The sequence below is a fragment of the Leopardus geoffroyi genome, chromosome B1, assembly GCF_018350155.1.
Source record: "Leopardus geoffroyi isolate Oge1 chromosome B1, O.geoffroyi_Oge1_pat1.0, whole genome shotgun sequence".
Taxonomy (NCBI): domain Eukaryota; kingdom Metazoa; phylum Chordata; class Mammalia; order Carnivora; family Felidae; genus Leopardus; species Leopardus geoffroyi.
The window spans coordinates 169,220,165-169,364,343 of NC_059327.1; positions in this window are offsets into that span (position 1 = coordinate 169,220,165).

Below are 144,179 nucleotides of genomic sequence, written 5' to 3' on the forward strand. Positions count from 1 at the left end.
CTAATTGTTTCTCCTGTATAAAATAATTATACATAACCATAGCTAATTTATTTTGTACAACTTTCAGAAGTTGCTATTGATTTTTTAAGGTAGATTATTTAGAATTTATAATACCAATACTACTTAAAGCAAAAGTCCTGCCTTTATCTCTACAGACATTTTTAAGAGGTGAAATGCATGTTCTAAGTACACACATGAATATCTGAGTATCTGAGTCCTAACACTTATGGATGGTGTTAGCAAAACTTCATTTGTCTGGAAGTCTCATTAGTCTACTATTTTGTCACTGTAAGTTTATAGCTATTGGTGCTGATTTTTTGGAAACTTTCTTTTTGAAGTTTTAGTGGTTACAAACTGAGGAAAATTAATTATGCTACCATGAGATGCAGAAGAAGGAAAAGAACATCATTCAAATACTTGTGTTAATTTACTAGGGTTGCCATAAGAAAGTATCAAAACCTGGGTGACTTAAAACAATATAGTTTCACAGTCCTGGAAGCTACAAATGAGAAATCAAGGTGTCATCAGAATCATATTCTCTGACCATTGTAGGGGACAATCTTTTCTTAACTCTTCTAGCTTTCAGTGCTTGCTAGCAATCCTTGGTTCACAAATGCATACCTTTAGTCACATGGCTGCGTTCCTCCTGCGTCTTCACATATTTCCCTTCTGTGCATGTCTGTCTCTGTGTCCAAACCCTCTTTGTATAAAGACAGCCGTTACATTGTATTAAGACATCATTTTAATTGGACTATCTCTATTAGGATACTATTTCCAACTAAGATAACATTCTGAGGTACCAGGAATTAAGACTTCAACATATATTTTTTGGAAGGACACAATTCAACACATCATACACATGGGGCACAAGCAGGATGTCTATTTCTATTTGAAAAGGAAAGATAATATAAGTAAGGTAAATACGCCAGTGGGTTTTTATCAACAAGATCCCGCATTTTATTGAAATGTGCCAAATGGAAATGTTTTATCAAGTGAATTAATAGATACATTTTCAATGTCACTTGGATAGAGGGCTTCCCTCACTTCTGTGAGTGTTATTCTGAAATTATCAGTTCAAATCTTGGAAAAGGAGCCAAAAGCAACAAAGTGATTTTAACAGAATTAAGTGAAGATTATGCATTCATAAAACAAAAATTAACTACAGAAAGGTGCAAACTGAGTGACATGACTCAGTTGTAGTTCTTTTGAAAGAAAATGAGAATTTTACTAGTAACAAGTTAAAGGTAAGACAAGTTTGGTAAATATGATGCATTTGACAAGTTAATATGAAACTAATTAATTAACTTTGGGGTACAATGCTGACCTTGAGTCTTAAGATATATATAGTATATCAAAAAATAGGTATCACCTCTATGTCAAGGTCTCTGCCAGATACTACAGTACATGCAAAGTAAAGAAAGACTTATATTTCTAAGAGAGATAATAATAAACATGTAGGGAGTGCAAGAATGTTGAGTAGGCTGCCAAATATACCAGTATTAAGAATACAAAGTAGAAACTTCCAAGGAAGATGGCAGAATAAGAGGACACTAAGCTCACCTTGTTCCATGGATACAACTAGAAAACACCCAAATCAGTATAAGTAACCCAGAAAATATAGACTGCTATATACAGAAGATTTTATATACAAACCTAATGGTAACGACAAATCAAAACACAGTGATAGATATGCAAAAGAGACAGAGAGAGAGAAAGGGATCCAAGTATATCACTAAAGAGCACCAACAAACCATGAGAGAAGAGAGCAAGAGAATAAAGGAAGAAACACAAACTACAAAACAACCATAAAACAAGTAACAAAATGGTAATAAGTACATACTTATCAATAATTACTTTACAAATGTACTAAGTGCTCCAATCAAAAGACATAGGGTGTTGGAATAGACAAAAAAACGAGACCTATTTAATGCTGCTTACAAAAGACTCATTTCAGACCTAAAGACACACGCAGATTGAAAGTGAAGTGATAGGATGCCTGGGTGGCTCAGTTGGTTAAGTGTCTGACTTCAGCTCAGGTCATGATTCCAAAGCTTGTGAGTTTGAAGCCCTTTTTGGGCTTTGTGCTGACAGCTCAGAGCCTGAAGCCTGCTTTGGGTTCTGTGTCTCTCTCTATATCTGCCCTTCTTTGACTCGTACTCTCTCTCTCTTTCTTAAAAATAAATAATAAAACAATTTTAAAAATTAAAAAAAAAGTTAAGTGATGGAAACGCATTTATCATGCAAATGGAAGTGAAAAGAATCTAGGGTAGCAATACTTATATTGAACAAAATAGATTTTAAAACAAAGACTGTAAAAAAACTAAAAAAATAAAACAAAGACTATAAAAAGAGACAAAAAACACTATGTAATAATAAAGAGAACAATCCAACAAGAGGTTGCAGCAATTATAAATATTCACCCAACATGGAAGCACCCATATACGTTAAGCAGCTAATAATAAACATAAAGGACATAATCAATAGTATTGCAATAACAGTAGGGTACTTGAACACCCCACTTACATCAGTGGATAGATCATACAAACAGAAAATCAATAAACAGTGGCTTTGAATGACACATTGGGCCAGATGAATCTAATAAATATATTCAGAGAATTCCATCCTAAAACAGCAGAATACACATTCTTTTCAAGTGTAGATGGAATATTCTCCAAAATGGATCAAATATTAGGCCATAAAACAAATCGCAACAAATTAAAAAAATCTGAAACCATATCATTTGTCATTTCCAACCACAGGGCTATGATAATAGAAATCAGCCACAAAGAAAAGTCTGGAAAGAACACAAATACGTGGAGGTTAAATAACATGCTACTAAACAATGAATGGATCAACCAAGAAAGTCAGAGGAAATTAAAAAAATGCACAAAGACAAAGGAAAATGAAAACACAAAAGTCCCAAATCTTTGGAATGCAGTAAAAGCTGTTTTAAGAGAGAATTTTATTGTAACACAGCTGTGTATCCAGAGGCCAGAAAAATATCAAACAACCTAACCTTACACCTAAAGAAGCATGAAAAAGAAGAACAAATGAAACTCAAATTCAGTAGAAGGAAGGAAATAATAGATTAGAGCATAAATAAATAGAAACTAACTAACTAAATTAATTAATTAGAAAAAATACAATAGAAGAAATGAATGAAACCAGGAACTGGTTCTTTGAAAGGATCAACAAAATTAATAAACTTTAGCCAAGATCATCGATAGAGAGAGAGAGAGAGAGAAGGAGGGAACCCAAATAAACAAAATCAGAAATGTAAGAGGAGAAATAACAATGAACACTACAGAAGTACAAAAGATTATAAGAAAATATTATGAAAAAATTTATGTCAACAACCTGGAAAACCTAGAAGAAATATATCAATTCCTAGAAACATACAACCTACAAAAACTGAATCAGGATGAAATTAAAAATTTGAACACGCAGATTAGCAGCAATGAAATTGAATCAGTAATCAAAAATTCGCAACAAACAGAAGTCCAGGACCAGGCAGCTTCACAAGTGAAGTCTACCAATTGGTTAAAGAAAAGTTAATACCTATTCTTTCCAAGCTATTAAAAAAAAAAAATAGAAGGAAAGTTTCTAAATTCATTCTATGAGGCTAGCATTACCCTGATTCCAAAACAAAGATAAAGACACTACAAAAAGTGAAACAGAGAGAGAGAGAAACAAGCCAGTATCTCTGATGAATATAGGTGTGAAAATCCTCAACAAAATATTAGCAAACTGAATCTAATACATTTTAAAAAATCATCACCAGGGCAACTGGGTGGCTCAGCTGGTTGAGCATCCAACTCTTGATTTTGGCTCAGGTCATGATCCCAGGGAGTACTGAGTCCCATGTCAGGCTCTGCACTGAGTGTGGAGCCTGACTGGAATTCTCTTTCTCTCTCCCTGTGCCCCTCCCACCCCTAGCACTCCTAAAAAAAAAAAAAAGCCATTATAAAAAAAACAAAAAAACCCCACCACAATCAAATGGAATTTGTTCCTGGGATGAAAAGATTGTTCAATATTCACAAATCAGCCCACATGAGGCATCACATCAACAAGAGAAAAGATAAAAACTATACAATCATTTCCATAGATGCAGAAAAAGCATTTGACAATGTACAACATCCATTCATGATAAAATCCCTCAACAAAGTAGGTTCAGAGGGAACATAATTCAACATAATAAAGTCCATTTATGAAAAACCCACAGATAATAACATACTCAATAGTGAAAAACTGAGGGCTTTTCCCCTAAAATCAGGAACAAGACAAGGATGTTCACTCTAACCACTTTTATTAGACTTGATGTCCTAGCTACAGCAATTAGACAAGAAAAAGATTAAAAAGCATCCAAATTGGTAAGAAAGATGGAAAAATTTTACTATTTGCAAATGACATGATACTGTGTATAGAAAATAGTAAAGACTCCACCAAAAAAATACTAGAACTGATAAATGAATTCAGTAAGGTCACAGAATATAAAATTAATATACAGAAATCTGTTGCATTTCTATACGTTAATAATGCAGAAGTAGAAAGAAAAATTAAGAAAACAATCTCATTTACAGCAGTAACAAAAAGAATGAAATACCTAGAAAATAAACTTAGCCAAGGGGTGAAAGAACTGTACTCTGAAAACTATAAAACACTGATGAAAGAAATTGAAGACAACACAAACAAATTGAAAGATATTCCATGCTTATGGACTGGGAGAATAAATCATGTTAAAATGTCCTCACTACCTAAAAAATTTACAGTTTTAATCCAATTACTATCAAACAACCAACATCAGTTTTCTCATTCCTGGAACAAATAATTTTCATAAATGTATGGAACCACCTTGAATAACCAAAGCAATCTTGGAAAGGAACAAAACTGGAGGTATCACAATCCCAGATATCAGGATATACTACAAAGCCATAGTAAACAAAACTGTATGGTACTTGCACAAAAAACAGACACATAGCTCAATAGAACAGAATAGAGAGCCCAGAAATAAGCCCATGATTATATAGCCAAGTAATCTTTGACAAAGGAGGCAAGAATATACAATGGGAAAGACAATCTCTTTAACAAATTGTATTAGAAAAACTGGACAGCTACATGTAAAAGCATGAAATTGGACTTCTTTCTCATACCATACACATAAATAAATTCAAAATGGATTAAAGACCTAACTGTGAGACCTGAAACCATAAAAATCCTATAAGAGAGCACAGGCAATAATTTCTCTGGCATTATCCATAGTGACATTTTTCTAGATATGTCTTCTGAGGCAAGGGAAACAGAAGCGAAAATAAAATATCAAAATGAAATGAAAGCCTTTATATAGCAAAGGAAACAATCAACAAAACTAAAAGACAACCTACAGAATGGGAGAAGATATTTGCAAATGACATGAGATAAAAGAATTGACACAACTCACCATCCCCCCTGAAATGAATAATCTAATTTAAAAAATGGGCAGAAGACATGAACAGACCTTTCTCCAAAGAGGACTTACAGATGCCCAACAGACACATGAAGATGCTCAATGTCACTCATTATCAGGAAAATGAACATCAAAACCACAATGAGATATCACCTCACACCTATCAGAATGGCTAAAATCAAAAGCACAAGAAATAAGTGTTGGTGAAAATGTGGAAAAGAAGGAACCGTCTTGCACTATAGGTGGGAATGCAAATTGGTGCAGCCACTGTGGAAAACAACATGGAGTTTACCCAATAAATTAAAAATAGAACTATCTTATGTTACAGTAATTCCACTTCTAGATATTTACCCAAAGAATATAAAAACACTATTTTGAAAGGATATATGCACCCATATGTTTATTGCAGCATTATTTACAATAGCCAAATTATGGAAGCAACCTAATGTCCATCCATAGATAAATGGATAAAGAAGTGGTGTGTGTGTGTGTGTGTGTGTGTGTGTGTGTGCACGCATATGTATACACGTGTGTGTGTATAATGGAATATTACTCCATCGTAAGAAGAATGAAATCTTGCCATTTATACCAACTGGATAGATCTAAAGAATATAATGCTAAGCGAAATAAGTCAGTCAGAGGACAAAGACCATGTGATTTCATTCACATATGAAATTTAAGAAACAAAGCAAACAAATAAAAAAAGAGAAAACCAAAAAACTGACTCTTAACCATAGAGAGCAAACTGAACTATCCTTGAGGGGAGGTGGGTTGGAAAATGAGTGAAATAGATGAAGGGAGTTAAAAGTATACTTACCATGAAGAACACTGAGTAATGTATAGAATTGTTGAATCACTACATTATACACCCAAATGTAATATAACACTATATGTTAACTATACTGGAATTATTTTTTAATTATATGCAAACAAACAGAAAATGCAAATTAGAATTTAGATAGATGGTCTAAAAAAGCAAAACATCATGTGAATTCAAACGAATACAAGGACAAGTCAACTTGGAAGACATCAGGAAATAGGATACACAAGAAGCTTCTGCTTAGAACTCACTTCTTCCTTAAAAGACTTTTTTTACCCCAAAGTAAATTATCTCATCTTCTAATATTATTTCACCATACTATACATCCCTCATGTCACCTTTGTAAACAAATAGTCATTCAACATATTATTGGAGTGTTTCCCATCTTCCAGGTGCTATGATCAAACAGAAATTAACACAACAGAAACCTATTTTAATGAGGAACAGCAATATTAAACAAACACTTATAATTATAAGTTGCTATTGGGAAAGGGTCAGGAAAACCTCATCTATTCTGAGATAGCAACAGGTTTCACTCAGTAGGGGAATGATGGTGATGAAATGGTAGGATCAACTGCCAGGGAGTCTTCATGAAAAATTGCTAAGAAGGTGTTACTGGGGATAAGTAACCTGGAAAGATGAGTAAAAGGATCTACAGTCAATAGAGCAAGGAAGCCAACCTAAAGTGACCTTATCACTTAGGAGCCAGAGGAATAAACACCCCAGCTTCCTCTTCTTTGATCTCCTGATGATGCCTGCTGTTGGCCAAAATCAAAATGGAAGCCAAAAAGCATAGGAGCCCATGGATGCAGTTCATATATATTCATCTATAGGGTACACAGAAGGGTGGACAACAACAAAGAATGTATTTGGAGAGACAATGAGCTCACTACCTACAGACAGAAAAAATGATTTACAGTATGAAAACCAATATGCTGGGAAATATGTGTATTGGATGAAGAAGAGAAACAACAGATGTTAAGGGGCTTATCACAGTGCTTGGGATGCAATAGGTACTCAATGTCATCTATTTATCACTATTATCATCATCATCATCATCATTATTGCTGTCATCATAATCATCAGTAGTAGTGTTTTATTTATTTTTTTAAATGTTAATTGATTTTGAGAGAGCTAGAGAGAGTATGAGCTAGGGAGGGGCAGAGAGAAGGAGAGAGAAATCCCAAGCAGCCTTCATGCCTAGCATGGAACCTAACTAGGGTCTTGATCTCATAACCACAAGATCATGACCTGAGCTGAAATCAAGTTAGATGCTTAACAGACTGAGCCACCCAGGTTTCCCAGTAGTAATATTTTAAAACACTATCATCATTGTTGGAAATGAGACTTTTAAGCAACTAGAAGAGTCATCCACTTGGATTTCATTCAAGACCATGTTAGAATTTATGTAGATACAAAAACTGATTTTGCTGCTAAAGTTTTCAGTGAATAACAAGAAGTAACCAAAAATAAAGTGAGTAGATGAGGAGAATGAGGATAAGCTAAAGGTAGAGCTAAGTGGATGTGCTTTAAAGAATCAAAGATTTGTATCAACTAAATCTTGAGAACCTGGTAAGAGTTTGGTTGGTAGAGATGAAGAGACAGACAGAGAAACATAAATTAAGAGGAACAACTGATCAAAACAGGAGTATATACATTGTGAAAATGCGGAATAATTCATTTTTGATGAATCATAGAATGTGAATAAAAAACACTGGAGGAGGGGAACATTAATGTAGTTTGCTGCCATATTTTGTAGGGCTTTGAATATCAGACCAAGGGTTATTGGAATGGAGATAGTGGAGAGCTAGTGAATGATTTTGAGAAAGGGAATAATTTAATTAGAGTGAAATAAATTGTCCTAAGTATAATTTGGACTGAATAAGACTAGTGAATAATTGTACAGGAAAGGAGGCAAAGAATGAACTTTGAATAACTAGTAGAAAGTAGATAGACATTAAGGGAAGAACATTCCACTAAACAGAACAGCATGTACAAAGGCACAAAAACGATAACTATGATATTAAATTAGGGTAGTTTTCACCTATTTCACCCATCCTCCACTAACCTCCCCTCTGGTAACCACCAGTTTGTTCCCTGTATTTGTGACTGTTTCTGTTTTTGTTTGGTTCTTTTCTTTGTTTTGTTTTTAATGTTTATTTATTTATTTTGAGAGAGAGAGAGCATGTGCACATGAGCTAGTGGGGGAGGGGCAGAGAAAGGGAGAGAGAAAATCCCAAGCAGACTCTGTTCACGTGCAGAGCCTGATGTGGGACTCAGTCCCAGGAACCATGAGACCATGACCTGAGCCGAAATCAAGAGTCAGACGCTCAACTGACTGAGCCACCCAGGCACTCCTGTTTTGTTTTTTGGATTCTACATATACATGAAATCAGTTATGGCCTCTACCTAATAGACGCCAGAAGCACCTCATCCCAAACCATGACAACAAAAAAAAAAATGACTCCGACAATGCCTATGTGCGTTGGAAGTAGAAAGGGAGCAAAATAACCCATGGCTGAGAACCACTGAGTTATGGGAAATGCATATAATTTAATAGAATCACAGAGTAAAGTATAGCAATGAGTTGACTACATAATGGAGCTGGAAAAATAGAGATAGATAAATGCTTTTAGATAGTTATGTTGAGGTTTTTATTTTCTCCCAATTATTAAAAAAAAATAAGAGGCAAAGAAGTGAACAGAGAAAAATTGTAGTTTAGAAGGATCACACTGGGAGTAATGTGAGGGAGCAAGTCTGTTGTCAGGGAGGCTGTTCGGAGGAAATTCTAAAAGCCCTATTTTTATAGCGTCATTGAGAATTTAAAGGAGACAAGATATATTTTTAAAAAGGTTGAAGAAATTAGAATAATAAAATAGGGAGGATGGAGCAATAGTGTGAGGAGAAAAGATGATAGAGGATTTAAGGGTGATTCTTAGGGCTCTACTTTGAGTAACTGAATGGATGAAAGTACCACATACATACACGGGTAATAAGTTTAAGGGAAAATGTGTTCCGCTGGAGCGATAAGGGAAAATATGATAAATTCATTTTTGGTTAAGTTAAATTTGAGGTACCAATGGAAAAAACAAAGTACAAATGACCGAAAGTGGATATATCTATATATGTTCATGTTGGATTTGTACATTTAGAAATCATCAGTATAGTGTTTTTCTAATGAGTAGAGGGGGCCAAGGAACAAAACAGAGAGAGATACTACTTAACACAAATAGAGGAATAAAACCTGGCAAAAGTGTTTGGGAATGTACTCCAAAAGACTAATGGGAGGAAAGCCAAAGAATGAGAAAACTTTAAGAATGTTGATATGGATAATCAATGAAATAATCAGTGAGACCAGTATCACAAAAGTAGGATTTAGCAGCAAAGACACTGAGCACCTTAACAATGGTAATTTTATGGAGGATGGCAAGCAAAGAGACGTGGAGGAAAGTTTAGAGAAAAGGAATGTGGAATATTATTTACACATGTATATATTTGAAAGCTAAAATGAAAGAGATTGAGTAAAACTGAAAGAAATAGAAAACTCAAGAAAGAGTTGGTTTTCTCTTGAAACTATGAAAGTTGATCTACTACATTAATGGAAAAAAAGATAAAAATCATGATTATCTCAATAGATGCAGAAAAAGCATTTGACGAAATTCAACATTCTTTTATGATAAAATTCTCAACAAGTTAGGTCTAGATGGAATGTAGTACTGAAAGTCCTAGCCAGAGAAATTAGGTGAGAAAAGGAAATAAAAGGCACCCAAATCAAACAGTAAGAACTAAAATTGTCTTTGTTTTCAGATGACACTTTATTGTATATGGAAACCCTAAGATTCTACCAAAAAAACTTATTTGTATGAACTAATAAATGAATTAGTAAAGATTCAGGATATAAAATCAATATACAGAATCAATTGTGTTTTTATACACTAACAGCAAACTTTTGGAAAGAGAAATTAAGAAAACCATCCCACTTACAATAGGATCAAAAACATTAAAATAATTGAGAACAAATTTAACTAAGAAGGTGAAAAATCTGTACATTAAAAGGTATAATACATAGATGAAAAAATCAAAGACACAAATAACTGGAAAGATACCACATTTGTGGATTGGAGGAATTAATATTGTTCACATATCCATACTAGCTGGAGCACCTGAATGGCTCAGTGGGGCGTCTGACTCTTGATTTCAGCTCAGGTCATGATCTCATGGTTCATTAGTTCAACCCCCACCTCAGGCTCTGCACTGATAGTGCAGGGCTTGCTTGGGATTCTCTCTCTCACCCTCTCTCTCTTTGTCTCTTCCCTGTTTGTGCTCTCTCTCTCTCTCTCTCTCTAAATGAACAAGTAATCTTTGTTCATTTAGAGGACAAATACATATTTATATATTTTATAAATATATGATATGTATATATATATATATATACATATATATATATATCCATACTATCCAAAATGATCTATAGATTCAATGCAATGCCTATAAAAAATTTCAGTGGCATTTTTTTTACAGAAATAGAAAAAAAAATTGTACAGAATCACAAAAGATCCCAAGTAGCCAAAGCAATCTTGAGAAAGAACAAATCTGAAGGCATCACTCTTTCCGATTTCAACTTATATTACAAATCTATAGTAATCAAAACAGTATGGTACTAGCATGAAAACAGACATAGAACAGAATTGACAGTCCAGAAATAAACCCATGCTTATATAGTCAACTAATTCCTGACAAGGGTGTCAAAAGCACACAATGGGGAAAGGATAGTCTCTTCAATAAGTGATGGAAAAACTGGACATCCACATATCAAAGAATGAAACTTAACCTTATTTTACATCACTCACAAAAATTACCTTATAATGGATTAAAGATCTAAATGTGAGACTTGAAACTATTAAAGCTCTTAGAAGAAAAGAGATAGAGAAAGATCCTGAACATTTGTCTTAACGAAGATTATTTGGATATGACACTGAAAATATAAGCAACAAAATCAAATATGGACAAGCTAAAAAGCTTCTGCATAGCAAATAAATCAACAAAATGATAAGTCAACCTATGGAATATGTTGCAAAGCATATATCTGATAAAGAATTAATATCCAAAATATATTAAAAAAAATTCATGTCACTCAAAAAGCAATCTATTTAAATAATGGCCACAGACACTGAACTTTCTTTTTAAAGTTTATTTATTTATTTTTGAGAGAAAGAGAGTGGGGAAGGGGCAGAGAGAGAAGGGGAGAGAGAGAGAGAATCCCAAGCAGGCTCTGGGTTCAAACCCACAAACCGTGAGACCATGACCTGAGCCAAAATCAAGAGTCATGTGTTTAACTGACTGAATTACCAGGCACCCCAGAAACTGAACATTTTTCCAAAGCAGATATACAAATGGCCAACAGGTGTGTGAAAGAACATTTAATATCATTAATCAGGGAAATGCAAATTAAAACCACAATGAGATTTCACCTCACACCTGTCAGAATGGCCTTTATCAAAAAGTCATAGTGAGTGTTGGTGAGTTAGACTGACTAGGCTAAGCTAGCTTATCTCATACTTCCCCCATCTATAGCATGATGAGATTCATGAAAGTGGTGAGCCTAAAAATGGAAGCAAGAGGTCAAGGAAGATTGTAGCTAAAAAAAATAAATAAATAAAATCAAAAAATTTTAAGTCCTAAAATTAGAAATCATGCCAGTGTTGTTTTTTTTTTTTTTAATGGCTTCCTATTACTTACCAAAATTAGAACAAACATCCATATCGAGGTCCTTATATCTCTTAACTTCATTTGGTATTTATTTTCTTCATTGCAAAATTGTACTTTTTTAAGGTTGTCTAGGCCCAGATTAGGTTATAAGATACTTCAAATTATTGCTGAAAGTTTCATCCTTTTATTTCCTCAACATATTGTAGTTGCTGCAATTTATTGTGGCTGAAATGATGTATGTGGAGACATAAGAAGGAATTTTTTCAATTGCAAACTACTCTATAAATGGAATGGAATTACAACAGCACGAATAGTTCAATGATAAATATTTCAAGCTGAGATTTGATGACCTTTTATGAGGAGGAATGCTACCATTTACTGAACACCTAATATGTGCCAGGTAATGTACGACATGCTTTACTGATGCCATTTGATTGATGTGCACTGTAATTAATGAGTAGATACAATTTACTGCTGTGAAAGGTACATATATTGCTTGATCTCTAGTATAGGGCTGCATCTGGATTCAACTCCAGTATGGCTGACACCAAAACCTGGGTTCTCATTTCAGAGAGGGGAATTTGGGCTAAATGTCCATTGTAGTCATTAACATCAACATGATTGATATTATTTCTTTGACCAATTTCATGTTACTATAGAAGACCATTCTTGTGTTTATGGTTAGGCATCCTATATTGCATCTATACTAAAGAACCAAGACCTCAATTTTCTTACAAAAAAAAAAAAAAAAAGGTTAATTCTGTGTCATTTGTACTTTAAGAACTTTTCTTAGGGGAAAAATTGGTATTAATATCTGTGTAAGGTACAAGAGTAATTTTCTTTTATAACCTGAGTGAAAAAATGGTACCAGAAATTCTACTGCTCCCTGTGAATTTGAACGATTTGAAATTTCACCACCAGTGTTTCTAGAATGAGATTAAGTACTTGCAGATAATAATGAATGCACTGTTGAAATCATTTAAATGATTGAATGAAGTATTTGAGAGAAGTCATTGTGAGGCATATAATTTCCTTTTTCTCTCCTCTGGTGCATGGATTTCATTCCTTAAGTAAATGGAGGGGAAAAAAAAAGTATAGTACCTTGAAATTTCCCATATGAAATCTAGTATTGTTGCAACACAAAGATATTTTACCCTGCGGCAACATTTTCTTTATAAAGCATCCTTCTTGTCATGTTATTTTTGTTGGAAAATGATTTATTAGAAAGTCTTTACAGTTTGGAGTCTGAATAAATCATGTTGGCTGGATATTAAGGAGCTATAATAATCAAATGTAGAGGTAAGTTCATTAATATTCCAGAGTTCATGTGAGTCATCACCACTGCTGCCTCACCCAGTGGTACTCAAAGTGCGGTCCCTGCGCTAGCAATGTCAGGAACTGGGAATTTGTTAGAAATGCAAATTCTAGAGCCCCTACCCCAAACCTTCTGAATCAGAAACTTTTGGGGATAAAGCCCAGCAATCTGTGTTTTAGCAAGCCTTCGACTGGATGCTCATATTGCTAAAGTTTGAAGAAAACTGGTCTAATCCATGGTTAATGACTTGGGCAAATGTACATCTGATCCCCAGCCTTCATCTTTAACAGGGATTCCTAATCTGGCTGAACATTAGAATAATCTGCCTGTCCTTCTAAAAAATATTGAGGACCAGACTCACCCAGACAAACTGAATCAGCATCTCTCAGGTAGATCTGATAGGCAGCCAGCTGGACTTGAGAACCGCCAATCTATAGCAGCAGAGTTTGTGCTAGGAAGAATCTCAAGTACAGTATCCGCAAATATGGGTGAAAGTCCTGATCTAAGTTTTTATTCATGCTATAACTTTAGGCAAACCTTAAAATTTTTACATTTCTCTATCACAAAATTTTGCAAGTGTTCAATGAGTTGAATTACGTGACAATGCATCACATATTCTAAAGTCTAAAATTTGTGAATGGTCCAAGACAGGCAGCAACTGATCTTGGTTAGAACTGAAGAACATCCAGCCCCACTAGAGATGATGAAACAGAATTTGCACTTTAAAGTGATCTGTCATTCACATACACATTCATGTTTTTGAAGCACTGTTCTAAAGCGTGAGGCCAAGATAAGTCATCTTCATAACATATAAAAGAGAAAATGCAGTATTTCCCATCATTCAAATTATGCTTAGCTTTAAATGAGTGTGGGGTTAAAAAAAAAAGAGAGAGAGAGAGAGAAGAAATTTAGAATAAGCATTTCAGCTTCACATTTTCACTGTGAGTTTCCTCTTTGAGACTGAAAATGAAAAGACTCTGAGTCTGTTTGTCCAGCAAAAACATAAATGAGTACAGGTCCCCTCAAGGCTTGCTGGGTTACTAAGAATTTAAAAGCAACTCAAGTTTGATGAACAGTTCTTTTCATGCATGCTGTTCAAAGGCTGAAAAAGAGTTGCAGAATGTAAGGAAGAGCTGTTGAACAATAAGGAATAGCTAAAGTCTGCAGGCAAATACTTGTCAATAAGCACATACTGATTATTATTCTTATTTATTATTATTATTATTGTTGTTGTTGTGATTATGAACTGCCGTAAACAGACATACAAGTTTAAATCAACACATATAGGTAAATGTCATTGTAATAACATACCAAAAAGAAAAAAAAAAAACCAGAAAACCGTGCTTCATATGGATGGTTTAACATAAGAGTATGATTTCCTTCAGCAGGTACCCCTTGCTATTTATGCAAGTGTAATTATTAAGGCACAAGACATGATTTTCCTTGTAATAAACTTCTTGTATTCCTCTGCTCTTTGGAGGAAGTAATAAACTGCTAGGTGAACAGAAAGTCCAATAAATACTCCCATACACTTCAGCTCATCAGTTGTGTAAATTTTATCGACTTACCAGGATCATGCTATTTGGATTTATTGTCTGTAAGGATAAAAAGCTGTAATAAAGGTGGATAAATGGATCCCATTGGCCCATAAATAACTGTTCAACCAAAAGAGCTGCGGCAGAGTAACTTTGTTTTCCACCATCTGGTGCATCAGAGAATGTTATCAAAGCAGCAGTAGGTGGTGGTGGGAAAACATCCGTTTCATTTCCATCCTTGAGAAAACAGTAGCATTTGGAAAACACATGCATCCTCTTTCCTGGGCCAGCTACCTAAATACCATCCAATATAAAAGGATTTATTTTTTTAATATTTTTCCACGTTCGCGAGTCTCATCATGTTATAGATGGGGGAGGTGCTAGACTGATAAATCTGACATCTGAAGTATCCCCTAGTTTTCTACATAATAGAAAGAGCACCCTCGTGAATAATGCAGAACTCCAAAGCTAGGGAAAACTGGTGGTGGAAAGTTCCTGAGTGAAACACGAATAGAGGCCACCACATTCTCAGAGGATGGTGAAAGGTCCCAGTTCAAAACTTAAATTGTATTAACCTCCATATTAGTTAAAGCGTCTTATGTGAAGTCTTAAAAATTAATCCACTGATTAACCCATTCTTCTTTTTTTTTTTTTTTGTAATCCACTTATTTCAAACATTTTAATTTAGCATGTCTAAGCCTCAGGCATTTTGAAATCTCATCTTGTTTATGATAATTCTTTTTCTTGTTGAATAAACCTGTTCCCTTTACCAGACTCTACTCTTTACAAGTCTTATTCCGTGTATTTTCATAGATGTAGAATCAGGGGTACAGGGATGCCTGGGTGGCTCAGTCAGTTAAGCGTGGGACTTTGGCTCAGGTCATGATCTCAGGATTCATGGGTTAAAGCTCTGCATCAGGGTCTCTGCTGTCAGTGTAGAGCCCGCTTCAGATCCTCTGTCCACCTTTCTCTCTGCCCCTCCCCCCACTGGTTCTTTCTCCCTCTCTCTTTCTCTGTTTCTCTCAAAAATAAATAAACTTTAGGGGCGCCTGGGTGGCTCAGTTGGTTAAGCGGCCAACTTCGGCTCAGGTCATGATCTCGCGGTCTGTGAGTTCGAGCCCCGCGTCGGGCTCTGTGCTGACAGCTCAGAGCCTGGAGCCTGTTTCAGGTTCTGGGTCTCCCTCTCTCTGACCCTCCCCCGTACATGCTCTGTCTCTCTCTGTCTCAAAAATAAATAAATGTTAAAAAAAAAATTTTTAATAAGAATAAATAAATAAATAAGCTTAAAAAAAAAGAATCAGGGGTACAAAAAATTGAAATGTAATTTTTAAATAGTTCTATTTTATGTATATTGATGCCTCCCATTCTAATGAATGTAGAAAACTTCACAGAGTCATTTTTAGGCAAAATGGAGTGAAAAACAACATGATGATTCATATCTAAGATTAATATCTTGCTACACCTACCTTTAGAAAATATCCACATCTGATTCTTCCAAACAGTTTCACATTCTTCTATCAAATGGTTATGATTACCAGAAGCTTAGTAGAGAGTGCATTGAAGGAAAAATTACTGAAAAGACAGAGGTTTTGGGATAAGATCTGGTGTTGACCATGTAATGTTGGATAAAATATTTTACTTACCTGTATTTCAGTTTCCATATGTACAAAATACTTTTAGACTTGATGAAAGATATATTCCCTTAAATTCTGTGATTGTATAGTTTCTAAATCCTCTGAAAGTTATTTTAGGCGCTCATCAATTAACAGAAAAAAACACATATACTTGAAAGCCTTATTATGTGGCCATACCACTAACAATTTACATTGATTAGGCATTTATAAGAAGTAAGGCATTTTTCTGAGTATTTATATATATTATCTTGCTTTTTAATGATAAAAAACTTTATATGTGAGAAAATTAAGGCTCAAAGAAGTTAACTAACTTGTCTTTTGTCTCATAGTTAATGAGAGGTGAAGCCAGGGTTCAAACCCAGACAATCAGTTTTTAGACCCTACACTATTAACCACATCTTGCAGCTGTGATGTCCTATCTAAAAAATATTTTTACTTTGTGGTGCTGGGGTGGCTCAGTGTGTTAAGCACCCGACTTCTGCTCAGGTCATGATCTCATGGTTTGTGAGTTCGAGCCCCGCGTCAGGCTCTGTGCTGACAGCTTGGAGCCTGGAGCCTGCTTCAGATTCTCTCTCTCTCTCTCTCTCTCTCTCTCTCTCTCTCTCTCTCAAAAATAAATAAACATTAAAAATATTAAAAGATATTCTTACTTCAATACATTCAAGTCTGTGTCATAATATTTTCAATATATATTGCCATCAGTTTTATTTGTATACATGGTGAGCCAGGTAAGACTCTGAAAAAATTAGGATCGCTCCAATCTGTTGGTTTATAAAGGAGTAAGTTATCTACTCATACTAGCTTATCTAGTCTCTATAGTACCTAATATTTCCAGAGAGCAGCTTTTTCTCTTAAATAATAAACTAAATAATCAGGTAACACAGACACAATTCAAAATGCCATCTTCTGGAGTTTAGGCTCCCAATCTATTTTGTGCTCTATGCTGAGGCACATTTCAATTCTATCTAATAAGTGTATGGCTAAAAATATACACTGGTGTGTATGTATTATTCATGTATTATGTCCTTTAATGGATTTTTACTTTTGTCATTGTGTGGTGTACATCCATCATCTGAGAAGAAGATTCAACCAGTTTCCAGTGAAGCATGTAAGGCCAGTGGCAATCCTCATACACTATTTACTGACAAAATCCAAGGTGCTGGATTACCTCACATGGACATCAGAATATTGAATATCCTGAACACTCAAAAGAAGAGTAAGACTGGATTTTAGACAATATCCTCATAGGAAAATGACCCCTACAGCAAAAGTAACAGCTAGCTGAGGAGCTTAGTTCTTAAAAAGGAATTGAATCACCCATACTAGAGCAAGAATTAATTAAAGAGACAAATAAGAAATTAGAGCAAGCATAATACTAACTTCAGAGAAGTAAAAGAGGCAAGAATAAATTATTTTAAAGAGGAACTAAGCAAAATGTGACAAATATTATTTTTGAAATAAAGAATTCAATATGTGTAAGAAATGCCAAAGAGATTCAAGGACAAGTTAGTGAACTGGAATATCTTTCCAAAAGAAATCAGAAGTGAGTATATAGAGGAAAAACACAGAACGAGAGTAAAAAGGAGTGGAGATCTGAAGTAGACATGTCATCAACCATAAGTTAGGAATCCAGTGAAAGAGAATATAACAAATATAGAAAATAGATTTGGGATTTTCAGACAGAAAAGACATCTAACCTAAAAATGAATAAAATTTAACCTGACAATGAGTGAAAAAACAGTAGAATAATTTTGTCCGAATAATAAAAGAAAATAACTGTTATTTTTGGTTTTTTATATGGCCAGATTATCATTCGAAATCTATGTTGCAAGCAATATATTTTTTTTTTAATTTTTTTTTTCAACGTTTATTTATTTTTGGGACGGAGAGAGACAGAGTATGAACGGGGGAGGGGCAGAGAGAGAGGGAGACACAGAATCGGAAACAGGCTCCAGGCTCTGAGCCATCAGCCCAGAGCCCGACGCGGGGCTCGAACTCACGGACCGCGAGATCGTGACCTGGCTGAAGTGGGACGCTTAACCGACTGCACCACCCAGGCGCCCCAGCAATATATTTTTTTTAATAGCAACAAAAACTAAGAGATTTCACTACAAATAGATCTCACTAATGAGATTTCCAAATGATGTACTTCAGGAAGAAGCAGATCAGATGCTTCAATACATGTAAGCCATTAATCAAAAAAAACAAAAAAAACAAAAAAAACAAAAAAAAAAAAAACTTCTTCTATTCATTGATCCACTGAGAACTTTACAGTCTCATACCGACACAGCATGATATGATATTTCATATTTACCTTTTTTTGCAAGTTATATCTCTTCTTCCTGTTCTCATCTACCCGATGAACACCTAGTAATTATTACAGCCTCAGATCAAAGCTTTTCCCCTATTGGCTGAGTTTCCAAACAATCCTGAGCCCAGTGGAATAAACTTTGTACATACATCTCTTATAGCTTTTGTTGCATCCATTGTTTATTTAATAAATAATTACTAAGCAATTACTTTGTTCCAAGCACTCTCTTAGACACTAAGAATGTAATCACAGAAGTAAGGAGTCTCTGCTCTCATAAAATTCCCCTTAGTAAACAATCACAAATTATGTTGTTGCAATTACTACTCATAGAACCTTTTCTTTTAGTTAAGTCCCTGAGGGCAGGGGAAACCACAATTTATCTTTGGACTTGCATGTCTCAAAGTCAGTTGACACTCAGGCCCCCACAATCTGCTATATCCAGATGGACACACAAGTTTGAGGTGGCTAAATAGAGCCACTTAATGATATTTATTAGTAGAATAAATCCTAGTCATTAATGAATAAGTATCACTACTTTATATCTAAGGACAGGAGTTCATCATTTATTGATTTTATGCGTCGTCATCTCCGAGCTACAGCTCACACTTCGATTATGTGAGTAGAAGAATTATTCACAAGATACTTGCAAGTATTACATTCTATTTTTAATGTGCAAATAAAAGTGCTGCATACTAAGACTTTAAGGCAGAAAGAAAAAACTTGTATTCACAATGAGGTTTTTATTTAGAATTATTCAGGATTAGTGAGAAATTCTGTGCCTTCTCACCTGTATGACTTGGGGGGAGTCACTTAACTAAGCTGTGTTGTCTTCATTTGTAAAAAGCATTACTAACAATGCCTGTCCCAGACATTTTTATGGGGATCGTAATAGAAAAGAACAGAAGGAAAGCTCTTTAAATCTCAAAAGGACAATGCAAACAAGATATTCTACTGAAACGTAAGCTCCACAGAGGCAAGATTTTTTTGCTGGTTTGTTCACAGCTAAATCCTTTACTTCTAGACCACTGCCAAACACGTTGGCACCCAATAAACACTAGTGGAACATTTTAATCAAATATCGGTGGAGTTAATATGTATATATTACAGAAGTAATTTAAAACATTTTAAATGCAATGTTGTCTACTCAGTTGCCAATCTCTAAACTAAACCCTAGAACTAGAGAAATTTGAAGAGTTTCTTAATGTGAAATCTCAAAGGGATTTATTTTGTCAGGTTAATCAATGTGTAATTTTATTACTGCATCCATAAAGTCAACATGAAAATTTTCTTCTATAATGTTGAAAATGGGTTGCAATAGAAATTAATTAAGGAGGAAAACAGGCAGTGTTCGGAGTGGGTGTGTTGGGTGGGGGGTGGGGGAGGGGGTGGATGGGTGCCTATGCACCTGCATGTGGAAAGCTTTGGGGAACATCCCTGCATCTGTTTAATTCAGTAGCTCCAAAGTAAGCTCTCTTAAGTGTCATCTTCATGCGGTCTATTATATTTAATGTGATTTTCAGATACTCAAAGCACTACAGTGCAATCTATGTCGTTCAATTCTTTCGACGCCCGTTCTGTTTCTACAAGTACAACCCACCAAATGGATCACGTCACCCTATAAGCCTAGGCCCTCATGCTAGTGATAGAATCATCTCCCTTTCTGCTCTGCTGCAGCCAATTCATCATAAGAAAACCCTGGGCTAACTGCAGTAATGGGTCAGTTCTTACCATGAGCTTCCAGATATTTGTGCTGCTTTTACAAATCTCCAGGATATGATGTACTGAGCAAGAAATTCATCAATAAAATACTTGAAACACTTACCGTGGCAATCTATCTAAATTTGGGAGAAAAGTAATCTTTACAGAAAGGTTCAGCCTGCTTATGATGATAGGGGTGTATTAAGAATCACAATTATTAGGATTTCAGTGGATGAAGAGGTGTCTGTCTCATAGAAAACCCCTGAATAATACAACACATCCTATGAATTATTTATCATTCACAAGGTAGTATATGTTAGCATGCATTGCCAAGAATAAAGTGGTCAGATGAAAAAAATGTTACTCTAGAAATGGTGTGCTTATTCCTTCAGCAACTCTAGCCTGGAAAGCATTCTTATTACAAGTCCATGATTGGAGCAAAGGGAAAGTTGGAAGTTGGGTCTCAAAGGTTCAGTATTTTATATTCCAATTTGTCAGCTTCATTTGTCCAGAGAAAGTGGTGCGGTTACCACTAGAACAGACTCTGGTGTGGAGTTTGCAGGGACCTGACTAGGTAATATGGATGGGGGAGTAGCCTGTGTTTCTTTAGCTTAAATGACAACATCCATCCCCTTACTGCCACCTCTTGGCTGCTAGTAACTTCAACCAATAACTACCTTTCCTGGGAATTTGACTTTACTGAGACTAACTGGGGCTGTGCCACTCTCTCCTGGACCACCTTTAAATGCCTGCTCACTCTTGGGGCACCTGGGTGGCTTGGTCGGTTAAGCGTCCGACTTCGGCTCAGGTCATGATCTCACAGTCCGTGAGTTCGAGCCCCGCGTCGGGCTCTGTGCTGACCGCTCAGAGCCTGGAGCCTGTTTCGGATTCTGTGTCTCCCTCTCTCTCTGCCCCTCCCCTGTTCATTCTCTGTCTCTCTCTGTCTCAAAATAAACAAACGTTAAAAAAAATTAAAAAAAAAAATGCCTGCTCACTCTTTATGACCCTCACACTGAAACCATCCCAGCACAGCCCTCAGTGTCCTGGAGATTAGAAGAGAGAGTCTCTGCAGAAGTCCAGTAACAAAATGAGATATGTAACTAGGTTTGTGCAAGAAAAACTAGGCAGACAAAAAAGTAGAACTAGAGTTTCATCCTAGCATAGTGACCAAGGCACTTGAGGATTTTGGTAAGTCACTCCATCCCCTTGCGTTTATTTCCTACTTTATAGAATAAAAAAAGGTTGAATAAATAGGTTGGGAAAAGAAAAAAAAAAAAACTAAAAACACACCAGATTGGAGTTTATATGTAAGGTACAAACAAGTTTCTTGTTTTTTAAGTTCATTTATTTATTTTGAGAGACAGAGAGAGTGCGGGAGAGGGGCAGAGAGAGAGGAGGAATGAGGATCCCAAGTAGACTCCATGCTGTCAGCTCAGAGCCCCACACGGGGCTCAAGCCCAAGAACCATGAGGTCATGACCAGAGCCAAAATTCAACACTCAGATGCTTAACTGTCTGAGCCACACAGGTGCCCCACAATACAAACAACTTTCTATACGTAAGTTTCCTCTCAAGCCCTCAGCAGTACATCCCAACTATATACACTGGGTATGTGGGCAATGGTGACTCAAGCCAGTCGTTTATGGTTAAGTTACATTCAGGGTACATTCCTTGAGAAGGAATGCCTTTTAGAAACCAATATTCTTAAAATTATTTTCTTTTGCTTGTATTAATTTGATCCCCTACAAAATAGATTTTACTTCTCTGGGAAATGCACATTTATGAAATTCCTTATATATTTATCTTCCCGAGGCTGGGAGCTCTTCCACAGTAAGTCCTGGGACTAAGTATTGTTTTGTATTTCCTAGCACCCAGCAAGTTACTGGCAAACATAGGAGTGTTTGCATGCATGGATTAAAAACCTGGCCTTCATGGGGCACCTGGGTGGCTCAGGCGGTTGTGCGTCCAACTTCAGCCCAGGTCATGATCTTACGGTCTGTTAGTTTGAGCCCCTCATCAGGCTCTGTGCTGACAGGCTCTGTGCCTTGTTCGGATTCTGTGTCTCCCTCTCTCTGTCCATCCCCCGCTTATACTCTGTCTCTCTTTCTCTCTCTCAGAAATAAACATTAAAAAAAATTTTTTTTAAACCTGAGCTTTAAATTAATTACATCATATATAAGCATATTATTATATAATATATATAAGTAATATATAAGGATAAACATATTTATAATTATATATAATATATATAATCACATCATATAAAATGACATAATTTATTGTATTATATATAACTACAGTAGAAATAAATGTATATTATATATAAATAATATATAAATATGTATTATGTTATATTATGTTTTTAATAAATTAAAATGTAATGTTATGTTATTCTGAACCAGTCAGAGGGGTATGGGAAGTGGTGTGTGTTTTTAGATTAAACTCACAGAACTTAAATATAAGGACAAATAATTCTATATGGCCTTACATACATCATGGTAAATGGTCAGTAAGTAAATCTACTACTTGAAAATTAATGTGCTACTCATCATCAGGGAACTACAAATCAAAACTACAATGGGATATCTCCTCACACTTGTCAGAATGCCTAAAATTAACAACACGGGAAACAATTGTTGGCGAGGATGTGGAGAAAGTGGAACCCTCTTACACTATTGGTGGGAATGCAAACTGGTGTGGCCACTGTGGAAAACAATAAGATGAGTTTTCTCAGAAAGCTAAAAATAGAACTACCCTATGACCCAGAAAGTGCACTACTAGGTATTTACCCAAAGGATATAAAAATACTAATTCGAGGGGCGCCTGGGTGGCGCAGTCGGTTAAGCATCCGACTTCAGCCAGGTCACGATCTCGCGATCCGTGAGTTCGAGCCCCGTGTCGGGCTCTGGGCTGATGGCTCAGAGCCTGGAGCCTGTTTCCAATTCTGTGTCTCCCTCTCTCTCTGCCCCTCCCCGTTCATGCTCTGTCTCTCTCTGTCCCAAAAATAAATAAACGTTGAAAAAAAAAATTAAAAAAAAAAAATACTAATTCGAAGCTGTATGTACACCCCAATATTTATAGCAACATTCTCAGCAATAGCCAAATTATTGAAAGAGCCCAAATGTCCATGGACTGATGAATGGATAAAGAAGATGTGAAGATTTAAATATATAAATATATAATATCTATATAAAAATATTACTTACATATTTAATATTACATATAAAATTTTATATGTATATAAAATATTACTCAGTCATAAAAAATAATGAAATCTTGACGTTTCCAATGATGTGGAGGGAGTGAGAGAGTATCATGCTACGCAAAATAAGTCCGAGAAAGACAAATACCATATGATTTTACTCACATGGAATTTAAGAAACAAAACAGATGAACTTGGTGGAAAAAAAAAAAAAAAAAAAAAAAAAAAAAACCAGGGGCAAACCAGAAAACAGACTCTTATCTATATAGAACAAACTGAGAGTATAGAGGGAGGTGGGTGGAGGGATGGGGCCAATGGATGATGGGTATTAAAGAGGGCATTTGTTATGATGAGCATTGGGTGTTTTATGGAAGTGATGAATCACTATATTCTACACCTGAAACTATATTACACTGTGTGTTAACTAACTGGAATTGAAATACAAACTTGAAAAAGCAAAAAAAAAAAAAAAAAAAAAAAAAAGAGGAATAGGATTTAACACTGCAAACAGCAAAACAAAACAAACAAACAAAAAATTAATGTGGTAAAGGGTCTGGAAAGTAACACTTTTCTGTAAAGTATTTCACCAGGTAAAGGTAAGTATGAGTTAGCAAAATTTGTATAAAATGATTAAGCAATAATAAAAAAGTCCAAATGTCAATTTGTATTTTTTCTTCACAGGTCTTTGCAGACTTTTTAATTTGTGAGATTATTTGTATTTTCCCATGTATCCCCTGCTTCACTGTGTGGTCCATGAATGATGGACAGTTCTTTGCTCAGCTTTGAATCTCAGTGCCTAGCACAGTGAGTAGGTGGTATTTTCTTATGTTGATTTGTAACAAAAATGAGAAAATAATGATATATCTTCATAAGAAGTATTAAACTTCTAATTTCAAGTTCTAAGCAATTGTTTCCAAACTCAAAAAATATTCAGACTTTTGTTGTGAATACACACAATAAAGAAAAGATAGAATCTTTTCCTAGCTTTGCCATTAAATCACTTTATGATGTGGGCAAGACCTTTCATTTCTTTGTGTTTATTTCTTCATTTGAAAAATCAAATAAGTAAATACTGCCTGGCCACATCCATAAAGAGAAAGGAAATGGTAGAATTCAGATGGCAGAAGCTGGGAAAGATCTCTGACCTATCTAGTTGGAAGAGTAGTCTGTGTTCCTAATTATGCCCTTTTAGCTCCCTTTGATGAAGCTCCTTTTTCAATAATGTTTCCATTTACATAGGAACTAAAATTGTATCAGCCTTGTTTTTTGCTGTATATCCAGATGCCTATCACAAGGCATGGAAAAAATTCTCAAAAAATATTTGTTCACGGAATGATGTAAAAGAATTGGTGAGTTCATTGTTCCCTTCTCCAACTTCCTTACCTTCTTTGATATCCCTGTAACATCGCTGCCTCTACTGTTTCATCCTTCTTGAAGTACTCCTTAGTTGTTTTTTTTTTTAATTTTTTTTCAACGTTTATTTATTTTTGGGACAGAGAGAGACAGAGCATGAACAGGGGAGGGGCAGAGAGAGAGGGAGACACAGAATCAGAAACAGGCTCCAGGCTCTGAGCCATCAGCCCAGAGCCTGATGCGGGGCTCGAACTCACGGACCGCGAGATCGTGACCTGGCCAAAGTCGGACGCTTAACCGACTGCGCCACCCAGGCGCCCCAAAGTACTCCTTAGTTTTAACAGCATCTGTGATACTACACGGCATTTGCTTTACTCTCTTTATCCTTTCCTTCTTGGTGTCCTCTTTTTTCTATGTCCTCAAATGGAGGTGTTACCCAAGGTTAAATTCATAGCTTTCCTCTCTAAATTCTTTACAGGGTTTTTAGGCAACTCATTCTAATGGTTTCCATTGTGAGCACTATCCATATAACTTTTGGATTTATTTTTTCTGGTGCTGTTCTCTCCACCTTCCAATGTCCAATCTCACATTTCCAATTTGGGGCCTTCAATGCCTTCAAGTCAAATGGCCAAAAGTGAGCTCACCATTTTCCCTTGTCCCCAAACCAGGCTTCCTGCGGCGTCTGTATCCTTAACAATATCATTATTGTTCCCATTACCTTTCCCTAAAGCTTCATGGAAAATCCATCATAAAATCTTGCCAAATCAACTGTGTTTTTTTATCATTCTTATCTATTGCATTTCGTATCCTCACTGCCATATACTAAGTCAGCCTTAATTTTTGTTGCTTGACCTACCACGGTAGCATCTTCATTGGTGTTACATCTTGATATTCTGTTCCTGGGCCTCCATTACCATGAGGGAAGGGAGCAGGAAACTAGCAAAATACATATTAGCAATTGTAATAGTTGACAGGAATACAAGTATGAATGTCTCTGTCTTCAAGACTTTTACTCTTTGTAGGAAACAGGCACAGATACAAAAGAATACAGTAAAATATGGCCAAGTCTAAGACCACATTATGCATAATGTGTTATGAGGGAATCACCTACCTAAAAATCACATTCCCTTGTCTACTTGGAGCCAGGCTTTGTTCTTCTACTCACGCTTTCTGCTCCCTCAAAGACAGAAGAGCACTATAATGGGTCAGACCAAGGGCACTATTCAACCACAGTGTTTTTAGCCAGAATAGCCATAAAGAAGACATTGATGACCTTTGCTAGAACTGTCGTAGTGGAATGGAGATTAAGAAAGTCAAAAGGTTGTGGGGATAATTTCTGAGCTAGAATTAAAGAAGTGGAGACAACAATTGTGATAGACGCCATGATATGTTACCATATATCCCATTCAGAAATATCATCAGAAGTATCATCCCCCAGGTGCCGGGCTTACTGCCAGGAGAAGTGCCTCATCTGTTGGCTCTCTTTAAGGACTGCCTGAACTGAAGAAAATTATCTGACCCAAGGTCGAGCTTCCTTCCTGAGGCTTGCAGCATAATACCCAGAAAAACAGAGTAATATCTGGACATTTTAAGGATTTATTAGACACAGGATTGAATTAATATCAATATCCATGCATGTGGTTCTGTTCTGTGCATGATCTTAGCTCCTGAGTATCTTGTGAAATTAACGGAGGCCTTTGTTGTGACATCAGTGAGTTCTACTCTTCCTCCTGCCCAATCGTCTTTCCCTCTTGATTCCAAGAGCCTTCCAAGTATATTTCCTGTGTGTCTATGCCCATCTCAGGATCTATTTTCCAGAGCCTGACTCATTGGTAACAAAAGACATTTTCCAAACTGAGCTCCAGAATAAATATCCACAGAATGGATCTGAATTCAACCAGCAACCTGAACAAGAGTTGTTCCACTGAACCCATTCATGCTGGATCAGAAAGCACAGTCCTCAGTCCATCTACATACTGCAAACAGATGCTTACAAATGTAAGCTAGCCAGCTTGGAGAGGTTTCTTACATAGCATTATTGTGGCAAGAGATACTAACCCAAGACATTTTATTCCACATTTTACAAATGAGGAAGCCAAGGCTCAAAAACATTTATTAATTGGTCAGTATTGTGCAGCTGGTAAGCATTAGAGAAAGACTTCAAACCATTTTTTATCACATGACAGCTTATCATGTGACAACTTCTCAACATCCATCTGCAGCTTTGCATCACCTACTGAATAAGACTGAAAATTTTTACCATGGTCAAAAGTTTCTGGAATGTGATCTCACTCTATCTATCCAGAATTGTTGTGTAGGACACTTTTTCACAGTAGAAGCATTTTGGTCAGACTGTACTTCTCAAAGATCTTTAAATATGCTCTCTGCTTTCCAACACCTGTTCCTTGATTCCTGCCATTCTCTCCCATGGAACATTATTCCTCCAATCAATCAACAGTTAGGGGGAAAAAGAGGATATTTCTTTCATGAAAACTTCTCATGGTTTAAGAACAAAGAGTGATCGTTCCCATCTTTGAATTATTGTGTCACTTACACCTGTCTTATGACACATTGCCATACTTCCCTGAACAACAGTACCATATGGTAGGCTCCCAGGAACAGAAGGTCTTTATCTACCCTCTGCACATAGTATAGAGATTACCAGTAGTAAATTCTCAATAAATATGTTTCAGATAAATGACTGGTGGGTAATAAAGAATTGTGAAAAAATACAAAAGCTATATACCAATGTAAAGTATTATTACCTATGGTTTAAATTCTAAATATTTTATTAAACAAAAAATGGACAATCAATTAGGACAGATGTGGGTTTAAACCCTTGCTTTATTAGTATGTCAAGATTTTTAATCTTTCAGAATAATCATGTCATTTTTAAATTAGGAATACTATCTACCATATAGTGTTAACATGAGCACTGAATGAAATGCATATATACAATTATTGGCTCAGAAGTTGCTGAATAATGCTAAGTGCCTTTCCCTGTATGCTTCACTCTTCCGGTCTTTCAATCCTAGACTTCCCTTTTCCCTGTAATAATTCCTATGATTGGAAATATTTGTTTGTTGATTTTTTTGTGAGTTCAAAAACTCTGCACATCATAATCTGGTATTCTATCTGTCTGCTTCCATCCACAAATGATCATGATCAATCCATAACATTGAGCAAATCGTTCAACTTCTTTGATATCTTTTTTAAATTTATGGAGTGAAAGGTCTACACTAGATAATCTCTAAGTCCCCTTAAGAGTTTTTGAAGTTCAGTTACAGAACTGAGGTATGGGAATATGTGTCTGGTTTGGTCATCCTCTCCTCTGTATTTCTGTGCTAATATTTGCATATTGATTTTTGTGAATCTTACGAATATAAGGAGAAATATAAGAAGAAAAATATTATATTATCAGCCACCAACAGAGTATCACTAGGCCAGAGATGGTCAAATATCCATAATAATGTTATTGATTTATTCATTTTCCTTTAAAAAATCTATATTTAAAAGATGGAAAACCCGAATCATCATACTAGAAGCATGGTGCTATAGCATGTTATAGGGGTCTTTATAGCCAGTGTTCATATTGCTACCAAACTGGACAAGAAGTGAAAGCAATCACTCTTCCAGGAGCCAAAGAATCTATTTCTGGAATGTTTTATCTTCCACTGTTACTTTTTTCTTCCTTCTTTCCTTATAACATATTGCCTGCCTACCTGCTTTCTTTCCTTTTTCCCTTCCCTTTCTCCCTCTCCTTCCCTCCAGCCCTCTCCTCTGTCTCTGTCTTTCCTTCTTTCCTTCCTTTCTTCTTCTTTTTTTTCCTCAATCCTCATTAAGAACCAGTATGATTGATTTTCAATGCCATCATATTCATTGCTTTGGAATCAATTCCTAGAAAATACTGAGGCTATCTCTCATTAGATAGGTATCTTTCCTATAACTTCTGAATTTGAAAAATGGTTCCTCCAAGATGAGGTGGCAGAATGAGCTACCAGTCCATAGTGAAATTAATATTAATATCTAATAAGGGAAAAAGTAGTTAATATCCTCCTATCTTAATGGATTGATTAAGCCAGAGCCAGTGAAGAATAGGCATTATAAGCCTATCACCTAAAATATGAGGAACACACACTTCGTGTGGCAGTCTATTCATTTGAAATAATTCATTACCTGGAGAAAGAAAAAAAAGTCATCTTTAAAAATACAATGGGAAATTGCACTCTGAAAATTTGTCTTTACTCATTAATACTCTAGTCTGTGAAAATATGAAACAGGCAAACAGGCTTTGTGAGAAATAAGGGCTTAACAAAATCAAATACGAATTTTATTTTAAAGCTTGTCAGTTCATAAAACAAAACCAGGGAGAAAAAAATGCCAAAGAAGCACAACTTTAAAATTAATAATTCTTATTGGCAGTGAGTGACAGCCCAAAGGGGGAGGAGAAAACAGATGAAAATGCCATAGAATATTAATAATTTATGTGAAAGCTTAACTTTTTCTAAGAAAGATGAACTCTTAATTCTTGTTAGTTCTCCTTGGTATTATCTCCCAAATTGGGGTTCTAAATCGCCTGTTCGTTTTTAATAATTACTGGAATATAAAGTATATGGTGAGTAGCACCCTAAAATCTTCACTTCTACCTCATGCCCATTCCCTGTTTCCACATAAACCTTTTGACAAACTGTAAAATATTCACAATGCAGAAAGTTAACTGGTCATGTGCTCAGAAGAGATTAATGTCTCCATCTGCAGAAATGAATGAAGGCAGCAAGACTCCCAAATGCTCTGGGTGTGCAAAATGCTGAAATACAGAGAAATCACTGCATGGTGTTTCTTTCTTTTTTTTTTTTTAATTTTATTTTTTATTTTTTAAAATTTACATCCAAATTAGCATATAGTGCAACAATGATTTCAGTAATAGATTCCTTAGTGCCCCTTACCCATTTAGCCCATACCCCCCTCCCATAACCCCTCCAGTAACCCTCAGTTTGTTCTCCATGTTTGAGTCTCTTCTGTTTTGTCCCCCTCCCTGTTTTTATATTATTTTCATTGCCCTTCCCTTATGTTCATCTGTTTTGTCTCTTAAAGTCCTCATATGAGTGAAGTCATATGATTTTTGTCTTTCTCTGACTAATTTCACTTAGCATAAGACCCTCCAGTTCTATCCACGTAGTTGCAAATGGCAAGATTTCATTCTTTTTGATTGCCAAGTAATACTTCATTGTGTGTGTATGTGTGTGTGTGTGCGTATATGTGTATATATATATACATATATATATATATATATGTATATATATATGCCACATCTTCTTTATCCATTCATTCATCGATGGACATCTGGGCTCTTTCCATACTTTGGCTATTGTTGATAGTGCTGCTATAAACATGGGGGTGCATGTGTCCCTTCAAAATAGCACACCTGTATCCTGTGGATAAATGCCTAGTAGTGCAATTGCTGGGTCTTAGGGTATGCATGGTGTTTCTTTTTGGAACTTAGACTCAAGATGAAAAATGGGCCGCAGTCTGGTAGTTCAAAATTAACTTTTGGCAGATTAGATCTAATTGTTGCCCTATTCCTAAATCAAACGTCAGCATAGAGTCTTCAGTGAATTTATAATCCAGTGAGCAAAACAAGATCCAAATAATAATATACCTATATATACATTCAAAGTTCAACATTTCACGAGAAGCTACTATGGACCAGCTGCTATACTTGGTGCTGGTTGTTGCACAAAGAAAATTAAAATGCTAATTTTACATAAGGACTCACTGCCTTCAGGGTTTTGTTTATAAAATTAGGCAACTACAAAGATAAAATTACAGTTTAATTCTAAATAGCCTCAGAAGAGGGGTGCCTGGTCATGACCTCAAGGTCATTAGTTCCATCCCTTCATTGGGCTCACTGCTGTTGGGGCAGAGTTTGCTTCAGATCCTCTGCCCCCATCCCCCTCTGCCGCTCCCCAACTCACATGTGTGTGCATGCTCTCACTCTCTTTCAAAAATAAAAATAAATAGGGGCGCCTGGGTGGCTCAGTCGGTTAAAGTCCAACTTCGGCTCAGGTCATGATCTCATGGTTCATGGGTTTGAGCCCTGCGCTGGGCTCTGGGCTGGCAGCTCAGAGCTTGGAGCCTGCTTCAGATTCTGTCTCCCTCTCTCTCTGCCCCTCCTCCACTTGTGCTCTCTCCCTAAAATAAACATTAAAAAATTAACAATAAAATAAATAAAAACATATAGCTTCAGAGGAGAAAAAAAAAATCAGAAGAGCATGGGTTTGTAAATGAATACAGATGAAGTAGGTGATTTTCCTAATATTAAAATAAAGTTGTTAGGGGAAGACATCAATGAATTTGAGAGATAGGGGGACCTTTAGAAATCATTTACTGAAACTCATCAATTTTACCAGTGAAGAATTAGGTCCATGGATATAAGATGAACTGGCAAAACTTGTACAGATTTGTGAATTACTTGTTACTTGCGTAAATTTGAGTAAGTGACTTTCCTCTCTGGGTCTCAGGTTCTTAATCTACAATTTGGCAACAATGAAGTCTTCCTTGTTGAATTGGCTTGAGCATCAAATAATGAAATATACACAGTTTAAAATAGTGCCTGCAAAGAGTAAGCACTCAAAAGTATGTTCTTAAATGGATGCTGTTGGCAAGAGAGCCAGCACCCAATTTTTGTGATTCTCAGTCAAGAGCTCTGTTCAATACTCTATTGTATGCTTTTGTATGCTTAACAATTTGCTAAGAGGGTAGATCTTACAGTAAGTGTTCTTATTACGAAAGCTAATAATAATAAGGAGGACAGGAAGAAACTTTGGGAGGTAATAGATGTGTTGATGACATAGGTTGTAGCGATGGTTTCATGGATGGATACTTTTCACCAAGCCACCAAATTATACATTAAATATGTACACAATTTAGTCAATTATACCTCAGTAAAGTAGTTTCTTAAAGAAATAATTCTGTTCATTAGGCCATACCACCTCCGTGCATGAAAGTCAATTCACCAACGCTTAAACTTTAAGACTTGCATAGCACACCCAAAAAAATGAGTCTGCAATGGTATTTTATTAGTAGAAGTCCTGGTGAAGGAAAACTACATGAAAATAATAACAGAATCAGAAACAAGAATGGAAGGAGGGATTAATGTCAGTATCAAGACGATGGGCCTCAAAATTCTTCATCTAACATAGACAGACACAACTATAGAATAGAATCACTTCTTGACCGTATTGGTAACCACAAGAATCAGCTGTAGATATAAAAGGAAGAGAAAAACCAAATCTCTTCCATTCTTATTCTATTTCTCCATAAGAACGATGAAACAACATCAACAAGAAGAATCTGAAATCCAACCTCCTTGAGGTTGTGAAGGATTACTAATGTCTCCTGAGGAAAATAAACAACCTAGGGGATTTGAAAAGCCTTTGTGTTGCATCACCAGAGGATTCTGTGAGCAGCATAGCGTGGTAGTTGAGAACAGAGACTTTGGGCCGGGTAGAAATTATTTTAACACAGTCCTGTTCTAGGTAAAACTAGGTGAATAATAGTATCTCACTCAAAACAAAATTTTAAAGGATTAAACAAGTTAATATGTGGCGTATGCAGCATATAGTGAGAGACATGTGAAGTACGTGAATGTTGATAATTCCAAAATCTATGGGCCAAAATTAGTCAAAAAGATGTTTGACCTATCTGGTGATTGAGAAATGAAAATTAAAATAGGAATGAGACCTTATTTCTCAGAATTATGATAGCCAAAAATTGAGCCATGAGAGTTTTTGAGGAGTGCTTACATCAGGCCTGAGGAAAGAGGGGAGGGTCAGTAGAAGGGGCAATAGTGACAGTGGAAGGAACAGGATAAGGGAACATATACACAAGAGAAGACACCGCCAAAAACAGCACCAGCCCAAAGCTGACTAAGGAGATCGAGTTGTCAAATAAATGAAAGAGAGAAGAGGGTTTTGAGATGCACTTCTTAAAATAAATAAATAAATAAATAAGTATCCTAGCATTTCCTATATCAAATTGAGATTTTATTTTATAGATCTGTAACTAAATTCTATAAATCTGCAGGAAAGGGGTTCTGGAGAAATATGCGTCAGTATAGACATTCTATGCAGCACGACAGTTTTGTGAGGCACTCTTGAGAAGGACAGTCTGCCATCATCCTGAATCATTTGAGGAAATAGCTATGAAGGGGGGCACTTTTTTTTTTTCTTTTCTGCTCTTTTCCAGTTCTATTGAAATATAATTGACATCGAATACAGGGCAAGTTTAAGATGTGCAATGTGATTTGATACACGCGTATATTGCAAAATGATAATCACAATGAGGTTACTTAGCATATCCATCACTTCACATAATTTTCTTGTTTTGGTGTATATGTATGGTAAGAGCATTTAAGATCTACTATCTTAACTTTTAAATACACACTACAATATTGTTAACTATAGTTACCGTGCTGTGCATTAAATCTCCCGAACGTATTTATCTTGAAACTGGAAGTTTGTATCCTTCCACCAACACCTCCCCACTTCCTCCATCCTCCAGCCCCCCACAACTACCCATCTACTCTCTGTTTCTATGAGTTCGACTTTTTTTTTCTTTTAATTTGTGTATAATTGACACGCAACGTTTCATTAGTTTCAGGTGTACAACATAGTGATTCAACTTCTCTGTACATTATGCTTCGCTCACCACAAGAGAAGCTACCCACTGTCACCATACAACACTATTATAATATTATTGATGATATTCTCTATGCTGCACCTGTTATCCCGACGACTTATTCATTCCATAACTGGGGGCTGGTATCTCCCATTTGGAAGAGGGCACTTTTGACTGAGCAGGCCGTTTATGTTGGCGACAAGCACACCTTAAACAGCATTCCACCAGAATCACGAAGGACTAATAGGACATATGACTCTTTTTAGAAGAAACAAACAAACAAACAAACAAAAAAACACAGAAGGAAAACCAGTTGATTTTTAGTGGAAAATACTTAAGATTAAAACGTGTTATTCAGGGGAGCCTGGGTGGCTCAGTCGGTTGAGCGTCCGACTTCGGCTTAGGTCATGATCTCCTGGTCCGTGAGTTCGAGTCCCGTGTCGGGCTCTGTGCTGACAGCTCAGAGCCTGGAGCCTGCTTCGGATTCTGTGTCTCCTTCTCTCTCTCTGCCCCTTCCCTGCTCATGCTCTGTCTCTGTCTCAAAAATAAATTTAAAAATTTTTAAATTTTAAAAATAAATAAATAAATAAATAAAACGTGTTATTCAGTCTTAACAAATAATGTAAAATTTGTGGGAACATGATATAAACCATGGTATTCTTATTACCTATGAGCCTATTTTTTATATTAATCAAGAACTATTTTAAATGATGTGCTGTTTGCACATAAAGCTTTAAATCTACTTTCTTTGGGGATCCCAAAAGATTAATCAATATTTATGGAAGAATGCAGTCATTTAAGTGACTAAAAATTAGAAATCTTAGGAAATAAAATTGACTTTCTTGCAGTTAAATATTTTTCTTTAACTCATATGATCTTTCCTTCATTAAAGATCATCTTTTGAGTGGATGAGTTATCAAACGATCACCCTCACAAGCCCTTGTTAAAAACCAGGGCCATCACGTATATTCAATCTACACATCTACTTTGAGTAATTCTTATGATGTCACTAGCAAATGTGACTTATTAGGAAATATTCCAAGCTCTGTGGGACGGACCTGGGATTTCTAAACCCATGTCTCAATAAATTGCCATCCCTACAGTTGAACACAAAGACGCAAGTCGCATGATCAATCCCAAACTTTGAGATGTTGTTCTGTTGAGAGCAACAGAAGCTCTTGGAACCCAGAGTGAGAACACTTTTCCTGTATCTAGCTGAAAAGAAACCATGATGGGGGTGAATTAAAAAGAAAAAAAAAAAAATGTGGTATCACACCAATCAACCTCCCCAGGAGCTGGTGAAAACACAGACAAATTGGACAGGGACAGCTGCAGAACTTTAGAGCTGACAATTAAGAAGTGCTGAAACACACTGATGCAAAACCACAGCATCAAGGATTTGAAGCTGCAAAAACAGCTGGGCTGATCTTCCAGCTGAGCATGTCCTCTTCCAGCCCATCTCTGAGCCAAGACCATGAGCAGAGGGGAGGACATGGCAGGTGGGGAGCTGCACATCTAGGATTCATTCAAAAAACAAAAAGCCACCCAAAAATGGCATCCGCTACTTAGAGAATGCCTCTGCACATATGTGAGGAAACTAGAGATGGTGTTTTCTGAATAGATTGGTGCATTTTCATGCATGAGGACAGTGAAAAACATCCCTTGAAGTAAGTACTAAAGGTAGAAGAAAGAATTTTGAATCACTCACGCTGAGTTGAATTCCAATCCAACCCCATACTAACTACATCACTGTGGGCCACCGATTTGTTCTCTTTTAGAATGGGGTCAGCAAATTTTTTTCTCTAAAGAGCTAGAGAGGAAATATTTTAGGGTTTGTGGGCCAAGCAAACTTGAAGATGTTACATAACTACTTTTAGAAAAAGAGAGGAAAAAAATCACAAATAGCTTACTGATTAAATTAAAACTATTTATGGACACCCAAATTTGAACTATGTGATAGAAAATATTCTTCTTTTGATTCTTTTCAGCAATTTAAAAATGTAAAAACAAAGGTGCCTGTTGGCTCAGTCGGTTAAGCATCCAACTTCGGCTCAGGTCATCGTCTCACAGGTCATGGGTTTGAGCCCTGTATCCAGCTCTGTGCTGACAGCTCAGAGCCTGAAGCCTGCTTAGGATTCTGTGTCTCCCTCTCTCTGCCCCTCCCCTGTTCATGCTCTGCCTCTCATTCTCAAAAATAAATAAACACTAAAACATTTTTTAATGTAAAAAAATCCTTTTTTTAAACAAATTTGTTTATTTATTTATTTTGTCAGAAACAGAGAGAAAGAATCTTAAGCAGGCTCCAAGCTATCAGCACAGAGCTCAAGGCGAGGCTCAAATTCACAAACCGTGAGATTATGACCAGACAAGAGTCAGACACTTAACAGACTGAACCACCCAGGCACCCCTGTAAAAACCATTCTTACCTCCTGGGGTGCGCAAAACAGCTCGTGGGCTGCACTTGGCTCCCATGCTATAGTTTGCCAACCTCTCTCTTAGAGCATTGCATGGCCTATGAATTTACCAGCAAATGTTACTAATTATGATTATTATTTAATAATTATTTTAAATTACTTACTAATTAATTACAACATTATTCATAAAAAGGAATAAAGTTCTGATATATGAAAAACATTTTGTTAACTAAATGAAGCCCATCACAAAGACCACATATTATATGAGATGCATATTGTATGCCAGAAAATGAGAATCTATAGAGACAGAAAGTAGATTCGTGGTTGCCTAGGGAGGAGGAGTGTTCAGGGTTAGGAGAGAATGGGTACTGACTGATAATAAATACAGAGTTTCATTTTGAAACAATGAAAACATTCTAAAACTAATTTTGTGATGGTTCATAATCCTGTGAACATACTCTCCACTGAGCTGGACATGTTAAATGGCTGAATTACATAGTAAGTGAGTTATATCTCAAAAAAGTTGTTTAAAAAATAAAATATTTTTATTACACATACAGCTTCCCCCACCAAGATGTCTTCTGATCTGTCAAATCATGGCAAACCACATAGATAATCATTTGGATGCTGTCACCAATACTCCAAATCAAACACACAAACATGTAAAAAAAAAAAAAAATAATACACTGTAGTAGAAGTATTTAAAACAACTTGGCATTTATTTCTTCCACAATCACTCATTAAATTCAAGTACGCATTAAGTATTGTATCCTTGGATGTAATAGGTCAACTTATAAGATATCAGAAAGCTTATTGTATATAAGTTCGGCTTAAACTCACCTTTCTTGAATAATTGAGATAAAAGGCTTATGTAGTTCCCTATTAGGGTTATCGGAAATTACTAACTGCCTTATCTCTCTTCTGTGACCTCGCCTGCTTGCTAAATAGATAACTTAGAATGCAAAATGCTCCCCCACCCCTTCTACCAAGATCTGGCTTAGGCAAGACCAACATGTAAAAAGTCACATACTTGCTACCCTACGGCCTCTCAGGTGTCTAACTATGATTGGTCATTTTAAACCCTCTTAGGACAAAGATCTTTAAATTGATAGGTTCCCGCCAAAACTAACGTCTGTGTGTCACAATATAATTGGCTACCATGAAATGTTGTAAATTGTAATTAGTTAACCAAATAATGACGTATTCTGACTTGCTAAAATCCATATAAGCTCACTGCTACCTTTGTTCAGGGCCATTCTCTGCATTTTTCTCAAGATCAGGAGGTCAGGTTTGGCCCGGCGGTGAATAAAATCTTGCCTCACTTCTATTTGGCATCCGGTGGTTTTTCCGACAGCATCCTGTTTCATGGAATAAAAACATAAATAAGGTAGTATCCTTGCCTTGGAATTGATTACAGAACAGGAGTGTTGACAGATATATAAAAGACACAGGACAACTGGATGTGACAAAGTGGTAATTGCACAATTGGAAATTTGCAAAAGAAATTATAAGCCACAAAAACTTTTTCTCCCAGACAAATACAGAAATCTTCAGACCAAAATCTGAAGTTAAGACCAATTAAGCTCCATTAGTAGAATTTTTATTTGAATCAGATATTTGAAAGGCAGTGTTTGAAAAGCATTTGCTCTAATCCTCAAAACATGTTAGAGCAGAAGAGAGTTCAGGCAGAAATAAGCCTTGGAGATGTGGATAAACAGTCTTCCTCACTCAGAGGAAGGAAAGAGGGAAGATGGATAAAGAGAGAAAATTGATTTTAAGGCTGCAAATTGGTAAATCAAGATTATTGGGGTTGGACTTTTTCAGGAGAGAAAGAGGTGACATAAAAATGGTTAGGTTTGACTCCTATGGAGCGTACACTAGCCAAAAAAAGACAAATCTCATCACTGGCAGGAAAGCACAGGCTAGAGAGTCACAAAGTTGTTGAAATCATGCAAAGACTTGGGTAATTTTATCCTTAACAGATGATAGAGACTAGGGCACTGGTAAGCAGAGAAGGGCACCAAGGAAAATCAAAGGAAGATGGGGCCCAAGGTTGGAGGGACTGTTGATGTCACCATGGCTAACCAGGTTGTCCTATCTGTGTTGAGAGGCAAGTGAAATCAAGACACAGCCAGTGAACTAGAATGATGATCACAAGGCAAATACCCTCCGGGTCAGAGGCATGAAAGAAAAAAAGCAATTAGGAATGAATATAAAACAATAGCAGATGTAAGGACGATCTGGCTAGGACATCTGTCACTCCATTGACCGCCAGGGTTGATTAGAATGATCTGGCTGGCTAGGCGGGTGTCCCCTTCCTCCCTCACCGCTCCACGTGGGTCCCTCCAGAAGCTGTGCACGCTCGGTAGAAGAGGAGGACCCTCCCCGATAGAGGAGGGCCGTTGGTCAAGGGTATACGAGTAGCTGCGCTCCCCTGCTAGAACCTCCAAACAAGCTCTCAAAACAATAGCAAGCAGGGCTGATGGCAACTAGAGAAAGTATGCCCTTGTTAAATGAGGAAAGAAGAAAGAAGAAAGAAAGAAAGAAAGAAAGAAAGAAAGAAAGAAAGAAAGAGAAAGAAAGATGGGAGATGGGGAGGAAGAAATACAAAAAGGCAGAAGGGAAGCTGAGAAGGAGGAAGTGAGGAGGGAAGGAAGAGCTAGTCTATTAAACAAAACACCTAGATTTATAGTCCAGACTTAGATTATTTTGACCCATGATGGAAAAATACAGAGAAATTAAAAGATTGGAGGTTATCCAGAAGGTAAGCAGCAGATTCATTAAGAGATTGTGGACTGGATGTTTATTAAGAGGACTGGACATATTCAGAAAAAGGAAAAACACACTTTGTTGTTTATCTGAAATTCACATTTAACTGGGTGTCATATATTCTAGTTATATGGCAAAGCTAAAGGGATTTTACAAATACAATTAAGGTTTCCAATCTGTTGACTTTGAGTTAACCAAAGGGAAATTATCCTGGGCGGGCCTCGCTTTATCAGATGAGACCTTTAAAGAATGTGTTTGAGGGGCGCCTGGGTGGCGCAGGCGCAGTTAAGCGTCCGACTTCAGCCAGGTCACGATCTCGCGGTCCGGGAGTTCGATCTCGCGGTCCGGGAGTTCGAGCCCCGCGTCAGGCTCTGGGCTGATGGCTCAGAGCCTGGAGCCTGTTTCCGATTCTGTGTCTCCCTCTCTCTCTGCCCCTCCCCCGTTCATGCTCTGTCTCTCTCTGTCCCAAAAATAAATAAACGTTGGAAAAAAAAATTTTTTTTTAAAAATAAAGAATGTGTTTGAATACCTTAAAGAAGGCATTTGAGTTCTCCTGCTGGCCTCCAGGAAGAAGCAAACAACCATATCATCAACTTCCTGTGGAAGGAATAGCCTCTAGGATCTGAGGAGTCCAGTCCTACAACCACAAGGAACTAATTCCTGCCAACAACTACATGAACTTGGAGGAGGACTCAACCTTCGAGTAAGACCTCAGCCCTGACTGACACAGGAATCAGCCTCATGAGGCACAGAGCACAGGAATCAACTAAGTGGTGCCTATACTTCTAATCCGTGGAAACTGTGAGATATTAAATGTATATCGTCTGAAGCCACTAAACGTGTAGTGACTTGTGACATGGCAATAGAAAACTAATACAGACTATAAATAATCTCAGATTTCTTGAATCTGAGACTGATTCTGCCATTTCCTAGGTTAACTGGGTTAAAAGGATGCTGTCATTCTAAAAAGCAGGCATAGGTCTAACCTCAAGTTGAAGTTCTTCTGTATTCTGAGGGTGAGTACCTCATGCCACAAATCCTAAAAATAATGTAGAATAAAGCCAGTATCACCATTCTTTAGCTTCCCTGATGACAGGCTCAGCAGCATTTCTACTACTGGCACTAGAAATTCCCCCTTCTCTGTTTTCCTTAGAGAAGGAAGATTACAATTGTCAACAAAACTTGATTACACGTGAAAAAATAGTCATCTCAGGGACTGCACAGCACTGAACTGAGTTCCTCTTAACAAGTCCTCGCAACAACTTTTCAAGGCTGGGATTATTAGCCACATTTTACTAATAAGGAAACAGGGCTCAGAGAGATTAAAAGACTTGCTGAAGATCAGCCAGATAGTAAATCGTAGAGCTCAAATTAGAAAATTATAAGGTTTGTCACCAAAATCTATGTTCTCACTATTGTGAAATAAGCCTTGTCATTGAAACATAGTTCTCTCCATTTCAAGCCTCCATTCACCCACACCATTTAGAATTTAGAACTGGATGCAACACTAACATTAATCCTATATTCCAGGTTACTAATGAATCCAGGTTACCTGTAAAGTAGATTTTTCACAAGAAGCCTGTGTATCCTCTGTATAATAAACAGGTACTCTATATAATAAACATGGGGAAGACCATATAGTGGCAAATTTCTCTACCTGAAAATGTTTCTGCCAAGTAACTCAGCATTCACCTAATTCCATGAAGCTTTTACTTCCTGGATACAAAGAGAAATTATATGAGCTTTATAGAGAAAAATTGCAAATGGCTTCTGCAGCCAAGGATAACTGCTAACACACACGCCCAGGCGCTAATTACCCTCAGCACATAGCAATTGCATTCATAATTCTAAAATAAATGATTTGGTTTTAATATCTTATATCTTCTATTTATAGATTTATAATTTTCTAGGAGAAATGGATAGCATTTTGCAACATTTGCTCTGGTAGGCAAAGAGCTTAGAAACGTTGGATGAGAAAACAGGATTTGAATATGTAAATCAATCAGCAAGATTGCATCACATTTTATCAGATCCCAGAAGCAGAAGTTGTATGGACTTTTTTCAGATGATCTTTTACTAACTATATTATATGTCTTAAATAAATATTAACTAGCAAGAGAAACTTGTCTAATAGGATGTCAATATCTTGATAATCCTTTTTACTCCACATTTTTATTTACTGTTTCATTGATTTATTAATGTCAATTAACATTTACTCTATTTTTCTCAATAAAATATGTATATTAAAGGCCATAGCCTTAAAATAAATAAGCATATACACATATATAAAATAACAAATGTACATATACATATATTTTACATACACACAGTTGTGTGTTAGATACGTGTGTGTGTGTGTGTGTGTGTGTGTGTGTGTGACATTAACCCCCATGATTTCCCCAAATATTCACTGGTCTGATGTTACAGTGCCCTTTTGCTCATCTAATGGAAGTTTGGTAATGGGTCAATTTTGCCTTGCCTTGATTCTCCATCCTGGTCTGATAGAAGACATTTCAGAATAATGCAAGCTCTATAGGGCAGAGATTTTTGTCTTTTACTGATAGATCACAAGCGTTAGAGTACTGCCTGAGACACAGTAAATACATGCTGCATGAATATAATAAACAAATGGCCTACAATTTGATTCATTTTCCATACATGCAAGTATGGAAGAAGAAAGTATGTTAAGGTGCTAACAACACATCTGACTTTAAGATGAAAAAGAAGCTAAATTTGTGAGATTTCCTCCTTTTGGATAAAGGTTGAGCTCACTGATTTTATTTCAACTGGAAAGATTATAGGTAGGATGACAGCAGAGTGCATATTTCTTAAGGATGAAATGGAATTGTATTCAGTATCATTGGGATCCCCTTAAATAACAGCAGCTTGAGGACGGATGGATCATTGACATGTTTCTTCATTTTTCTCTTCATTACACTCTGAATTTTGTTTTAAAATCAAGGATGCTATTCCATATGAGTTCTTCTGCATATAATAAATAATTACAACATTACATAATAAAATCTTACATTTTTAATATGAGGATAATTACATCCTTGTAAGCATGTACAATGTGAGTCTATATTAATGCAGAAGACACACTGGTATAATTAAGCAATTACAAACATAGCACGACTAAAAAGGATTGAAAAAAATAAGAGAATAAGGGTCTTCCCCTGAGGGACACACTTTCTATCTCCAGAAAAATACTGACAAATATTCCATCATGAACCTTTTATTCATGTATCCAATACGGCACTAAAACCTACTTAGCTTCTTTATGTTACTGCAGAGACAATAACATTTAATTATTTCTTGAAATTTGAAATCATACATACTAAGCCAAAAGATTCCATAATGCTTTATTATTCAGTATTGCAAATTATTTTGTAGAATTATTTTCAAATATATGTGTGGTGAATTCATTACGGTAGAATGGTTCATTGGTTAGATCACAAGAGACTCATTTCAAAAATCAGAAATTTCATCTAGCACTAATTGGAAAGTTAACCCCATAAAATTGTTTTAATGGTCAATATCTTGCCACTCTGCCTAATTTATCCAAAGGGAACAGTATGGGGCTGATGAGTCAGAGGAATGACTCAACCGCTAGGCTGTACGTGGTGGTGGAATCCTGCAAACATTTATTTCATTTCTAGACACCACTTAGATAAATAATGCATAACGTTAGAACCCAGCATGAGATTCAATATTTTGACTTAGGAACAGCTTTGTTCTTTCTTGCAGGACAATTAATATCTGGTTAGATGCCACTGTGAATGATGAATTGTTTCTTAAAATGTTGTCTGATTTCTTTTCACCTCTTCACTCTAGCACAAATAATTTTTTTATGAACCTTGAGAGCCTAGATAGTAGTACAAATGCCTTCAAGCACCATGGAAATGGCCTTGAGACATAAGCCTAAGGCCAGACCTTTTATGCATCACTGATGCAAACCAGGTATCTTGTAGGAAAGGAGAAATCAGAAAGCCAGCTTTCAGGGTTAACGCTAAGATTCATGGGGAGGTATTTTGCTGAGGACATTACTTGAATATGAGAAAGTTTTCCTCACCCAGTTTCCACGGACTTTCCTGTAGTTTGTGTGCTATTTTGCACATGCCCTTGCTATTGCTTAGCCGTCAAGTTCATGTGTCTGCAGAAATATATAAAAAATGCATTATCTGTCAATTCATGAGCAGGGGGAAAAGTTGTGCAGGCAAAGCTTCCTTGTTCTATAAAAAGAAATATAGTGGCTTCAGCTCCTTGGGAGTTCCCAGTCTTCACAATAAATCATAGACACTTAGCTCAGACCTCCACAAACTTCTTTCTACTGATGAGGCACATTGCATGTTACTCCCTGTTGCTCACTCCTGCGTTGCTAAAATGAAGACCGGATGAACTTCAAGAGCTGGCATTTGCCTTGAGCAGTTCAAAAACAGGGCTGGCAAGATTCACAGGTCTGACAATCCCAGGATCAGCAGAATTGGTTGATTAAAGGGAGCAAAATTTAGAGTTTATAATGAAATTTTAACAATGAGCTGCTTAAACAAGTCATTCAGAATGTATGCTTCTGAATAACTTGCTGTAAAACTGAATAATGCACATTTCAAAGGAACACAAAATCTGATTTCTGTTGTTTGGTTTTCTCCAAAAGTGTCAGTTGGGATTTGAACAGTGAGACAGAATAGTTTGATGTCTTTGGGTAACTTCCTTAGCATTGTCCCCACTGTTGAAAGAATTAAACCAAAAGGCAAATTTCAGACAATAAGAAATAAGCTAGTTATGGTTGACTGAAAGTGAATCCATAAAGGCATCAAGGATCACATGGCAATGCCACATACCTCACAAGACAAAACATAAAGGATGAGGTTGGGTTCAGATGTAAATAGAATCACGTTTTCTTGCATTTTCCCTTGTTTCCGTTTGTCTTAGTCGGTTTGAGCTTCTATAACACAATGCTATAGACCGAGAGGCTTATAAATAACAAACGTGTATTTCTCACAGTTCTTGACTGTGGAAAGTTCAAGCTCAAGGTTCCAGCCAATTTTGTATCTGATGAATGCCCACTTCCTGGTTCATAGATGGCTATCTTTTTGCTGTGTCTTCATGCAGCAGAAGGGGCAAAAAAAACTCTAAGTGGTCTCTTTTATAAGGCCACTAATGTCATTCATGAGGACTCTACCCTCATGACTTAGTTACCTCCTAGAGGCCCCGCCTCCTAATACCATCACAGAGTTTCAACATGTGAATTTGGGGGAGTGGGGGTGGTACACAAACATTGGGTCCATTGTACCACTGAAAAGCAGCAATCAATTAGAAACAAAGAAAGAAAACATTTAAATATATCTAGAGAAAAAGCAAAAAAAAAAAAAAAAAAAAATCCAAGTAGAGTTGTCAGTGAAACCACAATTTCTTGTCTTTGACTTTTCGTCCACGATTTGTTTTCCCTATGTTATTATGGCAGACCTAACTATTCTATCAGGGACAAACTACTGTTCGTTCATGTGTAAGCTCATTTACTCTTCCTCTCTCTCTTTATATTGAATTTTAAGGTGTTTTAAAGAGATTTCAAGTAATTCTTCAAAATAGGTTTTTATACAAACATGTGTTTTCCTAGAGGCATACATAAATAGATAAAATGCAGAGAGCACATGCACATATATTTCTTACTTTCCCACAGAGAACCAGTCTTGTAGTTTTCTGTTCCAGGACAGACAGATACCAAGGCATGCATCTATCTATCTACTAAAGGATTGGCTCATTAATTCCAAAAAGAAACCTTACTGAAAATGGATGTGCTGGTGGAAAGAAAGGGAAGCCAAGCCATAGCTTCTTCCACTCACCTTCCTACAGGTGAAAGAAATAACTTCAGAACCACTGAGAGCATGTATGGCTTCAAGCGATCTTTATGGAAAAAAATGACTACTTGAGAAATTATTTGTTCTGGAAGTTGCTGAATCTTTCCTATCGGCATAACTTATTACTGCACTTGATGGCTTTCCTGCAGTTGCTGTTTTATCCCATATATGAAACTGTAATGAAAAGGTTAATCACAGCTCACCAGGGTTTATTATAGTTAGAGGCTATTAACGGTTTGAATGGAGTCCAGGAACTTCAAACCCTCAAGCATATTGAAAGAAACCAGTTATTAACTGGGGCCATGCCCTACATACTAAGGAGTACATAATAATTTTCACTCTGAGCAAATCTGGATTTAAAAGAATATGGGAAAGTCAAAGGGTCTCTTCTAGCATCTGTTTACTGCGAGCTGCATAAGTCAAACTTAACCTTGTATAAAATGGGTTTTTGGGGGGTTGTTTTTTTTGTTTCTTGTAATTGACCTAAGAGTTTCTAGTTAAGTATGAAGAGTGCCAGCTTTGGAGTCAGAATGCAGGAATAAGAAACAAAGCTTTGCAAGTTTTTACCTATATGACCTTGGGTCAATTACTTCACCTCAATATGCCTAAATTCAGTTTCTTTAGTGGTAAAACGAGTGTAATTGAAGTACCTAATCTGTAGGGTTGTTGCAAGCATGAAATAAGGTAATCCATGAAGAGGGCTTAGCATAGTACCTACCATATAGTAAACATCCAATGAATGTCAGCAATTCTTACTATCGTTAATGTTATCATTATTATTGGTACAAGAAAGTAAGAGATAATAACGTTAAAATAATCTGAAACACAAAAGAAAAAAATCTTCAACTTTTGCAAATCATGATATACGTACAAAATTCCATTTATGAATTATTTCAGTACTGAAATGTATCAATACCCTCCTTAATCTCTAGGATTCTTAAGAAAACGTGCTGCCCCTTGTCTATCAATTTTATATTGCTGATTCGACTGTCCTCCAGTTTGAATAAGGTTTCTGTCATGGTTATGGTTATTCACTGAGCTGTGTACAACCTTTATTGCAGCAACTAATGGCATGCATTTTTCCAAATAGTGACAGTGTGCATGGTAGGTCGTAAAGGTTGACTGGCAAACATAATGGTACACTGCTCCATAAAATAAGTGATATCCTCAATTGTACCTTCCTTATAATGCACATTTTTATATGTTTTTATTAGAATGGAGTCAGGGCATCTTAATATGCTAACTAACATTAACAAAGCACTTTCAAAGCAAGAGTTTTTAATATTTTGCGATCTGAACTTTTGTATTATTTATTGCCCATAAGTACAGTCTTGCTGAATAACTGGATTACACATGTTTGTGTAATTATTTTTTTCAATGCTAAAAAGCCCTGCTCCTTCCTATGGGGCTTAAGCAAGCAGCTTAAAATGCCAGAAAAGGGATATGCCACTGGAGAGAATCAACATCAGTTGGGCCACAAATGGGCCAATGATATTTTCTATCTAGGACATAATCTTTGTTTTCTTCAATGCCAGTCACTAGCTGAAAATCCCAAATTTATTTCATTTGCTTGTGGTGAGATGAACTCTCCTCATTTGCTACATCCCTTCCTCAGACTTTGGTAGAGTAAAGCAAGGGAAATGCAGGAAAATTTGAGAAATGCAGAGGAAAACAGACAAAGAGATATGCATTTTTATCTTATTGCAGGGAATATATTGAAGATAGTGGATCCACTGATTGCCTTGTAAACAGCACATTCTAGGATCAGACCTTGATGAACAGGTTTCCCCTTCACCTCTTACACTGACAGATTCAAAGCTTACCATCTCCTCCCCTACCTTGTCCCAAAATAGGGCTCTCTAAACAGTAAAACTAGATGGAAATGAGTGGTAGACCATTCTACTTGAGATAGAGGAGAAAAGCATCTCCATGAAGGGAGGTGGAAGGGAAAAGGAGATGAGGAAAAGGAGAGGAAATCACAAAGATTAAGAAATTACCAAAGGTGGGTGGAACGATGAAAAGCTAGGATGTAGGACAGACCTGAAGAAAGTCAATATGAAGTAGTCTGGGGTAGAATGAACAACTTCAAGCTGAGGATAAACAGAAAGGACAATCCACTGAAATGGCATCACTTTCATTCTGTTCAACATAGAATTAGAACTCAACCCAAAGTAAAAGGTGATTTTGCACATTGTTTTCATGTTATAGGTTGAATTGTGTTCCACAAAAATCCATTGAAGCGCTAATTGAATTGTGTTCCACAAAAATCCATTGTTGAAGCACTAATTCCCAGTACCTCAGGATGTAACTGTATTTGGAGATAAGATCTTTGAAGAGATAATTGAGTCAAAATGAGATCGTTAAGATCTCTAATCCAATATGACTAGAAATGTGATATAGATATATGTGTACAGAGAGGAAAGACCATATGAAAACAGAAAGAAAAGAGCCATTTGCAAGCGAAAGAGAGAGAGTCTTCAGAAGAAACCAATCCTGTTGACACCTTGATCTTAGACTTCTCACCTGCAGAAATCTAAGGAAATAAATTTCGGTTTAAACTACTCAGACTGTATCACTTCTCGGCCTTTTGGCTAAGGTCAAGCGTACTCAGACTGTGGTACTTTGTTTACGGCAGCCCTTGAAAACTAACATAACCTGATCTCTGTTGTGCTTTGGTCTCAGCAACAGTAACATCACTTCATGATGGACGTAACCACAACACTGCTCAGTTTTTACTGCTTGATCCTGGAATTTAACAAACAGCAGTGCTATGTTTCAGGTATTGTGATAGGTGCGAAGCTTGTAAGGAAGAACATGATGTTTCCTATGCTCTCGAGAGGACCACCTTCTCACTGGGGACACACAAGTGTGTAAAAACATAAATTTAAGTGGAACCCTGGTCAAGGCTTTATGAACAGTATAAGAGGACCAAGAAATGAATGACTGTCCAGCCTTTCTAGTGGGGGAAGACCCTGTGACATGGCCTGATAGAGAAACCTTCTAGATGAAGTGCCTTCAAAAGGTAGGTTGCAAAGCAAAGATTAAAACATAATTTTTCTGTTGCCATATGTAAAGATTTTATATGTAACGAAATTTTTGAAACCCAGGGATTTCAAAGTTTTAATGTCATTAGGCTCAATGCCGTTTGATAACGCAATACTTCAGTGTTTAGAATATCAATAACGTACTATTTGGACATCTCTTATGACAATTATTAACTCTTATGCATTAAGAAGAACTCTTGTCATCAAACGGAAGACACACGCCTCACACTTGTTTAGAAATGTTGACTTCCGCAGATTAAAATCCCGGACACTTTTTCACTTCAAGTACAGCTTCATCTGGGAATTCAACTGATGACCTGAATTCAACTGAATTCAACTCTGTCTCTCATTGGCTTCTCCCTCTTTAGATAGACACTATTTTCTTCTGGTTTACTTCATTCTCATGCAAACTATTTCTCTGTCCTGGTTCCTGGCACCTCTAGGTTTGCATCATAATTAAAACTAAGGATAAGGATACCTATAGATCAAAATCTTCTCCAGTCAAATAAAATCAGTGAAAATGTCAGTATTTTATCTCGTTAGATACACATTATTTCATATATTTATCCTAATGATTGTTGTAGCCAGTGGGATAACATATTTCTTAGCCAGACCTGGAGCAGTGTCCACCTTAGGAACTGAGGCATAAATTAGACAAAAGACTAAACCCTACTTGGACCACATGGGCTGTGTTAAAATTGCAGTGGGGTTCAGATAGAGTATAATGAGTGATGCATAGACAAAAATAATAGTTATATAGGTCCTAATTAATACGGAATTTTTTTTTTTAATGTTTATTATTTTTAAGAGAGAGAGAGAGAGAGAGAACATGAGCAGGGGAGAGGCAGAGAGAGAGGAAGACACAGAATCCGAAGCAGACTCCAGGCTCTGAGCTGTCACCACAGAGCCCGATGCGGGGCTCAAATCCATGAACCCTGAGTTCATGACCTGAGCTGAAGTGAGATGCTTAACCAACTGAGCAACCCAGGCACCCCAATACAGAATTATTTCTATTTCACATGTGTGCATGTCTTACCTTTTCTACTTTGAGGATGAGTATAATATATAATGTATGCCAAACACTGTTCTTTATACATATTAACTCATTTAATAAGTACAACAGGGGCACCTGGGTGGCTCAGTCGGTTAAGCCTCTGACTCTTGGTTTCAGCTCAGGGCATGATCTCAAGTTTCTTGAGTTCGAGCCCTTCATCGGGATCTGCACTAATAGGACACAGCCTGCTTGGGATTCTCTCTCTCTCCCTCTCTCTGCCCCTACCCCACTAGCACTGTCTCTGTCTCTCTCAAAATAAAAAAACTTAAAAAAAAAAAAATAAGTACAACAAATGTGTAAGGTACTTTCATTGTTCCCATTTTACAGATAACAAATCTTGTCATAGACACTGGGTCTAAAATTCTCCCTTGTCTAGCAAAAAAGCAGGATGCAGGATTGAAAGCAAGAGACGGCTAATGTCCAGGAAAAGATGAGAGCTCTGAATAAGGGTCCTTGCCCCATATTTATTCAGATCAGAAGGCTTAAGAACGTGATGGATGGGCACAAAGAGACACAGAAACTGTGGACATTAACTTGGGGACGTGAGGGAAAAGGGGGCTTTTGAAGATATACAGTGTTTGGGGGTTTGGGTCAATGTAAAACAAAATCCTGGTGCCGGGCAGATGGGTAGATGTTTGTTAACAGCAGACAGGAGGTACTGTGTCTAACTTAGCTAGCTTAGGGGATGAGACAGACAGGGGAAATAACCTCAGGCTTAATAAGGTACCTTTTCTTTTGTTAACCTTCTCCACTCTGGGCTGCTTTGCCTGCAGTGCAGGGGCCCACAGTCCAATTCACCAGTTTACCTAACCTGGCTCTATCCTCCTGTGAAAGCAGCTTTTCTTCTATAGTACTAAATTGGGGGTGCTTCCACCCTGAATATCTAATCTTGTTTATTTCATATACCCATGTATTGGGCACCTTTGTGCCATTCCTATTTTAGGCCTTTGCCTCTCCCTCTCTATTCTGGGGCTTCTGCACCCCGTCTCTATTTTGGGGTGCCTTTTCACCTCCCTATTCCTGGCACCTTTGTGCCTCCCTATTCTCATGGTGCCTTTGCACCCCCCTATTCTTGGGGTGCCAATCTGGTTTACCCAAACTCGGGTGTGAGCATTTTATGATTTTGTATTTCTTAATGCTTTGTTTACCCATTGGTGCAAACCCGGGGATTCCTAAGCTTAACTCCCACAGAATCTAAGCCACCTGCAGTTAAGTGACTTTCACAAAGTCATATAACAATAGCAGAGGGACAATTCAAATAAAACTTGGTTCCAGATTTCATCAGCTTATCCACTATGTTATGTCACTGTTCCTGTGGGTGGTGTTCAATTAGTGTACTGAATGGTTAAATGACAAGTGGCATGAAAGATACAACTTCAGCAGCTGAACAGGGAATTAAACCCAGAATTCTTATTTAGCCCTGGAAAACTTTATCCATAAGACCTTACTGCCTTTGGAACGATTCACTTTGATGTTCTTGTGATTTAATTTTTTCTTTTTAGTTTTCTGACTGAGAGTGTATTTTCATTTTTCTGCATTGCATTCTTACTTATGAATGAGAAGAGATTTTTTTAACCAGGGTTCCATTTATTTCATCTCATTTAGATCAAGATACTCTTAAAAGCTGCAAATGCCCAGGGAATTATAAATCAGAATGCTAACCTGTGAAGTTCATGTTATCAGATGGTAACAGTCCCATCAGAACATTAAGGATGTGATTTAATACCTTGTTAAAAACATATTTACAAATAGAAATTTTTTACAATATTTAGGTTTTGGTCTAGAAGAAAATGGTATATATGGACATGTATACATTTGGCTGTTTATGTAAATATAGTTATGTTGTCTATACTAGTTCATTAGGACAATTTGCCATCTTGAATAAACTTTGGTCTTATCTACAGAATAAATCATTGTAAACTGAACCTAATTAATTTTAGTTTTAAAACTATGCATTAGTGGATATTGGTTCTACACACACACACACACACACACACACACACACACATACACACATACACACACACCCTTCATCCTCTACCCCACAGTCACCCCCACTGGTGCTGTTATCACACATCAAACCCTTGCTTAATTGGCTCAGGAGTATCAAAAACTCAGAAGAGACAGTACTTGAAGTTCTCATTAGTTAATAACAGAGTTGGCCCGGGGCGCCTGGGTGGATTGGTCGGTTAAGCGTCCGACTGCGGCTCAGGTCATGATCTCACAGTCCGTGAGTTCGAGCCCCGCGTCAGGCTCTGTGCTGACAGCTCAGAGCCTGGAGCCTGTTTCAGATTCTGTGTCTCCCTCTCTCTCTGCCCCTCCCCTGTTTATGCTCTGTCTCTCTCTGTCTCAAAAATAAATAAACGTTAAAAAAAAAATTAAAAAAAAAAAAAGAACAAAGTTGGCCCAAAAGTATCAGTTTAGACACCAGATAGAAATTTGGCTTAAATAGAAGCAATAAAGCAAAGCAGTTAAAAAATCTCCTGGGGTGCCTGGGTAGCTCAGTCAGTTAAGCCTCTGACTTCCACTCGGGTCATTGTCTTACAGTTCATGAGTTCGGGCCCCACGATGGGCTCTGTGCTGACAGCTCAGAGCCTGGAGCATGCTTTGGATTCTGTGTTTCCGTCTTTCTCTGTTCCTCCCTCACTCTCACTCTGTCTCTGTCTCTGTCTCTCTCTCTCAAAAATAAACATTAGAAAATTTTTTTGGAAAAAACATATCTCCTTTCAACCAGGAAAGTGCCCATATGGTAAAACCAAGCTCAGAACTCTCTACAGGTACCCCCTGCTCTCCAGAAATCAAACAACAGACAAGTTGGTTTTTCAGTATCCACAACAGGGTAACAGCTGTCCCAAGCTCTGTTCAACAGTTTAAACACACAATTAGAGAATTCTTGGTTATGAATTTCTTTCCTTATTTCTATTTTTTTTAACGTTTATTTATTCTTGAGACAGAGAGAGACAGAGCATGAATGGGGGAGGGGCAGAGAGAGAGGGAGACACAGAATCGGAAGCAGGCTCCAGGGTCTGAGCCATCAGCCCAGAGCCCGACGCGGGGCTCGAACTCCCGGACCGCGAGATGGTGACCTGAGCTGAAGTCAGAGGCTTAACCGACTGAGCCACCCAGGTGCCCGTCTTTATTTCTATTTTTAACAAATATATAAATTCACCAGCAAATAGCCCATGTAAAACTAAAAGGTGAATGTTAATAGATGCATTTTAAAAGATACCATTAGTTACGTTTTGTAAAGAAAAGTGGTAGATTTCTAATTTGCTACAAATTTTTAGGATATACCCAAACTCAATCTTACTAAATTGCAATAATCACAATAGCAACAATATAAATACAGAAAAGAAAATACTGTGAGGAACATTCTATTTGAAATCATGTAGGCAACGTAATTTGTAGTGAGAGTATATCCCAATAGTAAAGAAGGAAAACGGAATTATAAATCAGTAAAATTAAAATATAGTCAGACTTTAGTAATACTAAAAATGTTATACATGTGCAATTGCTTTTGAATTAAGTTTATATAAACTTTATATATAATATATTATATGCATATAAGATATATTTTATGTTTGCTTTTAGTTAAAAATAGTAAAAGCCAAGGCTACCTGAAATTTAAGACCAGAGACAAGATATAGATTAACCCCACAGCACAGTGAAAGCAGTTAAGCAATCTCACAAACAAATTTCAGTGTTGTTTTTCACAGTTTTAAAAAACCATCCATAAAAGTTTTTTGTTACTTCAGATGAATATTCTGCCATAAATATTCTCTTAACCATTCCTGTTGGTTCTGACCCCATTATGCTCTCCTTTTCTGTTCTAGCCACCAGTTAAGAAGCTATTTATATAGTTTTCTCAGGTGTTAATAGTTCCCTCAGTTGACATCAATGGGCAGAGATGAACATTTAGAATTCAGTTATCAGCTTGCTTGTCATTTAGATTGTCAGTTTCATTCATCTTCTCCTGAGCGAGTCAGTATGAAATAACATAGGCCTATCAAGGAAAAATGAGCCCGTGAGGCCTCTCATTGTTTTCAGTTCCATTCAATATAATTATTACTTCATTCTGTGCCAGACTTTTGGTATTCAGAATTTGCAAAAATTAGGTATGATTATTACCAAGAAAAATGTCAGCTTTTCAGACCGTATCATCATTTGGGAAATCATGATAGATCTCACTGAGTATTTTTTAAATGGCGGTGAAGTCTAATTTAGAAGTGGAAAAACTGGCCAATTCTCATCCACTTTGGGCTCTTTATTGGTTGGGTTTGAAAGGACAATATAATATTAATATATATCTTAACATCATCGGAAAAGTCCCCACAGAGGACACTGAAGAGCCAACATGAGACAGCCAGAGAAACTGCAGCACTGAAAATCCCTAACAAAGGGCCTGAAATAAACTCTTCCAATGAGTGTAACTGAAATGCATGTAAGGAAATCATGTAACAAGCAATCTTTTTAAATTAAATGGTCAATGGTACACTGGCTGAGGGGAAAACAAGCATATATAGTCTTTCAAAGCAAATAAGGACAGAAACATACAGTACTGTCAATACGAAGCCGAAATCCCTCATCACAATGCGCAGGTTTCCAAGTTTATTTACAGTGTGACCTGAAAATATGATGTGTCTTCCCTGGGAGCTGTGGTCAGCGTGAGGCCAGAAGTGTGGTCCCATTGCCCAGAGCCCATGAGATCTAGCCACACACAGAACAATCAAGCAATGGCCCTATTGAAAGTACATATATGGAGAAACAACGCTGCTCAGAAAAATCTCAAGCCGGGTGATGGCTTGGAATGCTGCTATCAAGCCACAAATAAAAGGTAGAAAAGGTCCAGAGAAAGATAAATGAAATTATAAAAGAAAATCAATAAATACTTGAAAGAAAAACATTTCTGAGAAGTTTTTATGTGCCGGTTATTGTGCTAAGTGTATTCACTTGTCATGTCCGTTAGTCCTAGAAATTTTTGTGAACAGCTCAGTACAATTTCTGGCACAAGGTAGGGCTCTCTGAGGTGGCAGTGGCCATTACTGATGAGGGACCATAAGGCAAGCCGAGGGCCAAGCACAGGTTGCTGCAACAACCCCCCTCCCCAGGTAGGATATATGTGATATTCCTCAGGCACTCCTGGCTGCCCAAGGACAAAGGAAAGGACAGAAAACAAATGGTTAATATCACAAGAAACAGGCAATATCAATAGCCTAATCTCTGGGAACTCCCTACTATCTTAACGATAATGCTTTGCTAGAGGGAGAAACAACCTTAGTTTGACAATAACTAGGTCTTCAGTAATCTATAAATCCTCTTTAACATATGGAAATCCCTTCAAGAAACTTCCTCTTGACGTTACCTCTTCCAACTCCACAGTAGATAAGCAGTCACTTTGCACTACCTCAGTGCAGCTCTTTCTGCCCATGGGTCCCATCCCATTGCTTTAATAAAATCACCTTTTTGTACCAAAGAGGTCTTCTCTTCATGAATTCTTTCCTTTTTTTTTTTTTTACATTTATTTATTTTTGAGAAACAGACAAAGCGTGAGTGGGGGAGGGGCAGAGAGAGAAGGAGACACAGAATCTGAAGCAGGCTCCAGGCTCTGAGCAAGCAGTCAGCACAGAGCCTGATGCGGGGCTCGAACCCACGAACTGTGAGATCATGACCTGCGCCGAGGTCGGACGCTCAACCGACTGTGCCACCCAAGTGTCCCTTCATGAATTCTTTCTTGACTGTCAGCTCCAGACATCACCCCCATCACCCCAAAACCTCATCAGTTACTCTTATTATTATTAATCATGCCTCTTGCGATTAACGTTTCATCAGGGGATAATGGTGTTAAGTGAAGAAGAAAGGTGTGTGTTTGGAGTGGAAGAGTGTGGGACGCACATTTGTTAGGTGTCTACAGTGTACTAGATTTTTACATGTCTTAGTATATATCAACTTAAAATAACTCTGAGAACTAACATTATTATCCCCAATTTATAGAAGAGAATGCTGAAATTTTCTCTTTCCTCTTAAATTATTTTTTTAATCCATACTCTCTTCCTTACTTTTGCTCTTTGCTTTCTTCCTTCTATCCCTTCTCCATTTATTAACTTATTATCTGTTTTCTCCCAAAGAGTGAGAGAACAGTTGGTTTAGTTTCATTACAGAAATAGATATAAATTAAAAAAAAATTAAAACACATACATTTGTATGTGTGTATGTATACATGTACATGCATATACACATACATACATGTATACACATACATATGTGTGTATATACATATATGTAATCTTATTGAAGTGAAAATGATACTGAAACATGTTGAAATTAGGATTTAGGTTAATGGACCAGTGCATGACACACATTCAACCAGAGGAGAATTACAAATTGGTCTCTCAGATTCCTTACATCCATCACAAAGAATATGGGTAATATTATAAGGGTCATTGGGTACGTACGATAGAAACAAAACAGATAATATAAAATACTTTTATTTTTTCCTGATACTTAACCAAAGAGAGGACAGAGCAAAACCAGTCTACTCCCTTCCCCTCTCAAAAATCATGTACCAAGGAAGAATAAAAAAAAAGTTAAATCCACCTTCAATGAAACAAGGAGATATTTGTAATCCTGAAACATAATATAAAAAGACAGAGTAAGGTAACAGAAGAAGAGTAAATGGCTTATCTGAGATAAGATCAAACCTAAGCAAAAAGAAAAAAAGGACAAATCAATTTTCCTGGACAAACTCCAGAAAGGCTTAGGAATTGCAGGCACAGGTTACATTTCAAGGCAGGAGGCAAGGGTCTAAAAGGACAATTGCTTGAAAATCTGTTTCACTGCAAGAAGATCCTCACATTGTGCTGATCTCCCTGCACTTACCGAGTCAGGTGACTATTATTTTTCCTTGCCCTTGAAGGAATAGAGTCTGGAAAGACTGAAACAGAGAGGCCCTTGCCTTGGAAACAGAGGGCACTGTTGTCTCCAGATGGAAAGGTAAAGTGCTTTAGCGAGTACAAGGGTCTAAGATGTGTGCCTTGCTTGAATTGGCTCAGAACTGCAGTGGCCAGGAATCTGTCTGTTAGGCAAGAGAGTGTAGGACCCTCTTCTGCAAAACTGAACCACTGTAGGAAAGAGTTCTATAGATACTGACTGGGGAAGAAAATCCAGTTCATGACATCACAGTGAAATCACTGATCTACAGCCTACCTCCGTGCAGTCGAGGTTTTATGATTACTGAACATTTGAGCATGAAAGATAAGACATGATAAAAACTAAAACTCAAGATAGAGACAATGTAGGTTAAAATAAGAACATTAACAATATACATATGCAATTTGCATATATAATATATATAACATCTGAGAGAAATAATAAAGGACATTGCATCTTTAAAAAAAGAGCAAAATCACATTAAAAGAAAGTATTCAAATAACCAAAAATCTGCTAAAAATTATATATTTACATATATGATTGTATATACATATATCTATATCTATATATCTATCTATATATATATAATAGCAATTTTGATAGAATTGGAAAAAACAGGTTGGGAAAAGCTAACAAATTTTTTTTAATATCTATATATTGATATATAAAATAGAAAGGAAAAGATAAGATAGCTTGAGGAGCAATCCAAGAGTTTCAACAATGTGGTTTCAGAAAGAGAGAGCAGAAAACGCTTGGGGGAAAGAAATAAAAACCATTTCTCCCATCTTGATGGACATCATATTCCAGAATGCAACCAGTGAATGAAAAACCTTCATACTGAAGCACATCATCATGAAATTTCAGAACACCAAGGATGAAGAAAACATACTGAAAATTTCCAGAGAATATAAACTGGTCACATACAAGAATGATATACCAGAATTGCGTGAGACTTCTCAAAAGCAACTCCTGAAGCAAGAAAGCAAAAGAGAAATTCTTTTAATATTTCAAGGAAAATAATTTTCCATCAAATGTTTTATACAAACCTATATTGTGAATCAAATTTGTGGGTAGAATTAGGATATTTTCAAATGTTCAACGTCTCTAGAAAGGTACTGCCAATATCTATTTTTTCAGGAAGTTGCTAGAGAGTATTTCACAGCCAAAAATGAGGTAAACAAACCAAAATAGGGAAGATTCTTCAAAGCAGAGAGTTGGAAGGAAGCCCCTAGCCAAGAGTTCTATAGAGTAAAACATTTCAGAGTAAACAGAGTGGGATGGTTCCAGGAGGGATAATTTTTCAGAAATAAGTTATAAGTTAGGGGACAAGTATGACCAAAGGAGAAACTATAAGGACTGATATTTTACGGACATGATAAGACTTACAGGCGAAACCCCACATTACTTTAATCAATCATACCTTAAACATTTAATTTACATATTAGTAACTTTTAGTTGTGTTTCCTCTTAAATAAGCTCATTAGCATAGAATGTGAGGTAGAAAACATCACTTCTCCCCATTGATTACTATTATCAATCCTTTATGTGGGAAGCGAAATTTACAAAGTCATGAATGGGGTGAGTGAAAAAGTTCTATTTAACTATTTGATATAAAAAGGAGCGTTTTGTTTGTTTTCCTAACTGAGCAGCATGTAATCAGCCACTTCTCTATTTAAGACTCTCATTTGTCACTTTCCATAAATGCTGGCAGAAGTCAAACTGTGCTTAAGGCTCTTTCAGGGAACAGCTTGTGACTTTTTTCCAAGTGTTTTTTCAACCATTTCCATGAGCCTGGTATCTGGTGATAGATTTGTTTTGAGCTCTCAGAAGCTGTCGTTATCTGGGTCATGGCTCCACTCTGGACATTGTACCTCTTGACCATATGCTTTGAGAGTGCCTCACACAAGTTCTGCACAGTAGGAAACACTCTTGAGTTGGATGATGCTGTTGCAGTAATTGTACAGATCAAGAAAAATCACACAGGGCCCCCAAACAACTAGTTTGTATTTAAGTTACCCCCCTTTTGCGGAACTCCACTAGATCTTATTTCCATAGAGGTACTGGAATGTGGTCTTAACCACAATCCAGAGAAATTCAAAAGAGAAATAACTTTTTTTTTTTTTACATTTTAGTAATCGGTTCTTAATGTCTACATCCTATGTTATGCTCTACATTTTCATGTTCTTTGAAATAATAACTTATATCATTGGAGGTTTTTGAGAAGACATAGATGTTATGCATATGGACATCAAAGGTACGAAGAGTAAAATGAAGGTGTGGTGTTGCTGTGGCAAATACTTGAAGCTGCTTCCAATTGGATTATTATCCTGCCTCCAAGAAGGCTTCTGAGGTCATCTGAATTTATACCAACTGGTCCACATGCCGAGGATGAATGGTATTTAAACCATAATTAAGGCACGTTGTAGGCTGGGCGAAAATATGACTTCAAAAATGCAAGATCTTTATGGTTCATTTTTGGGTTTCACAATAATAATATAAGAAAAAAATTGAGATTTTACTTTCACTTTAAGAAATGTTTCAAGAAATCTTCACAGAAAGAAAAAGAAAATTAGAAATTGCTACATCTGTGGTACTTGCTTGGCATGTGGTAAGTATTTCTCAATATTAGACATTTTTCTCTTATTCCTAGTTATTATTCTCTTATTCCCAGTTCAGGGAGAAGCAGTCTAAAGACAGTAGGTAAAAATCATCAAGCAGCCTGGCCAGTTCTAGCAGAATCTCATAGAACTTATCTGGCTTTGGTGAGATGCATGAACTGGTAATAAGTACACTCTGAAGCCCACTTTAGAGAATTTAGAAAATTCCACAGTTGTACAACGCACCTTGTTCATGTGACACGCTGAAACCAAAGTTAACTTTAGACAGTTATCAACTGAATGTCTACATTTATCTGTAATATGAATGAAAATCTACAGTATTTCTCCTGAAGGCAGACAAAAATCTTTATGGTTGTTGAATATATTCAAATATCTTTTGGATTCATTTTTAAAACCTTACATCTCTTATAATGAATTTTTCCATCTCATGGAAAAAATTCATCCTCCCCATCTAATTTTCATAAGCCTAAACATAGGCTGCATTTAGCAAGTGTCCCTGAAGAAAAACAAGGTGTCCTTATTACCTTAAGGGTCAGCCTTCACATCAGAACACATACTCCTCAAAAAAAAATAATAATAATAAATAATAAATAAATGAAGGAAGGAAGGAAGGAAGCACTCCATACGGAGGAAAATTTGTTATCTTGAGTTTATTTTGCGGAAACTTGGAGTTTCCAATCGTATTTCATACAGCAGATTGGTAAGGCAACATTGTCGGCCACTCGACATTCATTTTGGTCTACTTTTTGCTTATCTCCACTAAGAGTTAAAATGGCTTTTGAACCTTAGGATTATCTTTAAAATATTTGTCTGTGACAAAGGCTTTACTGAGGACAGACTCTGCATTATTCACAAAAGGTCTAGTTTTGACATATGGTCCGCCACATGAGTTCAACTGCTGGCTGGCTCCCATTCTGCAGGCTCGAGTGCCAGCTGGAATCAATATCATTTTGTAAGAGGGACATAGGCATCATTCTTTTGTAGAAACAGACATTTGTCTCTTGCTTCCAGAGTCATCCGTGCTCTGTACCACACATTTAGATACTTAATCAAACAATATCTTATATCCCTTTTCATGGTTATATATATATATATATATATATATATATATATATATATATGAATTCCCTAAGGAATTCACTGAGGTCAGGAACTGTGCTTTACACAATTTTGCATCTGTTACCGCTTTATAACAGTGCTAGCTACGTTGGTACGTGCTTATTAGCCACTGAATTGAAAATTTTATGTAGATACTGACCACTAAAGCTATTTTACATTCTGTTTCTCCAATGTACTAGGAAGGCCCATTCTAGAATACGAATATTTATAGGTTTTACAACTGGGAGCACCTGGGTGGCTCAGTCAGTTGCGCATCTGACTTCAGGTAAGGTCATGAGCTCACAATTCGTGAGTTCGAGCCCCCCATAGATCTACGGCTGTCAGCGCAAGCTGGCTTCGGCTCCCCTTCCCTCCCTCCCCCACCCCCGCCCTCACTCTGCCCCTCCCCCGCTCATGCTCTCTCTCTCAAAACTAAATATACATTTAAAGGTTGTACAATGATAGCCTCCTCGAGGCGTTTTTGGGGGAAGCTTAAGGGCGACGTAATAGCAGCTCAGTCACGACACTAGCTAAAGTTCAATATCCCAGGAAAGGTAGATGTAAATATCAGTGCTCCTATAGGATGCAGAGGTGGGTGATAAAAATAGTCAACTCCAGGCCATCGCATTTTTTTAATCTGAGAAGAGATTCACTGTAAACTGAGGTCCTCCATGAGGAAACTGAACTTGATGTCTAAGAGAACAGGATGTAAATAACTCACTGCCCTAATGAGGCAGAGAACGTCATGGCAGAATTGATTGCCTAATATGTAATCCACACAGTTCTTAGATCAGAAAGAAAATTGTAAAAGGTAGCAAAAGAGAGAAAAGCTATCCTGGAGTATGGATAAGTAATGTTTTCACAATTGTACACAATTATGTTTAATTACATAGTAAACTATGGAGTTCTCATTTATTTTTTTAAATGGATTTTTCCAGGTTTTTTTTAATGTTTATTCATTTTTGAGAGAGAGAGAGAGAGAGAGCGTGAGCTGGGGAAGGGCAGAGAGAGAGGGGGACAAAGGATCTGAGTGGGCTTGTGCTGACAGCAGAGAGCTCTATGAGGGGCTCAAACTCATGAACCGTGAGATCATGACCTGAGCCAAAGTCAGATGCTCAACCGATTGAGCCACCCAGGCGCCCCGAGTTCTCATTTAATAGAATAAAATTTGTGAGTTTTTTGAGAATCTTCATAAAACTCCCACAAAAAAATTATGCTGTAGGTATTTTTAGGTCTATCACAGGGCTAAGGAGACACTTTCAATGATTGCTGTCAAGATTCTGTTGCCAGAGTGGGGAAAAGATGGGCTGTGCATTGAGGGTGCATTGAGGGCAATGTGCCCACCATCCGGGATATTCCTCTCACTTCTCTCTTACATCTGGCCCTGTCTTTGTTCACCCCTCTGTTTTAGGAGAGGACACATCCTTATTGCTTCTTGAGAAAACAACAACAACCACAACAACAACAACAGTAGCAACAGCATTTTTATACATTTTTTTTTTTTCTTTTGGAGAGGTTTTACTATTTTCTCTTTATCCAACATGTTCTGAAATCTCACAGTAACACTACTTTGTATGTTTGGTTCCCCATCATGGTCAGCAATCAGTGGGCCTTTTCAACTTGAAATTTCCTATCTTCAATCCTGAGAAATTTCCATGAACTATTTCTTTGATAGTTGCCTCTCTTTCATTTTATCTCTTCCTTCTTTCCGGAACTTCTCTGACTTTGCTCTTGGAATTCCTTTCTCTGTTCTTTTCCTTTTCCTCATTTTTTTTTTTTTTCTGTTTCTCTTCCCAGGTGATTTTCCTCAACTTTATTTTTTAAGCCCTCTGTTAAATTCTCACTTCTGAAATCATAATGACTGGTACACTTCTAGCATCTTTTTCCTGTTACTCAATTCTTTATTAGAATCTTTTCCTTTTTGTAATAGCATCTTTTATAGTCTGAAGGTGTTAAGTATGATTCTTTTTTCTCTCAGTTTTCTCTGCTTTCCCCTGGGAATTGTGTCTGTTTTCTCCTAATTCACTTTAGTCTTCATCTTTCACAATAGAGGCTTTCTTGGATGATCCTTGGATTTCTGTTCCTATTTAAGAGTACAGCAGGGAAAAGCTCACCAAAATTTTGTGTGCATAGAGAGAGAAATCGGAGAGCTAAGCACTGGGCTTTATTAAAAGTCATACTGCACTGCTATTATCTGTATGTTGGTCTTTCCCCCTTGGCCTATCTGTTTTCTCTAGAGGCAAATATACTCTCATCCTTACTGATGCCAGAATTCTCTAAACCAAGTAGGGAATGGGCCATCCAAGGGGATGGGCCCTTGTCATTCAGTATTCAGACTTTCACATAATCCTGCTGTCTTCACTATGGCAACTCAGCCCTGTTTTCAACTCTGCCTGAGAACTGGAACTCAGAGATTATCAGGTTTTACTTTTCAGACAGTAAGATTCCCATCTCCAACCCTCTGAGGATGAAGGCTTCCTGTGGACAGACATCTGGGTTCTAACAGCTCTTATGCAATTGATGTTCTGCAAGAATCCAAGCACAATGTATTTGCTTGTTTCTTTCTTTCTTTACATATTTATTTACTTACTGACTTACTTATTTTAGTTCTTACTGACTCTTTAAATGTTGTTCATTGGTACTTCCCTGCCTTGAGATAAAAATTGCCAGTTGACCTACACACTGAGACTACCTTGAGGCTCACAATGCCCTTTAAGTCACAAACACAGATGACTCAATTTGTCATTAGTATGCTCAGTCCTAAACAAGCCTTTACATTTAATCCAGCCCTACATTTAATTTAGCAGTAAATCTTTTCCCCTTCTCCTGACTTGGTATCTTCAGCAAATAAAACTTCTAGTCCAGGAATGAGTATGTATTCAGTTTTTCTTTTATCTAAAATCCTTACCCATTCTTCCCTCTCCAGCTTACTTATGTAATTTTCTCTGCTTGCTCCCTTTTCCCTTTCCACAGATGGGGAGCGGGAGTGGGGGGGGGGGGTGGAAGACACATTGTCATCAGGGATGCCATTATTGCATGAATTGGAGTGTTTAGATAACAGATATTTAAGACTCACCTTCTCCTGGTCACCTTTGTGTGATCTTTGGAAATTCCCATTTGGGAAACTTCCATTATAGCTCCTTGATGTGGGAAATACAGGTTTTCCTTTAGATGACATAGGCACCTGCCCTCAAACTCCCAGTTCTACCCCACAGGGATATTATTCTTGAGATCTGCTAACCCATAAACAAGAAATCTCTTGGGTTAAAATTAAACAGCCTCCAGAGAGCTCTCTCACTTCGCCCCAACAAATTCAAGAAGTGTGCAGTAACATATATTCTGCTGCCTTGGGTCATTTTATCTTCCTCCAACATTAATTAGGCATCTTGATAACTACAGCTTTGTAATATAGCTTGAAGTCCAGAATTGTGATGCCTCCAGCTTTGCTTTGCTTTATCAGGATTGTTTTGGCTATTCAGGGTCTTTTGTGGTTCCATACAAATTTTAAGATTGCTTGTTTTAACTCTGAAAAATGCTGGTGGTATATTCATAGGGGTTGCATTAAATGTGTAGATTTCTTTGGGCAGTATAGACTTTTTAACATTTGTTCTTCCAATCCATGAGCTTGGAATGTTTTTCCATTTCTTTGTGCCGTCTTCAATTTCTTTCATGAGTGTTCCACAGTTTTCAGCGTACAGATCTTTACCCCTTTGGTTAGGTCGATGCTTAGCTATCTTATGGGTTTGGTGCATTTATAATTGGGATCAATTCCTTGATTTCTCTTTCTGTTGCTTCATTATTATTGTATAGAAATGTAACAGGTTTCTGTACATTGATTTTTTATCCTGTGACTTTACTGAATTCATGTGTCAGTTCTAGCAATTTTTTGGTAGAGTCATTTGGGTTTTCTACAGAGTATCTTGTCATCTGTGAATAGTGCAAGTTTGACTTCCTCCTTGCCTGATTTGATTGCCTTTTATTTCTTTTTGCTGTCTGATTGCCGAGGCCATGACTTCTAGTACTATTTTAAATAAAAATGGTGAGAGTGGACATTCCTGTCTTGTTCCTGACTATAGGGGAAAGACTCTCAATTTTTTTCCCATTGAGGATAATATTAGCTGTGGGTCTCTCATATATGGCCTTTATGATGTTGAGGTATATTCCTTCTATCCCTCCTTTGTTGAGAGTTTTTATCAAGAATGGATGCTTTACTTTGTCAAATGCTCTTTCTGCATCTACTGAGAGGATCAGTGAGATTCTGCATATTTTAACAAGCACCCTAAGATCCTTGTTAACCATGTTGATGTTTGAAAACACTAGGCTTTGTTCTGGGAGCATAGTTAGAAGAATATCATGCAAAAGAAAAGAAAAGAAAAGAAAAGAAAAGAAAAGAAACAGAACTTGGGAGCAGTGAGGATGGAAATATTGAGAGAAATTTGAAAAATATTTAGAAAGTTAGGATCAAGAGGAAAGCCATAGGATACAGCTATTGACCCTACTATACATAGTCAATTGCCAAATAATTTAATGCTCATGATGAACGAATTCCCACCAAGCTTTTAACAATTTATGCCTTGATATATTACTCTCCTTCATCTTCAAAACATATATACATATTCTAACTGAAGATTCCTGAAGAATAAATCTGTAAATGTAGAAATTTAAGCTTCCTGACAGGTGGAGAAAAAGATATTTTAAGCTGGCACAAATGATTATGATGAAAGTGAGGCATAATGCAGAAGTACCCAGATGACGGAGCAGGCAGATAATTTAATTCTAGGGGGAAATAAATTGCAACTGCCATACTTCAGTTTGAATGCTACTCTAACAGCATGGGTAATTTTTTATACTAAATATTTGAGTTCTTCTGGGAATCAATATAATTGCAAATGTTGAAAGAAAAGTTATGATCAACAAAGGCCCCTAGCAGAGTCTTCATTAATCCCCAACATTCAGTTTTCAAATTGTAAACCACAGAGGGTCTAAATATATGGCCTTATGTTGGTTGTATACATATTTTTTGCTATGGTTATAAAAGATGCCCTTGGAAAGACAACACTGAAAGTATTTGTGGTATATGTACCCAGAAAATGGTACATTTGGAGATGCTAACAAAAATCCATTTCTTTTCTCTGTCTCTTGTCCAGTCCCCAGGAATATATATGCTGAAATGATGCTTACATGTGGTAGAGTAAAATACTACTATATTCTTTTACAACACTTTAGAGTTGATAAAGCTGTTCCATACATAGGATCTTGGTAAATTTTCACAGTAAATCCATGAGATGTTTATGATGCTATTTTAGGCATAAAAAAAAAAAAAAGGAGGCTCAGAAAATTTAAATAACTAGTGCAAGAAGATACATCTAGGAAGTAACAGGGCCTGGAATACTAGCTGATGCATTTTGACAAAATGCCCAATGATCTTTCTTCAAAAGATCTTGTATGTGGGGTCATATTAAAGATAGGAACTTTGCCTTGGGATCCCTTTCACCTTTATTAACTTGCTGTCTCTCTCCCCTTCCTTCCCTTTCTCCTCTCCCTCCCTCCTTGCACATCTTCCCACTTCCCAGGCCAAAGGTGCAGGTTATCTTGGATCCTATCAAAGAGAAACTGTTTCAGGTTTCCATTTCTTTGGTAGCACTCTGGCCTCTGAACCTCCTTCTTGACTTTCAAAGTTTAACAGTGCTGTCGGCCCATTCCTGGAAGGCCCAGTTCTCAGCTAGCTGAAGTAGCATTGGTCAGTGAGAAAGATTCATACGCCCCAAGGTACCACTGCCTGATGATAGATAGCTTAGATTTCTCCCAAGATTTCTAGACCTTAGCTTTAGATAAGGCTACAGAGAGATGCATCCTTGGCCATAAATGGACCATAAATGTCAGTAGTACCTTGTCTGATGGGTTCTCTTCCTCCCTTTTCCCTCTCCACCCCATTCTCTGTCTTGACCAGAAATTCCAAACAGAACATCAAAGATTAAACTCTGCATTGACCTATTTTATTTTGTTTCTTCCCTGTTCTTTCACCTCCCCCTCCTCCCCATTTTTCCCACTTCCTTCCTCCTCTTCCTTCTCTTTCTCCTTCTCCATCCTCCTCTCCACTTCTCCTCCTCCCTTCTTCCTCCCCCTCCTCCTCTTCTCTTCTTCCTCCTTTCCCTCCCTCTCCCCTCCTCCTCCTTCTCTTCTCCTTCTCCTCCTTTTCCTCCTCTAGCAGGGCCATGTAATCTGAAGTTTGTCATCACCTTCACCCTCCATTCACCCTCCATTCACCCTCCATAGCAATTTACATTAAACAAACTTTATTTATCTACATGATATTTATGGCTTATGAAAGTTAGAGTTTGTGACTTCCAATCCAGCTTACAAGAATGCATTTCATCTTCTGTAATCATTCTCCTTCCCTTCTTTACCTCACATTGACATTTGGTGTTCCTGCTGCCAGAAACAATACTTTCCAACTTAATTTGCCCAACCTTTAATGTTTGATCCTTAGCTTGCTGTACTTCCTTAGATACAGATTTCATATTCAACTTCAACTTTGTAATATATGATTTCTTTCATCTTAAAAAGGGAAATATGACAATATATATAGTGATAATTATCAATTCTGGACAGTGGTAGGAGACATTTATTTCAATATTCTATGTATTTTCTCTATCTTAAAATATTTCTCAAAATAAAAACAAAAACTTTAGTAATTCTTACTTCACCAAATCTCTGAGTTTAGTCCTTGAATGCAGTCATTATTTGGGTGCCTCCTGAGCTAGCCCTTCTTCCTCAACCCATGCATTTCCAATTTTAAATGTAATTTTCTCTTCGGGGTAATGAGTTACAGCCTGGAATATTTCTTTCTGAAGCCAATGTGTTTTAATACTTTTTCAGGGAACAATGCCTTGATCCAAAGAAATACAGTTTAGGGATGGAATATCACACATGCCCTCTAGTTCAGATCATGTGAAGAGAACCTATATCAGGGGTAGGGTGGGGGGCACATCTTTATGAGATCAGGAATAAGAAGCCCAGGTGGTCCTTTGCTGGACCTCTATAGAGCTCTGGAGAGCTCTATAATTTGCTCTCCTTTCTCTGGACTGTAACATTTAAGGGCTGCCTTTCTGAACCTATTGTATGGCAAAATGCTTCACTCCTCACACACTTCCCACTTATCTCCTGATCAATCATCATGTCTCTCAGGGAGACTTGACCTGAGTTCCCAATCTAGGTTGGGCTGCTTCTGTTATTTGCCCCCTTTGTAATTGTGATTACTTTAAAAAATCCATCTTCCCACCAGGCAGCATGATACCTGAGACAAGAACCAGATCCACCTTAGTCATTGATGCATTTTAGCGCCTAGCCCATTGCCAAGAATATAGTGTGTATTAAACAAATGTTTGTTGAATGAAGGGGAGAATGAAGCAATAATGGGGTGGGGAGTCAAAACAGTTACTGGTTTCCAGAGTGCCTATGAACCAGACAACATCCTTGAGTTTTAGCTTCCTACTCCTGACCGGTCTGCACATTTAATTTCTTCACCTTTTGCCTGTGCTGAGATTCTAAATGAAAGTGTCAGGGGAAATGTTCACAAAAGGATGATTGTGACTTTATAATTATTAATAACTGAGGGCTTTTGTGACAGAAGTCTCAGTGTCTCTCCTACAGCTGAAGCCCGAGAAGAAAACACATAATTCTCAGTAATGTCTGTCTAATAAGTCAGGCTTCAACAAAGTTAATTAACTGGAAAGCACATGACTTGGAAAACACCATTAAACGTCTCCTAGATTAAATGCTGATGAGAGGCTGGACCAATACCCATGTTGAATCTCTGACTTTGCTGTCAATCTTGTGGAAAGAAAAAAGTTGGCTACTTGTGGAACCACCTGGTTACACAGTGATAAGGAATATGTTAAAGCAGCTCCTCGGACAAATGGTTGTGAACACATATCAAAGTTTTATATTAAGCTTGCCCTAAGGGATAAGGTTCTTAGGAAGGCCATCTCAGTGGTTTCTCTTTACTAGAGATATTTCATAGTAGAGTAAATATAAAAAAGGGGTAGTGTCTGATTAAAGATAATTAAGAAAGAGGTTAAAGATTGTCTTGGTCACTTTGGACAGCTATAACAAAATACTATAAGACTGGGGGGGGGGGTGTTGCTTATAAACAACAGAAATTTCTCATTGTTCTGAAGGTAGGGAAATAAAAAGTCATGTCCCCAACAGATTCAGTGTCTGGTGAAAGCCTTCTTGATTCATAAATGGCCTGCTTCTCCCTAGGTGTTCTAATTACAGGGAGGGAAGGAGAGGGAGTTTCCATGTGTCTTTTCATATGGGCAGTAAACCCATTCATGAGAGTTGCACTCTTATGGTCTAATTATTTCCCAAAGGCCCCACATCCTAATACCATCATGTTGTAGGTTGGGATTTCAACATATTAGGGGGACACATTCAGTCTATAACATCCCTGGCCTCCCCAAATTCATGTCCTTCTCACATGCAAAATACATTCATTCCATCCCAATATCCTCAAAAGACTTAATTCTTTCCAGTATCAACTCTAAAGTCTAAAGTCTGAAATCTCATCACAATAGTATCTAAACAAAGGTGGGTGGGATTCAAAGGACAAATCGTCCTGAGGCAAAATTCCTCACCAGCTGTGAAACTGGGAAACCAAACAATTGTATTTCTCCAAATACAACAGTGAGACAGGCGAAGGACAGACATTCCCATTCCAAAAGGATGAAATGAGGAAGCAGGGGTGGTGAGTCCCAAGCAAAACCTAGTAAGGTAAACATCAAATGATCTTAAGGTTCAAGAATAATCCTTTTTGGCTCCACTCTCTGCCCTCTAGTCTCTATGAGTCAGTGGCCCCACCTTCCACCTCACTGGGGCAGCAGTCCTGCCCCCAGAGCTCTGCTGGGTGGGGATCAAACTCCCAGGGCTCTGGGAAGCCTCACACCCAGATCTTTGGGCAGAAATCATCTGAACTTGAAAGCAAGGCCACAGTATCTCCTCCCACACTCCCCACCTTTTGAAACTGAGCAGGCAGCTCCAGTGATCTCTGAATCACCTTTAGAGTCATTCCTTACTTGTCATAAAGAATAGCTCCAGGTTTCTGCTGACTTGTTTGATTAGGTTCATGGCTCATATGCATACTAATCTCTTTATCAAATGGTTGCATGGCCACAGCTTCCAAATACAAGGTCTCGGTGTTTGCACTATGGATAGGTTGAGAATTTTCCCAATATCTAATATCTGGTTCCTTTTTTCTTATCAATCCTTTCTTGGATGTATTTCTCTCTTCTCACATTTACCATCAGCAGTCCAGAAGAACCAAGCCACTCCTTTAAGATTTGTTTAGAAATCTCCTCAGCTAAATATCTAATTTCTACTTTCCACAGAACACTAGGACATGGACACAATTCAGCCAAGATCTTTGCTGCTTTATAATGAAACTCTCCTTGCCTCCAGTATCAAGTAGAATGTTCCTTATTTCTGGCTGAGGCCTCATTAGAATGGCCTTTGCCGTCTATATTTCTATTGGCATTCTGCTCGTTTTCACTAATTACTAAGGCTTTCTCTAAGAGGACAGAAACTTTCTCTACAGCTCTCCACTCTCCTTTCTGAGCTCTCACCAGAATGGCCTTTAGAAGTCCCTTCACAATAATCTTGGCTTCTAGCAAGCACCTTCCGACTCTCTGGCCTCTGCCCATTACCCAGTTCTAAAGCTGCTTCCCGATTTTTAGGTATTTGCAATTGCAGCACCCCATGTCTCAGTACCAATGTCTGTCTCAGTTAGTTTGGGTTGTTATAACAAAAATACATGTTCCCGTCCTCTCATCCTCCCTCCAGAGAACAACAGCCATCATTGCCAGGAAAGGTCAGGAGGCACTAGGAGTATTTATTCGCCCTGGTTCCCTGAGCCTACTAATGCCTTTCTTTCCTTTCAAGTATGCGAGTGTTTAGTGAGCTGGAGTCTATAGAAAATGTAGAGTAAATTGACACAGATAGATTTAAAACCTTGCCCAAAATCAGAAGGCCATTTATAGGGAGATCTAGTTTTGGAATCTAGGTGTTGTTCATCCTTTTCCCACATATTACAATTTTACTATACAGGAAAACTGTGACAGATGATCTGGGGAGTGGAGAATACAAACTAAGCATAGGAAGGAACTGGAACAAGAGACAAGCCTCCGTTTTCTAAAAAGCACAGATGTGTTGAACAATTCACTGTCACAGTCATTTTACAGAATAAAGGTAAAACCATATCAAGTACTTAACATGTGCCAGGCACTATGCTAAGTGCTTTACCCAAATTATTTTTTTCAGTTCTCTAACTCCACTGAGACATAGAAGCTTTAAATTCCCCCATTTTACAGATGATGAACAGAAACCAAAACGTTGCTACACAGTGGAATCATCTGAGGGAGAGAGGTCACAAATACCGATATCTGAGCCTTAACCCCAGAATTTCTTATTTAACTGATATGAGGTGGGGCCATGCAGTAGTCATTTTTAAGGCATCCCAGACAATTCTCATATGCAGCACAAAATTTCAAATTCTTAAATTATTTAATAATAGTTTAAAATGAGCGATTCTCTAATATTAAGAGCCATTGGATTGAACGACTAGCCTAAGATCAGTCTTGTAGACCCATACAGATCAAAGAGCTGAACTCAGGTAGCCTGAGTAGGGCTCCCCCATCCGAACATACTATTCTGCCTCTACTTAATGGGTATCTTATGACACTTCATAGTCACAAAGAACAGTGCACTAGATAGGTTTATCCCCATTTTACAGATGAACATCTGAGGAAGAGAGAAATTGACTAACTTATCAAGAGACGTTGCAAATCAGGGGCGGGGCTTGGATTCCCACACCAGACTTTTGGATGTCAAATCTCAGGAGCAATTACCCTTTGTTATTCACACTCGAACTCCTGGAGGATTATCCCTAGATTAGAATCTTTTTACTGCGCACGGTAGAGAGGTAGAAACAACATTAAAAATGTATTCATGCTCAGAGGCCAGTATTTTTATCTCTCTGTATTGCGATAAAAGAAGAAATAAGTTCCTGATGCAATGTATTTTCTCAGACACACAGAGAAAGTGGTAAATAATAGTGAAATAGAGTCAAAAGAATGCCCCCCACACACACACACCAATAAGACTTCAGGTATATGATGCTTAAATTAATTATTGAAAATTGGCCTGATAATCTGGGTATCATTTACAGCATTCCTTCTACAGGAAAATAACAAACTCATAAATGAACTTTTGGGTGACAACTGCAAGGTGGGGGATTGTCTACACTGTATAAACACCAGATGTGAATATTATAAATGTTCATTTGTGTGTGTAGAAAGAGGTATGTTTTCAAAATGTAAATATAAACTGAATTCATCTACTTAGAAATCTCAGATGAATATATCCATTTTTTATCTTTAGAGGCTGACAGAGTGGTTTTTATATCTGCACTATAGCATTAAAAATTGTTTCCTTGAAACACATTTCCCATTCTAAGCAGCTAGCACCTGTCATGCAGGCCACATATGGTAGCTTGGTTAGTGAAGCGATAAAGAATTATAGTAGGTAGTAACCACCTGATTCAATCAGCCATCAATCATTTAAAACACATCAAGCTTTGTTTTGACGGCCAGGGCCTTTGCACTAACCAGATAAACAACTGATGCTCCCTGTTCAGACTCACAAAACGCAGATCATCCTTGATCTTCTCCCTTAACTACAGACCGTCTCCCCTTCTAGCCAGCCGGCTTCAGTCACCTCCGTCTACTCAAATTTTCCAGAAGACATCCTTTTCTCTTGTGCCACTAACACCCTCCTGCTCATCCCTTATCTCACATGCACAGCCCCTTTCTTTGCATGAAGGCCAGCTGAAACAGCAGGTGTACCCAGAAGCCTTCCCAAAGGCTGTCATGTGGAATTTCACCTCCTAGTCCCCTACATTCCTGTAGTACACCAGATTGGGTTACGTCACCCTTCTTACCAGAGGCCAGCTCGCATTCCTCCCATAAATGCGTGATTGCCTGCTCTGTGCTAAGCACTAATGTCAGCCAGCACTAGGGGAATAAATGGAGTAAATTCTAGATGCCCTTGGTCTGGGAGGAGATACAAATACATAAATAAAACCATTATATAATACCAGAATTATATATAAACCAGAATTGTTGTTTCATATTTTATTTTATTTATTTGATTTTTTAATGGTTATTTATTTTGAGAGAGAGAGCATGTGTGTGAATGAGGGGAGAGGCAGAGAGAAAGGAGGAGGAGAGAGAATCCCAAGCAGGCCCAGCACTGCCAACACAGAGCCCTACACGGGACTCAATCTCACGAACTGTGAGATCATGACCTGAGCCAAATTCAAGAGTCAGACACTTAACTGACTGAGCCACCCAGGTGTGCCTATTTTGTTTATTTTAAAAGTTTTTTTTAATGATTATTTATTTTTGAGAGAGAGAGTGATGGACTGTGAGCAGGGGAGGAGCAGAGAGAGAGGGAGACACAGAATCTGAAGCAGGCTCCAGGCTCTGAGCTGTCAGCACAGAACCCAACACGGGGCTCAAACCCACGGACCGCGAGATCATGACCTGAGCCGAAGTCAGATGCTCAACTGACTGAGCCACCCAGGTGCCCCTATTTTGTTTATTTTAAAATAAACAATACATTCATATTTTACAAAAGTTACAAAAAGGTAAAATGATGAAAATTCTTCCTTTTACATTTTCTCCCAGTTATTCAGCTGACCTCTCCTGAAGCAATGAATATTAACAGTTCTTGTATATCCATCTGGGGATATTCCATGAGTATATAAACAAATACATATGCATTTATATATATACAGTATCAGAAAAAAATTTTTACATAGGTGCTCTAAAAACAAAACAAGATTTTGCAGCTTTCCTTTTTTACTTACTTCTGATATTTTGTGTATCACTTGATCAGTACATAAAGAACTTTCTCATAGTTTTTTTTTTAATTTTTTTAACGTTTATTTATTTTTGAAGGAAAGAGAGACAGAGAGTGTGTGGGGGAGGGGCAGAGAGAGAGGGAGACACAGAGTCCGAAGTAGGCTCCAGGCTCTGAGCTGTCAGCACAGAGCCCGATGCGGGGCTCGAACTCACGAACCGCGAGATCATGTCCTGAGCCCAAGTCGGTCGCTTAACCGACTAAACCACCCAGGCACCCCTCTCATTAGTTTTTGAATTTGGATACATACTGTTCCATCATAGTTCCACCATAATTTATATAACCAAATCCCAGTTGAGGAACGTTTTGATTGTTCTCATTCTTTTGTAACAACCAATGGTACAGTGAATAATCTAATACATAAATCATGTGTGTATATGTATGTATGTATGTGTGTGTGTGTTTGTGAAGCTATTTTAGTGTGAAACAGCCCTGCAAAGTATAAGAATGCTTGTTTCTTTGCCCCCTGAACAACATATTTCCAAGCTTTTGATCCTCGCCAATCTGATATGGGGAAAAAAAAAAATCCTACTATCTTAATTTACTTTGCATTTCTTTTATTGTAAGCGAGATAAGGTCTCTAAGAATCATTTGTATTTCCTTTTCTGTGAATTTGATGGACACATTTGTTCCCAATTTTTCTATCAGTTTGTTGTTTCTTATTGATTTATGGGAGCACTGTAAATCAAAGAAATTAACCTTATGTGAAGTGAGTTGCATATGTTTTACCCTCAGTTAATAATTTGTCTTTTGAATTTGCCTTGCAGAAATCTGGTGGCTTTATAAGATTAAATTTATCAATTTCAGTATGGGTAAGAACTTTCAAGTTGTGATAAAAAATACAAAAGCCCTAACTGAACTTCTGAAAGTATATCTGGCTTTCCAGTTAGAGGAAAGAAGAGAAAGTATGGCTTGTTTCCCGTTTGTTTCACTTCTATATTCCAATTACATATATTACAAGGACATATGCTGAGACTAATTAGGCTCCTTTAAGAATCAACCAGTCACTACCTGTTGTTCCAATTATTAACGCTGCAAAACAAATTACCCCAACACTCAATGCATAATAAAATTTGTATGCTCGGGTATTCTTTGAGTCAAGAATTTGGACAGAACACAGCAGGAAAGAATTGTCTGTGCTCTAGGATGTGTCAGACCTGCTGCAGTCTCAAAGCTGGGGGCTGGAATCATATTACAAAGGCTCAGTCCAACCACAAAATGCTGGAGATTAGGGGGAGATTAGGAGATGAGCTGCCCTCCTGAACACCTTCTACAGTACCCACATGTTGCCTGGGTTTCCTCATAATATGAGGGCTGGGTCCAAAGGATGTGTCACAGAAAGAAAGAGTCAGACTGAAGATATATCATAAGATACAGAGCAACACATCTGTGGTACTCCATTGGTCAGAACAGTCTGTGCCTGCCCAGGTTCAAAGAGAGAGAAAAATAGACTCTATCTCTTGATGAGGAGTGGCAAGGTTCACTGGTGACAGGGATCTGTCCTGCACATCTTCAATTCAAATAAGACTGTCTCAGTCTAAGGCAGGACTCACCTGTGGGACCTACTCGATTGCAGGATTATGTCTGGCTTTCTTGTGGCAACAGCTAAAGAATTAGCCCTGCTTCAAGTTATAGGACAGGTTCCTGCTCCCCTTCTAGTGCATGGGTCTGGTTACTGGGTTGCTATTTCCTCCATCGACCGTCTCAGGGTAATATCGGTAGAAACAAGAAACAGTCAATTCTTGCTTATCTAGGAATATTGGTACCCACCCTCAACCCGCCTTCTGCTGATGATTTTTGTATTCACAATTCTTTTTATCAAACAATGAGAAAGACAAGATGAAAAAGTCTTACCAGCCCATTTGATGATGCATTAGTCACTCTGGCACAGTCAATGCTAAGAAAAAAGAAAGAAAGGAAGGAAGGAAGAAAAAGATGCTATTTACCAAAGTAGAGTATGCAGATTATCTCTGGGTTTCAATTATCCGTATTTGTTTTCTTTGGCTCTGATTAGCATCACTGACTAATCCCATTTTTTAAAAGAATTTCCTATAAAGATTCAATTATTTCATATGGAACATATCCTGCTCTGTTAAACTAGTCAACAAATGCAGTATTTCCTTTGACAAAAATTTAGAGATATTTTAAATAGAAAACCAAACCAAAATAAAACCATTGATTTATCATTATGGCTGTTCACTCAACAGAGCTAAGTAGCACATTAAGTACAAAAACAGAAATCACATGTGTCCCAAATTGAGCTAAGATAGAAGATCCATTTGATCTTTGTACCAGATCAAGATATGAAGTGAAGACAATTTTACAGGGTGGGACAAAGAACTACCAAGAACAATTGTCTTTATTCCATAAAGGGGCATCCGGATGGTACAAAATCAGTACCCAAGACATGCCAATAGTCTATGGATTTGTTTTAGAGACCGACAGAGGTAGTCGGCTGATGGCATAAGGTAACAGGGATTTCAAAACAGAGAACTGTGACAATCATTTTAAATAATGTCTGTAATGCAACAGGCACCAAAAGACTGAATCATAAAGGCAAGATCTCCTGTCTCAAAGGGTGACCAGCAACTTCTAACCAAGTAAACATGGATCTCAGTAAAAAAAAACAAACAAAAACTATATATATAGTTATATATATATATATATATATATATATATATATAGGGTTCATTTGATTACTTAGAAGAGGTGGTCTATTTGTATTAACAGAGCAGCCAGCCTAAAAACAGCAAACACCTAGGAAAAAGTCAGAGCCTGCTAACTGAGGAAGTAGGTAGTTGAGGTCAAATAGTGAACTTGTGAAATCCTGGTTTGGACACACAGAGGAGATTAGGTATCAACCAAAACAAGCATTGGGCCATAAGCTTCCAGACAAGCATATGATTGAATTTCACGTTCTCCTCCATTATTTAGAAAAATGGTTATTTTTACAATTTTTACCTTGCTCCTTTGCAGGTTGGCTTTCTTGAAAAGATCCAAATCTGTCTAAGTTGAAGAAAGGATTCAAGAGAAGCCAAGAAAAGATAGAATCCAAGAAAATAAGGCAGGGGCAGATAGTATTTTTTTATGTTTATTTTATTTATTCTGAGAGAGAGAAAGCAGGGAAGGGGCAGAGAGAGAGAGAGAGAGGGAGAGATAGAATCCCAAGCAGACTCCACACTATCAACACAGAGCCTGATGGGGGGCTCAAGATCACAGACCATGAGATCATGACCTGAGTCGAAATCAGGAGTTGGCCGCTTAACCGACTGAGCCGCCCAGGCACGCTGACAGATAGTATGTTTTAAAAGACATTTTAACATTAAGCATGGTCCTGACATCTAATGCACCTGTTGTTTCCCTTCCCACATACCATCATTTTCATCAAGTCTTCTGAAAAGATCCAATTCTTGATTTTTCTCAATAGTCCAGTGCTGGCTGGAAGGGTAAGTGGGATATGACTTTGACAGGACTGTCACTTAGGATTTTGCAAACAGCCACCACATAACATTTCACTACACAGCCTCCTAGTAATGGACGAGGATAATTGGACACTATCCTCGCAGCAATGAGAGCACCATGGCATCTGATTTTACATTCTGTGCCCTCTTCATAACAAAAGAGACCATTACAAAATCCCTCATGCTGCCCTGAGCGTGTTTTAAATCTGTTGGAAAACTTAACTCAATGATAGTGTTTTACACTGATTTTGTGTCCTGTATGATCCAAACCAATTCATGTTTCAATTTTACTTTAAGATTTACACTTAGCTCTGATCTTGAGTTTCATTTTATCTCCCTCTCTGTAAGCATTTCTTCCCAACTGCCAAAAAAATGATAATATCCAAATATTATCTCATATAAAGGAATACCTAGGAAAATAACACTACATATAAATATATATGCACACACATATATGTGTACACATATGCACATCGATCTATACATAGACGTACATACATTTGTATCATATATTATTTGAGCAGAGTACTTTTCTGGGCCCGACATCCTTCCAACCTTTATACCGCATTTACGAAAAAGAGACATATGTAACATGATGATGATGATAATAGTGCACATCTATTGGGAATTTATTACACACCAAGCACAGTTTCAGATTTTTAAAATATAACATATGTAAATATTTCATTTTTATGTGTAATATTTCACAAAATATAAAATACTGTTGATTGTACATGTAACATCTCATTTAAGCTTCAGAGCAGCCTGATAAGACTTAAGTCTCGCGGTAATTACTATAAGAAAAATCTCCATTTCTCAGATAAAGACATGAAGGCTCAGAGAGATAGTTACCTGTTCAAGGTCACACAGCAAATCACGGAGCTTTTAAACCTTAACCATTGACATGAACTGCCTGCAAGGAGAGAAAGAAACCAAAGCCTGGGGGCCATGGAGAACCGTTCCCCAGGGACAGACGGCACTTAAGCAAGGGACTGGTGGCACGTGCTTACTATATTTCAGAATTGCTATGGTTGCATGGCAGCTATACCATGTGGACAAAGCCAGAAGAGTGGAGCAACCTGCCTCACCCGGGAGGAGCGTTCATCCCTGACACCGTCTACACTTGCCCGGGCCTGGTAACAAAGAACATTCTAAGATTTAGACAAGTATATGGTTGTTTTTAAATTCTTCCAGACAATGCAGCCCTCACTGCCGACATGGGTAGACAGTCCCATCACCCCACCTGCCCTTGCTAAGTGCTGCCACTTCGCACCTCTGGCTCCCCTCCCCTCCCCACCTTCTGGAAGGTGGAGTTGACAGTGCTTATCTTGCCCTGTCTACAAATGACGCATCTCGTACTTGGGAGTCTGTGAGACGGGTCATTGTCCCATTGACTCCCTTGTCCTCAACGCCAGAGGACCTGGACTTGGGGAGCTGAGTCCCAACAAACATATTCTGCAAATCTCTTCCATGCTATGGCCTGACTTACAGACCTAAGGATAGGACTTGAGCCTGAGTCAGATGCCATTAAAAAGAAATAGCTTAGGTTGGTCTACTACGTTAGTGGCTCCGGTATTCGTGTCCTTTCTTCGTCCCCTCTGCTTGAATCTCGACAGGCCCTCTCTTATTCATTCAAATGTGCTGGAAGTGACACTATGCCAGTTTTATCCCTTTATTTTAAGGTTTGGCAGAGTCGTTATGGAAGGAATCCAACTATCCTAAAGGCAAGATAAGTGGAGAGGTGACAGGAAAAGACCCTAAGATTACATTGCTGGGAGGGAGTCCGGCCCTCTCAGCATTTCCTCTGGGGTCCCGGTCTTCAGCTGACCTTGACTAAATTCAACACAGGCAAAACCAATAGACCACCCCAGGCCAGGTTGCAGACTGGTAAGCAGGTAGAACGATTATCCTTCAAGCCAATAACTTTTGGGTGTAGTTTTTACAAAGTAAACAGACAACCCAAATACCTAGTGAATAGAAAATATTTAACACATGTGAGTACAAGTGACAGTGGCAGGAGATTGATCCTCAGGGCCCCGAAACTCTAGGTAAGAGAAAGACTAATGAACTGACAAGCAAGATAAGTGTCATGACAGAGCTGTTAATGTGGTACAGCTGAAGTACTGAAGGACATCCGAGGCCAGATTAGTGAGATCAGGAAGACTTCCGAGAGAAATAATAACTGAGCAAAATTCTGCAAGGAGAGTGGGAGTTCACTAGGAAAAGAAAAGAAAAGAAAAGAAAAGAAAAGAAAAACAACAACAAAAAACATTAAGAACCTTCCTCTATGTCTCCAGCACATCTAGATCAGTTCTCTGTTCATAAATGACGAATTAATAATTAATATGTTTGCAAGCCTTCAGTATAAACATAAAATTTAAAGTAATTAAGACTGTGAAAAGGAAACGAGTTAAGCATGCCTCCTCTTGAACGTGAATGGCTCCAGCCCTCAAGTGTATAAGATCTTTTGCCAAACCAGTGCTTCCTTTTCCCTAAGCAGAGAAGAATTCCCTCCATTAAAACAAGTACAGTGGAGGCTAACAGAATGTAGATTATAGTAAGTCTCTATATGCTGCATTACTGAATGTGCTATGTTGGATCCTTTCTAGAAGAATTCATGGAGACATGACAGCCACCTTTCAAGAACTTATTACCTAAAAAGATCTCAAAATCAGAATCAAAATCAGGAGTCACATTTACACCATCGACCTTTATATTTCGTGTTATTACTAGATCATTAGGTAACATTGTGCCCCTATAAGGACAGCATGTGCTGTCACTAGGCATGGCTCTACTTTTGCCTTTACATTTCCCCCAATCTAGATTAATATAAATGTACATTTACTTACAAAGTGAGAAAAAAAGAGTTAATTGAGTTCAAACTACTATCAAAAAAGCATTTATGGCTGGGACTATGAAAATTTGAATACTATCTGCTTTTTTTTTTAGTTTTATCACTTGTTCAAGAGCTAGATGTTTGGGGCTTTTTAAAAAGGGATATAATAAAGGGTGAGATAAAATAAGAAAATTTTTCATTCTCTTTTCCTCGATCCATCCCTTCCTAAAGTTATGGGACAGAATACATAGACTGTATAAAATCCCCGGGTATTAGAAGGTGGCCCATTGAGATCCAACTCAATGTTTGTTGAGTGAATAAATAAACAAACAAGAGCAGTTATTGCACTAGGAGACCAAGAGAGAGAAGGCATTCATTTATATGGGAGAATAGAATGAGAATTAGAGGAGAGTGTGATGTGCTAGATACTCAGGCCAGACCAGGCAGACAGGGAGATGATTAAAAGGAGGAAGATTGATGGGGCGCCTGAGTGGCTCAGTCGATTAAGTGTGTCTCTTGGTTTCAGCTCAGGTCATGATCTCGCAGTTCGGGAGTTTGAGCCCCGCATCAGACTCTGCGCTGAAGCGCGGGGCATTCTTGGGATCATCTATTTCCCCTCTCTTTCTGTCCTTACCCCTCTTGTGCTCTCTCCTCAAAATAAATAAACAATAAAAAAAAAAAGAAGAAGAAGAACGAAGATTGATACGGTCTTTGAAATGAATGGCCGAGTGATGACGGTCTTCATAGCAGTGAACCAAAAGGAAAATGAGGACTTGAAAAGAAAGCATTTTTTTCAGTGGCCCCTTTAAAATTTATAAATGAGCAAATCAGAGAAGAACTCATGCATTCTGCAAACGCATTGTTCCCAAGAAGGAAAGAAGAGGAAGGTATCCCTAATATCTCCTTCAAAAACTCACTATTGGGGTTAAGAGTTTCGCTCTCTACTAGGGAGGACTGAGTGATGGTTTCCATGTAACTGAAAGTTATCATAGGGGAGACCTTTCCCAAATGGAAGGAAACACTAGATGTGGGAATGATTACTTTCCCTGCTAACATTCCTTAGTTAGTTTGTTCCTGTAATGCCACTGGGTCTTCGAGGTAACAGAAGAATAGCTACCCTCTTGAGGAAGAAAAAAAAAACTACCTTCTATCTGAATAGCAGTGTTCTCCCTAACTTTACAAGGCAACTCTCCCAATATCAACAGCTGGCCTTTAGACTATTCTTGTAAGACAGAAGGGAGAAAGCCCCAAAGGCTCAAAACTGAGTTAGAGCTCTGAGAATTCAATCCCAAGGCCTTGTTGTACTCAGGGTGCAAGCTGACTCCCAAGTCTAATTACCTTCTGCCATAGATTGTGTTTTCCCAGAGCCATACCCAAGCTAAGGATTTTGGTGGAAATCCTTATCAGAAGGTGGAAATCCTTATCACGAACTTCACTCCAAAAACAAAACTAAACATAAAACCAGCATGGATTAGGGGAGGCAGGGAAGAAAAGGTGAAAAAGCCAAAGAAGGGTACCATTTCAGATGGAGTTCAAGACTCAACTTGATCCCCAGGGCCTGTTTGGGGACTTTAACCCTGTAAATATAAAAAAATATATGTAAATTTAAATAGTCTCAGCTTAAATTTTAATTGGTTGAATATCATAGTCTTTTTTTAAAAAATGTTAAGTATGAGAAGTATGAACCACTTTTTAAAAAAAATTTTTTAATGTTTATTTACTTTTGAAGGAGAGAGAGACAGAGTGAGTGGGGGCATGGGGGGGGGGGCAGAGAGAGAGGGAGACACAGAATCCAAAGCAGGCTCCAGGCTCTTAGCTGTCAGCACAGAACCCAATGTGGGGCTCGAACCCACAAACCACGAGATCATGACCTGAGCCAAACATGGATGCTCAACCGACTGAGCCACCCAGGCGCCCCTACTTCTCCTTCTTTTTTTTTTTTTTTTTTTTTTCAGCTTTCTCATCAGAATACGCAGAAGTTTCCAACCGGTTTCTCTAAATCTGACAAATGTCTTATCTGACTTTGTCAGTCCTCTTGACCACTGAGTGAATGTTCTAAAAATTCAAGTCTGTCGTGCCCTGGATTATAAGCTTTTAACATTCACCTTTTTTCTAAACATTCGAGATCAAATTAAAGCAATCAAAAGTTTGAGTTTTAACAAGTAATCCAATCTTGCAAAATGGTTAGTGATCAGAAGTAGATCCAGACATCTTCATACAACAAGGCTTAAATATTTTAAATCAGTATCTCTTAATTTAAACAACTGCTATCAGCTCCTTGACCACTCCATTCTTGAGCAACCATACCTTAACCGAAAAAAGACAATGTAATCTGCAGTTAGCATATACTGTTAATCTTGTCTATTCCATGATTTTGTTTTCAAAGTCTAGGACGCCATCATAAAATAACACGATAGATCCTAATGTCAGCATTTTTCAACAACCTTTTATTACACAATGTGCACTTTGGCATCTAAAAGGAGGGGAATCAATTCTGTCCCAGCTATGGGAGTTAAATCAACAAAATCATCCAAGGAAAGTGGCATTATTGATATAGGAAGCTTTTCTTTTGTTGTTTGGAATATATTTTTTGAATATTTCAACTTGAAATACATTTTAGCTAAGGTCAGCTCTTGTAGGGCAGTGACCCCCATAGTTTGTTTTTGGTTTTCTGTTTATTTTACTAAGAGACCAAAAAGTATCCTAAAAACCATTCTACTATTGATTTTTGTTTGGAAAAATTAATACTTTAATAAAATTACACTCTGCGGTAAGACAGACATAACTCTATCTTATGTAGATAAAATTATAAGTGTAAGTATTTATGATTAATTTTAGGAGACTGGCAGACCCTGATCTATAACTTCCTAATATTGTGAAAAGATTTCAGATTTTCAGTCTTTATTTTATACATGATAAAATGAGAGTGACTTGAATCATAATAAGTTGTAAATTTCATTCTAAACTGCTTTTTACAAAGTTGTCAAATACTTCATGGGTCATATCTTTTTGCATACTAAAATTTATCATGTAAATTTACCATGTAAAATGGCAGCAAATCAAAAATAATTGATTAAATATAAACTCACTTTCCATTACGTTTGGCATCAAAGAGCTACAGAATAGAGAGTTTATTATCATGGCATTATTATAGATTTTGAATGATCTATTGGTATTTTCTCTTCTTTATAAATCATCTTAGCTGTCTACTTGATTTACTTCATCAAATCATCCTAAAAATCATCATTATCCAATAAACCAAGAAGGCATATAGGTTTATATTCCAAAAATGTTTTTTATAGTTTATATACTAATTAAATTGAATAGAAGAAAGAATTATCTCGCAATAATTCATTTCCAATGCAGTGTTTGCGGTGTTTGAGGACATACACTTTCCGACAAAATGACTCCATTTTTTTTAAGCCAACCACAAGTTAATTCCTCAAAAACTTTAACAAATGCAATGATCTCTATATCACTTTGCAATTCAGGAAAGTTTCCAATAATACTCTTTTTTTCAGGTTATAGGTAAAGAAATATATATGAAACTAAATCTTTAATTGATTTACTAATTTACATATTGATTGATGAATTTCTGTATGTTCAATTAACTCTCAGATCGATAGGTGTCCTTTATGTTTGTGTTTCTAAAAGTAAAATACAGAATTGAAATTATTATACATAAATCTTAAAAAAGAGGTGACATGATTACAGACTAAAAAATCTTGGAATGAAAAAATTAAACATGAATTATGTAGGTAGGTTAGAAAAATTGATTTTAAAAATCCAATAATTAGTCTGATAGTTTTACTTCAGCCATTTAAATACTAATAACAGTCACATGTGGTAGACACAGAGAAATGATGACCAGATTCCTCTTCAATGAAGGACTCAGTTTCCAGCTTTGAGGAATGTGGTCAGCAGACAGCCTCCAGCTCTTGGCTCCTTCAGGGTCTACCTCGGCTGCAGAGGCCCACCTTGTTGCAAATCATGTTCTCCTGGGGTGACTTACATCCAGTAACTTCACAAAAAAGGGTCCAAAGCTTGAACCATTTAGAAAGAGTAAAGAGCAATTCTGATGGAAATCCCATATTCCAGATTCACCCTATGAACTAGCTAAGGTTTCAGACCTGTGCCAAGGTTCAACTTCTTTTGTCCAATCCTGCTTCTTCCCCTGCTTTCACAGGCATTGATCCCTACAAAATCTCTCGTATCCCAAACACCATCCCAGCCTCTGTGTCCAGAAAACCCAGCTGTGACATCTCCATTAATGCATAAGAGAAAAAAGCAAAAGTCAGTCAAATCTAATGTACCAGAGATAGTATTGTAAAAATGTGGCAATAGTACACTGGATTGGAAATGGAAATTAAGAGACTGGGCCACAAGATGGGCCTTTATTACTACTTTAGTTTTGTGGCCTTTCACAGAACACTGAATACCTGGAAGACCGGCTCCTCCAATTGTCAAGTTAGGAGACTGGCTACCGATCTCCTTTCTGTACAGGTACTTTCCAGACCCATGACACTATAAGGTAAACCAGTGGTTCCCAAATGCTTTCTGTGGGCTCAGACCAGTCTATTATAAAATTTTCACCAATTTTTGGAAAAAAGAAACATGGAAAGTAGTGACGTTTTTAGAGTTAAATTTCTTCAGTTTGCCTTTTTGCTTTGTATTGTGCTGATTTTGAAGTCAACTCCTTTCTCTTTTTAAAATTTTTTAGCTTTACGAAATATCATTTCTTTCAGACCTGATGAGGTCAGTCAGAAATAGATTTTTTTTAAATATATTTTACAGGCAAAATCAAACTTGGGATCAGTCACCCAGGCTACCCCTGAACTGTTATTTCAAAATTCTACTGAATGGCAAAACTTACCGTGAACCATTAATCTCAGCTTTCATAGAAATGATATGCATTCAACTGATGCTGATACTGATTGTCATTGATTGATACAGATATATCAAAGTGAATTAGGGATAAGAGCAGACTCAGATTCATGTTCTATGACTCCTGTTTTGTATAAATTTGCATATAGTTCTGGTAGGCTTTTGAATTCTAGAAAAGGTGGTACTTCAACATGTATTCCCATTATGGAACCTCTCCTTTCAAAAACTCCCACTTTTTCCCCTGAAGTCTAGGTATATCCATTTTAAGAAAAAAAGGTGGGATGGGGGTGGGTGCAGAATCTTAGAATGAGTGGTCTCAAGAGTTCCATTTCTCAACTCTGAGTTGACCTCTCCAAAATTACTAAGAGCTTAGAGAAAGGATGTTTTTCCTAATTTTCCTTGGTTTATCTCAAAAATTGCCTTGTTAGCAGCAACAAGGCATTTACCCAATTCTACCCTCCTCCTCCTTAATAGGCAGTTTAATATAGCATAATGAAAAGATCAGCAGACTGGGAGTCAAGATTTTTGAACGTGCCAAGTGATATTGTGAATAATATTGAGATAATGTTTTAATAAGCAAGCACATTTTATAGTGTAAACCACTCAGCTGAGAGGTATCCTACCTCAGCGACTAGTAATATCACTATTCCCTTTCTGCCAGCTGATGGCCTCTTCTGCTCACTCTCTTTCTTATCCCGCAAAGCAAGATACCCTTTCTTCTCTACCCTTTTCTTGGCTTTCTGCAGTTTCTCCAAATGTACCTCCTCTGTCTCCATTTCAGGGCTCTCTTCTCTCCTGGATTCAGTTGTTAGCATTTTGTTCGTCCTCCAGGACAGCATCACTGGGCAAGGTGCCGCTGCTCTCCACCGTCCCCCTGCCTCTCCACTTCATGCCCCTCAGCCACCATTTTCCCTTCATTCACATCCCAGCTGCCATTTTTCTTTCATTCACATCCCACAATCTTTTTTTTTCACATCCCACAATCCTTTTCTTTTTACTGAAAAGTAATTGATGTACAATATCCTCTTGGTTTCAGGTGTACATCACAGTAATTCAGTATTTTTATATATTATGAAATCTTTCCCATGAGGTCTAGTTACCATCTGTCACCAAACAGTTATTACAATATATTGCCTATATTCCCTATGGTTTACATTATATCCTCATGACTTGTTCATTTTAAAACTGGAAGTTTTGTACCTTTTAATCCCCATTACCCATTTCACTCATTCTGAATCCTCCCCTGCCTGGTAACCAACAGTTTCTTTCCTGTATCTATGAGTCTGTTAAGTGTGTTACTTAATGTACCTTTACTCTCTTTTTCTTGCTGTGTCTCCTCTCTTTGAAAAAGCTTAGCTTGAGACCTTCACTGATGGGCCGCTAAGGACCAAATCGATTGTTTCTGGTGCTATATTCCAACTGCTACAGAAACTGAGGAGATATTTGACACCACACTTTCTCTGAAATGATGGTAGTTTGTGTTATTGTTGTTGTTGTTGTGTTTTGTGTGGGTTTTTGTTTGTTTCTTGTTGTTGTGTTTTGTTTTGTTTTGTTTTGTTTTAAGAGGCAATGGCTGTGTGCTTCATTGAAAACATAAAGGTTTGGAGCTTCAGCCTGCTGAATGCTCATGTAGGTTTCTCTTTTCTCCATAAAGATTCTGGCAAATTTCTTCATCTAAAGCAGATAGCAAACCAAACAAAATTTTGCATTTATTTCCACAAGATGTATGTAATTATGGTAGTCCATTTATTTAAGACCTAATTAATTATTATATTTTCTCTTCATTGGGGAGATCTCACCATAATGAGACCAATGATCTTACCTTTCACCCCAACCCCACCTATATCAGAAAACTTTACTCCTCAGAATTTTAGCAACCAGATGCTTGAGCACCAGAGGCTTATCTAGAGGTTTTGGAGGTTTTAAAAAGTAATACCAAAGAATGCTATGACCCAGCCATTGGTCCAGATTTCTTTCCCAACTATAATTTTATCAGTGAGACAATCGTATCACTTATACCCACAAATCTTTGTGTTGTGGTATTTGTGTTGCACTACCTGGGGAGAAAATAGGATATGATATATCTTATTGACATTTTAGACAATTACTTTTTCAGTTTCTTAAGAATCACCTAAGACAATGCAGTAAAAGTAACTTTTTTTTTTTTTTTTTAGAGTAGAAAAAGTAGCACATCATAAGCCGGGGAAACCACACAATGGTTGTAAGGACCAAATATGATGTAAATAAACATATTTTGCACATCTTAAACATTAAAAACAATAAAAGCTACATAAAAAAGGAAGGTAGAATTGAATGTGCATCTAAACTTCAGTCTAATAAAAGTGTGCCATGCTAGAACAGTAGCAATTAGTCTCTCTATATTTTTTTACTCCACAAAATGTAAACCCATAAGATTTCTGATGCCCTCAATGTTTATTAATCACTCATTTCATTAGTGTTTATTTCACACCTACATCCAAAAAGATTTAAAGAGCTATTCAACGAAATTTGAAAGCCAATTATGAAACCGAAAAGATTCAAGAGAGACATGCAGGAATCCTAGTACGAGGCCATTACTGCTGTGAATCATATTTGACTCTGGCTACCTTATAAGATAAAGAGATAGACACTGAGAACATAAAATATAAGAAAAATATTGTTCTTGCCTTCCAAGAGCTTAAACCAATGAGGAAATAAACATGTAAAGAAATAGTAAAATTATACCATAAAATCGAGGGCAGAGGTAAGAGCTTGTTTCTGGGAAGGGGCAAGGATACATCTGCCTGTAGACTCGAGAGAAAATGCTTGGTAAATCTACAGACAGATTTTAAGGGTGAAGGAAGAGACTGGGGATAATGCTTTTCATAAGATTTTTCTTCTTACTAATGTAGTAAATGAAGTTATCTGCCGCTTTGGAAGTGGGTTTATTGTTTCAAGGTCAGTAGAAAAAAGTTTGCAATTCCCACTCTTGGGGAGAACACAATAAGAAATAGATTTTTTGTTATACCTATCACCGGCAGTAGTCTATCAATAAATAAAAAATAGAGACAGCTGACTTTTCTTTCAAAATATTGCAAGAACATTCTCTAATGATCTTCCTTCAGGTCAGAGAATATTTGGCAGGCCAAGCAATTTCTATTACTGATTCTGTGTAGACAGTTTTGTTTATTAAATATACATTAGAGGAAATGATTTTTCTCCCTTTAGAGTCTAGACTTATGGCACTATAGACTGATTCCTTTAAATATATGGAAACTAGCTATGTTTATTTTATGAGTTAGAAAGTCTCATAACTCTCAAGGCTCATATCCGATTTGTATCTCTAAAATGTTTTTTTATAAACTAAAATAAACATATAATCCCTTTTCTGCAAACCATAGGCTATTCATCCAAACCAAACAAGATATTTGAACATATTAATTTTAGCGTGGTTTAAAAATACATGGCTGAGCTATGCCCTGGGGGCATGCTTTTGGTACCATACTACATTTTAACCCTTGAAGGTCACCTGCTTTTTTCATACCTGCTTTTGAGGAGTATTCTTACTAACAATCAAATTTCATTTTCCCCTATAGAACAAAAGTGGAGAATCTGGAGGTTATGTGCAGCCTGGAAGGGGGTGCTGCTGTTTATAGACCAGGACTCAACTTTGATCTTAGATTTGATCTACATAACACAAAGTGAACTTGTAATGAATGGGAGAAGTACTCATACTCCATTCAGATCATTTTAATTGCATTATAATTGTTTGGGTAGATAATTTTTTTTAGCTTATAGACTATTCAGTTAAGGACAAAAAATTCTAATTAACTTAAATGTCTGTCAGTTTTTAAAAATGGTTAAATTTACAGAACAGCATATCCATGCAACCACTAAAAATGTGGAAAGTTTCTATGTACCAAAATGGAAATGATCACAAAATATAAAAAAAAAAAAAAGTAAGTTGCAGAAAAAAAAAAAAAAACACAGAGTAAAATCTTGTTTTTATCAACCAACGAAAGTTGAGTGTATGTGTATGTGCTTACACAAGATACAAAAATATTTTGAGGAGTAATAAATAAACAACACTGGTTACTTCTGAAAACATAATTAAGAGGGGTCAAGAAACATTCATTTCTTATCATATAGATATTATATTTATTATATAGATTTATTATTTATTATATAATTTTATAATATATTTTATTGGAAATAAAATATTTTCCAATATTTCTACATTGTTTGAATTAACTACATAAGAGTTAATTAGATTTGTAATTAAACAAAACAAAATTTTAATAGTAAATTTATTGAAGATAAGAATAACCTATTTTTATACATGGGTGATGTCTATATAAAAGTGGTAAATATTTTGATATAATCATTGACTAAAGTATAATTTTCCTCTCTGTTATTATACATTGTACAAATATACAATGTGTAATTCCTTCCACTTTTGCTTTTGTTTTTGTTACAACTTCAAACTTTGTACTTAGAAGGATTTAATAAATAGTGGGGGCACCTGGGTGGCTCAGTCAGTTAAACCTTTGAATCTTGATTTCAGCTCAGGTCATGATCTCACAGTGGCTCCTGAGATTGAGTGTAGGAGCCTGTGTGGGATTCTCTCTCTCCCTCCTTCTCTGCCCTTCCTCTGCTCGTATGTGCTCTCCCTCCCTCCCCCTCTCTCTCTCTCAAAATAAATAAACTTAAAAAAAGAGAAGGATTTAATTATCTACTATTGGAAAGTATACAGGTCTTGTAACTCAAAAGCCTTACTTATGCGAAGTAACAGCAGCATGTGATAGTTTGGTAGAAATGCAAAATATGCTTCACCTCAGATCTACTGAATCAGGACCTTCACTTTCACAAGATTCCCAGGGGACATTCCCATTAAAGATTAAGAAGCACTGCTCCAGAGCACTAATCCTTATATATGATTTTATAGCAAGTATCTTATTTTTATTCAGATCATATGTTTATGGACCGCCTGGAAAGGTGAGGGCAGAGAAAATCAATAGAGATTAAAAGGGCTAAAGTCTTTGATTCATCTCCATATTGCCTTTCTAGGGTTCATGACTCCAATCCTTTCCTTTCAAATCACCTCAGAACAGATAGGAACACAGAAGATTAAAAATCTGAGTAACTCTATGGAGCGCCTGGGTGGCTCAGTTGGTTAAGCATCCAACTTCGGCTCAGGTTTCTGAGACCCCAGGTTGTGAGATCTCATGGTCTGTGAGAACAAGCCCCACGTCGGGCTCTGGGCTGATGGCTCAGAGCCTGGATCCTGCTTCCCAGATGCTGTGTCTCCCTCTCTCTCTGCCCCTCCTCCGCTCATACCCTTGTCTCTCTTTCTGTCTCAAAAATAAATAAAATATTTTAAAATTTAAAAAAACTGATTATATTAACTCTATTCCTAGTCTGATAGAAAACGGCACAATCATCTATGGTTTTAGACACTTGAACTGAAAACAGCTTAAATTAAAACATATGCCACACATAAAATATATTGTTTGTGTAAACATTTATTTATTCCCATTCAAATGAAAGATGGGAAAGTAAAAGTCAGGATGAAATGAAATGTGGTCAGAGTGAAATCTGTTATATGAGGCTGTGAAATGGGGGGGAAAAATGCAGATGCCAGAAGTGTTGTTTTTTGAGTGTATGAAACATTAGGAATCAAATAAAGAAAAACAAGGACTCTGGGCAATAGAGATTGGCCCTGTCACCTCATTCATTTACTCTTTTTCTATTAATTTATGTCCCACTATATTTAAAAATTGTAAAATAACATTGCCCGTCAAATGGTAGACAGTAAAAACTTTTGGAATAAATGAATGAATACATGCAAGCCTCTTTTGAGTATGGAAACTTCCACTCCCTGTAATACTAAAGAGTAGATAGCCTGAAAACTCCTCTCCACACAGCAAAGAGAAATGCTGGGCAAAATAGATAAACTTTTAAATTCAAACCTGTAGTAGCAAATATAAGGGAAATCCCCAGGATGCTAAAGCAACGAGGTCATTAAAAGCCAGAGTGGTCAGCACAAGGACGGACACCAAGTAGTCTTGGGGAAATTGTTGCTACCATGACCTAGATAGAGTCTTGGGGTTTGATGTTCATAGGATAAGAGACAACCTGTGCAAAATGAAGACTTGGAACCAATATCTCTCACAAAGTCAGGACATTCCAAAGTCTCCATCCTCAGCGAAAGGATCGGCTTAAAAAATATGTGCACCCACACAAGGAAAAATTATGGGTCAATATCTGGGCACCTGGGCACTGCATGGAAAAATTAGTCTCCCTTAAGAATTTATAACCATGGGACGAGAGTCACATGTTATTGGTGTTTAATTTCAACCACCTATGTTTTCTGGGAGACTAAAAATTAGAATAAAGTGTTTGGGGGCTAATGATACCCCTAGAGTTTATGGCCAAAGCAAATTGAACTCCTCTCTTCATAAATTATTTCTCAGTACAGACTACACAAAATTTCCATGAATAAAACCCTCTGATGACTTAAGAGTCAACAAGCAAAAAAGCAGAAACATCAGATAATGCAACTATTATATACAGATGATAGAAAAAGCATGTTTAAAATGATGAGAGATGTAAATTAAAAAAAAAAGGAAAATAAGTCACAATGAAAAAAGAATGGGTAAGAAAAAGAACCAAGTAAAACATCTAAAAATGAAAAATATAATTACTGAAATATGAAATGTCACCAAATGAATATTAGGTTAGCTACAGACAAGGAAAGCATTAGTGGGCTGGAAAAGATTATTTGGAGTGAATACTCAAAAAATAAAATGAGAGAAAACATGAACCAGGGGTTAGAAGTCACAAATCTAGTAAGTATTACAAAGTATAAGAAAAGGGAGAATGGGAAAAGACAATGTTCTTACATATAATGCCTCAGAAGTTTCTAGAATTGGTGAAAGACATATTTCTCTGACTCTAGATTTTCAAAGAGGATATAAATTAAAATAAGTCCACACCCATCCATATTGTAGTGTAACCATAGAATTTAAAATTACAGCAAAGGTTTTAAAAGCAAGAATTCATATTGTTACAAAGAAACAATTCTAAAACAGCAGACTGTTTTCAATGGAACAGTATCTGCAGACAGTTAATAGAGCTGCAGCCCATTTTTCTATACTGAGCTAAAATATCATTCAGGATGGAGGACACAATAAATTCAGATAATCAAGCCCTGAACTTCCACTAGCAGCTTCCTGTGTTACTTCCTGTCCACAAAGTAATAAAAGCTGTAAATTTTCAGAAGTAACATGAACTTAGAAGAAAGAAGTAAATTGCAAAAGCACAGTAAGGAAGACAATAGGTACACAATAATGATTATATCAAACAATAATAATGTTTAATTAGGGGACAATAAATACCAGGTTTAATTAAATTACCGAACAACTATAACACAGAAGGTAGAAGATGGTAACAGTGCTAAGCATTCTAAGGTGTTCGTATCATTCTATAGAAGAGTAGAGATACTGATCATCTTTAAACTGCTTAAACTTCAAAGTGTTTCAAATATTTCATATTAAAATGGTACGATAAATCAGTTAAACAAGAGAAGAATGTATAATAGCCAAATTAGTAAATGGGGAAGATCAGAAAAAAACTTGAAAGCATCTAGAAAGCATAAGGAAAAAGAGGAGAAATAAGATGCAAACAAAAAGAAACTTTAGAAAATACTCAATATGGTGGTGCCTGGGTGGCTCGGTCGGTGGTCAAGTGTCTGACTTCCACTCAGGTCATGATCTCAAGGTTCCTGGGTTTGAGCCCTGCGTCCAGCTCTACCCTGACAGCTGGGAGCCTGGAGCCTGCTTTGGATTCTGTCTCCCTCTCTCTCTGCCCCTCCCCTGCTTGTGTGCACCCTCTCTCTCTTTCTCTCTCCTTTTCTCTTTTCTGTCAAAAATAGAAAAATAAACATTAAAAAAGAAAATACTCAATATGACAGGAAAATAATCCTTAATTCTAGAGACAGAAATTGTTTGAAGATACAAATTAAAACAGAGAACTATGCCCAACCACCCAGCCCTGACCCCATATACATTCCCTAGACAGAGTTTGGGATACAAGGTGGAACCTTACCTAACATTTAATCAAGTCTTTTCTTAGAATTGCTTGATTGCAGCAATATTTGCTGACTCTCAGTAATTTAAAGAAAATCATATTTTATTAGAATAATATGGAATAGCTCACAGATAAAAAAAAAAAAAATGTGAGAGTTAAAATCTCTGCTATCAGGAAAGACAGAAACCAGAGTGAGAACAAATGACAATTTCCTTTACAGCCAAACAGCCAGAATGAAGATTCTCCATTCTTATTCTCTCAGGCTTCAAATTACCAGCCTGATGGCTGCAGAAGGTGAATAATTCGATTAATGGATGCACTAAAAAAACAAGCAATTGGGCAAAGCAGGAGGGAGGGGCAGGGAGGGCTTCCCAGAGAAAAACCAAGGTGCCATGATAAAAGAAGAAACCCTAAACTGGAGGAAAAAAAAAAAAATACCAAAGGTAATTTGACTCTTTCTGCTGGATCTTTATCCAGGTATAGCAGCAATTTTTATATGATATTTGACTCAAGGGGAATATACATTTCTAGAATTGTTATTAATTTTTTCTTTCTCCATAAGCATTTAGACCAGTGATCACAAATCAAATGACTGCTAGCATCAGACAACTCAAGGAAACAGTATGCACTATTGGAATACGATGATAAAGAGGAACTCACTTGCAGTGTCAGGAATAAAATACAAAATGGTGAAAGTAAGGGAAAACTGGAAATACTTGGACTTACCCAAGGAAGCGGTGGTTACTGAGCTCAAGCTGATTTTTGGAAAAATCTAGAGACAGGAATTTGTGCAAAATAGCCAAATGTTTCTCTTGATGTCAAATTTTAATTGATATTGGCAACTGATAACTTTTTAAAATACTGTGGGTATTTTACCAGACAGATCAATTAGACACAATTGCAGGACCAATTCTGTTATCGGCCATCTATGGATCGTGGCTTGTGTCTCAGTGACTTGTGGACTGCATTATCTGTGCATGTTAATGGGAGAAAACTGTGAAACTCTATACTTCCAATTTCTTCCTCCCATCTTCTGGGCTATTATTGGCTATACAGTTTAGTACACACACACACACACATTATATATAATGTGTATTACATATGTATAATGTATACATTATATATGTATATATGTATAACATATATGTAATATACAAGATAACACTATTATGTTTGTTTTAGATAATTATCTTCTACAGAGGTCAAATATAGAAAGCAATATGTGTTATTTGTAACTTTCTTTTTATATGATTTCTTTTTTTCTTGATAGACTTTTGTCATTTTTTTTTTAATGTTTATTTATTTTTGAGACAGAGAGAGACAGAGTATGAACGGGGGAGGGTCAGAGAGAGAGGAAGACACAGAATCTGAAACAGGCTCCAGGCTCTGAGCTGTCAGCACAGAGCCCGACGCGGGGCTTGAACTCACGGACCATGAGATCATGACCTGAGCTGAAGTCGGATGCTTAACTGACTGAGCCACCCAGGTGCCCCGATAGACATTTTTTAAAGACAGTTTTAGGTTCTCAGCAAAATCAAGCAGGAAGTACACAGAGTTCCTGTATATCCTTGCACCGCCCCCCCCCCCCCCCCACAGGCTTCCTTACCATCAATGTCTCCCAGGACAGTTGCACATTTGTTACAATTGACGAACCTACACTGACACATGATTTTCACCCAAAGTCCATAGTTGACATTAGGGTTCACTCTTGGTGGCATACAGTCTAAGGGGTTGGACAAATGCCTAAAGACAAATATCTACCATTATAGTTTCATACAGAATAGTTTCACTTTCCTAGAAACTCTCTGTGCTCCATCTACTATTCCTTTCCCCTCACCCCTGGCAACCCCCGATCTTTCTACTAATAAATAGTGGAAATATAAACTGATGCAGCTGCTATGGAAAATAGCATGAAGTTTCCTCAAAAAATTAAAAACAAATCTACCATATGATCCAGCAATCCCACTTCTGGGTATTTATCCAAAGGAAACAAAAATACTAATTTGAAGAGATGTCTGCGCTCCCACGTTTATTGCAGTGTTATTTACAATAGCCAAGATATGGAAGTAACCTAATGCATCAATAGAAGGATAGCTAAAGAAGATGTAATATATATATACATATGAATATTATATATGTATATATATGAATATTATATATATATATGAATATTACATATGTGTATATATGAATATTATATATGTATATATATAATGGAATATTACTCAGACATTAAAAAAAGCTCGCCATTTGTGAAAATGTGGATGGATCTAGAGGGTATTATGCTAAGTGAAATAAGTCAAAGAAAGACAAATACCATATGATTTCACTTATTTGTGGAATCTAAAAATCAGAACTAAAAAAGAAAAACAGATTCAGATATAGGAAGTAAGTTGTTGGTTGGGGAAAGGGGATGACAAAATAAGTGAAGGGGATTAAAAGGTACAAACTTCCAGTTTTAAAATAAATAAGTCACGGGATGACACGGAGATATAATATACAGTATAGGAAATATAGTCAATAATATTATAATAAGTTTTTATGGTGACAAGTGGAAATGAGACATTGTGGGAATCGTTTTGTAACACATAAAAATATCAAATCACTATGATATACACTAGAAACTAGAATACTGTATATTATACATCAACAAATAAAAAAGAAAGAAGGATTTACGCCACTTTACTGGATCACTAGGAATCTCAAGCTTCATTACCTTTTATAAAAGTATAAATAGGTGTGTGAAAACCCCTCCACTGACTTGATGAAAGTTACTTTGCTTTTTCATCCTTATTATTTCTATCTTGTACCATTTCTTACAGTTTCACTTTTCTCACAACACAAAGATTCGCTCACTACTCTGGGTAGATTTTTATCTAATGCAATAACCATCTAAAATTTTATGTTAAGGAAGCAGGTAGCTGGGGCTCTGACCTGAGGTAGACTTTTGGAAAGAGAAAAGGTGGCCCACTGTGGGCATGAGGAAAGGGAGACCAATTAGAAAGCCCAAGGAAAGAAAGGAAAGCAAAGGCAGAGAATGATCAGGTGCAACGAAGGTGAGCAAAAGGCTCCATGTCTGAAATAGTAAGAGTGAACAGCTTGGGATAAATAAACAGGAAGATACTCCTTCAGGAGCGACGGAGAAAAGTAATGTTATGGGAAATTTATCGCCTGACCTTTGTTCAAGGAAAAAAGGTATTAATGAAAGTTCAGTGAAACATCGGAACAATCCAACAAAGAATTATTTCACCAGGGACATCTGGGAGGCTCAGTTGGTTAAGCCAACTGATTAAGAGTGAGTTTATTAAGAGTGAGGGCATGAGCGGGGAGGGGCAGAGAGAGGGAAAGAGAATCCCAAGCAGGCCCCGCACTGTCAGTGCAGAGCCCTATTCGGGGCTCGAACCCACAAAGCATGAGATCATGACCTGAGCCAAAATCGAGTCAGATGATTAACTGACTGAGCCACCCAGGTGCCCCTCAGCTCTTTTTTAAAACTCTTTGTTTCTTCTTGGAAAGTGGCCCTCCTTGGACCCATCTTATTCAGACATGACAGAGCAACATTTTGAAAACTCCATGTGATGGTTTAACTTTAACGAGCAAATGCAATTTCAAGAAAGGAAAAATAATTTTAACTCAAATGATTTGCTTTAAAAACAAGTACAAACGGAATTAAGCTTGAAATACACAAAAACTGTAACATTTACACTGAAAAAGAGAAACCCATCACAGAACTGCTGCACAAAAGCATTAAGAGTGAGGAGCAACTCGATTTCCTACTGTGCAATTTAAATGTACTGAAAATAATTAAAATGAATGTAATTGAAACTGTTTCTGCACCATGGTTCAATTAGGTCATTTAAATGTTGCATGAGAAAATTCTGAGATTATTCTGAAGCAAATAGAGGCCTTGAATTGTGAACCGTAGATGCAGGTGAACTCAGGTGGTCCGGGGGAATAGGATATGAGGCCAGCAGCACCTGCTACCCACACTAGTGGGAACAGACACAGTGCTGGAAGAGCCCTGTGTATGTAGCAAATGGCGGGTCAGTACCATCGGTTTCCATAGGAAAGGAAAAATAATACAATTGAAAGCCAAGCCTGTCTTGTTGGTGCCAGGAATTTGGGGCAACTTTTTCTCCTGGAAGCCAAGCCTAAAAGTATTCAAATGTCACTTAAGGAAGGGTTCTTTGGAATTAAAGCAGACTTGAACAGTGGCTGATAGCATTAATGGTTATTAAATTGGAAAACTATAGTAGGATTCCAACGGAGCTTAAGTTGTACTCACCCTGAGATTGAGAAATGTCTAGGAAAGCCTGGTGAAATTGGGCCACCTGGGCTCGATTTGTATAAATAATTCACTATGCTTCTGGGGTAGAACTCACCTAGGAGAAAGGTGTCAAGATGGATAATAATGTTTTGCCTTTACTACAGTCAAATATCTGGCCACCAGATTATCTGCTGGCCCAGCTTCTGTAGGTGCCTGGCTGAACACTAGTAAACAGAGACTATAAAAAGGGGAGAGTAAAACTGAACAGAAGTAACTCCCTAAACTACCAAATGGACATTGACTGAATAGGGACAGAAAAGGATGGAGATGTCTGGCTGGTTCCACTGGTACAAGTCGTCAGATAATGGCAGCTTTGGCAATGACAGGGGTCTGCACGGGTAAGTCTGCAGTGGATTCGTAGCTGGATGAACACCCATAACCTTGCATATTTATAGCTGCTTTGTCACAGTCATTGGAAGCATGAGGTACCTCATACAATTTACAAGAGCTTTCCTGGTATTTGCAGACATTTTAAGGCACAACAAGATCAGAGTCAGGAATCACTTACAAAGCATACTCCCACAACTGCATTGGAAACGGAATTTGATTTTTTTGTAAAAAAAAAAAAAAAAAAAAAAAAAATCCAATCATCCCATAACTTTTTTGAAGCACCTATATCAGGTAACGGGAGTTACACATATTACCATAGGTCATTTTCAGCCACAACCATACCGGGATCTTTGCAGTCCTGGAAATATTAATTATCCTGTGAACAAGGCACCTAGAAACAGGTAAGCTTAGTTTTATTGGCTCTGCTCTATTCTTTTGTTCCACATTGACTGTGAGCATTTTGTCATTGTGCCTTTTATTAACTCAGTATCATTTTGATTATAACATATAATCACAGGGGGAGCTTTGGCAAATACCTTTATTTAGATACCTTTATTTAGAATAGGATTCCAACATTCAGTTTTTTATAAGTAGAATACTTAAAATATTAGTCTTTAGAAAATAAAATGATGGCTCTTACAAGGAAAACATTGCTTTGTGTAGGGGAGTTGTCCTTAAAAAATACCAACATCTTTGGTAGAGGCTTATCAATCCACGTCTTTAAAAGTACACACAGAGGGGCACCTGGGAGGCTCAGTCTGTTGAGCGTCTCACTTGGGCTCAGGTCATGATCTTGCGGTTCATGAGTTCCAGCCCCACATTGGGCTCACTGCTGTCAGCCTGTCAGTAAAACCCACTTCACATCCCCTGCCTGCTCTCTCTGCCCCTCTCCCACTTGTGCTCTCCCAAAAATAAATATTAAAAGAATAAAAAATAAAAATAAAAAGCACGCAGAAAGATCATGGAGAGGGTTCAGAAGAATCAAAGGGATGTTTAAAGAATTGGAAAACAATCGCTATGTAAAAAGGTTGAGAAAATTGGGATTTCAAGACAACTCAAAGGGGAATTATTTTTTCAAAATAATTGGGCTGTTATTCAAATAAGGGCTGTTATGAACAGGATGATAGCTGGTTGTTTTTCATCTCCATTTAGAGCAAGATAAGAGAAAGGGGTTGGAGAGAGAGCGTAGGGGAGTTAGGCTAGCTGTTAGAAAGGATTTTGTTTTAATAGGGATGATAACCCTGGATCATATTATGGACACTGTCAGACACATTCTTGTGCGCGGTTGATATAAATAATAATTTGAAATTTTTAAAAGAATTTAAATTCACAGAGTTGTCCAGAGGTTTCTCAAGATCCTCATGTTCATGTTCAACCAGGGAAAACAAAAACCAGTATCTCTACCTCATCATCCCTTTGTCTTAATAATATGTCATCATTACCAAGTTGTCAGTAACTGGTTAAGTTTCACATTAATTTGTCTTATTGAATTAACTTTGGCTTCATTCCCTAGTTTCCCAGTATGCCTGATCGATGGAGGAAGTAGGAGATAAATAAGGTTAGCGTTTTAAAACGTTTCGTGCAGCAGGAACATTGCTAGCAATAACCTCTTCTGTGATTGGTCATACAGATAAGAGGAGCTGCTCTGGTTCCCTGGGAGCGAGACAAGACAAAGGGGCAGAAGATGGGGCAGAATCCTGTTGATTTCACCCCCCCTTACCTGCCCTTAATACCTGCCCTTCCAACAACCCCCAAGACACCCTGGAGGAACCCATATGGCTTTTTGAGCATAGTTTAAAAATCACTGACCCAGATGAGAATGACATATTAACCACTCTCGTGGTGTTTTATAGCTCATAAAATGATTTAAAGTATATTATCTGTGTCCTTCCTGCCTCAGCATTCAGGTTCTATTTCAGCAAATCATTTAAAAGCATCTGGTAATAACTTTTTAAAGGTGATCATAAGTCATTATATTAGTTATAATAAGGAAGGAAAAAAATAGTGTAATTTAGAATGGGTTTCTTTCTTGACAAAAATTATGGGGGACATTTTTGTTTCCATCATTTTAGAAAGCACATGAGATGAAAAGACGATATATTAATTAAAAGTACAACAGAAAGTTCTACTCTAATGGAGTTTGATATTGGACCAGGGCCAACCTCTCCAGTAGTACATAGTAGGGCCATGATACTTCTCAGGGCACCTGAAAATGTTGTGTATGTTTTAAAATCAGGATTTATAAAAATGAGCTAGGTCAAAGAAATGGTTTACTCTATAATATTAACAGGTTGTTTTGATTACCTCCTGTCTATCCCATTGCTAAGGGAGGGATTCCCGACCTAGGGTTCTGGCAACGGCCAGAAATGTGACACTTTGACTATGGACAGATGAGATGGATAGCGGGTTATTGGTCACAGAGATTCTCAGCCCGGTACAAGAGCACGCAGGGTCCCATGGTGGCTGCACTCGGAACACAGTGAACAGCTGGGGGCTCTCGGGGAGGCTTTCTAATACTAAGAAGTTGAGGTGCCTCCTGGTTCCCATAGGAGAATGGGATTGGCTGGTTTGAATAATTCCACAGGCTGGCTAGGAACTGAAATCCATTACCCAGGGATAAGCAGGAACTATGCTTGGTCTCTGATAAAGAGGATTGTTTGGTCCGCAGATCTCATCCATGAGAGCAGAGTAGTGAGAAGGATTTATGGTGAAGCCATTTGAGGCCCTCTGCATTTCACACACTGTCAAGGTAGCACATGATATTGAACTTTTTGGGTCTTATACCACATATATTTGCTTTATACCAATATAGTCATAAAATATAATTTTTTTTTTTAAATGAAGAGACCCACAAAAGCAAAAGTGCCTAGGGGCTCATGAAAGTCATCTGCGGTCCTCTTGGAGACTGATAAATATAGAACTAGCATGCCCCCTGTTTGTCGTAGAACTAAACAAACCCCTTAATTCACTTCAACAACATTCACAATCTTGCTCTGTTCTTAATATTTAAATTTAGAAATGTCCAAACATCAGAAGTTAGTGCAAGAGTCATATAAGAGAAGTGCTTAGAGTCCGATTATGTGATTGATGTAATTTTCCTTCCTGAAAAAGAATATATGTAACCTTGAGCATGTTTCTCAATCTCTCTGAATTATAAGCTACTTATATTTAAAGAAATATTATGGAAATTAAGTCAACAAAGTAGGGAAAACACCTCTCACAGTGTCTAGCAGGTGTTAGTTGGATATAAATCATCATTGCAATCAAGGCTGCTAACTTTATTGTTTCTGAATATTCTTTATAGAGTTTGCTCGGCTTTAGTAGGCACTGAAAATGCATTAAATGAATGGATGGGTAGGTAAATACATGAACTTACATATACACAAGGAGTCCTTGTCTTTACTACATTTTCCTTACCTAGAATATTCTCTCCACTCTTCCTTGCTTAGCTAAGTTCTGCCCTATGATAGAAGAGCAACTTTCAGTAAATGATTTTATTTTTATTTTTTGAGAGATAGAGAAAGAGCATGAGCAAGGGAGGGGCAGAGAGAGAGAGAGAGAGAGAATCCTAAGCAGGTTCCATACTCAGCATGGAGCCTGATGCAAGGCTCCATCCCACAACTATGAGATCATGATTTGAGCCAAATATCAAGAATCAGATGCTCAGCCAACTGAGCCATTCAGGATCCCCTCAGTAAATAATTTTTTAACAATCTAGTTCCTTTTGATATCTTTCTTCCCTGAACTTCTGGAGAATTTATTCTCTAAGGTACTCATTTTAAACTGAATCTCCAATGCTTTGGTTATTAATTCTTTAGATTATTTCCTATCTCCCTAAACTATAGAATTATAAATATTAAGGGATAAGATCATACCTTTTTATTTTCTTAGGCCTAGCATCATTTCCTGCTCACAGTAGGAACTTAGTCAAAGATAAATACAATAAAACCTTGGTTTGCGAGCATAATTGGTTTCAAAAACATGCTTGTAATACAAAGCACTTCTACATCAAAGTGAATTTCCCCATAAGAAATAATGGAAACTTAGATGATTCATTCCACAAGCCAAAAATATTCATACAAAAAATGATTACAATACTGTAATATAACACAAAATGATAAAGAAGATACAAAATATAAAGAAAAATAAACAAATTAACTTGCACTTACCTTTGAAAACCTTTGTGGCTGATGTGAGGGAGACAAGAGAGAGGAGGGTTATTGTGTAAGACGACTTTCACTATCACTACCAGAATCACTACTATCTATTGGCTCAATGGAATCTGTTTCTTTTCAAGCAACTTTAACAAGGAACCTATCCAATGACATTTGCTTTTGCCTCCTTTTGAGGATTTCACAGAAATGTGACATAGCATTGATGATCACCCATAATCCTTCAGAGAGAGAGAGAAGAACCATTGGCTCGGTAGCGATCATGTGACGTTCAGCATCACATACTACTCATATTGCAAGACACTGCTGGTTTATCAAGTTATAATTTATTAGAAATGTTTGCTCGTCTTGCAGAACACTTGAAGAACAAGTTGCTTGCAATCCAAGGTTTTACAGTACCAGTCTTTCCCTCCCCATTCTTGCTCCTGCTGCTTAATTGATAGCATTCTCATCCCCCCAGAAAAACCTCAGAATTTCCAAAGATAAATACAGAATCCTGGGTATCCTGTAGTGAATGTGATCGCTATCTGTTTGAAGGCAATTTTTTATCAGAGAACAAGAATTAGAAGTGGAGGAGGAAAGTTCACCTGCCCGGAAGACTGGATCAACTACGTCCTCTCTGATGATCCAGGCTTTCGTACCACCTCAGTGTTTCCTCAAACCCTTTCATTCTCCCACACTGCCCCTCGATCGTTAATGCTGTTCTGTCTTTGGAACATCTCCCATTCATGCTCCAGGTCCAAGTTCTCACTACTGTCAAGTGAGGTCTCCATCAATTCTTGTCTGAGTTACTGAAATAGCTTCTAAATGGGTCTGTGTCCAGCTCACATCTCTGTCAATTTATCCTATTTCTTACAACCTGGATTATCTTCATAAAGCAGTTTATTTTTTTACTCAAAAAGGAAATCTCATGATCTAAATTTTCAATTGATTATTCAATATCCAATTATTTACATTATAAAGTACACGTCCAAATCCTTTTGCTTAGAATTGTAGATCTCCTGCAATACTTCAGGAACTATTTTTTGATTTTTATCATGTATCGTATCACACCCTTTGAATATGGCGCAAGCTGGATGACAACTCTCTAAAAAGCAAACAACATTCCCTATTTCTCTCACCACATTCAAGCTCTTTCTATTCAAACTGTCAGTCTGTGAACTAGCCTCATAGGTTATATCCCCATCATCCTAAATCTATTTCAAATGTCAAATCTGTTAAGGTTTCTTGTATCCCCTTCCAGGAAGTTTATATCTCTTATTCTCTATGCTTTCTAACTTCTAAACATTTTGTCCCCTCCTCATTCCAATATTTTCACAATTTATCTTAGAGTAATGTGTGTTTGTTTGTGTGTGTGAGAGAGAGATTTTCTGCTATATGGTAAACTTCTGTTTGACAAAAATTGATGTCTGATTATCCTCCCATCTCTAATAGGACTCAGAACGATGCTTTGCCCAAAGTTGGAAGACACTGACTGCTGTTGAATTCAATTTTTCCTAAACTGAAAGAGGAAAGCCTCTAGGGCCTTAGTGTCAGAAATAAAATATTCCAATTAGATATGTTCACCTAAAATGGAACAGAAAGCCAATAAGTGTTCTATGTATTATCTCACTAATTATCTTAATGTCCGCCTTCAAATTTGAGTGCAGGCATTATCTACCCTCATCTAAGAAATTTTGTGGTTATTATAAGAAAAAGCAATAAGTAATAAACTGATTTTTCCTTACAAAAACATTTTCAAATATTTTCTAAGAAAATATATTTCACAAATAAAGAGTTCCGTGGATATAGGAGTTTTTAAAATACCAAGTTAAAGTTGAACCAATCTCTTTGCCACAGAATTTCAATATATTTTTAATGAATTGTGAATATCAAACAGAACGAAACAGTGTATAGAATTCCCTAAGCATAATGTTGCACAGAAATCTTTTTTTTGAGAGCGTATTGCATATTGCTGGACTATTTGGGAAACCAATCTTCATTAGTGTTAACCTGTTTTAACATGTGTTTAAATCTATTGTAGAGACTGCATCATTTTTGTAAGAGATAGAACACTTAAGTACCAACATACTAAAGTATATAAAGATATCAAAAAATCTCCTGGAAAACTTAAGGATCCAATCAAAACAGTATTTACCAATGTAAGCCAAGCTAAAACTTCTGTAAAATATCAAAGAGGCTGTATCTATATGGGTCAAAGTCATTAAATGCTTGAATAAAATAGCATGCTATGATTTTTCAATACAAATCAGCAACTAAACAATTTTCATAAATCCATGGGTTTTGTGCATGACTTTTGACTTTATGGAACTGAGCATTTAGGGGCTGAGAAAATGTTGAACAAACTGAAACCATTTAATTTTTAAATATTTAATTTTTAACCAATAAAAATCCTTTGCTTTACAGAGACATCAAGTCTATTTACAAATATCTGTGTTGGTGGAGTTTTCATAATATTTTCATTTTTGTGAATCAGCTCTATCCTAAAGTCAGTCACATGGTAAACAGGATTCTTGGGCAAGAATCAGAGATTTAAGAGACAGCTCATCATCGCTACTCCAAGTAATGAGAAAAAAATTAAAATTGTTTGATTTGGTCATAGTAATGACTTAAACACTAAATATTGTCTTTACTATTGTTTTTCTATAAATTTGATGGGTGCTGTCATGAATGTGTAATATATCATGCACCCTGGGGGAAATTACAGTAGTCTATAAAACTGGAAAAAGTTCTGTTCCTTGGAGACACTAGCACATTGGCCATGGTTATTATTTACTATTATCTCAATTCTCAAATTAATCTCTAAAATTATTCATTTATTTTGTTTGTTGTTTAGGCATCATAAAGATAGCAAAATAATTAATTGAGACTAAAACCAGCTTACAGAATACAAATGATATGTAGTGAACACTTTCTAGTGTCTCTTCCTTGCCCATGAGCCATCATTAGCAGGATTCAGAGATGAGCCATAGTATTAAGTTGATTCAACCATAACATATGTGATCCAAGCTGAGTGCCAGTCCTATTTTTTTCAGTCAGTACAAGGACAAGACACTGAAAGATAGAAGTATCCATGTGTGGCTAAATACCATGTCAGCCCTGGAATTAGCCTCTGTATGTGACTGAAGTATAACATGTATTTTAGCAACTGAAGGAGGCCATGTTATTCTAGGGAAAGCTACGCTGCAGGAAAAAGGGAACATTGAGATCAGGCAAAATAAATTCTCAACAAGAAACGGGAGAAAAAGATAAAGAAAAGATGGAGAGAGAATACTTTTTAAGGTTCTGATGATGTCAAATTTCTCTTTTCACTTGTTACTTCAGGTCTACCTACTTTTCAGTTTTTGTGTGTTTGAGCCACTCATGTATTTGATATTTTTTAAATCTCCCTTTTTGCTTAAGCTGGTTCAAGTGAGTTTATGTTATTTACCATAGCCAAGTTTTAAATAACGCATTCCTAAAATTAACTTCAGCATAGTTGTTCATAGAGGAAGCTATTGCCAGTGCAATCCAGTCAAAGACCAACAGGAATACACCCATGGTTGGATAAGTTGGGTTTGACTGTGCATCACAGCAATGAAGAACACTCACCAGGGAACTGTGGACCAGCAGAGTGTATTAGAACAGACTAATTACAGGATTTGGACTTATGGTTTGGAGAGAGGCTTTAGGGAAGTTTGGTATTGCTCTAGATTGGCTGCTGTCAGGAAGCATAATTCTGGGATTGGGTATCTCAATAAATCTTAGCTAGAAGAAGAGAAGACTAGAGTGAGGCTATAAATGTAACTGGTGGAGAAGCAGCAGTCACCTCAGCCAGTTCTGGTCATTCTTGTGGTGTGGATAGTATACAGTGTTTTACATGTTCAGACATGATGATTGAGTGATCTTGTTTTCATTTTGATCTAGCATGATTGTAGAGTGGCTTCATCTGATAGTGATATTCTGTGAATATTTTGTGTTCATCTGGAGAACACCAAGACCCAGCTGATGATGTCAGGTGCTGTTTTCTTTTTCTGTTTATAAGAAAAAGCAATCTGACCTAATCATCAATCCCTCCTCATTAAGGGATTAGTGACACTCTATCTACCCCAGGTCACCCTCGTTCATCTTGTCCTCTAGACTATATTTGAAGCTGATCTTCTCCATAGCCTATGCTTACCTTGTTCCATCCCATCACAACAAAAGTGGAAGTTTTTCTGTATCAAAGAATGTAATTCTAGTAACAAAAAACATCAGTCTCCAAATTGGGCTAAAGTTCAAACATCAAATGCAGTATCTTCATCCACTGTATTTCTAAATCTCTAATGCTTGTTCCTCTTTGCACATCTTTTTGAGATGTGGAAATATCCAATGTTTGCTCTGAGACAAGCCAGTCATACTCACCAGCTCAATCCTACTAACCACTCATTTCCCCCTCTTTCTTTCTATTCAGTGCAGCATCTAGCAGAACTTCATTGTAGGGAAAAAAAGGGGGCTTTGTATCCCCCATTTTTTGGTCAGGAGAAAAGTGCCTTCTAATTTGAAAGCTTCCAGGATTCAGGAACTACCAGGAAAAGCTTCTCTAACAGAACAGCCATAATTATGATTCCATCATGCCTTCTGTGCAACTCTACCAAATATCACCTTTGCTGTAGTAGTTTAAGGCTGTCACATGTAATTTCCTAATACACTGTTATCCTATTATTTTATTTTACTTTTATGAAGGTGACTTAAGCACAGTCTGAAAGTCTAAGGGAGAACTAGAGAGCAAGGAGGAGTTGCCTGACAGTGAGGTAGGCATGGTGCTCAGAACTGAACTAGCACTCTGACAGAAAACAGGTTTCTGAAGGTTCTCGTATCGTTGTTATGGCAAGAGTTCTGAAGTAGGGCTAGCTAAATTAAAACATTGTTTCCTACTCATAAGCTATGTGACTGATGAAGTTACTTAACTTCTCTGTGTCACAGTTGCTTTATCTATAAAATGGAAGGAAGAAGAGTTTTTGTCTCATAGGGGTACCATGAAGGCCCAAAGACAAAATGTACATAGGGAATTCACCAGAGCTCCTGGGGCATAATGAGTCCTTGCTAATATGCACACAAATACACACATATAAAGAACACACACATGCACGCACACACACACACACACACACACATTTTTCTCACATAAAACAAGCTGCTTAATAGAGAATATTAAGCTGCTTAATAGAGAATTTCATAACTTTTAATGAAAATATTTATAAAAACAATAAAAATGAACTCATCCTATAGGGCAAATATCCAGTAATAGCCACAAATTCCCTCAATTTACAAACACAGGTATTTTCTCATCTCTTCTTTCCCCAAATTCCTAATCTCTGCTAGAATCTAGGAATACAAACATAAAAGGACACATGTTTGGTATTAGGCCGTCATTTTACACAAAAACAGGCATTTGTAGGCTTGGTATTTGTACTTAGGTTTCCACTGCTCCTTTAACATTTGAAGTTGAAGATTCTAAAGAAAAGTAATATCATGGCCTGCCTGGGGTCATTCGCGAAGTAAACATATTTATGACAAATTCCACATTATCTGCTCTACTATGGAAACAGGTCTTTTGTGATTAAGACTGAATATGTGCATCTTTAGGTCCTAGGAACAGTGAAAGAGTAGACTTGTCTACAAATAGGGGCTTTAATCACTCAATCAGTACTTTTTCTTCCAGAAAGTTGCTTCCACAGCATAGGGGAAAAAGTTGCCAAAATAAATCATCCAGATAAAATATTGAAATACATTAAATTCTAAAAAAGAGCAATACCAGATACTGTACTTTCCAAAACATATCACTAGTTCTATATTTATATTGTTTTTTTTAAGATTTCTCTTTTGTTATTCAAAATACAATGAGTGTTGGTTTAGCAGAAATAACAAACACTAGGCAGATATGTGCAAAATGAGATAAAGACACAAAAAGGAAAAATGCACTTAATTATGACTATGATGTGATTTGAAATAAACAATTTATGAAAGGAATGCTATGATTTTTTTTTTTTTTTGCTCTTTTTCTCTTTAAAAAGAAAGTTATGGTCTATATGTATATGTGTAAATAGTCCAATGGGGGAAAAATACAAGTCTTATAGATACTATTACCTAATATATCAGTTATTAAAATAAAAGGTATCTTTTTTTTTTAATTTTTTTTAACGTTTTATTTATTTTTGAGACAGGGAGAGACAGAGCATGAACGGGAGAGGGTCAGAGAGAGAGGGAGACACAGAATCGGAAGCAGGCTCCAGGCTCTGAGCCATCAGCCCAGAGCCCGACGCGGGCTCGAACTCACGGACCGCAAGATCGTGACCTGGCTGAAGTCGGACGCTTAACCGACTGCGCCACCCAGGCGCCCCTAAAAGGTATCTTTTTATCAATTACGTCTGGCGATATACATTGAAAATTCCCTTTACTTACATTTAAGTAAAAAATCGAATTATAATATCTGAATAGTACCCTAATAAATTTTTCAAGAAGCTTCAGGATAACTAGCTGCATCTTTTCTGATGACGTTGAATCTCTTATAGGTAGTTTTTATTAAGTATTTGCCATGTTTCAGGTACTGTAGTACTTTACATACATAATATAATTTTTTTTCCAAGGAAAAACCCTGTGAAATGTGTATCATAGCCACCATTTCATAGTTGAAGTACTAAATCTCAGTGAGCCAATAGATTTGCCCAAGATCACATGAGCAGTAGTATGTGGTAGGTCTGTTGAAATCCAAAACCTCTTCTCTTAATCACTAAGCTATAATAACTCTTGTAGGCAGCCTTATGTTGAGTATTCAGTATATGCTAAGCCCTCCATTATCTCATTTACTCTGTACAACTATTCTCAGGAGTACATATCTACTCAAGATGCAAAAACAGAGCTCAAGGTCACATGTTAGTAAGTTAAGCATGTCAATTGCAACACCAGAATCTAGATTTAGGCTTGTCTAAATCCAAAGCCATCCTTATAATCTGCAAGTCCTACTGTCCAATTGTCATAACTGACTGGAAAAGAAAATACTGTTTTATTCTATGTAATTCTCATTCAGACCAGCATTGCCCTAATAACTGGTAATATATTTTGGAAGTGGTAGGTAATTATTACTATCATTATTATGTATTTTTCCATTTCACCTGAGAAGGAATTTTGCAAGCACTTAGAGAGTTTTTGAAAAAATGTCAAGGGTGTTGAACTATATTTTCTGAAACAGACTTGAATATTTGAACTTCGGCTTAATAAATGCAGTTAGAAAATGTAATAGGAAAATTCAAAGTGGAGGAAATAAGATTATGTATGTCTGACCCCAGTGCAGATGCTTTATCACATTGCTAGATCAAGTGAGAAAGTGACACAGGAAAATACCATCATCTTGAACAGCCTGCATTTTTAATGGACTTAACTGTTAAGAGTGGGAATGCAACCAAAATTCTTTAAAAGAGAAACTGGAAAAATATTAACTTGATGGAATCCTTGCATGTTGATTGCTGCCTACCCTTTGTTTCTCGACTTATACAATCACAGCCCTGCCATCAACCTGTCAATTAGTTTAAACTCGCAAGACAAAAATACCTCTAGCCACAAATTGCATCTCACAAGCACAGTTAAAGATAAATTTTGTAACAACAGGAAAACCCCTGAATTAGGGGAAATGTCACCCCTGCATACCTTTTTCAGGGATATGGCTTGCTCGTCCCCAAAACAGTTATGAAGGCAAATACCGACAACAGTGTGTACCAGCAAGGGAAGGCAAAGTATCAGAGCAGCCTGATCCTGGATCAACAAAAATGTACCACAGAGCATATGAGTGACGCGGACAAGTAGGAGCATTCAGAAGGAGAGCAACTGTTAAGATCTAATTACTAGGAGGACATCAGAAGAATATATGAAAACCGTTTAAGTTCTGAACTGAAGCCTTAAGTCTCCAGTGAAGAAAAAACCTAATGGAATGCTAATATGTTTAGCATTGCTCTCACTGTCTTTGCTTTCCACTTATGTAGTTACAGGTGCTCCCACCAAGCTGTTATTTTAACTTCGTGAAACAAAATGCCTTTGCCTAAAATTTTATTTAATAAGCATACTTCATTTGTGAGCTTTTGTCTTTAAACATCACAGATGTCACACCTAGGAATAGACCGAATCCTCTCTCCTCCACTCCCAATTTCAAATCACCAAAATGGGACTCTAGCTGCCATAGATTACAAGTTCAAGGAGCTCACCTCTGAACTAATCAAAAGGAGCCAGGGGTCTAGATCCATTGTACAAATTATCAGAAGCCATTTCCATGGCCATTCGAATGACGACTCAGTTCTCTCTGTCTCTCTGTCTCTGTCTCTGTCTTTCTCTCTCTCTGTCTCTCTCTCTCTCTCTCTCTCTCTCACACACACACACACACACATCTAAGAAAAAATATAATGAATGTCCTTCACTCATGCTCAGAACAAGGTTTCAATCCAACTATTTCCCAAAAGTACAGTTTGAGAAGTAAAAAGTGTCACTTAAGGAGAACTCAGATTTTACCTTTCTTTCATTTGAGCTGTCACTACAGCCAGAAGCTCAGTGTAACCTGCAGTACCCTTCCTGCAGGCATGACCTAGCCAAACACCTTTCTTTTTGCTGGTGCTGTGTGCCCCTGTGTGCTCCCCTGATGCTTCCCTGTTGAAAGCTTAGGATGCTCTTCTGAATACCTATAGTGAACCCGAATGGGAGGGGAACGTAACACTCCAGGAAGTACACCTTTGTTGATAAATCCTTGCCTCTTTCATCCTCCCAGTAGACAGTCCAGAGACACAAGGATATGACTTCTCATGAAGTGATCCAACAATATCATACAGACAGACTCATAAACTGGCAGTCAGCTCCACAGCACATTCTCACATTGACTCTCTCTAGGCCTACTTAGCTCTCTTTTGTAGTTCACTTCTGCTCCCTGGGATTACACTCCCTGATCACGTACAAACCATACACCTTTGCCTCGGGCTCCATTTAATCTGGGGAAATCAGACTAAGTCAGAAAGGAATAAGGTTCTTGATTCATCAATTCATTCACCAAGCAAACAATACAAGCTGAGAAAAATGAAAGCTCTCATATCCTTCATATATTGCTTCAAAAACATTTACTGCGTGACTATTACATGTCAAGTACTGTACTTGGGGCAGTTCATACAGTGGTGCATAAGGAGACTACCTCAGCCCTGAAGAAGCTCACAGTCCCTTTGGAGATGTAAAAATCAAGTCAATAAATAAATAATTAGAAGTTGTGTTCACTGCTAAGAAGGAAACCAGACAGCACTCTGAGAAAGGAAATAGCTAAGGGAGGCTCTCTTAGGGCTGCATTGGGAATGTTTAACAGATAGAATTCATTGTTGCAGGCAACAGAAGCTAACTCTAGCTGGTCATCAGAAATTATTGAAAGTATATGAGGTAGCTTACAACATTGAGCAGAGCCTGGGACAAAGCCAGGACAAACATCCCAAGCCCCCACAACAAAACATCCCAGAGCCTGGGACAAAGCCAGGACAAAACCCAAGCCCCACAGCAAAACTGGGCTGATGAAGTAACAGCTGGTGAGGTTTCTGCTGATCCACCATGACCAGGGTAACCCATATCTCCTGCCCACCAATATCACTTTGGTGTGAAGAACTTGACTTCCTAACCACTGGAATACCGCCACCACTTCCACTATTGTCACCAAAATCCAGACGTCTCCATTGTCTTCAGTGAGAGCAAAAAGTAAAGCACCTTTCAGAACTTTTGAGGGGTTATTGAGAGTACGTCTGGTTGGTGAGTCCTCATCATGTATTTGCTTCCTAATGCAAGGAAGCCAGGGATTTTGAGTTACGATGTTTGCGTTGGGGAGGTGAAATTCATGGTGTGGGGACTCCCACAAATGCAGAAAGGCAGACAAGACGCATTCGTGGACTATACAAAGGCCTTGGGGGAAGTTATGGCCCCAAGTTGCTATATAAAGAACTAAAAGAAGGTTTATATGCAGAACTAGACCAGGATATAACAGGACCATGTCGAAGAGAGCCATATCTGGATCACAGAGGACAAAAGTGGCACAAGATGGAGTTGGTGATGTGATATGATGTGAAAGATGGACAGGGCCACATCACTGACATCAGCACATGTTGTCCTTTAACTACCGTCTCTGTCTAGCTACCCTCTATTTTTACCGTTTTCAGTGGTGAAATAATTTGGAGTCCACATAAACCACAACTATGAACTTGGAAACTCATTTTCTCTGCATTGTAAATTCAGGGACCCAATAAATATTCATGTGGAATGAATGGATGGCACAAAAGATGAATTTTCACATAAAGGTTTTGGTCTTAAAATTGGAACATTTTAATAAGACCTGAACATTTTCATTTGGATGCTAATATTCTGAAAATTGTTAGTATATGACTAATAACCATGTTCTCCAACTATTTATGATATTTTGAAAGACAGAACTACAAAATATTTTGCTGCATTCACTTTCTAGGTAAATCGTAACCATATACATATTTTCCTAAATCACAATATAAATTCGCAAATAATTATTTACGGAGCTCATAAATTTGTTACCAGAATTTCTGCATACATTCATTTTTCTATCACTAAGAATTAGTTTTTTTTTTTTAATTTTTTTTTCAACGTTTATTTATTTATTTATTTTTTTGTGACAGAGAGAGACAGAGCATGAATGGGGGAGGGGCAGAGAGAGAAGGAGACACAGAATCGGAAACAGGCTCCAGGCTCTGAGCCATCAGCCCAGAGCCTGACGCGGGGCTCGAACTCACGGACCGCGAGATCGTGACCTGGCTGAAGTCGGACGCTTAACCGACTGCGCCACCCAGGCGCCCCAAGAATTAGATTTTAAACAATCCTATCAGAAACCCAAACTTGGGCAATATTGAAGGACAAATAGTATGTCATCTGAAAGCTTTGAAGGTATTAATACATACTTTGTAAAAGTGTAATATCATAAAGCTATGTCACACAGTAAGTATTAACACCTCCATTTTCTATTCTTTCTGAAATGACACATGGTATAGAAGCATGTAAATCTTTTACATTGAGGAGAAATCCCTGGGTTCTTTCGTCACAACAAAGAGTTAGACTCAGTTTGAGCTACGTACCTGCTATGCATTTTCTGAGTTTGTCGCCAGAGATTACTTATTATAATAACTAATGGCGACTATTAAGTGAGCAGTATCATACACCATCGTGGTCACATGAGATATCACATTTACCTCTCACATCAGTAAAATGGTTCTTATTCCCATTTGACACATAAAAGAATGATGGTTCACTGAGATTTATGGACTTTCCAAATATTGCCAAGCTAAAAGCACAAAGCAGTGTCACACAGCTGTATGAAGTACGTGAGGGCAGGGATTGTACCCAGGTCCTTGAGCAATGAGTCTGGGGCTCCTTTTACTTTTCCACACTATCACCAGTCTATGAACATTCTTCAATAAACATCTCTACTAATTTGAAAATGTATATATAAATAACTCTACGAGTGACCACTTTATATTATAACTAGTCACGGCAGCAAGGCAACTCAGATTCATATTTTCATCCAATCTATATAGAGGCACCTTTTCTCCATTTTTCTTCACATCTGTTGGGAAAATAGCTACACAGAGGGAAAAGATTCTCCCTCATGTACTCTCCTAGATGGAAAAAGCAGTCAAGACATCTCTAAGGCAGAGTTACTTCATAACTCTCCTTGGGAAACTTCCAGAAGACAGAGCACACGTCCAAAAAGGCATCCCAGATACAGAGATAGCACACATTGTCACACATTGTCAGACATCACATGCTGTCACTTGATATGTTTTATTGCTTCATTGATTCTAATATATTTTATGGTGTTTCCTTTCCAAAGCGATGAGAAAGGCACAACCCCAAGAGCATAGTCCTCACCATGTACAGATTCTTCCCATAGAGGCAAGGACAATATTAAGACGAAAGCCTAGTATTTACTGACCAATAGCTTTGCGAGCAGGTTCACCTAAGGCATCACCTTTATTCCTCACACTGGATTATGTGCTAAAGGTCCTTCTTCCACGGGAAGGTACGGGGGAGAAAAATCCACAGAGACTATACCTAGACAGAATAGTGCTATTTGTTGAATGGATGTAGTAAGTCCAGCTAAAAACTTGTTGGTTAACAATGGACTTGTTTCCATAGGTCTCTGCATTTCTCTGGAAACTAATCCTCAACTATCTATGTCATGATTTCGTTCTGGAAGCCCCAGAAGGTAGGTCATGTGCATTCACAAACAAATTTTTCTGCAGCTCTAAAATGGCAGTGAGGATTTTATTGTTGTTGTTGTTGTTGCTTTTACTGTGCTGAAACCACAAAGGTATTCTGTGGCAAAAAACAACACTGAATCCAATCTGGTTTCATCAGGTAGTGATATGAGGCTTAAGAAATTTTGAGAACACAGTATAATAATTGAGAAGTGAATAGGCGGATTCATTTCTGAATTAGGAGGTTCTGCATTTTCTTATCTTGTACTTCTGGCTTCCTTATACTTATATTTGTATTAGCTTTTCTTGATTGATGTATAAAGCTATTATCCACACATTACTTTTGGATGTCACCAGGAGAAGCTATTCTAAGCTGATTCTTAATTTTGCAGATCTGCAAATCTTATTTAGTTAGTTTGCCCAGTGGACAGACTCAGGTCAACAAAATTAACAAATACTGATTTCTAAATCAGATGCCAACTTATTAATTTATAGGAAGAATATTTATTGCCTAGGGACATAAATATTCATATTGGTACTGTACCATGACTGGAAATTTTCAGTCATTTTGATTTATGATTATGCATTTATCAATATCTCTATTTTCTCCATAATATAAGTGTTCAGGAAAGTTGGCTCTCCCTACTTTATTAGGAAGAAGAGGTATGATACAAAATATGCAGACCAAAGGCATTTAAGTCATATGCGATAGAAAAGTGCCAAACTCTATTTGATGCTTCGTCTACAGATAACAACTTTTTAGATGTTTCCACCTCAGCAAGATGATGGACATGGACTAGAAAAAATTGCATAGAGAGACATAAATCATTTTCCTCATCTGTGGTCTTCGAGCAATTATATTACAGAATCAATTTAGCTGCTCAGGCAATTGAACTACATCTGTCATTCAAAAGTCCTCAAATGAGAAGGTGATGTAACTTCTTCCTGACTAGCATTCAAAATGGATTATTAATATTATTTTTACTAAACTCAGGTCATACTTTGAATTAAGGGGGGAAAGGTGAAAGAAAAACAAGAAAGGAAGAGACAGGGTGGGGTTTTTTTGTGAGTTTTAGGTCTCAACCTACCTTTGTATCCCTAAGCCTTCTCTACTTCCAATAAAATATTTCATCATTTATTCTATCATGCAATTATGACTGTTGTCACCTCAAAGATTTGATGCCCCTATTAACGTCTTTGAGGGGGAAATATTATGAAAGTATAGCATATCATGTCTCACACTCACCTCACGATATTATGGCTTACGGTCTCCACCAAAGCATTAATAATCAAAAGCAAAGACGGGAAGCATTCAAAACAGAAAGCTCTACTATAATCTTTTTAAATCAGTTTTATATATAATTTCTACAGTTTAGTTCCTCATTACCTTTTACTTGGGATTATTTTTATGGTACTTTTTATTCTGCAGTCATTTGTTGGCTGAATACTAAGGTAGACCTTAAAAGAAAATGACAGATGTAAGACAGAATAGTTAGACCAGGCTTTCTCACCTGTACGTGGATATCAGAGACCTGAATGTAACAGAGACTTGGATATAACTAACGAAAAAATAAGCTCAATATTCAAATAAATAGTTTCTTTTTTTTTTTTTTAATTTTTTTTCAACGTTTATTTATTTTATTTTTGGGACAGAGAGAGACAGAGCATGAACGGGGGAGGGGCAGAGAGAGAGGGAGACACAGAATCAGAAACAGGCTCCAGGCTCTGAGCCATCAGCCCAGAGCCCGACGCGGGGCCCGAACTCGCGGACCGCGAGATCGTGACCTGGCTGAAGTCGGACGCCCAACCTACTGGGCCACCCAGGCGCCCCTCAAATAAATAGTTTCTATGACAAAATCAAATGACTTATACCATTATCCCATAATATTTATATAAATTGTTCTTTTCACCATTTCATATTGCTTTTAATGGCAAATCTTGTCCTCTTTCCCCCACCAGTACTCTTCTGAAAATGGTTTCCAACATAGTTGTAATTATTCCTCTTTCTAGTTTAAGAAATATACCTGCTATTTTTGATTTAGCTGAATATCTCTAAGATCTGAAGCAGCATGCTGAGTACGCAGAGAATTATATTATGTCTTAAAGTAAGATTGATATGTCATTAAGTGAACAAATTCTTTCATAAATTGCCCCTGAAAACGAAAGGATCAGCTCTTTTATGTAGGAGACTGGAGACTTCACACTAGTAATTTTGTTTGGTCTTCTTAAGTCTACATTCTAGTGTTCAAGAATGGACAGTGAGCTTAAGGCATCTAAAGAAAGCTGGAACTAGCTATCTGCTCTCTCACAGCTCTTCCTGATTCTTTTATTATATTCTCTACAAATGAATTATATCTCAAAAGAGATTAAGAAAACCACCGTCTATAGGAAAAAAATGACCACATGAATGCTCTTTTTTTTCTTTTTTTTAAAAAGAAATCATTTTAAAAACATTTAAATTTAAATCATTTTAAAATTTTAAAATTTAAATCATTTTAAAAACAATCATGAATGCTCTTTTTTTTCTTTTTTTAAAGAAGATTGCTAGTTCAGTTTAACCATTGCTTTCCTTTTTAACTTTCTCCCAAGTCATGGTTGTTGAAAAATCATTGATATTAATGTGTATGCAAGCATGTGTCTGTATCTATTTATATGTGTTATATTCTGAAACTCTGTGGCCCTGTTTTTCTTGTTCTTGCTGCTACACATTTCAGTGACTCCCTCCAAGAACACGCTGGCCCAAGAGTTTAAACGCTGCCTAGCCCCAGAGAGGAGTTGCATCATCACAGGGGTCTTCTAATGTGTGCTAAATCAAATACTTAATTTGTCCAAATGCTGCAAAGGCCAGTGCAATGGTATGGCCAACAATCACTTCCTGAACCTCACAACCCTCAACCTCGGGCTCAAAGAGTTGCGTTTTTATGGACTGACTCCTTTCGTTCTCCTGCTATGTAAGGCTTTGTAACTAATTCTCAGACCCGACATTCCCTGAAGAAGACAGACCCAGCAGTCTGGGCAGTTTTCCTGGGTGGGGTTTATCTCTAGGGAAATAGTGTTAAGGAATCTCTCTACACACATAAATATTTGAGTTTGGGGCATTGGGCTTTAGGAATAAGCTACCCTCAACAATTTTTCTGTCTAGCTCCACATCTCATTTCTACCACCTGAGTTAAAATGAATTAAATTTTAACTAGTTCCTGTCATAGATACTTATTTTCTATATAGGTTATAAAATTTGTTTAACTTTCTTAAGAGTTTACCTTTTCTGTAACTAATTTGGGATGGTCTGCTCATTAAGAATGACTCTTCCATGGGGCACTTGGGTGGCACCTAACTTGGTTTTGGCTCAGGTCACGATCTCATGGGTCATGAGTTCAAGCCCCATGTCGGGCTCTGAACTGAGCATGGAGCTTGCTTAAGCCTCTCTCTCTCTTTCTCTCTCTCTCTCTCTCTCCCTCCCTCCATCCCCCTCTGCCCCTCTCTCCTACTTGCACTCTCTAAAAAAAAAAAAAAAAGGAATGACTTCTAGATTTAGGTCAGCATAAGACTAGTATGGGAGTTCAATTTTATCTCATATTGAGAGAACTTCTTGATGATCAACATATTACAGATTCTTTGCCTCTACTACTTTAATAAATGGCATTATAGGACTAGGACAGGGAAAGTACAAGATAATCCTGGACAAACTTGTGGTGCCAAGAAGTAACAACAAAAAAAATTTTAATGACAGAGACATATCCGTAGGACACAGGAGTTAACTCAAACAGACTTCCAAATACCAAACCTAGGACAATCTGAGGAACAAAATAAAATAATGATAGCAATAGATTATAACCTATAGAATAAACCAAGTATCCATGAGTTTATCATTAAATAATCAATATGAATAAATAAGTAGAAAATGTAATATATAGATATAAATAAATAAAAGTGCTATAAATAATTTAAAATATAAAAATATTTAATAAACAGGGGCGCCTGGGTGGCGCAGTCGGTTAAGCTTCCGACTTCAGCCAGGTCACGATCTCGCAGTCCGGGAGTTCGAGCCCCGCGTCAGGCTCTGGGCTGATGGCTCAGAGCCTGGAGCCTGTTTCTGATTCTGTGTCTCCCTCTCTCTCTGCCCCTCCCCCATTCATGCTCTGTCTCTCTCTGTCCCAAAAATAAATAAACGTTGAAAAAAAAAAATATTTAATAAACAATGAATATATTTATATAATAAATCATTTAAAAAATAAATAAAAATAATTGATATAAATAAATAATTGAATGTATAAATAATAAATACATTTGGTATATGTTTAAATGTAAATGATAAAAATATATAACTATAAATACTATAAATATAAATATAAATAAATGAATAATTGGCCTAAATAAATAATTGAATAAAAATAAGTGAGGGAAAGGGAAAACTCTTTCTTACCATAAAATTCCAATCAACATATTTAGAAGAAATGATGAAAACAGAAAATCCACTATTTAGCAAAGACCTTACTAATAATTGTTTTAGACAAGACTCATCAATAGATGCTAAAATTAATGAGCAAAAGTATGATGAGACACAGTATTTCTACAGCCTCCAAGTATATCCCCTCAGGATAAGTATTCATTACAAAGAGAAAAAGAGTGACAGGAACTCTCCAATGGCAGCCACCACCTTACCCAAGTGATCAAAACTCACATTACCACCAATGAGAAAATTCACATTATGTGTCCCTGAAATGATGCTGTACAGAGGGCACAAAGGCACTTCTGTGCATTTTTGCCAAACCTAAACTTAATCAGGAGGAAACATCAGACAATCTCACATTGAAGATCATTCAATTCAAGATTGTGTCAAGATTGTGAAAGACAAAGCTGAGAAACTGTTCCAGATTAAAGGAGACTAATGTGACACGGCAACTAAATGCAATGTGTGACTCTAGATCAATGTCTGGATCAGATATAGGACATTAGTAAGACAATTGGCCAGATTTGAATATGATATGCAAATTAGTTAATAGCATTGCATCAATATTAATTTCCTGGGTTTGAGAATTATATTGTGGTTATATAAAATGAGAACATGTAGAAAATCAATGTGAAGAGTATATGAGAATTCTCTGGTTTTTGCAAATCTAAAACTACTCAAAAATAAAAAATTGGAAAAATGTTAAAAAAGATAAAACAAATTTCCAACCCCCAAAATGTTTTCACCTTTCCGACTTTTTGTCAGGAGCCAATTCATGAAAACTATATCATAGGTAACTGTGGCACATGCAAGAATCTCTAGCTACCATTAACTACCTTTAACTCTCACCTAGACTATTATAATGGACTCCTAACAATGGCCAGTCCATTATCTATATGATAGTGAGAATGAGCTATTCAAAACCTAAATATGATTATGTCACCTGCTTCCCATGATCTCAAGTTTCCCTAAGGGTCCAAATGCCATCTGCCCTCCAGTAAGAGTCTTTGTAATATTTCCTCTTCCCATGGTTTGCCTCCTTCTCTTCTTTACCTTGTTAATTCTATTAATTTTTTAGACACCAGTCAAAGCCTTCCCTGACTTGGTTAACTACCTCTATCATAGACACCATAACGTACAGTCTGCCCTTTTTAGCATCTGTCAGGATTAATTTTACATGTTTGTGTGGTTATTTGATTAACGTTTGCCATTCTCACTGCACTGTAAACTTTATGAGAGCTTAATCAATATTTATCTCCAGCATTTAGCCCAAAGTATAGCACTCAATAAATATTTGTTGAATGAAAGAAATAAATAAGCCATATATGAAAGTATCTCTACATGACTCTTCCAAAAATTTGAAATATGTTTTTTCTCAATGGATAGTTAAAAGTAAAAAAGTATAACTTTTTTTTTTTTTTTTTACTTTTAACTTCACAAAAGTATAATTTAAAGATATTACCTTATTTGGCTTTTCTTGCTATAAATTCATTTTCTGTGTTTAACATAAACTTGTAGGGTTGCATGACATAAGATTTTTCCTGAAATAAGCAAAGCAGAATATGGGAAGCTTGTCCTTAACATCTTCACTCCCTTCCAAGAAAATGTTAGTGAATTATGTCAAAATAGATAGTCTTAAATAGAAAAATATAAGTAGAAATAGAATGTCAGAAATGAAAATATAAATGTATCAATAGAATTATCAACTTGATGTACTAGAATTCCCATTTGGCTTAGAGCTTCCAGGCAACAGAGGCAAAGGGGGAAATCTAGTCACACAAAGAAGGAATCATATCATTTATTTAGACAGATCTATATTTACTTATTCTTGGAACTATGGAGTTCTCTTTTATATGAAAAAAATGGTAAAGTAATGACTCTGGGTCCACTTGGGAGTCTTCCTTCAGTCTGGTGTCCAGCAAAGCTGTATTTGAATCCTACTTTTTGTTAACTTTTAAAGTTTCTAAAGTTGTGAAAATCACTTCTGTGTGAGCCTTAGTTTTCTCAGTTAAAATAGAATGAGTGGAAAGAACGTCTATAGAGGGTTCTATAAGGATTAAAAGACATTATGTGTGCACACTCAGGACATGTAGTCCATGCGTGTCTATGCAAACTCCTGTCTATGCAAACTTTCATTTCAAAAAAAATCTGCCAAAGAAATACACATCATGGCAGAGAAAAGGGGTTTTTGAAAGCTATTATGAAAAAGAAATGGCATTTATAGTTAAGATTATTTTTTGTTTCAAGCTTCACATTCAGGATTTAAATTCAGAAGGGCCAAGGGGTCACATGTTTAGTTTACTCAGTACTCATGGTTCTCCTCTATTATCAGATAAGACATTTATTGGGATTCTGACAGTTCTGCTTTCTGAATAGGAAAAGCTGAAGGAAGACATAGGTAAGGAGGAGTAGATAATAGAAAGTTGTGATATCTGGGCCAGGAGAGAAGAAGCCCTGGGTCTCCACTCATAATTTAACCTTTTCTGCTGACAAGTGCAAAAGATATTCAACCTAAGTAGACCACATCAGCCTCAAAGTTTCTACTCAAAATAAGATAAAGATAATGGACAAGAGTGAATAGGAGGCCTTATGTGAGTGCTAGAGACTGAATTGTGTCCCCCCAAAATTCATATGTTGAAGTCCTAACCCTCATTGTAACTATATTTAGAAATAGGGCCTTTGGAAGGTAATTAAGTTTAAATGAGGTCAATAAAGATGGCCCCTGATCCAATGGTATTAGCGTCCTTATAAGAAGAGACACCAACAAAGGAATAAATAAACAGACTCAAATAGAGATAACAAACTGGTTACCAGGGGAAAGGTGGGTAGAAGAATGGGTAAATAGATTTTAAAAGAGGAAAAGATACACCAAGGAGCTCGCTCTTGCTCCCTCACTGTCATGTGAAGACACAGCCAGAAAGTGGCCATCTGCAAGCTGGGAAGAGCTCTCACAAGAAACCAATGCTGCCAGACTTTCATCTTGGGTTCTGGCCTCCAGAACCATGAGCCACCAGTCTGACATATTTTCTTATGCCTGCCCTCTCTGACTAATGCAGTGAGGAAAGCATCTGACTTAATCTTCATCCCAAAAGTTCACTGAGAGCAATTTGAGAAAAAAAAAAATATATATGAGAGTTAAAATAAATAATAAAATAATTTATCCTAATAAAATAAGGAATTCAATGGAGGCTCCTGGGTGGCTCAGTAGGTTAAGTGTCAGACTCTCGATTTCAGCTCAGGTCATGATCTCATGGTAGGTGAGTTCAAGCCCCGTGTCTGGCTCCATTCTGACAGTGTAGCCTACATTGGAATTCTCTCCTTCCCCTCTCTGCGCCCCTCCCCCACTTACACTTTCTGTTTCTCTCTCTCAAATAAATAAAAATAAAACTTTAAAAAAAAAATAAGAATTCAATGAATGCACAGCGCAGAACTCACCAAAGGCCTAACCACTGCACTAGTTGCTATGGAATATTTCAACCACTCTATATCTTGGTTTGGGGATATGTACTCTTGTTTTGGCTAGATGTAAGATGGCGAAAGTAAATTCCTCCTTGTCTAATTAAAGGTACAGTTAATTTATTCCCCTTTTGCAACACAAATGACGAAGTTCTGATTAATCAGCTCTCGAACAAAAGCAAACCCTCTTCTACGCTTAATTAAAATTCAAATTTCTCTGGAGGGTTGATGACAGTGGGGAGTTGGCATATGCCACTGCTAAATACGTGTTGCTTGCAGGACAATGTTAGAGACAGACCTTGGGGACTTGTGCATCAGTATAAACAAGAATATGCTCAAACATTCAATTAGGTGCCTCCACATTTTTATTCTCAGCAGGGAATGGGTATAGAGAGAGAGGCCAAGAATTTTTAAATTATTGCGTCCTAAGGTTCCAATCATAGTCATTATCCAGAGAATAGTTATTCAGGTAATCCCCAGTAAAAGAAAAACCAGGTGAGTTAATGTATACATAAAGATAGCATGGCCACCACCCAAAGTCCAATGTAAATGGTAGGGACAGGTAGCATCCTGATTTAATACAAGTATAAGAGGCAAAACACCGCAAAATTGCCTTGACATGCCTTCGTCTAACTGAATGGAGCTATTCCATCAGGAGCAGCACTTCATTCTCTAGTCCTCGGTGCACGTATGAGCCTTTCACTTTCCATTTCTGAAGAGGAAAGATAATCTCAGGTAAGGGACCACTGAAGATTTAATCTCTAAGGCAGAGATCAAAAGCTCTAACTGATACAGGAACCAGGCAGGTAACATAAAGGGGAAAACAAGCTTGGTGCAAAAAAATTGGGAAAAATGGAGACTGTGATACACTGGAGAGCATAGATCCTCTGGTTGGTAATGGGTTGGGGTGTCGAAAACTCTCCAGTGTCAAGCTATAGTCACCATGCAGGTGAGAATGAACATATGCCCAATGTATCCCGATTTTTTAAAAGAAAATGGAAATCTATATTTTTAATAGAGAATATTCTTTTACATGCTTACCATAATGACCGTAAAACGATGTTTAGGTTTAAAAAAGCACTTCTAGCAACATTATTCAGCCAGTGTGCCACCTCTCCTATGGCTAGATCAGGCAGCTTTTGCAAAGGAAGATTTAAAAAAATTAGGAGGTGAGGGAACCCCTAATTTGTGATCTCTGCTCAAAAGACTAAAATTCAACAATTTTTTAAAATCTTCCTTTGCAAAAGCTGCCTGATATAGTAGAAAGAATACTCAACTGAGATAGTGGCATTGCCCCTGGTTACCTGCTAGGTCCTAGATGTATGATCGTGAACTTTAGGGCCTCCATTTATACACTTGGTAGACTGAACAACTTGTGTCTAAGGTTCCTTTCAAGTTCAACATTTATAGCATGTCAGCAAGATGAGGAAGAGAAGTTAAAGGTCACATCATCTAGCTCTGCATCCAATGATTGAAGTATGTTTACAGGGCAGGCTTTATGGTCACATATTTGAAATTTGAAGGAATGTTAATCCTAGTTGCTACATTTGTCAACATGGTGTAATATATCTGAATTTATGATAATATCAAGGAATAAGATATCTAATAATTTGAGCTAAGGAGTTTACTTGCCTATATCTACTTAAACTAAATACAATAAAGAGTTAACTTCATAAAATATGCAGACTGTTGGAACCACCATTTGTCACCTTCTTAGAATTAGTTTTTGTCCTGGGAAATTATTTAAAAATCATGTATTACTTCAATAAATACTGCTGAGTTCCAAGCATTAATATATAAAATTTCTCGTCTCTCAGACTCACTAGAATGCACTAAAACAGCAATAATCTGAATTCTCATTTATAGGAAATTCCCTTTTTAATATTTTTGTGATGATAGCTTGCTTCCTATGAGTTAGAGCAATTACCAAGGTCGTTGGATATCTCAGTGAAGCCAACTCCTACGGACGTTGTGATACAAGGATTTCTTTTTATAGTCAAAGGCATAATGATCTTTCCACTAAACAACAACAATGCTTTATACTTACAAAGCATTTTTTTGGTTTGCAAAGTGCTTTCATGCATTAAGCTGAACCCCCACTACTGTGTCTGGGGATATTTATGGCAATAATTATTATGTTCATAAGGCAGATAAAGAAATTTAGGTTCAGAGAGCCCTTGGTCATCTAGATAGTGCTTGCTAACACTATCTAAAGAAATTTTGTGCAATAATCGAAATGTTTTATGATCTGAACTCTCCAGTATGGTAGCCACTAAGAATATGTGGGTGTTGGGCACTTGAAATCTGGCTAGTGAGAATGAAGGACTAATTTTTAATTTTATTTGATTTTAATTAATTTATATTTAAGTTGTCATATGTAGCTAATGGCTGCTCTATTGGACAGTGAAGATCTATATATTACATATTCATTTTTAATTAATCTATCTTTTTTCTTTTCACTTTGCAGTAAGTCTTCTAATTTGATCCATACTCGTCTTGAAATACCTTTCATATAGGTCTTTTACTTACCATTCTAATTTCTAATAAGCAATTCAGATCACTGAACACATGAACACTGCAACAGCCTGCAAGGTGATCTCCATTGCTCATGTCTGTTCCCAACTCACTGTAAACATCTTCAAGAAAGAAACCATACTCAGAAGACATGAAGAGATATTTCTCCAATGAAGACATAGAGATGGCCAACAGACATGTAAAAAGATGTTCAATATCTCAAATCATCAGGGAAATGCAAATTAAAACCACAATGAGATATCAACTCACCTGTCAGAATAGCTAGAATCAAAAAGGCAAGAAACAACAAGTGTTGGCAAGGATGTGGAGAAAAAGGGACTCTCATGCACTGTTGGTGGGAATGCAAACTGGTGCAGCCACGGTGGAAAATAGTATGGCGATTCCTGAAAAAATTAAAGATAGAATTACCGTATGATCAAGTAATTCAGCTACTAAGTATTTACTCAAACAATACAAAAACACTAATTAATCTATAAATAATTATATATTATTTATAATTATAATTATATATAAAATTATATATTATATATTAAATATATCTTTTATAATCATAAATTTCTATAAAAATTAATATATATGTGTATATATATATAGAATGGAATATTATTCAGCTACAAAAAAGAATGAAATCTTTCCATTTGCAATCTAGAGGGTATTATGCTAAGTGAAACAAGTTAATCAGAAAAAGACAAATACCATACTATTTCACTCATATGTGGAATATAAGAAACAAAACAAATGAACAAAGAAAAAAAGATACAAAAAAAAAAAAAAACCCAGACTCAAATATAGGGGAAAAACTGGTTACCAGAGGGATGATGGGTGGAAGAAAGGATGAAGTAGGTAAACGGAATTAAGAGTACACTTACCATGATGAGCACTGAGCAATGTATAGAATTATTGGGTCACTATATTATATGAAACTAATAAAACACTGTATGTTACTTATACTGGAATTAAACATTAAAAAAAAAAGAAGCCATACCTCTTTTTTTTTTATTTTTTTAAACGTTTATTTATTGTTGAGAAACAGAAAGAGACACAGTGTGAGTGGGGGAGGGGCAGAGAGCAAGGGAGACAGAATCTGAAACAGGCTCCAGGCCCTGAGCTGTCAGCACAGAGCCCGATGCTCGGCTGGAACTCACAAACCTCGAGATCATGACCTGAGCTGAAGTTGGATGTTTAACCTACTGAGCCACCCAGGTGCCCCAAGAAGCCATACTTCTCACAGCTATCTTTGCCCACAACAATGCTGCATAACAAATAATATATCAGCAGATTTAAAATATAAGCATTTCTTTAGCTCACAAGTATGCAGACCAACTGAGGATTTGGCTGGCCTAAACTGGATTGAGATGGGTGGTTTTACTGGTCTCAGATGGGCTCATTCATGGGCTTACAGCCAGCTAGGAGATGCTGATCTTGGCTTGGCTCAGCTGGTGATGGCTCCGTTCCACTTGTATTTCATCTCCATTTTAGAACCAGTGAGTTTGCAATAGCATGTTGTTCCAGTGGGGATAGCAAGGGTGCAATAGAGCAAGTAGGAGCATAAAAGATCCCCTGATGCCTAGGCTTAGAACTGGCACACGATCACTTCCACCTTATTCTATTGGCCTAAAGAAATCATGTACTGGGGCACCTGGGTGGCTCAGTTGGTTAAGCATTCGACTTCGGCTCGAGTCATGATCTCACGGGTCATGGGTTCGAGCCTGGTGACGGACTCTGTGCTGATAGCTCAGAGCCTGGAGCCTGCTTCAGATTCTGTGTCTCCCTCTCTCTGCTCCTCCCCGACTCACTCTCTGTCTCTGTCTCTCCCAAAAATAAGTAAAACATTAAAAAAAAAAAAAAAGGAAAAAAAAAGAAATCATATACCCAAACACACAATCAGGAAGCAGAGAAATAAACACTACCCACAGTGTGAAGGCACTGCGATAGTCTCGAATAAAGGGGATATATTCAAAGAGGGGTGAAGATGTCATTGCCACAATACTTGTTTGTGTGTATATATTCCTTGCACTCCCTATTCTTCATTGCAGAAAAACAGTATCAGAATAAAAACATTTCAAAATGAAAAGAGCATCACCTGAAGATACCAAGTCAGTGTTCCCAAAGTCATAGTGGTATCATGGATGCTCATTTGTTTCATGGTTATAGTATAGTAAGGGCTTATGGAACAGACACGAAGAGTTCAGAACTCCTTAAGCCATCCTCGCACACTACAGTAACATCTTTGTCATTCTGCCACCTGAAAAATTGGTCTCTTTTATAAAGCTAGTTCCAAGTCAAAATAAATTTATTTCTTAGGAACTTGAAATAACCTATTCTTTGAATGTAAAGAGTGCTCAAATTAATCTCATCCCCTTAGTGATAATGTTTTCCTCTTTCTCAAAAATATTATTAAACAGCAATATCATATATCATTTAGAGATCAGTTTCTTTGGGAAGCTTTTTAAACTCTTAAAAACTTAAATTAGAATAATAAAATATATGAACAGGTCTATATTTACCCTAATAACAAAGTTAAAATCTTTCTCTGTTCCTTTTTCTCTTGGGGTTATGCATCTTTCAAGCTAGAATTTTCAAGCTCAAATTCTTCCTTGAATATTTTTCTCTTTTAATTAGTGTTCTTAGGAGTCTTACTGAACCATTTGCTTATATATTTTCCATCACATTTTGTCACATCTACTTGAGTGTGAAGGCAAACTTTATGACAGATCTATCAACAAGCAACTTTTAGCATAAATCTGAGGCATATTTTAAAATTAGTTGCTTACTTAACCATAAATGAAACATGTTTGTATATGTTAAAAATAATTAACATCCTTAAAAAGAATCTTAAGTTGTGTCTTTATGACAGTTAGTGAAAATTTAGAGGGTTTATTTTTGTCACTACACAGAAATAAGAAAAAAAGATAGGTGAGAAAATTCTAGCACAGAGTTATCCAATAAAAGGCATTGGAAATGGGGTGTTCTATGAAGACTATTTTCTCATTAATTGTGTTTCGTAGAAAACTTGTTTGATGCATGTTGAAAATGTTGGAAGATTGTATTTTCCTGAGTTCTATACAATAAGTGTAAAATAGTTATTCTTTGGTTTATTAAGTAGGGCCCCTCTTTGTACATTCATTATTGTTGTAGAATAGAACAAATGATAAATAAAATTATCCTGAAGGAATATGGATAAAAGGACATCTTTGGAAATGCTTACTTTTAAAATAAATTATTAAAAAAGATTATTTTTGTCTCCATCATTCTCTCAAAAGTAAAGCAAAAATAATTGAATTTATTAACAATCTGGGTTCTTTCCACTGAAACTTTGCCGCAGCGCAGTTGAATAGACAGCAGTTATTTTAACCTGAATGAACTAAAATGAATGACAATAATCGTTTCTTTTATAACTTATTTCAGAAGAGTCCCATAGAACACAATTGGCTTAGGGTTTAAAAGACATATGAAGTATATCAGGGTTTCAGACCTGAGAGTTTTCACTGTGTTCCACACGTGATTCAGACAGAATTGGGCAGGTCTGGAAAAAGTATGAGCAGGGTCTATCACAGTTCCATTTGGTGAGTCTTTGGGGGGAAAATAATTAAGACTGGATGAAGTGGGAGTACTTGAATGGATTGAATCATGGATTAGAGTTGAACTCCCATGGGGAAAGAGTGTGTGTGTGTGTGTGTGTGTGTGTGTGTGTGTGTACATACATACATGTATATCACAGCTTAAGGTAGCACTTGGTGCCCATTTGACTTAAAAATAGTTGTTGTTGTTTTTTTTCATCTTCTCTGTTTGGTTTTATAAATAACATTTCTTTTCATTTGTATGATTTAATTAATGTGGAAAGCACTGAGATGTGATAGAAGTTAAAAGGCATTAATTCTTACTGAGTTGTACTGGCCCCATCACCGATTGTTCTTTAACCTCCTTGAAGCTCTGTCTCCTTATCCATGATCTGCTTTTGAGAGGAATGCATGTAACATATATTAATTACCTCAGACAATTGCTAAATAAATATTGATTTTTTTGCCATCTTTTTCAAGAGATGTTTATTCTGCATTATTGTTTTTTTATTTTTTTAATGTTTATTTATTTTTGAGAGAACGAGAAACAGAGTGTGAGCTGGGGTGGGGTAGAGAGACAGGGAGACACAGAATCCGAAGCAGGCTCCGTCCAGGCTCTAAGTTGTCAGCACAGAGCCCGACATGGGGCTCGAACTCACAAACCATGAGATCATGACCCGAGCCAAAGTTGGATGCTCAACTGACTGAGCCACCCAGGCACCCCTGCATTATTGTTTTTTATATAAGAAATTATTCAAATCCTGGCCTCGGAAATAAGATATGGAATTGGATTTTCTAAACATTCAGCCATTGATATCAATGCATTTTATGGAAGAGTTGGTGAAATAGGAAGTGATTCATGATAAAATTGATCACAACAGTATTGTAAAATCTTACATAGTGAGAAGTTGAGAGTATCAATAGTATGAAATCATTTAAAGTAAGACTAGACAAAACACTAGAAATACTTCTGCTGTGTCATATAAGGAAGATATAGGCTTTTGGAAAATGATACCCCCTGTATAAAGCCAATATGTTTCTTACAAATGATAGTGTGAAATTGACTTTGATGAGGTGACTCCTTTGAGAAGCCCTAAATTAGCTTGTTCAAAACCATCACAACAATTAATTCTGTTTAAGACTTGCATTCAACATAGGAAGCAGAGAAAATATATCACATATGATATTTTTAATTAAAGTTTTTCCAAGTTAAAAGCAAATGTGTTCTAATTATAGAAAATACAAAAAAGAACTAAAAATTTTAAGAAGAAAAAAATATGTTCCAACAGGCAAACACAATCACTGTTAAGACAGTAGCTTTTATGAATTTGGTAGATTTTTCTAACTAATCTTTTATTATATATGTATTAAAATAAATTAAAATATCGTTAATCTCTATGTACATATTTCCCTTCTTTTCCTTCCTTTGTTCTTTCTTTTTCGCCTTCCTTTCTTTTCTCTTCTTTTCCTCCACCTCTTTTTCCTTCTTTTCCAATTTCCAATTTCTTTTTCTTTCACTGATTGGCAATTGAGAATTTTAACAATTAAAAATATTGTTGTGTACCTTAAAATCAGATAACATACCTATCTCAGATCTACAGGAAATCACACTTAATAGCCAATTCCAGGGGCGCCTGGGTGGCTCAATCGGTTGAGCGTCCGACGATGGCTCAGGTCATGATCTTGCTGTCTGTGAGTTCAAGCCCCACATCAGGCTCTGTGCTGACAGCTCAGAGCCTGGAGTCTATTTCAGATTCTGTGTCTCCCTCTCTTTCTGCCCCTCCCCCACTCATGCTCTGTCTCTCTCTCTCTGTCTCTCTGTCTCTCTGTCAAAAATAAATAAACATTAATTTTTTTTTTACATAGCCAATTCCAGGTACCAAATTGTAATTAGAAAGAAAGTCTAACCTTTCTTTCAATAGCATTAAAAACAATAAAATACTTAAGAACAAATTTAACAAAAGAAATGAAAGATTTGTACAATAACAACTATAAGACTTTGATGAAAATATGGAATACTTTTACTGTATTAAGGGTAATGTACAAGAGTACTGTTTAATATATTCTAACAACCCATGGCCACCATGTAATACCACCTGTGGTAAAGGGAAACTTTAAAAAAGGAAAAGAAAACCAGAATTTGTGGTATGCTTATCATGTGACAAAATTTCAGGATCACTATGGAGCTACTTAAAATCTTCACTGGCCTATACATATTTGACATATATTTTACTAGAGAGATAATAAAGGTAACCTTTATTAAGCACTCCTGTGTCGGGATCAGGACTCTCTCTCTCTCTATATATATATATATATATATACCCACATAAATATATGCTAATTTATTCTTGACATAAACCCATTCATGTACTCATATTGCAGATGAGAAAACTGAGGCAGAGGGGATTTATTTACTGGCTGGGATCAAGAAACTAGCAAGGGAAAGAGCGTAATGTGAACTGAGGTTACTGAACTCTTTTACCGTACCACCTCCAAAATAACATTCTATGAGAACATTTCCAATCACACTTTTTCTTTACTTGTCTTTGCTTTTACTTTAAAATCTGGAATATTGAAAAGCAGAAAATTAAGAAATATCTTACCTGGCTAATGTTGGACATCACTTATTGCTATTTGTACAGGTTTTTCTTTAAGACTCAAGTATCTTACCTAGAACCTGTCTCCCTGTGGGTGACGTCCTATCTCTCTTCTGTCATTCCACACTGAATTTTCCATGATTGGACTGTGTTTTCTGTTTCTACATCTTTGTTGAGGTTGCTCTCATCATGGGCATGATTTTCTATAAACCCTTTTCTACTTTTTAGTTCTCATTATAGCTGAATATTTTATGGCATTTTTATAGTTCTTACTCCTTAAAAAAAACAAAAACAAAAACAAAAAACAGGCATGCCTGGGTGGCTCTTTCAGTTAAGCGTCTGACTTCAGCTCAGGTCATGATCTCACAGTTCATGGGTTCAAGGCCCACGTCAGGCTCTGTGCTGACCACTCAGGGCCTGGAGCCGGCTTCGGATTCTGTGTCTCCCTCTCTCTCTGCCCCTCCCCCCTCACACTTTCTCTCTCACAAAAATAAATAAACATTAAAAAAAAAAAAAAAACACGGGCATCTGGGTGGCTTAGTCAGCTAAATGTCTGACTCTGGATTTTGGCTCCAGTGATGATCTCACAGTTAATGGGTTTGAGCCTTAAGTCTGGCTCTGCACTGACAGTGTGGAGCCTGCTTGGGATTCTCTCTCTCCCTCTTCTCTCTGCCCCTTCCTCACTCTTTCTCTCTTTATCTCAAAATAAAAGTAATAAAAATAAAACTTTATAAAAAAAAAAAACACTACCTTTCTTTTCATGATGCTCTTCTTGGTTTTCATTCCTACTTTCTGATTATTCTTCTTTACTTTCCTTGATTACATGCTCTTTATCTGCCCACTCCTTCAGGGTAAGAGTTTGCAACAATTGTACTCTTCTTCACATTCCAAATATTATCTCCAAATTAATTTGCCCTAACTAAAGGTTGTAGCAATAATCTGTAGGCTAATGTCTGCAAAATACATATAGAAAGCTCTACCTTTACCCTGAGTTGATTAAGTAAACTACTTACTACCTCTTGGAACATGCCGAAGGAATTTTATACTCCATTGTGTCTAAAATAACTCCTTATTGGATCTCAAGAAAACTTCCCATATTCTTTATTCTGGAGTCTAACATGACCATCTACTCAATGACTCAAGTTGGAATGTGGTTGTTATGCTCAAGATTTCCTTTGTTCTCATGTCCACAGCCAACGAACCAAAACATTCTACACGGTAGAATGTTACTATTACTTTCTAACTGGTCTCATGGAATATCTGTCATAATTAAAATCCATTCTCTAAACTGCCTTCAAAGCAAATCTTTCTGAAACAAAAATAGTCAAACTCTTCCTCTGTTGAAAACAGTCATTGACTTCCTGTTACCTGTAAGATTTAGAACAAATTTTAGAACTTTTACGAGCCAGTGTTTGACTACCTCTCTAGTCTCATGACCTCCAAATTAATGCCCAAGACACCAATTTTCTTGCCATTACACTTACTTGCTTTTACACTTTCTGCCCGTTCTGCTCAGGATATATCTATATGTGAAATACTTACTAATACAAAAGTAGATATTACCCTTTTTCCTGAGAGTTTTGCATTTAGCTTTAGTACATTTATGTTTGATGTTATGATGTTAACACACTATCTGGACCAGTGATTGTGGTTATTAGTTCATGTTTTTGTTCCTTTCACTTCATAAAGCAGCAGTACACAGCACAAAGTACACCACACAGTGATGTTCGACAAATATTTTTTTAAACCCCACTGAAATTTCATCAATTTCTGCAAATAGGAAGCAGAAGAAGATATTTCTTTTTTTTTATTTTTTTTAATGTTTATTCATTCTTGACAGAGAGACAGACATGAGGGGCAGAGAGAGAGAGGAGACACAGAATCCAAAGCAAGCTCCAGGCTCTGAGCTGTCAGCACAGAGCCCAATGCGGGGTTCGAACCATGAACTGTGAGATCGCGACCTGAGCTGGTCGGATGCTTAACCAACTGAGCCACCCAGGCACCCTGAAGATGTTTCTTTATGGCGCTATACTATTCGCTTATCATTCAAATCAATGAAAGTTATAATTCAAGCTAATTAAAGGCCACGATGAATCGAAGCAATCAGTTCTTACCAAGTATGTTTAACTATTCAATTGGTTTGTCATGGTAAAAATATAACTTCATTTTAGTTGGGAAAAAAAAATCCGTGATTTCAGAGGACAAAACTCATATCATCTTGATTGCTTGACATTTTCTGGTTACTCTGCTGCAGTTTAAATAGACCTTGAATGGCATGGTTTATTCACTGTCCTTTTTTTGCAGCAAAGAAACATGGAACAACTGGAATACCTTATCATCTAATGTTTCAAGGCAATTATTTAAGACCTGTAGCTGTCATTGTAATACTGAACTTTTTCTGTTTACCTGGAAGAAGCACGCTGACATTCATCACCATGCTGCAAGGTAATGTTAGCTTGCAAGTGTCATGTTTAAACTTTTAAATGTGTAATGTTTAATTTACCTTAGTTTGCTTTAGAAATATTTTATATTTAATCCCTTATCTTCAACTTAGACAACTAATTGCTTTTGAAAAATTACACTAGTCAATTTCATATTTCACTATATGGTAAATGCTGATAAGTAACTCTCATTTATCAATGATACTCAGCTCTACATTAATAATTTTCAAGACATAATACTCTAGGTAAAAGTTGTCTTTGGTGTTGCTCAGTTTAGGTATAGAAGGTAAGCTCTACAATGAACTAAATGAAAAGTTCAAAAATGGACAATCTATTAGGATTAAAATTAAAAAATAATATATCTAAGTATATCACATAAAAATCACCATTACTCTCAAGGGCACCTGGGTGGCTCAGTCAGTTAAGCTTCTGACTTCGGCTCAGGTTGTAATGCCCCCGATTTCGAATCCGAGAGACCACCAAGGAGCCAATACCAATGCAAACGCACGAGGGTTTATTTGCAAGCTGGAGCTTGGGCCCAAGTATACCCGACACAGCAGAGCAGGGACTGGGACCCCTAGGTTAAGAGGCGTAGCAGTTTTATAGGGGCCAGTGGCCAATGAGATTGTAACACACACAGAAAGTTGCATAGTCATGTCAGTCCACATGCAGGTAGCCAATGGAATTACAATTTACCCTATAGTAACAGTTTGAACTAGCCTATCACTCTGGTCAGAATTGGCGTGCAAGTTTGGCGGGCAAAAGGCGGGGTTTAAGAATTGGCGCGCAAGTTTGGTGGGCAAAAGGTGGGGTTTACATTCTTTGGTGGTTAGGGGTTCCGCATTCTTATATGAGCTGGTTTCCAGTAAGGGTGTGCTCAGCGGCTTGACTAGGGTGGGGGAGTGTCCTAAGCAATAAGTAGGTCATGTGGGGGTTATACATGAGATGGTGGGTATAGCACAAAATGGAGTTAGCCTTGCTCTGCTTGTCCAGGGGTAGGGGATTTTTGTTAAATTCCTTGGGTCGCACAAGGTCATGATCTTGTGGTTCGTAGTTGTGCCTACAGCTCAGATCCTAGAGCCTGCTTCGGATTCTGTGTTTTCTTCTCTGTCTGCCCCTCCCCTGCTCACTCTCTCTCTCTCTTTCTCTCTCAAAAATAAATAAACATTAAAAATTCTTAAAACAAATACATAAATAAAAATAAAAATTTACATTAGTCTTTACATGGAATAAATATTTCACATGTAAATAAAATGATGGTTACCATGCAGTGCCTGGTTGGCTCAGTTGGTAAGGCATGCGACTCTTGATCCCAGGGTCATGAGTTCAAGCCCATAAGGGGCGTGGAGTCAACTGTTTAAAAAAAAAATGATGGTTACCTTTACTTAAATGACCAAATTGAACCACTCTTGTTTTTTAATAGTTACATATTGATTATATTGTTATTCTTTGTGAACTAATACTGTAATTTCAAGTTATTTTTTTAAATGCAGTTATAATTATCTGCACAGATTTTCAACCAGTGTAAAAAAATGAAACATAAGTGAGGTTGAAGAATCAGACTTATAAATAGAGAGAACAAAATGGTGGTTACCAGAGGGAAGAGAGGTGGGGAGATAGGCAAAATGAGTGAATGGGATTAGGAGATACAGGCTTCCAGTTATGGAATGAATAAGTCATAAGAATGAAAGATGCAGCATGGAGAATATAGTCAATGGTATTATAATAGTGTTGTATGGTGATAGATGGTAGCTACATTGTGGTAGGCAGAGCATAATGTATAGAGATGTTCAATCACTATGTTACATATCCTGAAACCAATGCAACACTGTGTGTCAACTATCCTCAAATTTAAACATTTTTTTAAATAAAATAAATGCAGCTGATCCCAAAGAAAACAATATGCGAAGAGATTATTTAGAAGCCTTGTCTAATAGTGTGTTAAGTGCAATTTTAAACTACCTACAGTCAGTCCACTTTGTTCTTGTTAAGACTTCACTCATCTCACCCATGAGCATTATAGTAGTCTTCTCTAATTTCCTAGTACTAGACAACCAAAGCCAGCTCAGAATTCGATATTACTGTAGTAGAGATCTAATAAGCAAATCTTAGCAGATCTTTCATTTTTAAAAATTTTGATAGCTTTCTATTGCATAAAGAACAAAACTAAAATCCATTATCCTGAACATAAAGACCTTCAAATACATCTACAGTTTACCTTTCAAAACTAATCCCTGTCCCCTGTCTCTCCCTAATAGGAATGCTTAGTCTCCCAAATATTGAATTGTGTTGGTTGTTTTCAACAATATATGTATATGTATATATATATATATATATATATATATATATATATATATATATACATGTGTGTGTGTATATATATAGATTGTTTTCAACAATATATGTATTGTTTTCAACAATATATGTATATATAGATTGTTTTCAACAATATATATATATATGTATATATGTATATATACATTATATGTTATACATAATATCACAATGAGAAATAACCCAGTAAATGCTATCCTTACTCCCTGCCCAGGTTCTGAATAAACTGGTAATAAGACTTATCTTTTAGTAAGAAAATTAGGAAATCAAACTACCATTTTTCTTGCTAGAAGAGGCCAGGTTGAGAAATATGACTTTAAATCCATTTCCCAAATGGGTTTGCCAACACTGAGTCTTAAATCTGAAAGACTTACTCATTAAAAAAAAAAAAAAATTCTTTTTTAATGTTTATCTTTATTTTTGAAACAGAGAGAGACAGAGCATGAGTGTGGGAGAGGCAGAGAGAGAGGGAGACACAGAATCGGAAGAGGCTCCAGGCTCTGACCTGTTAGCACAGAGCCCAACACGGGGCTCAAACTCGTCAACCGCGAGATCATGACCTGAGCCGAAGTTGGACGTTCAACCGACTGAGCCACTCAGGTGCCCCAAGACTTACTCATTTATTCGTGATGATCTAAACTGGGACAGTCCTATATGGTACACGTGGTATTCCATACTCTTTTTAGGCAAATTTGCTCCAAGAGAAAGAATGATAGCATTGAGCAAGAATATCTAGTTATTCTTCTCAAATTTAGAAATCAGATATAATAAATGCTGAGATGCATACCGTAGAGTTATGCAGATTCGTGTATAACACGTATCATGATTGGCTTTTCTCCTGATTCCAGACTCCCAACCATCAAGTGAGAATAGAAAAAACTCCTGAACTTCCAAAGAGGAAAGGAAGTAGAAGAAAAGATGAGGCATGGCAGTAAAATGATAGCCAATCCCATCTCAGGAAGCTTAGGAGGGGAAAAGCTCATCTTCTGTCATTGGCATTCATTTTCCTGATCAAATCTGCTTCTATCAAATTGCTGAAATTGGCACCAACAAACCAGAAGATTTTTGGAATTGCTGCCTCTATTCTAGAAGTTTCTTCCAACCTTAGGATCCAGAATGATCCTCACTGATATTTAACTTCTAGGTTCATATAGGGAAAATGTGGGACAAAGGCTGGTGGGTATGTGTAGCTGGGAAATAAAGGTCAGGTGAATTGTTGCCTTGGAGTCAATTACATGGGTTCTTGCTGGCTCAGGGAATTCCCTATTGCTTGAGTGGGGAGTTTTGGTTCCCATCATGGGATGCTTTCCCACAGGGTCTTTTGCCTGAGTTGAAAGATAAGCTGAAAAGAAGAACTTAATCAATTTGAAAGAACAGATTAAGATCAAAATAGGGATAGTTGAAGTCCTCCTTCAAAGCCAGATCTTCAGAACTCCAGCCCACACTGGCCATTCATTAACCTGTCAACAAAGTAACTCACATTTAACATGACTGAGAAATTTTATAGCCTACATAGGAGATGTAGTAAGTAAAGGAGGAGAGGCACATAGAGAAAATCCCTCCTCATTGAATCAAGAGCAGAAAAAACATATATTGCCTTTGAATTATATACTTACCTAGATAATAATAGAGTAATATTTTGTTTTGTTATATTAGATTATATTAAATACTTAGGACATACCCTAATTTGTAAACACTGAATAGTTGTAATGCTAACAATATATATTAAAATTAATATTTGCTTGTATTTTTTATTCAATATGTATCGAAAATGTATTATGTGTATATTTTGGTCCCTAGACCCAATTCCAATGTATGCAGGAGGAATTTTCCCTCCACACTGCCAACCAAGCAATGTTCCAGATACCAGCAAGGTGTCCTACAATCCAACTCAGTTCTGACACTATCTACCTGGAGATTCCAGTCACCCTATAAGATTCTTTCCCCCTCCCATTGCAGATGCCAGTGGCAAGCCCAAGTTATCACCTGTGCTTCTGATTGATGGTCTATAGATTGGAGTTTCCAGTGACCCCACCTTGGGCTCAATTACTTTGCTAAAGTGCCTCATAGAACTCAGAGAAACGTTTTACTTACTGGATTAACAGTGTTATAAAAAGATATGGTAAAAAATATGGATGAACATCCAGATGAAAGAGATGCATAGGACAAGGTATGTGGGAAGGAGGTTCACAGCTTCCTTGTCCTCTCTGAGCTTGCCACTCTTCCCAAATCTCCACATATTACCAATACAGACGCTCTCTGAACTCGCTTCTTTGGGTTTTTATGGAGGCTTCATTATATAGGCATGATTGATTAAATCATTGGCCATGGGTAATTGAGTCAACCTGGAGGTTGGGGGATCAGGCTGAAAGTTCCAACCCTCTATTCAAGGTTGGTTCCTCTGGTGACCAGCCCCCATCCTTAGTTTTTTTTTTTCCAAAAATCACCTCATTAACATAAATCCCATTGTGATGGGGAAGGGCTTGTTATAACAAGACACCCATTTCACTTTTATGATCCTGAAGTTCCCCTCCCTCCCAGACTGAAGGCAAGAGGCTAAATATTGTAACAAAAGATGTTTCCGCTGCTGTTATTGATCAGGGAATTCTAAGATTTGGGGAGCTATGAGTCAGAAACTATGGATAAAGAGCAAACACATATTTCTTGAAAGTGTTATCAGCAAAGCTAGCATTATGGCAACATGCCTGGGGGCTATAAATCACAGTAACAGTGTGTAAGTTTATATTTTAAGAAAATTTCACTTTTTTTTTTTTTTTTTTTACAGAGAATGCACAATAAGCAGGGGACGGTGAGAGAGAGAATCCCAACCAGGCTCCATGCTGTCAGCACAGAGCCTGAAGTGAGGCGGAGTCCAACATGGGGCTTGATCTCACAAACTATAAGATCATGACCTGAGTCGAAACCAAGTCTGATGATTAACCAACTAGCTACATAGATGCCCCAAAATCCCACTATCCTAATTGTAATCGCACCTCAGAAGGAGATTATGATTTATCCGTTATATGGTCAGACTTTATAGGATATGCAAAACATTAGTAAAATTTGATATAATTTCAAAAATAGGTGTAGTTGCCTGGGAATGAAATTTCAAGACTATGAGTTGTTCACTTCATCCTCAGATTATTTTTTTTTTGGAAAAAAACATCATTTGATTGGTCATTTCAATTAAACACTAGTCAAAGGCTCTTTTCATAAATGAAAATACTTGAGACAATTTCATTCTAACATTGTGTAGTGCTTTGTCATTGGTAGCCAGATCTGATTATCTGTTGACCATTTCCCTTATGTAATACATGCTTCTTTATTGCATATGGTTTGAATTCTCCATGCCTGTCTTTAGTGCATGTCCTTGCAGAATTAGATAGAGTCTGTTTAAAGAGTTGCTCATGGTAGATAGAGCATAGAGATGGGAAAAGCGCCATAGGGAAGTACAGATCTTTCCTTCACTTTGCACTGCAGGAGAGATTGTGTCAACCAAGGGGCCTAAACTTGGCATAGCATGACTTGATCTGACCTTCCCATGGCCCTCACATGCTGTACTGAGAGAGAATGCATAACCCAGACTTCAAGAACTATATGTTTAATCTAAAGTTTATGAGAGTGCCAAAGAACTAAACCAGATATCAGCAGATTGACTAAGGTTTCCCCAGAAAAAGGAATATGCTGGTAGTCTCTCAGCATATCAACCTACAGTAACACACACTGTAAACTGTATGTCATTTCCATTACTCTGAATATTCAGTGTGGTCAAGTTGAAAGTTAGAGCTTGGACTCTGCGTTTACATGTAGAATTACAAATGCATCTTACCTAGGCTTCCAATTAGAAACGAAAAAGGAGAGCTGGATCCCTTTCATAAGAGTAGAGTGGTAGCGACAAGCACAGTCATTGGCAAAGGACAGCTGTGCCTGGAGAGTGGAGATACCACCACAGCCATCATCAGCAAAGCCAGCATTGTGGCAGCATGTCTGGGGGCTGAGGCAGAATAATGTGGGAGACTTATTTCTGAGCACTCATGTGACAGCTATCTGTGGAGCTCTTAGAAATAGCTAGAGGACATGTTGAGAGATGCTAATTTCTGTCATTCAAGCACATAAGGATGATGCCTTAGAAATTTGGATATTTGGAATTATTTATTATGATGTGTGGTAGTCATAAGCTGGTCAGGCCAGAGAACATTTGGGTTACATAAACCTCATTTGTTATGCAACACAAGCTATATGAACTTCTTTTTCATTTTTATAACCCAACACAGAGAGATGAAAATTCTATTCTAGCTATTTTCTCCCTAAGGGGGTCTCTCTGTTTTGGAAGAGGTTTTTGAAACTGCTATTTAACAAGAATATCTCTTCTCTAAAAGAAGTTACTTTGTACCCTAAATAAATTAGTTTAATATGTGTATAGACAATTCTTGTTTTATGAATGGAATCTCGGCTGATGGGCAAGCCAGTCAATTCAATAAAACTAATCAATTCAAGGAACAAAATAAAAGAAGAAATTGTCAGTCAATTCCGTCAGAAAACAAATTGATGTTTCTTCTTGAAAAGTCTGTGGAGAATAAGATAGCTGGATTTTAGCAACCCGGGTACTGCTGATTTTGCAAACAAAACGTAAGGTATCTTGGTTTCATGTTTTATTATTTCACTGGCTAGTGTAGTCACTCAAAGGTCACAAATCACAAAGATCACAAAGATCTTTGTGGGGTGGGGGGCGGGGAGGTAAGGGGGAGTAATCAGAATGAAAATGTAATAAATCGATAATATATTGATTAGAAAATCTTTGTGGTGGAAGAGACGGTTATATGAAATGACGGTATATGCTATAAGTGAGATTCAGTTACCAAGATATTTTGGACATGATTGTCATGTATTCTTAGTATTCTTTCAGTTAAAGTGAGATTTTCTCCAACACACAAATAAAAAGGTAGCTGTGAGAGGTTGTCAGTCCAAACTCAAATATGTGCAATCTTTTTTTTTTTTTTTCAATCTGCTCAGAGACGTGGCCTGAGTCAAGTTCATCATTAAAAAAGAATCAAAGCAACATAGGATTTGAAGCCATGTTTTCCTTTACCCTAGAGAAAATATGTTCAACATATTTTCAGTAGAAAACATATTATTCAACATATTGTTCAAACAGAGCAACAGAAGGAGGTTTTTAATGATGTCAAGCATCTCAAAAATGTTGATTAATATACTCAGTTGAAAAGAAATCAAGTAAATAAGTTATAATGGGGAGGGAGGGAGGGAGGGAAGGAAGGAAGGAAGGAAGGAAGGAAGGAAGGAAGGAAGGAAGGAAAGATGGGAGGAAGAAACGGAGGGAGGGAGAGGGAAGAAGGAAAGAGAGAAGAGAAAATAGTTTTCCTTTTTTCACTTCCTTACCTCCTCTCCCTCTCCCCCACCCCAAAATAGCTCTATTGTTCTTCCTTGTAGATTCCTAATTTTTGTTGAAAGCAACTTGTCTCCCAAATCTGAAACATAAGTCATTCCAAATTTCTTTGTCTTCTGGATCACACACACTCTGCATTGACCCCCCTTTCCCTATACCTAACTACTCACCACATGTAGTGAGTTCTACCTACTAAGCATCTGTGATCCACCTTCTCCTCTCCAACAGATCCAGTTCAAGTCCCTGTCACCTCATTCCTGAACTGCAGTGACAGCCTTTAATGAGCCTGATAGTTTTCACCTTTCTAGTTCAGGATTCACTACCGAAAAAAAAAAAAAAAAAAAAAGTAAGATTTAGGCAAAATACAGAGTATCTTTGTCACTACAGGAAATAAACCCTTTATCAGCCCAAATCAGTCTCCTTTCTGTAGTGTCTAATTTCCATATATTCATCCCTGTTAGAGTCAAACAACAATAAAGGATAAAATCTGGGTTGGGCTTTTTTTGTAATTATATGACCTTGGGTAAGTGACTTTGCATCTTTTTATCTCATTTTCTCCCCCTGCAAAATGGGGACAGTTGTTGTGAGGCTCAGAAGTTATGAATACCTGACAAAGAGTAAATGCTCAATAATCTTTAGTTATGATGTGCGTGTGCAGAATGATCGAGGTGTTATTAGGCAGTAAGTTATCATTTTTGTTGTATTAGTCTGTCTTCACTGCTAGGATAAGAGATCTTTGAAGAAAAAGACTTCCCGCTATACTAAATCTCTGTGTCTCCAAAGCCTAATACTGTGCCTTCATTTAGTAGTTTTTCAATACCTATGTGTTGAATAAATGTATAAAATGATGAATATTCACTACTGTAATAGAGATATTAGTGTGTGGGAAATAAAAAGAACTCAGCTGCTCCCTCATGACAAGAAAATCCTTTATGAACGGCCTTTGGCTGATCTCCAGTTGCAATAACAGCACATTTGTAAGTCAATATTCTTGGATACCACAAAATAACTTTTGTGAAGGTCAGAGGGTTGGGATTAATGTAGACAGAATATTTATAAGTCTGTGATCAAATATACAAAGGTAAGGAAGTTTCCATTTTTGTACCGCCTGTACCTACTCTCTTCGGATCACCCCTCCATACATGTATATCAGGATGTCTCCAAGACAAATTATACTATCATCCATTTCTAATGATAGTGATTATTAAAATAGACACATTAACCAGGACTTCTATCTTTCATGGTGATCTGGATACTGTGGTCTTCTGGTTACCTGATTCTACTGCCAGTCTAGATGAGCTACTGCTGAATATATTCTAGTTTCAAGCTCTTGCAGACTATTATTCTTGGTGGCTTTTTATACACGCTTGCATTAAAGAATTGCTTTTTAGATTACAGAGCTATTGGTTATTACATAAGGTGAACGAAAATAATAGGAACATTAATTGGGCACCAATTACGTGCCAGTCACTGTGCTAGGCAATGTACATATGCTGTCTTGTTTACTTTTTACAACACAGATAATTATTTTATCCCCCATCTACATAAGAGGACACTGAGACCTATAGAGATTAAGTAGCTTGTTATTATACAGAAGGTATAATTAGTAAGGTAAACTAATTAATTAATAAAGCTGATCATTTTGTCTCTTAAAATGAAGCCATTTTGCTTTTTCTTAACCTTAAAAACTAACCACGTACCCAAGAAAATGTTAAGTAATTAAGCATAACTACAATATGCTTACAGAATCCAACAGAATTGTGTTGAGTGCTGTTACATTTTTTTTTTCATGAAAAAACTTGGAGAACACATGAAAATGAAAAAAAAAAGTATAATTTTACCAAAAGATATTTGTGTCCTGGGGTTTTGTTTGTTTGTTTGTCTTGTTAGTCTTGTTGTTTGCTAAAGCCTTCTCCTCTCCAGCCCCCCAATGGCCCCTGCTCCACCGGGCCACACTTAGGCAGTGAAGTGAGCACTAAAAGAACTGATTCATTCTATGCTAAATGTGAGGAAGAAATCTTGGCTTGTCAGCCCAATGACTGTCAAGTTCAGAGTTGACTCCTTAGCAGAATAACTAGAGAGCCATGTTATTTTATATTGTCTAGGTGCCTCTAAAATGGAATGGTGTAGAGCTAATTTAATAAGAGACTGAAAACAATACACATATTTTATATGGAATGACAACAGTTGATCAGAATATTATACTCCACAGTAATGACTAAAGATCCCTTTAGCTTTTGGATTATTACCTCATATGTGAGACATGTATCAGACACTAAAGACTGATGATTAGACAGAAACGAAACTGGTCATTGAGCTGAGGATTATGAAAATTGTCTCTCATTTCTTACAGAGCATGCTGGGTAGAGTTTAGAATCTAACAACCTATGATCACTTACATATAATTGCATCTTTCATGTTTCTGGGGAAGAAGAATACAAATCTGGAGCTAATATCCTTTGTGGAAATATTTTGGGAACATTCTGCTGTTTTCCTCTAAGAAAAAAGTAGTATAAGTAAATCTTGCTATGCTAGGAGACAGAATACTTGATATGGCTCCAGTGAAATTGCTAATGCAGGAATATGTTTCTCCACTCATTTTAATCCCAACACCAGAAGTGCATTCATCATTGTATGGTCCTCAGGACTAAATTGATTTGATTTCTCAAGACCAAGTCAGGACCTAAATTTCTGTATGTGTTTAGTAATATTTGACCATTCCATCCCTATACATTAAATTGTGCAAACACCAAACAAGGTTTTCGTAGAATGCTACGATCTTTCTTAGGGTATGTAAAGCCCATCCAAGAAGTGGAATTGGAGAACTGGAGTGGAGAGTACAGGAATCTCTTCTTCACTCCTTCCCTGCTTTGGCACCATATTTCTTACAATCTCAGTATCCCTCCAGAAGAAAAGCTCTTGCCAAGAGGCCCTCTTTTATAGTTCCAAATTTTACAGAGCCCCTTATCACTACTTCTTCCTCTGGTACTTTCATGCTTGGTGGCAGGCAGGGGGCGGCGTAGTAATGGCCTCTTACTATTGATGGTCTCCAGGTACCTCAATATCCCTTACCAATTCCATTAACCATGCCCACATCTCTGGAAGGTGTCCCTTTGTTAAAATGTCCTTGCCTGGTCAATCTAAGTGGAATTCTGTTTTCTGCTAGATCTCTGACTGCTACAGTGATGTTGTATATAATAGGAGTTAAGCAAATATATATTCATTAAATGTTTCCATGCCTACTTTTAAAGCTTAGAAGAAAGAAGGAAGGCAGAAAGGCAGGAAGGCAGGAAGGAAGGAAAAGAGAGAGGGAAGAAGGAAAGGAGACAAACTCATAAAACTTAACCTAGTGATTTCCCACAAAAGACATTTCAATTAACACTGAGGTGCTCAATTCAACATTTTCAAAAATAGTGAAGTTAGTCTTATATTAAACTCCACACATTAATTTAAAAAAAAAAAAACAACACCCAGAAAGTTTAGTTTTAGTTTTTTGTTGTTTTTTTTTTTTTTATTTTGTTTTGATTTGTCAAAAATGTTGATAGCTCAGTATGGAACCACTCATTACCTTAGCTATCTCAGAAATTCTAATTAGTGATTCTATGCATCTGAATGATAACCATGTGGTAGCTAATGGTTTACCCTTAATAAGTACAATAAAGCAAAAAAAGTAAAAAGAGTGTCTATTTTTTTTTTTAACGTTTTATTTATTTTTGAGACAGAGAGAGACAGAGCATGAATGGGGGAGGGGCAGAGGGAGAGGGAGACACAGAATCGGAAGCAGGCTCCAGGCTCTGAGCCATCAGCCCAGAGCCCGACACGGGGCTCGAACTCACAGACCGTGAGATCGTGACCTGAGCTGAAGTCGGCCGCTTAACCGACTGAGCCACCCAGGCACCCCAAAAAAAGTAAAAATGAAAATTTATGGTCCATTAGAGGAAAATCAACAAAAAGGAGCTCTTAGGGTTGAAAGTTTGATAATAACTGGTTTAATACTATAACATCAGTACAAGAGACTCTGCTTAACTCTGAGACATCTCCTTAAAGACTGCCACACCCCTCAAGGACACTCTGCAGTGTAGGACAGCCACATTCCCAGGGACAGTTAGGCCTCAGAAGCCCCAAGGAATAGCCTTCCATTTCGAATGTGCACATGGCTTCTTTACTTCCAAGAATTAGAGAGGTCCATGAGATGATGGAGTTGACCTGAAGTTCATGTTTATAAACCCTAAATTGGAAAATCAAGTTCATAGGCCAGCCCTAAGCCTGACTGCAGGGTGACCCGATGCATCTAATTCTCCATTCTGCTTCCCCCATACTAACAGTTCATCACCTGGAAGTGGATATGACTGAATCTTCTGGGAAATGCTCCATTTTATACTTTAATTGTGGAACCAATTCATCCCCTTAATAATTCTCCTTAAATGGAACTAGCCTTTAACAGATGAGTACCGTGTATCAGTTAGTAGCTCCTAGACGTTTAGAGATAGATTTGACTCCCAGTCACATATGGGGGCCAATAAATGCTGATAAAAGATACAGTCTCTGAAAAATCCTGTTATTTTGGTCATCTTTTTCCAAGGCTATTTTCCCTGATGGTTATATCTTAGGTGTCGTAGGCA